A 126295-nucleotide genomic window follows, 5' to 3' on the forward strand; every position below is an offset into this window, starting at 1 on the left:
GCGTCAGGTTGAGGCCTCTTAATCTCCCGACATAGTAGGATCGTAAGTCTTCAAATATTGTTCCATGAGCTTATGCCATCGTAAGATTGTACCTTGCCCTCCTTCAGACTCCTAACACTTCAATGGGCCTAGTAAATCATCCACTTGTCACATTTTCCTCTTTACATCTCTTTGGTCAAAATTTGTTGACTTCAACATTGCCAATGGTATGGGTGGGTCCCTCCATGCACATGAGCTAGGAGTCTTAAAAGCCCAACACCTTTAGATAACTAAAATAGGTGTACTTCCATATAAAAACACAACAAGATTCCCCCACACAAGAAGTATGGGATAATTCATAAGCTCTTCCCTCTGACCTACCCTTGCATTCATAGTCATGCGAAATCATTCCACTATATAATGATAATGAATGGCCATGATCCTTCTTGCAAGCCTCTTTTGCTAGGCTAAAAATGGTGCTCCTCATTCAACATCTTATTTGGAGCAATGCTCAAATTTGGAGCAACATCTTATCCTTATTTAACATGAACAACCAATACACTACCTTTTAATATCGAGTGACTCAGGGCACTATCTAGTATTGGATGGGAAAATGAAAGAGCATAGGTGGTGTAGAGATAATGCTCTAATTCCTCATTCATGGGCTCTGCCTTCTTTATCTGCATGGATTGCCCTACATTCTGTCTTTTTTGTAGAATTCCTTACACTTCTCTTCAACACTGATGGAGTGCTCTTTCTCCTTTTTGTGCCTTTCCTATTATGGATACTCTTTTTTTATGCTCTAGGAAATTTGCCCTTCAATATCGATTTCCTCTCTGCAATGGTCTATTAGTATATCTGCTCATAGGCTAGTGGAGATTGTCATGTCTTTGTGATCAACACTTAGAGTGGTCAAAAAGCCCCTAATTATCTGTTCATTTCCTTGTTGTGGGGAATCTTCTCTTCCTCCCTTGTGTGGACCTCTACTAGTGCAAGAGAATACCTCATGCGAACCCCAAGGGCCAAGATTGGCTTCAACAAAAAAGTAAAACCATAGGCATCTCCCTCGATAGTCGCTCAACTAGAGATTGCCTTGGCCAAACAACTCATTGCAACTTGGCTTTGAACATGGGCATGCCTTCTCCAAGCAATACTTCCAATGGTCATTAAAATGATAAGAAAAGAAAACATTTATCTAACTGTCCTCCTCAACCAATCCATGGGTGCCATAGAAGATAAATCCCCATCCTCTACACAACTCGAAAACTGGTTTGTGCATTTTGGTGTATGAAAATATGGTTTTAGCTACCACAGAACATTAATCATCATGCTACTTCTTGTCACACATATCTTTCTCATCGGTGGCTTCTTTGTCATTATAGTGACATGATTCCCTTAAGTGGATGCTCTATGATCATAAGTTACACAATGTTTCTTTACAATGAGCTATGGTAACGTGTATTTTGATGGGTAAAATTAAAAATCTTTGAAATTTCACTTCCTAGATGCATACCATAAGCCCTTACAACCTCATCATTATCTTTGATAGGTCAAAGTGTAGCAGTGATCTCCAAAGAAATCTTAGTTTTGTAAAATCTAGTTATGGACACAAACTCTTTAGAAAACTTGTTGAATAAATACTGGGATAATATCATAAAAGAGTTTAAAGGATCTCATTTTATGAATTAGTGACACATTTTTATTTGATAAGTCATAACCTCTATTACCCTAAAATAACTAACTCATACCCTCAATTGTCATCAGTTTGGTGAAGTTAGTCAGACCCCAAAGTGGGTCTAACTAATTTTTTTTTTGAAGCTAAAACACCTAATTCCTAAAATTGATCCACTAAGGTCTTCTCTAACTGACTAAATTCAAATTTGAGCACTAAATCATCATTTATAACTTGTTTACTATGTTTTCACAAAATATGATTTTTTTGATAAGAGGGCCTATAGGTTGACTTTAAAAATTGACAGAAGAACCTAATTAAGCCTTGGGATCTATCATAATGGTTCTTTGTTCAATATCCTTGCACCCTATCAAATCTCATCACATGACGACTTTAGGGTCTAAGTATACTGATCATCAAAGTTGCTTAGTTAAAACTGCCTGCAAACAAAGATGTCAGAAAACCATAAAATCCATTTAGTTTCAGCTTTGAAAATAGGGTGAACAGGTACTCAAAGGCTTGAAAATTGGGGGATTAGTTCATTTCCATGAGGAGAATATAGTTCTATGGTTTGGGCTCATGAAGAACAATAGGGCACATTTAGAAAGCTTGCAAAGTTAGGTACTTTGAATTGTAGAACTAGAAACATCAGCAAAATTGTAGTTTTCGCAAATGGAATGGACTTGGGACAATGTGCAGATGGATTGGTCAAGACTTTAAAACTAGCACACTTGAATTATTTTTAGAGAAAAACATGGTAATACAATCCATTTGGTCTTATCTATTACAGATTCAAAGATATAACATCTCGAAGAAGGATACTGATCAATCTGCATTCCTTAACACCAGTAAAAGTTATAAATCTCATTTGGAATCGCATTTGAATATACTGCAAAAGAAATTTTCTCAATATGGCCAACTGGGTAAAAGTTATAACCAATCAAATAGGGCCTCTTGGAATTTAGGGTAATATGCATAAGCATGACAAAGATTAGTAACCAACTTCGAGGGATTCAAAATTGTTAGCTATTTTTGGCTTCCCACCAAATGGAAAGATTTGAATTTAAATCCAGTTAACATTCATATATTTGAATATTCAAATATTAGGGCATGAACAAGGAATCTTTTAAGACCTTGGGTTGTACCTTATTTCCTAAGTGATAGTGCATTTTAATATTTCTGTGACCCTAGATCTTGTTCATTGTCTAATGCAATAGGATCTACAACTGTCACTTTATCACTTTGCAAAAGTGCTCAATTTTTATTTTACGCAACAAAGTGACAATGTGCCACATGTCTAGGGTGGGTCTTCCTTCTTGCAGCTGGTGGAGTTGTAAGAATAGGGTCTAGTTGATAGGTTCTGATTTGTGCTTCACACCATGGGCCCCTTTCTCCTTAGTCAGCGCAATCCTTAATAGGTCTTTTTCATGCATTGTCATATCTTGCAACATCCATAGTCATCGCTTTATCACTTTGTAGAGATTCATGGGCTTTACTTCATGCGAGAAAGTGATGATGTGACATGTGGCATGTGGGTCCTACTTATCTTGTGGGCCATAAGAAAGGTGGAAAGTTGTCAAGTGAGCTGGAAATAGGCAGCATTTCTCATTGGTCGATGTGTTGACAGGTTTTGGTGCATTTTCAAGACTGCTAGATGAAATAAGATCCATAGCCTTCACTTTGTCCTTATGTAGAGTTGCTCAAATTTTATTTCATGTGAAAAAGAAATAGATTGACATGTGTACTAGTAGGCCAAGTTTGAAAGGTAGTGACAATAGTTAAGTTATGGTTAACTTGGTAGTTCATGAAGCAGTTGTGGTTAAATTTTTAAAAGGTGGCAAGGGTTGGATGATAAGGTAGTCAACTTGTGAAGACCTTTCAAGATAGTACAAGGAAATAAACTCATTGGTCCACATGGTGCTTTTTGGTTGCTAACCTGTTTGACCATTGATTTCGATGTTTTGTAGACTCGAGAGGGAAATAAGTTAGTTTTTTCTACACAATTTGATCTTCACGATCCATCTCAACCACCCCCAAATGACTATAGAGGCTAGAAACAATGTAAAGGACATTTAATCACTACCTTGTTATCCATGTACCAAGTTAGAGCATTAATGGTGCCATTTTATCACTTCAGGGTTCCTTCCAGGTCAAGGTTTTGATGATTTTCTTGCCTCCAAAGATGTACTAGATCAAATCCACCATCTAGATCATATCCAATCATCCTCTAACAATATTGAATGTAATAGTAAGGTTGTGAAGCAATATAGAGTCTATGTCTAAGCTGTAAAGATACATTTCTAAACCCTTGTAATGGTTGACTTTTCTCTGTTTCTCTGGCATCACTTTGGCATGTTTATTGTAAATTTCCTTTGCCTCTAAACTTTGTGATATTTTCCCTTATCCCTTTCAACCATTGATGTACTATGTAAGACTCATTTTCCTCTCATTATCATATTGTGAATATCCATAATTTATATGATTGTATCTCCCTTGTTCTATGAACAATATAAATTGAAACTCTTCTTCCTTGTGTCACTCATTTGGTTATCTAATTTGCATGTAGTTTCTAGATTGAAACAAGTATGAATCTATATATTTTTAGTATCATGATAGTTTAATTGTGCATGTATGGGAAGAGATTGGTTTGAACACTTTATTTTGGTGCATCATCTCCTTAGGATAGATTAGGTAAGTGTTTCATGCATGCTTTCTCTCCTTTTTCCTCTCTAGTTGTAGTTAGGTGCATCCTGATAATAAAGGATGTCAGCCTTCTCTGGAGATTCAACCACATTGTTCAAGTCCCTAAGCTTGGAGGTTGTTTCAATGTTTCACAAGGTTTCCTTTAGGAAAAAACTTTAAGCAAGAGTGCAAACTTTTGTGACAACAATTTTTGGCACACCAGGTGGGACAAACTCTCAAAGCTTTATAAGTTCACTGATGCCAAAGAAGAAATGTTAGAATACATGCTGAGAAGATAGTGCCACTCTCAGTATTTCCAAGCCTTCAAGATGTTCACTTTCAAGTATTTGGTGACTCTATCCTACAATATATCTAGTTTCTAGACCAAGTTGTTGTGATTCATGCCCAAAGTGCATATAAGGGCATCTTCTAGAGGTAATTTTCAATACACTGAGCTCTCATTTTCAAACCCTAGAGGAAAGAGACATATATTATTTCTATCACCAGTTAGGAGTGTACTAGTAGCACATACACCTAGAAAATCTCTCTCTAGTCATCCTATTGATAGATCAAAACCTAGGTTTCCATCTTTCCATATAAATAGGTCATTATTCCACATGGAATAGCTTAAACCACATGCATTTTACACCTTTAATAGTGGGAGTCCTCTCCTTTTGGCTCAAATACATGATATTCTAGTGTCAGCTCTCAAAAGTATACCTATCTTCATTGGTGAAACTTCCATCTCCCTTGTAGAACATATTCAAAAAAATTCAAATATTTGTAATATACATGGTATTACAGAGGATGATGTTAATGTTAGGCTTCTATCTTCATCCTTGAAAGGAAAAGAATTACAATAGTATAGAGGTTTTCCTCATAACTCTATTACTGATTGGGATGGGTTAGGAGCAAGGCTTTGTAAGCATTTGAGGACAAAAATGATCACCTATCACTTTTAGAGCAGAAAAGCACTATCAAGATAGCACCCCATTAATATATGATTGATTTTAATTATAGGTTTCAAAAGACATAGGATAGGATACGCACTGTAGTAAAACCTTCCCCTAGTAACACATTCTTGTATTACCTCAGAGCCTTTAATAATGATATTGCTACCGCTTTGCAATCTATGGGAGGGGACACTTTACCAAATGCTTATGAGATTTCCATAAGGGTGGAAAATATCTTGATACAAGGAGGGAAGTTAGCTCCAAGGCCTCCAATGCCCTTCTTGCCTAACATGCCAAATCATCAATCTATTGTAGCCTCTATTCCTACTTCCTCTGCAAGTCAATCCCTTGCTTTGGTCTCAATATCCTCCACATCTTCTAATGGAATTTATAAGATTGAGGCCATGATGCAAAATATAGATAAGAGGTTGTAGGATCAAGAAAAGAAGATGGAGGACAATGGTGCAGTGATGCAAAAAATGGATAATGAGTTGATGACTATGAAGAGGAAACAAGCTCAAAATGATAAGCTTTCCCAACTTCAATATTAGGGCACCATACATAGATCCCCAAACTCGATTCATATCCCCTATAATTAGAATAGACCTATCGACATCACCTAGACTATGAATACCAACCTAAATAGGGCTTTCGTCCCTCAAAATAATCTTGCTCAAGATCAAGACTTTTGCCCTTCTTTTAACTACTCCTATGGATATTGTATGTGTCAGAAGGTAAAGTCTTATTTGGCATTAACTACACAAGAACAAGTAGTAGATCAGCAACACAATTCTAATCAACCTACTAATGCTTCTTATCTACAATGAAAAGGTGATTGTTCCTTCATAAATCATCAAGTAGAAGAACATTGTCATATTATTCAAGATCCCATTGCTCACAACACTAGGAGTAAGAGAAGAGCCATTGAAGATGTCACCCCTCCTCCTCCTAATTAGGCCTCAACATCAAATGGAATACCTCATGCACAAGCATTAAATGATCAATCCAATGCTCCTTAGGAGAAAAGACAAAATAATAGCATAAGTGATGTGAATGAACCCCAAGTTGTTCCATCTCAACTTCCTACATATGCGACTCCCAAGGTTTCTAGAAAAGCACCTAATGCATCATTCAGTGTGGTAGAACATATGATGAAAATAAATGTGAACATTTCCATGTGGGATGCTATTGCTATTATACCCATGCAAAAGAAGCTGTTGCAAAAAGAATTGGAGAGCATCGAATCAATGAATCTACCATCTAGCATGGAGAGTGCCATAAGTCTTGTACAACTAGAAAAGGAAGGAGAGTCAAGTAAGAAAATCAGACCTCATCCATTTTATGTCTCTCTAATTATAGGCAATAATCTAGTCCACAATTACATGATTGATTCAGGGGCTAGAAATTTAGTGATGCCTAAATGTGTTGTTGATGTCTTAGAAATGAAATATGAGCCCATTTTTAGGGATGTATTTGAGTTGGATGGTAGTACTGTCAAGACTATAGGAATCCTTAGGAATGTTGAAATGGCCCTACATGTATGGCCTAGTTGTAATATAGTTCAAGATATATCAGTTGTTGAAGTTAAGCCACGATTTTACTTTTACCTCTCAAGAGATTTCACTACATAAGTAGGTGGCTACACATCCTCTAATTGGTCATATATGTTTAGAACAAGGTATGGAACTAAAGCTTCAATCATACTAGAGCCCTTAGCCCTCAATCATATTTAGCTCTATACTCCTAGTCTCATCAACATGAATTGCACAATCCTAGAGGTAGATGAAAATGATATAGTGCAAGAGCCTACCACTTCCTTGATAGGGACACCTTATTTCCTCTTGGATGAGTGAGATAATGCATATTATTTTTATCCTATATTAGAAACCTTGGAGATAGGCCTTGGCATATATTGTGTATCAAAGAAGGATGCTCTTATCCCTAACCTCATAAATAAGGAAGGAAATTTTGATGGGTTGTGGAGCATGTACTTTGATGGATCAAGAAATAAAAATGGATCAAGGGTGGATGTGATGTTGGTTTCTCCTACAATAGAAAGGTACTACTTCTCATTTAGTCTTCAATTCAATTGTACTAATAACATAGTAGAGTATGAGGCATTGATTCAAGGTCTTATAGTTGTTAAAAAAAGAGGAATTCAAGCCTTAAGTGTATATGGAGATAGTGAGTTGATTGTTCATCAAGTGAGAAACCAAAATTTCACCAAGAATGGTCTACTCAAGTCTTATGAGCATAGAGTATGGGATTTTTTTGAAGGTTTCAATGCATTTAATATTCAAAGCATCCCTAGGAAAGAAAATATACATGTTGATAGACTTGCAGTAGTGGGTGCATCTTATGATGTGCCAAGGAGCCTTGAAGATGAGAAGAAGAAGTAAATTAAAGTGGTGGTTAGGCTTGCTATTCCTAATAATAATGTCAATTGGCAAGTGTTTGAATCTGATGCAAAAATTGTGAGTTTCTTGCAGAATAAGGTAGAGCTTTCAGATAGAAATCAGTCAAGATTACATGATTAGTATGGGGACTAGATTGTTAATCTAGGTTCCAAAAAGTTTCTTAAGGGTCTGATTACCTTAGAAAGTGCTTTCACTCCTGATGATCAAGCAAGAGATAGAGGCATGAACCTTGCTGCAAGTAAGGATGATCATATACCAGCCATGGTTATTGATGGAAGGACCTTAAATATGGGAAAGGTATGTACTAAAGTTGATCAAGAAAAATTCATTCACCTATACCAAGAATTGAGTGATGTGTTTGCATGGACATATGATGATCTAATGAGTTTTTGTAAGGAAACTCAGGTGCAGAAACAACTTCCTACACTAATCTCATAAGGAAAGTATGATGCAAATCCTATTAAAATCTTCTACACTTACAAATTCAATATCATGTAAACAACAATATTGCAGCCAACCATGCATATAGAAAATAGACAGATAAAGAAACACATAACATAAAGATTTTCTAGTGGGGAAAAACTTTTCGGTAAAACAACCCCACCCCTTCAGAACCTGCACAATGTATTATCTTCAAAACAAGATTACAATACACTTGCAATGCAAGTTCAACATCAACAACAGAAGACTCCAGTAGCTAGTCGCAGTACCAACAATACACCTTTTTTGCATCGCTTCTCTTCGCAACCCTAAAAATTCTTATAACATGAGCTTCACTTTAGGGCTACTCCCAAAGGTAAATTGTATTAGGGTTTTACCATTCTCCGAGAAAATAGGAACCCCAAAATTTTTTTGGGGCGATGCCCCGAACCCCACTATTGGGGTAGAGTGTACAGTACTCAAAAATCTTACTTGCCACATGTCTTCACCTGTCATTGAATCTTCCTAACATAGCTCTTACGTGTCATAGGAATCCGTCATAACTGTTTTAGTCATGATCTCCTTACACACAATTCAAGATGTTGACACATCAACATTATTTGCAAGCAATACATTTAAAAAAATAAATAATAAGAATATGAATTATACAAGGTTGATACACCTTATTCCTAACAATTTTGACCCAAGTCTATTTCAACATACCATAGATTTAAATGATAATGTCAAACCAGTAAGACAAAAGAAAAAGGCCAATGAATCCTAAAATTGAACCCTTGATGAGAAAGGAGCTATCTAAGTTTATTGAGGCTATTATTATCTTTCCTATCAAACATTCCTCTTGGGTAGCAAACCTTCTCCCTGTTAGGAAGAATAGTGGAGAAATTAGACTATGTGTAGACTTTAGGGATTTTAACCAAGTCTCCCTTAAGGATCATCATCCCCTTCCTTCCATGGAACAAATCCTATCTAGGGTTAGTGATTCATAAAGGTTCTCATTCCTAGATGGATTTTCAGGCTACAATCAAGTGTTGGTCAAAGAAGGTGATAGATATAAGATTGCATATGCCACAAAGTGGGGCATCTATGCTTACAGTAAGATGCCATTTGGGCTAACAAATGTAGGTGCCACTTTCCAAAAGGCAATGGAGATGACCCTTAAGAATATGATAGAAATTTTTTTATTTGTCTATCTTGATGACATTATAGTATACTCAAAGAATGTGATAGATCATTTTGGCCACCTCATGTAGGTTTTCTTAAGATGTAGAGAGTATGGAGTATCTTTTAACCGAACTGTGTCTTTTCCACTAACCAAGGAAAGATATTAGGACACATTGTATCCAAAGATGGTTTGCCTATTGATCTAAAGAGAACAAAAAAAGTACCCTCTCTCTCTCTCTAATCACAAGAAAGGGCTGCAAAGTTTCCTTGGAAGGATTAATTTTTTGAGGAGATTCATTCCTAATTTAGCTACCATGGTGAAACCTCTTACATCTATGCTCAAGAAGAACAAGGTATTTACATAGACCAAGAAATGGAAAGCAAGTTTCAAAGAGATCAAAGTATCCATAGCCTCATCCCCAACTCTCATTAATCCAAACATTGATAAGGATTTCATTCTTTACACTTTGGGAGGTAAGTCAAGTATTTCTGCTATTTTGACCCAATTGAATGATAAGAATGAAGAAAAAACCATTGCCTTCTTTACTAAAGAGCTTAAGGAGTATGAAGACAAGTATAGCTACATGGAGAAGCAAACCCATGCAGTCATAAGATCCTTAAAGAAATTTAGACATCTTTTGTCCCACAACAAATTTCATTTATTGGTCCCTCATGCAAGTATTAAGGATTTCCTTTTGAACAAGGATATGAATGAGAAAAGAGCATGTTGGATCACTAAAGTGATGGAGTATGATGTGTGTTGGGACTCAAAATTGAAGCTATGATTTTGAGTACCATTCTAAAAATAAGCCCTATAAGAGCTTTTTAATGCATGTGTACCCGATTGTCCTTTTGAGGCCTAAGAGATGTTTAATGTTTCTAACACCTTGCATTTAGTATATTCACTCATCCCATGAAGATAAATTTTCATTCTGAGTCATTCTGTGAAGTTTCATTTTGAACAATGTTCATATCTGCATTTTTGCTAAGTGTCAAACATCGACATGAGGCCTAGTTTACAATTGAATATCTCACACCCGATTATGTTTCATGACTCTAAAATTTAAGAGTGTTTAGTATGCATAAAAAATAGCCTATATTTCATATTTCAATTCATTTTGACATGTTTTGAATAGGTTTTGAATCCCTCAAAGTCAATTGTTTATGGTTGTCATGCTGATGTAAATTGTTCAGAATTCTAAGAGGCCTTGTTTGACTTGTTATAAATTTGACCTAGTTGACCAAAATTAGAAAATTCCTTTTGCATTGCATTCTAGAGCTTAGAAACTTGTTATTTTTTAGATTTGAGATTATGATGAATTTTTTTGATTAGTTTTTGAATGCAATTTATGATGTTTTATCGATGTCAAGAAGTGTAGATTGATCGATACCCATGTTCGGGATGTCATAACTCTAAATCCTTAATAGATGAGATTGAATGGATTATACCATTATGTTCTACTCTAAAAATTATTTAAGTGTGCCAGTTTATAAGTCTTGACAAATTTGTTTGCACACTTTCTTAGGTCCATTCTATTTGCAAAAATCATTTTTCTACCAGTGTTTCCAGTCCTACAAATTTGAGTAGCCCGCTTTGACCATTCACCAAATGCATCTAGTTATTTGTCATGAGCCCTAATAATACATCTATACTCTCCTCATGACAGTGAAATAATGCCCTAGATTTCTTGCCCCCAAGTGTTAGTTTGACCTGTTTTCAAAGCTAAATCCAAATGCATTTTATTGTTTTTTGACATTTTTTCTTGCAGGCAGTTCTGAGAAGGAAATTTTAATGATCAATATATTTTGACCTAGATGTCATTATGAAACAAAATTTGATAGGGTAAGAGAATGTGAAACAAAGAATTAGTGCATTTGATTTTAGAGCTCAGTTGGGTGTTTTAGTCAATTTTTAAGGCCAGTCAAAGGACCCTTTGGCATGAAATTGATAATTTGCAGAAAGGTAAAAAATTGAGTTAAATTTGATTTTTTCAGCAATCAAATTTGAATGTGTTCAGTGTTAGGTGACTAAGGGATCAGTTCTTTGGAAATGATTTTTTTTAGTCGAACCCACTTTGGGGCCCAACTGATTTCATCAGAATGCAAAGTCACACTCACACAGTAAAAAATGTCTTCATAAGACACAATGGTCATGATCATTTAGAACATTCAGCATGCAAACCATCACTCAAGATTAAAGGTGCATAAGAGACTGCATAAGTAATAAAAATAAAGGGAAATACTTGAATGTCCAAGAAAGAACTTGAGCCAGTATTCCCTAAAATCCATTCTATAAATAGCTTTTCTTGTGACTCTTTTTAAGTTCTATTATAAGGATAATGGGGGATAGGCTTTTTATTAGTGGGTCTTGTTATGAATGTGTAAATATTTGAATATAAAATAAAGAATGAGATTGTACATTTGCTCATGGCTAAAAAGCCAAAGTTATATGGAGCATTAGTGAAACACTTTATCCCTTCCCAAAGCTCGACCAAGAGATCTATTTCCTCCTAGATGTGATAAATGCTACTACAGAGGGCATGAAACCTTAATCTATGAAGTGTGAATTGATCGTGATACATAGGGAGGCATGATTGTTGACTTTTTACATTGAGCAACAATGTTGGAGGAGGTTTCAAAATGGTGCAGTTCATTTCAGTATAGTGGGGGAGAACCTCTGTGTTTGGACAAGATACATGTCAACATTCTGCTCTCAGATTTGTCCTGTTCTAATATGAATGATGTCAAAGTTCTCATTTTCTAATGGAACAAAGGAAATTAGTAAAGATTTGTAAAATTACCAATGCTCCAAGGAGGAAGCAAATGAACCGTTGGATGTGCACGAGTTTGATTCTGAGCTACAGGGAGAGAACATTAGTAGTGATTTCATTTCCCAAAATGTTTTTTTGACACTGAAAGAGGCAAATTGTTTTAGTGCATGAAGGAAGATAGCATAGAAGCAAGAGCGATGGAGTGAGGAGCGATTTTGTTTCAATGGAGAGTAAGTGTTGATACAATGGTTATTTCTTCCCTTTGTTGCATTTTCCTGGAGATAGTAGGGTAGTACAAACAGAGGGGAAGATAACTACAAAATCTATAGTTTGAATTGGATGGAGGTGACTAGAGAAAAGATGTCTATGGAAAAGAAAGAAAAGCTACATGAGAAGCAATGGAGAAGTGCAAAGTTAAAGCATATGTTTAGGGCTTTAATCCCACATTGCTTGTGTAGAGCTATTTATTTTTTTTAAATAGTAAACTACACATATCACACAATGTCTTAAGGACATGGGATTTTGGAAACCCATCCTCATGTGAGGACCCCACCTATTGTTGATGGCCAGCTGGACCACACCATAACCATATTTTGAATGACATCAACCAAAACGAGATGATAATGTGGACCTATTGACAAATTTGAAAATGACACATGGTAGAGGACCTTTCAGCTTTTCATGAAAATTGAGGTGCCAATTGATGAGGCATATTAATGTCTCAAATTTGATATAGTTTTTATATAGTCTAAAATTACTCTTTGAGCCATGAGAAAAACCTTTCCAAAATACTTATTTTAAATGTCTTGTGAACTTATGCTGAATTCAGTTATAACCTATTAAACCTATGGATAGTGGATATGATGTACCTTGCTTAATATTATATATAAAGTGCAATATTTCATATAAATATTTTAAGCTATGTTTTAATAGTTGAATAAGAGTAGAAATGTTGTTGTATGTCTTCGAATGTTGCTAATTTGTAGGAAATGTAGAAGTGGTGCGAAGAGTGGTGAGCACCGTATTAAAGGAGTAATGAAGACTAGTCATAGCATGAGAAGTGTGGGTCAATTCCTGATGACAAGCCATGTCTATGAAAGGAGTTATTTTAGAAAGTTGACTTGTTACATTATTTGTAGATCGTTATTTTGTTACTCAATCAATGTTTTGAAAGTCAGGGTTGACATCCCACCCTTTTTCTACTGATGATGTTTTCTCATGAGTTTTTGTGTTATGTTTTGTAATAAGTTTCAATCCTCTATACATATGGAAAGTTAGATTTAGTTTGGAGATTTGAAGATTCTAAAGTTATTTTCTCTATTCTTTACAAATTGTTCAGTCATGTAACAAAAGGAGAATTCTAATGAGAAAGTGATTTTGGATTACCCATTGTGTTCTTAGTTAGTTGCAGCCAATGAAGGGGGCCCACTTGGGAGATGGAATAGATTTAGGTAGAGTAGATTTGTTTCTTGCAATTTCCTATTTAAGATAGATTTATTGTATTAGTCTCGCAACATAGTTACTGTGAAAGTTCCTACAAAACTTGTGGAAAAATGTCATAGTGGATGTTTGAATTGTTAACTAGTTTAGAATTCCCTTTTCTATAGTTTCTACATTTCTCTATTGATAATCTAAGTATGTTTACTATTCTGTATCAGTAGTATATATTCCTTTCATGCATTTTACTTTCCTGTAGAATATGTGTTAAGACTTAAAGGAACTTGGTGCTAACCCATTTCAAGTCCTACGTCCTTGGGTTGACAATTAAAATGTATTTTCATAATGGAATAGATAGTTCTGAAAATGGATGGAGTACCCTTGTAGAGGAGAAGTAGTGTGATTATCTTGATCTATTATGGAAACCTAGATTTTTGGCGTCATTGCTAGGGATGGTGTCAAACTAGGAACCTTCATGATTCCTTTGTTTTTAGGTTAGTGTGTTAGTTAGAAACCATAAGATTGAGTGCTTGATTCACAAGTCACCAATTCAATTGCATGCATTGAAGAGGAAGACAGCGAAATGAATATGGGAGATTTCTTCCACGAGAGCCTATTAATCTGAGTGAAGAAATTGAAGAAGAAGTTGAGTTGCCTTTTTCAGATGCAAGCCCTATTTTTCCTATAGAATCATCCTCAAGGGAAGAACCTTTGGATACAAGTGGTCTTCAACCTTTTTCTGAAATTTTGGCTAGTTTTCTTGATAGTACTGCTCCAAATCCACTAGTTGTTAACAATCCAGTGCCCAATGTCCCTTTTCAACAACAACCTCATAATCAAATACCTCCAATAATGGCACAAACTACTTTTCTATTTCCTCTTCCAAGTCTTGTAACCAATGCTAATCCCAAAAATATACAACCAAATGCTCTTCCAAAGTTTTATGGCCTCTCAACTGAAGATCTTGATACTTTCTTGTTTGAGTTTGAAATACTCTCTCATAGCTTTGATTGCAACACTAATTCCCATAAGCTCAAATTATTTCCAACAACACTAAAAGAGTCAGCTTTATGATGGTGCATGGGTTTAGGAGCCAATGCAGCAGGTACTTGAGATGAAATGCAAACTATATTTTTGGACAAATACAAAGAGTATTGAAAAGAAAATGATTCAAGGGGAGATGATATTTTTGGAATATTGCAAAAAGAGGAAGAAACATTGGAAGACTATGTTTCACATTTCTTGTATACACTGCAGAAGAACCCTCAGCATGTGTTGTCTGAGGATTCACAAAAGCTAGTCTTTTTGAGAGGTGTAAATGATAGTTGTCTAGAAGCATTAGACTTGATGGTTGGAGGGGATGTGTATCAATTTTCTTGGGATGACCTCAAAATTTTTTGTCTCAATTACTCAAGATCAACCATGAAGAAAGGAAAAGGACATCGGACTACAGTTATTAAAGGAATCAATCAGGGTATTTCAAAGCTCAAGATATCTAATCTACTCTCAAATTTTAAGTAGGATATTATAAATGATGTCACTACACATCTCAATACAATGACTGCAAAGAAGAGACACCCATAAGTTGAAGTACAACTAGCTGAGTACTACCCCCATTGTAAAAAGTAGAAGAAAGATTGCTAATACAAACTAGTTGCTAGTGTGGAAAATCAACATCTTCCAACTGAGTACATCAAGATAGATGGAGATGATGAGCAAGTATTCTTTTTTTCTCAATGTTGGCCATGGGCCCAATGTCAAGGTATGCCTCAGGACCCTTTGCAAAATTCAAATCTATATGATAATCAATGGAAAAACTCTAATACCATTGTCCTCCACAATATAGTCAACCTAATTGGAATAATGCTTGGAAAAATAATCCACAGTAGCCCCAATGGCCTTAGAATTCCCAACCTTCCTAGCCAAACCAATAGAATAATCAATGGAAAAACTAGTAGAACCAATGGCAACCACCCTAGGGGAATTGGTAGTCTACAAATCAATGGAGAGGACCTTAACAGTGTCCTAACCAAAAAACTGGTACTCCAAAATTACCACCTCCAGTCCAACAACCTGCACTAATGCCACCACCTGTGAATCCTAGACCTCAAAAGGAGACCCAGTTACCTACACAACCTCAACCAAATCCAAATAACCAATAGTCACAATAACCTATGTACTTTGTTGATGCTAAACAATATCCTACTTATGCTTTGAATGTTGCAAACATACATTTAAGATCTAGTACAACCATACCAGTGCCTAAACTACCTTTTATAACTAAAATACTAGATACCCCTCTAGCTTCATAACCCCTAGTTTCTAAAGAGATTGACCTAACTAATGTCACTATTTCAGTTCAAGCCCAGCCAGCGGTTGAACCTCCTTTTCCTGAGAAGCTTGTACAAAGTAAACCTATCCAAATAAAGTAACAATCTTTTGATATTTTTGATTAGTTAAAGAACATGCATGTCCAAATACCCCTATTCCAAGCTATGAAAGATGTTCCCATCTATGGAAAAGCCATTCAAGAAGCCTGCCTAAAGAAGCCTAGGAGGAAGAAAAAGGACCCAACTACAGTCCATGTTGTAGGACAATTGGTTGACATTATGATAGGAAAATTGATCACCCCTAAATATTCTATTCTAGGTAGCCTAGTTGTGAATGTGATTATAAATCATCAATCTATTAAAAATTCTTTAATTGATCTTATGCCACTATAAATTTCATGACCAAGGATACTATGAAGAAATTGAAAATAGAAGGATTAAGGGCTGCTCCAACAATTTTGCAACTTGCAGATAGTTCTATTGTCACTCCTAATGGGATGATAGAAAACATAGTTGTAACCCTAGACTCTCTAGAGTACCCTACAGATTTCATGATTTTGTCTCCCAAAGTCAATTTATCTAGTTACCCTATCATTCTAGGATGACCATGGTTAGCTATAGCTAATGAAAATATAAGTTGTAGGTCAGGGAATATGACCATATCTAATGGTCAAGAAATAAAGAAATTTGATTTATATCCTCCAGCACAACTACAACCAGATTTAAGCACATCTATCTAGCCATATTTAGGGTATGAAGAAGAAGAGTCAAACTCTATAGCACAACTTATGATGTTACATAGACAATCTTTCCTAAAGCTATAGGAAGAGGATTCAGTAATTTAGAGTATTCTTACTAACACTTGTGTGGTAGAAAAAGATGTATCTAACTCTTCCGTGTTAGAGTTCACCACGTATGAGGAATGTAATGAGAATTGTATTCTGTAAAGAACCATACATTATTCATCAACTCTTACCATGTGAATTAGATACAAGTCCAATATTTGAAGTTGCCATAATTGAGTCTACCACTACTATTGAGCTGTCAAAAGGTCATAATCTGCACGTCAATCCCAAATTGTCTTCCACATAGATGAAACAGTTAACAGAGCTACTTCAAAAAATTTAAAAACTTTTGCATGGGACTATGGGGATATGAAAGGGTTGAGTCCCACATTATGTACCCATAGAATATACAACAATGAAGGGCGCCTACTGGTTCATTGACCCCAGAGAAGGATTAATCTAGCTCTTAGAGAAATAATTAAAATTGAGTTACAAAAATTGCTTGATGCTAGTTTTATTTATCCTATATATGATAGTAGATGGGTGTCACCCCTAGTCATAGTGACTTAAAAAGGAGGGAAATAGTGGATTTGTGTAGATTACAAAGAATTCAAAAATGTGCAATCCAATTCCTATTGTTGTTCTAGAAAAAGCACCCAGCATTGAGCAACCTGTCATGCCATTAGTCTCTGAATAATCCAATGTCTCCCTTATACCTTATAAATCTTCTTGGTACACCCAGTATTTCCAAAAAGTTGCCAAAGAACAAAAGATGAAATCTGAAATTTGAGAATGTTCATCATCAATAATTTAGTCAATATTGTTTGGTCTATACAATCATTTTATTTTTGAAAAAGCCTTGTCGAAGCAAGAGAGAGACCAGATGCAAAAGGCAATATTTCACAGAGATGAGGAAATTGAATCATTAAAGGAGAAACTAAAAAAGCGGAAGCAACAAATGAATAAGGCTTTGAAGCTAGCTGATCAGACTATAGCCTGTAGACCACCCCCAAGGGCATATGCTATGTGTTTGAAAGAACAATTTTTGTTGTTCTAGTTGATGATGACAATGAAAAATATTGATTGTGAATTTAAGAATGCTCAAGATTTTTATAATGTGTATCAAACTTTTCCCTCATGGAAAAAGAACTTGTTGTGTGAGCTCTATTTACATAATTTCATAATTCCACAAAAAATAGAGTGGAATCCCTTGCTTTACATAGGGGATGTTCACTTACGAGCTCTAATGTCATGGATGCACAATGAAACCAATTATGATAGACAATTGAATACTTATAGAGACCTCAAAAAATCTAAGCCACTGCCACTCTGAGCTGAATCTGATAAGCCTTATGACCTCCTGAGAGATTGGTTCAAATTAACTTGTGGAAGCCCAAAACCAAAAATCAGAGAGAAAGTGTTTGAAGAAAGGGAAAAAGTTTATAGAGAGTATCAGACACTTCCTAATTTTGCACAACAGAGAGCAATTATAGGGCTTATAAATAAGTGGAGTCAACTACCAGAATCTTTCAAGAAGGCTAAACCAAAAAACCCTATTAATTTAAAGGCAACAATGAATAAAGTGCCTAAATACATGCAATTGGGAATGCAAATAAGGAAAGAATTATGGATGCCACTAACCTTCCAACCTCATAAACTTCTCTGGCCCCTGTATGAAAGCGATGCTACCGGGTTAGATCCATTAGTTGAAGAACACTTGAGTGAGCATTGGAGATGATCCAAAGGATAATTTTACACCTTTAGAAGTGGGAAATAGGGGAAGACAACAGTGGGAGATTTTAGAGCAATGGCAAAGAAGTACAATGCTTGAGGACAAGCATTGGCATAGTGGGGGGCAGATGATGAGGCATATTAATGTCTCAAATTTGATATAGGTTTTATATAGTCTAAACTTACTCTTTGAGCCATGAGAAAAACATTTCCAAAATACTTGTTTTAAATGTCTTGTGAACTTATGCTGAATGCAGTTAGAACCTATTAAACTTATGGATAGAAAATATGATGTACCTTGCTTAATATTATATATAAAGTGCAGTATTTTAAGCTATGTTTTAATATTTGAATAAGAGTATAAATGTTGTTGTATGTGTTTGAATGTTGCTAATTTGCATGAAATATAGAAGTGACACAAAGATTGGTGAACATTGTATTAAAGGAGCAATGAAGACTGGTCATAGCATGAGAAGCACGGGTTAGTTTCGGATGACAAGCCACATCTGCAACAAGGGTTATTTCAGAAAGCTGACTTGTTACATTATCTATGGAATGTTATTCTATTAATCAATCAATGTTTTGAAAGTCATTGTTGACATCCAGCCATTTTTCTACTGATGATGTTTGCTCATGATTTTTTGTGTTATGTTTTGTAATAATTTCTAATCCTTTATATATATGGAAAGTTAGAGTTAGTTTGGGGATTCAAAGATTCTGAAGTTGTTTTCTTTGTTCTATACCAATTGTTCAGTCATGTAACAAAAGGAGAATTCTAATGAGAAAGTAATTTTGGATTACCCATTGTGTTCTTATTTAGTTGAAGCCAACCAAGGGGGCCTACTTGGGAGGTGGAATAGATTTAGGTAGAGTAGATTTGTTTCTTGCAATTTCCTACTTAAGATAGATTTATTGTGTTATTCCCGCAACATAGTTATTGTGAAAGTTCTTGCAACACTTATGGAAAGCTATCATAGTGGATGTTTGAACTGTTAACTAGTTTAGAATTCTCTTTTCTATAGTTTCTACATTTTTCTATTGATAATCTAAGTATGCTTACTATTCTGTATCAGTAGTATATATTCCTTTCATGCATTTTACTATCCTACAACATATGTGTTAAGACTCTTAAAGGAACTTGGTGCATATACTGTGCTGACCCATTTCAAGTCCTACGTCCCTGGGTTGACAATTCAAATGTATATTCATAATGGAATAGATAGTTCTCAAAATGGATAGAGTACCCTTGTTAAAGGAAAAGTAGTGTGATTGTCTTGATCTATTATGGAAACTTGCACCAATGCAACATAGTGGGACATGCGTCGCAAAGGTACATCCTCACATGCGACAAGGCAGTTACTGATTGTGTATGTGGGAAAGTTCCTAGTCAACACATGGTAGTGGGCCCTAGGTCAGTGGTAACATGGCATGTGTAGTGATCTAGCCAATGATGAAGTACCATGTGGTGAGCACCAGATAGAGGATGACATGGTGATGATGGGGCAGTTGGAAGGACCAATGAAATGGTGACATGTGATAACATGTCAAGTGACCAATAGACTAGTCAAAGGGTGCCACATGGTGCCCAGGTGGTAGGTGATGTTGCAGATGCTGAACAATGGTGTGCTACCATGTGCATAGATGGTCAAACCAGTTTGACTTGAGTTAGATTTTGGAGGGAAATATATGGGCATGAAAATAATATTTTATTATTATTTTTCAATTTTTTTGGGTGTACAGTTGATTTTTAAATTAAAAGGATTTTTATTATAAAGTTTAATATTTAGAAATATTTTAATTTTTGAAATATCAAGTGCAAACTAGAAAGCCATAATAGGAGCTTGATTTTCAAATTGAGATTTTGAGCATTTTTGATGTGCCAATATAGTAATATTATATATTGTTGGAACTAGGAGAGAAGGAAATTTCCATTTTTGGAGTTTGTTTTCATACAGGAAGCCATTGGTTTGAGTTATTCAAGGATTAGTCTTAGGAATCCATTTGTCAGTTTCATTCATTTGAGATAGTTCAAATTTGATTTCTAGAGAAATGGTGAACTGAATGAACATAAGAGGTAGTTAGGGGAAAATTTTGTTACCTCCAAGTTAGTTGAATCAAGGCATTATTAGCATTTTAGATGCATTTCAAATATTTTGGTAACACAAGGGTTTTCATCATTCAGGAGAGATATTCCCAAGTTTGTTACAGAATAATGATGAAAATCATATTAGATTTCAAGGGTAGAAAGATGAGATATGTTTTACAACAATAGGGAATGAAGATTCAGGTGGACACATATCACTTCAAGATCAGATCCGAGATTTCATTCATTCCTATATCTCTCTCTTTCTCTTTCATTGTAAGGGTTTGTTCCAATTTGTCTGTGAGACCACATTGTTGGTTCTAGTTTGTTTGTGAAACCACATTGTTGTTTCCAATTTGTCTATGAAACCACATTGTTGGATCCAAAGTTGTGATTCCACCACATCCTTCATGTCAAACTAATATAGATAGTTCTAATCTATTTAGTGGTTTCATGAGTTGTTTGCATGCATTTTGAATGTATAGTTTCAAAGAAATGAATACAATAAGAAAGAATCTTCTTAGTTTCATTCTAATTCTCATCTCGTATCTTTGTAATCTACAATGTTTTGAGGTTTAGAGACAAAGAATTTAGACCCTTTTGCATCCCCTTAAGGTTGTATCTCTGATATATTTTGTTGGTGGAACAAAAGGGCCAAGTAAATGCTTGATGTATTTGACAGGATTGCTGATTATTTGAGAAGGATATTTCATGAGAATGAGGTCTTTATGAACACTAATATTTGATTCACAAAGTGATAAGATAGATATGATATTTTGATGTATGGAATATGTTACTAGTATCATAGTTGTATGTGTGTAATTTGTGGAATTCACCAATAGATAAGGCACTGATCAGCTATAGGATCAACTTGTTCTTACTGTGCATATTTGGGGATTTGTTGAAATCAAATTTAATCAATCATCTATTTCCCTTTCCATTTAAGAGCTGAAATCTGATGCCCTCACTTAGCTTATCAATCTGTTAGGTCATGTCATTAGCTATTTCATGTATAAGATCTTTGCATAAGTGTTAGAAGATCAAGGGTTTTATATTCTTTATTGGATTCAAGTGTATGTTTTAGCACTGGTACCATATAAATGAATCTGTGGTCCACCCCCCTAAATTTTGCAGAGCCTAAAGTAGAAAAAGGGTCTAGCCTTATAGTTGGCCTAGTGTCTGAAAGGATATGTTGTAGATGGGAAGTAGCTGCCCCTAGATGTATCTTGTTCTCATTAGGGTAATTTGAAATCATGATGATTCAAAGCACCAAGCATGTGGACATCTAGATCACCAAGTTGGTATGAGGGAAGGGACTATGCAAGTAGATGGTCTCATCCCAAGAATTAGATGAGGAGGTTACCTTGGTATTGACATAAGAACAAGAGGTGAGGAATGATAGCCCAAAGAGTTGGATAAATGACATGATGACCTTCTTATCAGAAAATGAATATCCTCAAAGATTGGAGAGAGCTAAAAGAAGATAGTTTAGATTTTAGTCAATTCCTTATGCCATAGTTGATGTTATTGTCTTTAGGAAGGACTTCAATGGAGCTTTGCTAGGATGTATTGATGAAGATCAAGCAAAGAGAGTGATTAAGGAGCTTCATGATGATCTTGATGGTGGCCACTTTTCAGCAAGAACCATTGCCATTAAGATAATGAGGGAAGGTTCCTATTGGCTATCCTTGTTCCATGATATTCATAGGCATGTGAGGAAGTGTGAAAAATGCACCTTCTTTTCAAATAAGAAAAGACTTGCAACCCTTCTACTTCATCCTATTCAAGTGGATCAACCTTTTTTTGAATAGGGATTAAATTTCATAGTCTTATTAACCCTCCTTTTAGCTCTGGTCATAAATGGATTCTAGCTACTACATATTATTTCACCAGGTGGATAGAGGTAGTTGCATTAAAGGATGCTATTGAGGATTTAGTTGTTGATTTCTTAGATGGAATCATCACACAGTTCGGTACCCCTTCCACCATCATTTTAGATAATGCAAAATCATTTATAGCAGCTTAGATATGTGTGTGGGTAGTAGATCATAGTATTTACTTGAGTACATCTTCCAATTACTATCCCCAAGGTAATGGATTAGCTGAGTCCTCCAACAAGAATTTGATTAGGATAATGAAAAGAACCATAGAAGATAATTAGAGTGTTGGCATTATAAATTGAAAACAACTCCATGGGCTAATAGGATAACACCTAAGAGAGCCATAAGAAATTCTCCCTTCATGTTGATGTATGGCAAAGAAGTTAGGCTTCCTATTTCATTGGAATTTCTTACTCTTGAATTGGCTCATCAGCTTGAGTTAGATGAAAATGATGCTATGATAGTGAGAATAGCAGAGTTGATAGAGTTGGAGGAGAAGAGACACTAAGCCATGTAGACCTTGGAAACACATCAACAACAGATGAAAAGGTCCTTTGACAAGAACGATAAGGTTAGGAATTTCAAGGAAGGTGATCTTGTGGTAAAATGGGATGTAGAAAGAGTGAAACCATGGAGACATTCAACTTTTGATTCATTATGGAGTGGTCCCTATGTGATAATCAATTGCAAGCAGGCCAATGCTTTCCAATTAAGTAGGCTTAATAGTGAAATCTTGCCTATTCTAGTCAATGGGATATACCTTAAGCCTTGTTTGAGATTGGATAAATGTTTCATGTATATAGTTAGGGTAGTTTTCTTTAAGTTATTTCCTATTTTCCAAGAAGTGTAGGGTTTACATGGTGTTGTTTCTTTGGAATAATCAATTTTGAAGAGGTTTTGCAGAGGACAGAGATAGTTTCATGGGTTTTACAGTTGTAAAGGTTATTTTTCTTCAATGTTTTGGTTTCTTGCAGAGAATATTTTCATGTTTTAACAACTCTATAGCCCAATGGAAACTGAGGGTCACTAGTCATATGCATAGCAGACTTGCATCCCCCTTGAGTCGCCATAATTGTTAGCTATTTTTGCCTCTTTGCCAAATTGAAAGATTTGAATTCAAACCCAATTAATGTTCATATATTTGAATATTCAAATATTAGGGCACACAAAAGTAATATTTTTAATACCTTGGGTTATACCTTATTTCCTAAGTGACTACACATTTTAATATTTTGGGGCTCTAGATCTTTTTCACCATTCGATGTAACATGATCTAAGGCCTTTGCTTTATCACTTTGTGGAAGTGTTTGATCTTTATTTTATACGACAAAGTGACAACATGTTGCATGTCTAGGGTGGGCCTTCCTTCTTGTGGCCGGTGGAGTTATCAGAATAGGGTCAAGTAGGTAGGTTCTAATTCATGCTTCGCACTATGGGCCCCTTTCTCTTTGGTCAGCATAGTCCTTAGTGGGTCTTTTTCATCCACCATCAGATCTTGCAACATCTACAGTCATTGCTTTATTGCTTTGTAGAGAGTATGAGCTTTACTTCATGTGAGAAAGTGATGGTGTGACATGTGGCATATGGGTCTTATTTTCCTTGTGGGCTGCAAGCAAGGAAAAAAGTTGTCATGTGAGTTGGCAGAAGACAACGTTTCTCATTGGTTGATGTGCTGACAAGTTTTGGTGCACTTTCAGGACCGTCAGATGAAATAAGATCTATATCTATCACTTTATCACTATGTAGAGTTATTCAAAATTTATTTCATGTGACAAAGTGATAGATTGACATGTGTCCTAGTGGTCCCAATTTGAAAGGTAGCAACAACAATTAAGTTGTAGTTAAGTTGGTAGTTTCATGAAGTAGTTATGGTTAAATTTGTAAAAGGTGGTGAGGATTAGATGATAAGGCAGTCAACTTGTGAAGACCTTGTAAGCTAGCAGAAGGAAATAACCTCATTGGTCCACATGGTGCTTTTTGGTTGCTGGACCCATTTGATCACTGATATCGATGTTTTGTTGAGCCAAGAGGGAAAAAAGCTAGTTTTTTTGCATGATCCAATCTTCACAATCGATCCCTACTTGGTTATCCATCTACCTGGTTAGAGCATAAATGACATCATTCTATCACTTGAGGGTTCCTTCCAGGTCAAAGTTTCGATGATTTTCTCACCTCTAAAGATGTATTAGATTGAATCCACCATCTAGATCATATCCGATCATCCTCTGACAGTCTTGAATGCAATAGTTAGGTTGTGAAACAATCTAGAGTCTATGTCTAAGCTATAAAGATACATTTCTAAACCTTTGTAATAATCAACTTTTCTTTGTTTCTCTAGCATCACTCAGGCATGCTTATTGTAAATTCCCTTTTCCTCTAAACTTCATGATATTTTGCCTTATCCCTTTCAACCATTGATGTACTATGTAAGACTCATTTTCCTCTCATCAATGTATTATGGATATTTGTAATTTGCAAGACTGTATCTCCCTTGGCCTATGAATAATATAAAGTGAAACTCTTCTTCCTTGTGTCACTCATTTGTTATCTAATTTGCATGTGGTTGCTAGATAAAAACAAGTTTGAATATGTATATTTTTAGTGTCATGATAGTTTAACTGTGCATGTATGCGTAGAGATTGGTTTGAAAACTCTATTTTGGTACGTCACATCCTTAGGATAGATTAGGTAAGTGTTTCATGCATGTTTTCTCCCCTTTTACCTCTCCTAGTGTAGTTAGGTGCATCTTAATAACAAAGGAAATCGGCCTTCTCTGGTGACTCAACCTCATTGTTCAAGTTCCACAACTTGGAGATTGTTTCCATGTTTCACAAGGTTGCCATTAGGTAAAAACTTTAGGAAAGGGTACAAACTTTTGTGACAATAGTTTTTGGCATGCCCGATGGGACAAACTCTCGAAGCTTGATAAGTTCATTGATGTTAATGAAGAAAAGTTCCAATACATGTTGAGGAGATATTGATACCCTCAATATTTTTAGGCCTTTAAGAGCTTCATTTTCAAGTACTTGGTGACTCTATCCTACAATATATCTAGGTTCTAGACCAAGTTGTTGTGATTCAATCCCAAAGCTCATATAAGGGCATCTTCTAGCGGTAATTTTCAATACATTGAGCTCTCATTTTCAAACCCTAGAAGAAAGAGAAATAGATTATCTCTAGCACTAATTAGGAGTGTAGTAGTAGCACATACACTTGCAAGATCTCTCTCTACTCCTATTGATAGATCACATCCTAGGTTGCCATCTTTTCATATAAATAGGTCATTATTCCACATGGCACAACCTAGAGAACATGCATTTTTCACCTTTAATGGTGGGAGCCCTCTCCTTTTGGCTTAAAGACATGATATTCCAGTGTCAACTCTCAAAAGTATACTTGAGTTCATTAGTGAAACTTCCATCTCCCCTGTAGAACATATTAAGGAAATTTCAAATGTTTTTAATATACATGGTATTATAGAGGATGATGTTTCTATTAGGCTTCTAGCTTCATCCTTGAAAGGAAAAGCATTACAATGGTATAGAGGTTTGCCTCATAACTCTATTACTGATTGGGATGGGTTAGGAGTAGGGCTTTGTAAGAATTTTGAGGATAAAAGTGATATTCTATCACTTTTAGAGCAGTTGACAACTACCATAAGAGCACCTCATGAATATATGACTAATTTTAATTATAGGTTTCAAAAGACATGGGATAGAATACCTACTACAGTAAATCCTTCCTCTGGTAATACATTATTGTATTACCTTAGAGCCTTTAATAGTGATATTTTTACTGCTTTGCAATCTATGGGAGGGGACACTTTACCAAATTCTTATGAGATTTCTATTATAGTGGAAAATATCTTGGTACAAGGAGGGAAGTTATCTCCAAGGCCTCCAATGCCTTTCTTTACTGACATGCCCAATTATCAGCCTATTATAGCCCCTATTCCTACTTCCTTTGCAAGTCAACCCCTTGTTGTGGTCCAAATAGCCTCCACATATTGTAATGGATTTGATAAGATTGAGTCCATGATGCAAACATTGATGCAAAATATAGATAAGAGGTTGTAGGATCAAGAAAAGAAGATGGAGGACAACAATGTAGTGATGTAAAAAGTGGGTAATGAGTTGGTGACTATGATGAGGAAACAAGCTCAAAATAATAAGCCTCCCCAACTTCAATATCAAGGCACCATACATAATAGATCCCCAAACTAGAGTCATATCCCCTACAATTAGAATAGACCTATCAACAACACCTAGACTAAAAATACCAACCTAACTAGGGCTTTAATCCCCCAAAATAACCTTGCTCAAGATCAATAATTTTTCCCTTCTTGTAACTACTCCTATGGATATTGTATGTGTCAAAAGGCATAGTCTTATTTGGCATTAACTATACAAGAACAAGCATTAGATCAGCAACACAATGCTAATCAACCTACTAATGCTTCTCAACTACAATGACAAGGTGATTGTTCCTTCATAAATCATCAAGTAGAAGAACATTTTCATATGAAGCAAGATCCCATTGCTCACAAAACTAGGAGTAAGAGAAAAGCCATTGAAGATGTTACCCCTCCTCCTCCTGATCAGACCTCAACATCAAATGGAATACCTCATGCACAAGCAGTAAATGATCAATCAAATTCATCTCAATATTAAAGGAAAAATAATTGTAGAAGAGATGTGAATGAGCCTCAAGTTGTTCCATCTCAACTTCCTACATATTCAGCTCCCAAGGTTTCCACCAAAGCACCCAATGCATCATTCAGTGTGGCAGAATAGATGAAGAAAACAAATGTGAAAATTTTCATGTAGGATGTTGTTGCTACTATACCCATGCAAAAAGAAGCTACTACAATAGGAATTGGAGAGCATTGAACCAAAGGATCTACCATCTAGCATGGAGAGTGCCACAAGTCTTGCACAACCAGTAAAGGAAGGAGAGATAAGTAATAGAATTAGACCTTCTCCATTTTATGTCTCTCTGGTTATAAGGGATAAGGTAGCCCACAATTTCATGATTGATTTAGGGGCTAGCAATTCAATGATGCCTAAATGTGTTGCTTATATCTTAGAAATGAAATATGATCCCATTTTTGGGGATGTATTGCAGTTGGATAGTAGTACTGTCAAGACTATGGAGATCAATATTTCATTTTATTTGTGGATGACTACTCTAGAATGATGGATGTGATATTTCTTAAAGTTAAATTTGATGCTTTTCACTTATTTAAGTGGTATTTAGCTAGAAGTGAAAAAGAAATAGGGAAGAGTCTAAAGTATTTGATGTTAGTCTCAGAATGGTTTTGACATTTGAGTGCCAACACACTTAACCACTTTCTACATTGAAGATGAATACACTATGTATGTCGAGTTAGAATTCCAACAGGTGCCGAATGATCTTCAGGTGTCGAGCAATCTTTAAGTGCCGAGTGAAGATCAAGTACCAAGTGACTACAAGTGTCGAGCATGATACAAGTGCCAAGTAATATTTAGGTGCCGAGTCATTGATGATGCCGAGTAGGATAGAATCACTACAACAGACGAGTGAGCTAGTTTCTTATATGTGTCGAGCATCAGGAAATAGTAATTGTCGAGTAACACAGAATGCACATATGAGTTTGCAACTTCACAAACTCATATGTAAACCATTTTTATGGCCGACATATGATGAATCTCAAAGGATCTAAGTGATAAGATCAAATCTTTTGTATTTCCTATGCAATATACATATAGCCAATAAGAAAAATGGTAAAGGCATGCAACCAATAATAAAAGTGCAAGGAATGAGTGGGAAACATAGATTCAATATGGATTGTAGATCCATATCTAACCCTAAGTCTTTGAATGTCTTTATAAGGAAGATGAAATCTCACTTTATTTGAGATGAAAAGAGGAGTGCATGGGAAAAATATAGGGAGTTCAGAGTAAAGAGTAAAAAGACTTAGAGGAAAAGAGCAGCAATTAGATATTCAGTTGATAAGAAAAAAGAAAGGAATATGAACAAATATTAGATTTCAGAGAATCAAGATCAGAGAAATCAGATCAAGTGCCTAAATTCAACAATCAAGGATTGTAAGCTATCAGGTTTATTATACCTAATACTCTCTAGCAATTGTATTAGAAAGGAAATCCTATGTTGATAGGTTAGCCTAATAGCTAGGTTGTAGATCCTTTGAAGAAGTGATTAAATCCTTTAACAAGGTAAGATTTCATGTAAAGTGTTTGTAAATCCTTTAACCAGGTCACTATTGACATAGTATAAAGCCTTTAATAGGGTAGGCCTTTAACAGGGCAAACCATCAGAAGTGGTCAAAAAAATTATTGCTGCAGTAATTTTTGTGGGTATCATCCCCACCCCAGTTTGACCTTCTTATTCTTGGAGGGTTTCTGGGTTACCAAAATCTAGTGTTATGTGTTGTTGATGCATGTGTTTACTTCATGTTTATTTCATATGTTTACATGAATGTAATATACTTTCAGTTAAAAGTTTTAATGGAAAAAGTGTAATACTTCTGATTCATCCCCCGCCTCTCAGAAGCATTCTTCCCATTTGAATATTAAAATAATTGGTATCAGAGCTAAAGTTCTCTCAAAAAGAAGCCTAACAGCTTGGAGGAAAAGATCTAAAGATGGAAGTTTTCAAACTTGGAAAGATCATTGAGAACCAAGTGATAGATGTGCATCTCACTCTATACAAGGTAGACGAAGCTAAAGAGGAATTAAGAAAATCCTTGAAAAGAAGAAAGGAGAGAGCCATAGCTAAAAATGATATAAACTACAAGGAGATTGATACCACACAAGTGTTTACCAATGGAGACACTAAAGAGTTTGATGTAGTAATAGTAGAACTGATGGAGAAAAACAAAGTTCAAGGAGAAGAGATAAGATCTCTCAAGATGGAACATGAATCACAGGCCATAATGTTATGTGAAATCATTGAACAAAAGAAAAGAGCGGTTGAGGACAAAGTCATGATGGAAGATGACAAAAAGAATCTTGCAAACAGACTTGAGGAAAAATGTATTGAATTGACAAGGATCTCAAACATGTAGATGGATACACTTGCCCAAATGATGAACCTTCACCATGAACTCATATTGAGATCTCTACTTTGAGGATGTAGAATGAACAACTGCAGAATGAATTGAACAGAGAAAAAGAGATAGCAGAGAATCTCAACAAGTCAAGTGAAGCCATCAAGTACTTTGAATAGTTGCTAAAATTTCCAAGATCAACCCATGATACATCAGGACTTGGATACAACAACACTGAAGTTGGGAAATCATCAAAGAGTGTTGAGCAAAGAAGTGACAAAGGTAAGGATTCTAAACCCGCTTGTCATTATGGTAATAAAAAGGGGCATACTGCTAATGTGTGCAGGAGTAGAAGAATCAATCAACCAAACACTCCCAAAAGCAAGGGTTACTATCACAAGTGCAACATGAAAGGACATATGACACAAGATTGCAAGACTAAAGTCACAAGGACACAAAGATTTGATGGACATTGCCATAATTGCAAGAAGTATGGACATAAAGCCTTTGAATGCAGATCAAAACCTATGTGGACATCAAATCAACCAGCAAAAATAAGAGGAAATAAAAATCATTACAATTGGGACTACAATACAAGGAAAAGTTGTCACTATTGTCAAGAATATGGACATATACCCCAGAACTGCATAAGAACACATTTCAAGGGGAACTATAAAAGATGGTTGAACAAAACTACTTGCTTCAGTTGCTTGAAAACTAGACATGTTAGTAGGAATTGTCCAACAAAGGCCAAAGCACCAAAAATTGAGGCCAACAAAGGAAAAGAAAAGATTGATGTCGAAAAAATAAGAGGGCAAATGAATAAGACTTGGAAGAAGAAAGATGAGTGCAGTACATGAAGTGAAGGGATCACTTCACCCAATGGGTCAAATGATCACACTTCATCAAACTAAACATGAGAAAGGTGTATGAGATTGATATACAAAGTTATATCACACATCAGTCCCAAGACAAAGAAGTACTGCAAAGAAGAAATCAGCATAAGCAAAGATGCCAAGCCAAAATTTGAAGTTCTTGCAAAATACTGTTGAGTCATCCTTAGATGCCGAGTAAAGCCCTAATGCATCCTGAGTTGCTAATAGCGATCGAGTTGATGGTTGATGTCGAGTTGAGAAATGTCAATTGATGCCGAGTCATGTTGAAACCTTCAAGTGCCGAGTTTACAGCTGTACAAGCACTAAGCATTTAATGCTATGTTTTGAAGGGTATAAGGTCAATTTTTGATCATTTCTCGCCATTCAAATGCAGAGCAAAGATGAGAAGAGTGTAAGAGAGATCAAAGAACTACATTGAAGCCATTTGCATGGATTTCAACAGTGATTCAGCATAAAAATTTTCGATCAAAGGTATTTATCGAGTTTTGAGCTACGCAGTGTGAAGAGTTTTTTAATCTTTAAAAACCTAGATCAGAATAATGGCTTCTAGTTCTAAGAACCCCAAGGGAAAAGAAGGTCACGAGGTTTAGCTAGTTAGTAATGAGGTTAAACAACCCAAATTTAGGCCAATTCTAGAAGTTGCCTACAGAAACGACCCTGGTAGCGCATTATCCATTCTTCCATCCAAAGTAGTCATGGTGCAAGATGTACAAAAGTGTTATAAATGCAAAATTGGCACCATAGGTGATCTTGAAATATTCCAAGCCTATGATAGACTATGTGAGAACAAGATTGTGAAGGATGAATTCCAGATAGTCGAGAGAAAGGGTTTGACCAATGCCCTAGTTTACCCTATAGGATTCAGAACTGAATGAATATGAATTATTTTAAGCAGAATTCATGATGGATGCTTTTGGCTGGAAAAAGGTCTAGTAAAGATTACAAAAAGAATAGTATATAGGGTTACTGGTTCTCTAACCCTAGATCAGACTAAGACCCTATGCAATGATTCCAAAGAGATCATTGAAAAGAATACATGAGAAAAATGGAATAAGAGGGGTATGACCATTGATACTATCACTGATCCTCTTCTAGATTTTGCTGTGAGAATAATATCCCACAAATTCTATCAATCTAGAAGATTGAACATCGTGCCGTGCATAGCTGTTGATGTGGCCTACAAACTGGTAAAGAGAGATCACACATATGATCTATCAGAACTTTTGTTGCAACAGATAAATTAAAACCTAGGAGCAATAAGGAGAACAAAAGGTGCTTAATGCAAATTCAATTCAGTTCTTATGTGTATATTCTTCTATCTAATGGAAGAGTTTCCTTCTATAGGAAAGGTAAATTGGAATCCTAACAAAACTATAATTATACAAATTAATGAGTTTATTGATCAGATGGGTGACAACTTTGAAGCACATATGACAAGTTATTTTGAGGATTTCAAGAAATCCATGAAGCAAAGGGTAAGAATACCAGTTTCCTTAGTGGAAAGACATATTAATGATATATGCTTCTTAGTTGATATTGATTTCACCTATACCCAAGCAGCAGTTCCAAGGGTGAGATGGCTAAGGCCTTTTGGTTATGAACTAGATGTGGATGAAGCATCAGCAACAATGACTACATTTCTTACAGAAGAAATAGACAAGTCTGTCAAGCCTTTTGGCACTTATGATGTTGTTAAATCCAAAGTTGTAATAGAGTTAAAGACTGCTTCCATAATGAAGAAGAAAGATAAACTGGTGAAGAAAATAAAGAAGAAATCTGGTGAAGGAATTGAGGTTGAAGTAGAAGAAGATGATGATGATGACAATGATGATGAGGATGAACAAGGGCAAGGCCAAATGGAATTAACTCAAGGCCTAGGTGAAGATAAGGAGGAAGGTGTTGTGGAAGAAGAAGCCAAGGAAGCACCAACCTAAGCCGAGCCAAAGAAAAGAAAGGCAACAGTACAGCCTCCAACCCAACCCAAAACAAAGAAAGGTGCTAAGCCAACTCAAGCCAAGCCACAGATACCAGTCACAATGGCATCTTCACAAAAGGCCAAGGAAAAAATCAAAGAGAAGAAGAAGGCTATTGAACAGGCTAGTGAAATGTCGAGAAAAAGAAGAAAATATGTAGCACAACTAGATTCTGATGAGGAGGAGAGAACATAGTCAGAAGATAACAAACAATTCAGAGTGGTAAGTCATCCTCCCAAATCAGCCTTAGATAAAATTTGTGAAAATATTAAGAATGCAGATTTTACTGATTTGAAAAGCATTGATTTCAACAAGCTAAGTAAAGAAGAGCGAAACAAAATAGAGGAATCGGTATATCCCATGATGGCTGAATTCAAGTATACACCTCTAGAGCTAGATAATACCATGCCTAGAGAATTATATGAGATAATTACAAACAAATGACATTATTGTCTGAAAATTGAAAATGATATAAGAGAATCTACCTTAGCACAGCTGATGCCTGACCTAACAAGAGGTCAAATAACAAAGGCTAATAAGAAATATAATGGAAATTTCACACCAAAGTATAGAGCCTTTGATATCTTACAAAACAAGATTGAAGATGTTGTCAGTAACTCAACAAAAATATGGAAGTTGATATATGGTTTGACTACTATCAAGGATGGAGAAGAAGATCCCCTTGAGGGACAAAACATAGATAATGAAGAGCCTAGTGAGAAAGAGGAGGAAGAAGTAAAGGATACAGAAAAAGAAGAAGAAGAGAAGAAGGAAGAAGAAAGGAAAGATGGAGAGCAGAAAGAAAAAGGTGAGGAGGAGGAGACACAAAACCAAGATGAAATGACAACAACTGAGCAGGATCAGCAACAAGACTAGAGTGTGTAAGACACATAATTTCCACCGTCTAGCCCTCCTCATGTACCCATCACACTTGCAAAAACTATAACTATACAGGATGTTCCTGACACTTTTGCTCAGAACATCAATCCTTTAACTACAGAGGATCTCAAAATAATCCTTGACCAATCCACACAACAAGAAAAATTATGTACAGATCCAGTATTGGTCAGTGTGGATGAATTACAAAAGTTAGTAGAAGACACAATTAGAGATAAGATGAATCCACAAGAACCACCTTCCATCATCTCTACAACTACTAGTGGTCAACTTCAAATGAAAACAATTGTTTCATCAAGAATAGTTGACACTATAGTACAGAAGCAGAGTGCAGTAGGAGTCAAAGAAATAAAACAAACAGGACAGACAGTTGCATCTGATACTACATCACAAACACAAGGTGCACTTCCTCACATTTTTATAATTGATCAAGGTAGTAGATAGAAGGAGAAGGAAGCAGAGGAAACCCCTAAAGAGCAGGAGGCAATACAAACATTGATAAATTTGCCTACCTTGGGAACTCCTTCGAAACAGCCAAGCAATGATGCAATTCCACTAAAAATGTCAGCAACAGGATCAAGTACTACAAAATTTGCAAGGATGCTTCACTATGGAGACCCTGAATTAGGCGAGGAGATAGTCATACCTAGTTATGACTCAAAAATAATAAGCATTGATCAAATCACTGAGGTGCAGGAAGCATTAAATAGAAGAAAGAGGCAGGAGATACTCAAGAAGGAGTATAAACAAAAGCAAACATTAGATGAGATTAAGGACATCTTTATGGATGCCTTCAGTTTGCAGTCACTAGATGAGTCAAAGCATATAATGGAACAATTATCAAATATTGTTGACCAGGTGACAAATGAAGACCAAGAAACTAATGTAAAACTTATGGAATGGTTTGAAAGGAAATTCCAAGGGAAATTAAATAAGAAAATATCTACTGAAATTGCACTTTCATAGGTTGAATTGGAAAAGATGCTTGACAAAGTGAAAAAGGTACTTGAGAATATATTCTCATTGTACAAAAAGCTGTGTGACTTTTCATACTTCACACAGGACACAAGCCAAAGAATAATGAGCTTGGAAAAGAATCTGAAGATTTCAAGCATGCAACTATCAAAAGATCTAGCTCAAAGTGAGAAGCACTTTAATCAAACGCTTCACATCCAGAGAGAAGTAGCTATTTTGACAACAAAAGAGGCCACCATCAAGGCCAAATTGATACAGCTCCAATCCTCCATTACCCCACATTTGGAAGTACTCCATAAAGAATAGGCCTATGCTGAAACTATTCTCAAGAAAGATCCTAACCTTTCTACCTTAGATGGACTTGTTCACCTTGTTGCAAAGACTGCCATCCAACACAAGTCATTGGAAATTGCTTTGCACAATTGGGATGCAGCTCTCAAGATGATTATGGAGGTAAATAGCGCATTTTTGAAGAAATATGGTCTTAAACCTTAGTACCCTTTGACATTTGTGTCAAAAATGGGGAGATAAACAAAAAGAGGGAGATATAATAAGGGAGATATAACAAAGGGGAAGATATACTATACAATACAGGAATTTTGGTACAATCAGCTCAGGGGGAGTTATAAGAATTTTAAGGTATACTGTTCCTTGCAAAACTTTTGAACAAGTTTTTGAGATTTTGTGCATACGCTAAACAGAATGAATTATGTACCTATAAGGTCAAATAAATAATTCTTAGTTAAGTTTTTTTGACACTCATGTCAAAGGGGGAGATTGTTAGTCTCAGAATGGTTTTGACATTTGAGTACCAACACACTTAACCACTTTCTACATTGAAGCTGAGTACACTATGTATGCCGAGTTAGAATTCCAACAGGTGTCGAATGATCTTTAGGTGGTAAGCAATCTTTAAGTGTGAAGTGAAGATCAAGTACCGAGTGACTACAAGTGCCAAGCATGATACAAGTGCCAAGTAATATTTAGGTGCCGAGTCATAGATGATGCCGAGCATGATAGAATCACTACAATAGCCAAGTGAGCTAGTTTCTTATATGTGCCGAGCATCAGGAAATAGTAAGTGTCGAGTAACACACAATGCACATATGAGTTTGTAACTTCACAAACTCATATGTAAACCATTTTTATGGCCGACATATGATGAATCTTTAAGGATCTAAGTGATAAGATTGAATCTTTTGTATTTCCTATGCAATCTACATACAACCAATAAGAAAAACGGTAAAGGCATGCAACCAATAATAAAAGTGCAAGGAATGAGTGGGAAATAGAGATTCAATATGGATCATAGATCCATATCTAACCCTAAGTCTTTGAATGTCTTTATAAGGAAGAAAAAATCTCACTGTATTTGAGATGAAAAGAGGAGTGTATGGGAAAAATATAGTGGAGTTCAGAGTAAAGAGTAAAAAGACTTAGAGGAAAAGAGCAACAATTAGATATTCAGTTGATCAGAACAAAGCAAGGAATATGAATTGATATCAAATTTCAGAGAATCAAGATCAGAGAAAGCAGATCAAGTGCCTAAATTCAGCAATCAAGGATTGTAAGCTATCAGGTTTAATATACCTAATACTCTCTAGCAATTGTATTAGAAAGGAAATCCTATGTTGATAGGTTAGCGTAACAGCTAGGTTGTAGATCCTTTGAAGAGGTGATTAAATCCTTTACCAGGGTAAGACTTCATGTAAAGTGTTTGTAAATCCTTTAACTAGGTCACTATTGACACAATGTAAAGCCTTTAATAGGGCAAACCATCAGAAGTGGTCAAAACAATTATTGCTGCAGTAATTTTTGTGGGTATCATCCCCACCCTAGTTTTACCTTCTTATTCCTGGAGGGTTTCTGGGTTACCAAAATCTAGTGTTATGTGTTGTTGATGCATGTGTTTACTTCATGTTTATTTCATATGTTTACATGAATGTAATATACTTTCAGTTAAAAGTTTTAATGGAAAAAGTGTAATACTTCTGATTCAACCCCCCCCCCCCTCCTTAGAAGCATTCTTCCCATTTGAATATTCCAACATTTGAGATCTAGTAGAGGTGGTAAATTCATTTCACAAGAGTTCAATACATTCTTCAATGACAAGAGGAATTAAAAAAAAGATGTTAGGACCCCTCCTTAGAATGGGATAGATGAAAGAAGAAAAAGATCAATAATGGACTGTGCAAGAATAGTAATGATGGAGAAAGGTGTATTACCGAAATATTGGAGAGAAGGGGTTAGTACTGCTGTCTATGCTTTGAATAGAGTTCAAGTCAAGAAAGGTACAAATGCTACACGTTTAGAACTATGGTATAGTGATGCTCCTAATGTTAAATATTTCAAAATGTTTGGAAGTAGATACTATTTACTAAAAGATAAGAGGAATGGAAAACTTGATGCAAAGAGTGATTAAGGGATATTCCTAGGTTATTTGACAAAAAACAAAGCTTATAAGTGTTTAAATACTAACACTAACAAAGTTGTGGAAAGTGAAAATGTGAGAGTTGATGAGTTTATAGAAAAATTTGATGCTTCATGTAATGAAGAATTGAAGACTATAGTACACTCACCTATATGGATGATGATGCTCCCAACACTCAAAATGAACAAACCAGTCAAGTTGCAAGTTCCCATTAGACATGAAATGATGGAGTGCAAATGAAAATTGTCGAGCAACAAAGAGTGGGTGATGAGAAACAGACTGAAGATGTCGAGTCATAGATAGGAAATACAAACCATCAAAAAGTGAATGTCAAGAATTCAGAACCTAAATCAGAACCAAAACAAGAAAGAGGAAATGAGCTTGAGATTGGTTTTTTCAGATGAACCTGAAGAAGAGCCAATAAGAATGTTACCTATATTAGTAAAATATGTGAGAAGACATCATAAACCTATTCAAATCATTGGAGATGTTGAATCAAGTGTTATGACAAGGAGAAAAATCAAAGGTGACACATGATTATTATGTGAGTTTGAGCCTAAAACAATAAAATATGATTTAGACAATGAATATTGGATACAAGCTATGAATGAAGAAATTGACTAGATTGAGAAGAACAATATTTGGACCTTAGTACCAAGACCTAAAGAAAAAAATGCCATTAAAAAAAAAGGGTTTTTATGAACAAGCTCAATGAAAATGGTGAAGTAACAAGAAATAAAGAAAAACTGGTATGCAAGGGTTATGCACAAGAAGGAGTTGATTATGGAGAAACTTTTTCTCCTGTGGCCAAACTTGAAGGATTTAGAAATTTGCTTGCATACTTTGCTTACAAGAATTTAAAGGTATATCAAATGGATGTCAAATCTGCATTTTTAAATGGTATACTAGAGGAAGAAGTATACATTGAATAGCCTAAAGGAATTATAGATCCAAACAAGAGGAGCATGGTATGAAAACTAAATAAAGCTCTTTATGGATTGAAACAAGCACCAAGAGCATGGTATGAAAGGTTACATAACTATTTAGTGAAAACTGGTTTTGAGAGGACAAATGATAACAACAATCTATATTTGAAGAATGGTAAGAACAATGAAGTACTATTATTTATGATATTTGTTGATGATATCATATTTGGAGGAAGAGAAGCATTATGTAGATCATTTGCTAATGAAATGAAAAAGAATTTTTAAATGTCTATGTTTGGTGAAATCAAGTTCTTTGTTGGATTACAAGTGTTTCAAATGAAGTTCGGTATTTTCATTTCACAAACCAAATACATCAAGGAAATATTGAAGACTTTTGGTATGGAAGATTCAAGGCCAGTAAGCACACCTATGTCGACAAGACATAAGCTATCTAAGAATGATGATTCTACTAATATGAACTAGACCCTATATAGATCCATGATAGGAAAATTGCAATATGTTGTTCACAATAGACTAGATATTACATTGGCAATTGGGATAGTTGCTAGATTTCAAAAAATCCTAAAGAGAATCACATGATGGTTGTAAAAAGGATAATGAGATATTTGAAAGGTACATAAGGCTATGGATTATACTACAAGAGAAGTGATATATTTGAACTGAAGGTTTTCACTAACTCAGATTGGGTAGGAAATATTGATGACAGGAAAAGTACTAGCGAAGGTGCATTCTTTCTAGGAAAGAGATTGGTGTCATGGACAAGCAAGAACCATAATTGTATTTCCCAATCAACAATTGAATCTGAGTATGTGGCAGTTGCCGTGAATTGTTCAAACATAATATGGACTAAGAAATTGTTGAAAGACATGCAAGAAGAAATTACATATCCAATAGTTATCTATTGTGATAATACAAGTTCTATTAACATTTTAAAGAATCTAGTGATGCACACTAAGACAAAGCACATTGCTATCAAGCATCACTACTTGAGAGAATTAGTTCAAGACAAAGAAGTGAAGCTAGAACATGCGAATATAAAGGAACAAATTGTTAATATATTCACAAAACCATTACCCAAAGATGCTCATGAATATCTTAGAGGTAAATTATGGATTATTCCCCTAACTAAGGCTAATTAAGAAGCCAACCTGCCTTACATGACATGTGCTAAACAAAACATTCTACACAATGGTGCAATACAACTCTACTTTGGGACATGCCTAAGGTAGAATACTTTAGTATAACATAAAAGATTAGTCATAGACAGATGACAAGTATCAGATAGACATGCAAAATATACATAATTTAGATGTATGAAGAATTTGAAGTTGAGACAGCTACACGTCTTTCAAATTTTTGTCAAAGAGGGAGAGATTACAATCTAAGATGAAAGAGGGTAATATTACTAAGAAGTCACCAAATTACTAAGAAAAGAAAGATAAACCCCAAAGGGAGAGAATAATGAAAGAGAGAAAATTGACATAGGGAGTTTGAGAGTTTAAATGGATGAGAATCAGAACAAAACTACGTATAGTGGTCACTCATGGAAGTGAAATATTTTGGATTGTATGGTAACCAAGTTATTGCTAGTATTTCATATATTTGAGATGTTTCCATCAATTCCAAAGAGGGATATTGTTGGAAAACTACAATTGGAACAATTTTTGTTTTATAATTGATGTCAAATCTATGGATGACACATATTACTACCTAATCTAAATGTGATATCTATTTGATTGATGAAGAGGAATTGAGAGTTACTCATAACTATAGAAGCTAGAGGAAAGGTTGAAGTTATGAAAAGGAAGTTAGAATGGACATTTGATTAAATAGACTTTGATAAAGAAAAGTAATTATTTGTGTCAAGGAAGCTGAGCCTAGCCAAGCAAAAGAGTAAAATACTAAGGAGTGTTGAGTAATGCTAGTGTCAACTGAGCCACAGTTAGTGCCAAGAAATTCTAGTGTTGATTGAGCATTAGCATCAACTGATAAATTTAGTTGATGCCAAGCTAGAAAGCTTAAATAGTGATCGAGTATTTTGATATTGACCAAGTGTCAAAATTCAGTGATTGCCGAGTGACAACAAAAGATCAAATTCAAAGAAATCATAAGATCAAGTTGACATAGTTGATTTCTTGGGGGATGTAAAAGTGTTGAAGATAAGATTGATGAGTTGGATCATTAAATTCAAGGAGATGATTAGGTAAAGACCTAAAAAAAGGATTTTAGAGAAGTTTCTAGAGGATGATCAAGAAGATATATAACTACATTGAATCGAGTTGAATCTGATTGTAAACCCTAAGATCTACAGTGGGTGTAGAAAATGGTAAAGAACAAATTACCTATTTAAGGTGATATAAAACTAAACATTTTATGCCCAGTCTATCCCTAACCAGTGTGTGTGCAAGTTTGTATGTGAAGGAAGTCATACAGAGCAAGGTTGATCAGAAACACACAAGTGAGTGTATGTGAAGATAAAATAGAAAGCTTGCAGATGTGATGTTGTTGTTGATAAGTGAAGTTAAGCAGAAGGCTTAAGTGTTGATGAGAAGAGTGGACTAATTTCTTGAAGGGTGTCCAAGTAGATCAAGACTGGAGATGACAATGAAAGGCTTACCAGTGAACCAACATAGGGACCAAATAGAGATCTGAACCAGAAAAACTAAGTTGTAATCACACATATCAAAACCTAATATCTTCTTTCTTATCATTGTAAATAGTTTGTGTTGAAATCCTTTTAAGAGAGGTTAACCTAACAATCATTTGAAGACTTAACGGTTTCCGTTAATCCTTTAACTGGGTGATATTCTAAATGCAAAGATCAAAGTCCTCTTACAAGGCCACTCCTAACAGGGTGATTAAATCCTCTAACCAAGTCACATTTAATAGTGTGTATTATAACCTTTAATAGGGTTGGCTCCTAATAGAGCTCACTTCCAAAGAGTGAAAAAGAGTGACATGTTGCTAGTGGTTTTTCTCAAATTGGGTTTCCATGTAAAACCCTAGTGTCAAACTATGATGAATGTCTTATGAATGTTTTACATGTGATGATGTTTTCATTATGCAATGCAAGTTAATTTTATGACAATTTTACAGTAGAGATCGAGAAACAATAGGATAAGAAGAACAATGATGTGTTTAATATTGAATTATTCATGTGGTATATATAGACCTTGAGTAATTGATTCACCCCCCTCTTAGTTATTCTAAACATTTCTAATATGCCATATCATTCATCAACATCTACATGAGAGGATCAGTAGGAGTGGATGTAGAAGAAGACCCACATAATTACACTTCTCTCTTCCATTTGCCTGCCATAACTAAAACATTTTCCAACTGAATTGCCTGTCTCTGAGAAGTGGCTAGATTGGCTACTACATCCTATAGAAAATGAAAATGTATGTTAGACGGAACAACATTCATAAAGAAAATCTTTTGGTTTTCACCATTAGGCCTGGAGGCTACGAGAATTCTTTGTAGCAAGCTATTGAACTTGGCTACCAACTCTCTTATAGGTTCATGAATTTCCTTTTTAAACCCAATTAATTGGAGAAATAGAATACATTCATTATCAGGAGTTTTAAACCTAGTTTTGAAAGTTGTTTTCATATCATCCCAATTGCCTATGGAAGCTTGAGGCAAATGGTGGAACCAGTCTATCACTACATTAGTGAGCATCTGGACAAAAAGTATCATTGCTATCTCTTGACTAGGTATACTAATAACTCCACATGCTTTGTGAAAAACACTCAGATTATCATCTATGGAAACTTTGCCATCATTGCTAAATTTGGGCAACATCTTGGTTGCGCCTTTGGCAATGCAACAAGGTTCATTCAAAGGTTGAGAGGACCTATATTTTCCCCCAACGTTGATTACCAACTATATTTGGAAACCTAAAATTCAATGGCTAGATGTTAATGTAAGAGGGTATTAAAGTGTTTGGAGGAATTAGGGCTTGTATTTAAGAGGTGATATATGAGAAGTCTTCAGGGGAGAAGTAGGTTTGCTACAAGATTTAGTTCTTCTTTTTATTGGTGTGTTAAAATTAGGAAGTTTAGATTTTTGAGAATTTCAAATTTTTCATCAAGGATTCCTTTGTCTCTCTCCTCTCTTGTGTATCTATTATTATCTAGACTTAAATATATTGAGTTAACTTGATGTCTTGTCAAGGCCTAGATGAGCCTATCCACCTCTATCACTTCTTGAACCATGAGTAAACCTCTTAAAAGTTCAACTTGCTCTTCTTCCCCCCTCTAAGACTCTGAGGACATGCTAGAACTATTGATTGTTTTACTGATATTTCTAGGTGACAAAAGTTAGGTTTAAGATTATGTCTTCGTGTGTATCAACAAAACCTAAATTTGGTTGCAAGAAAGGAAAAACAATGTTATATGGAAGAAACATTTTGATTCATTATCAATTTGAAGGGTTCAGTCCTTTTTCTAGAGACTCCCCAATAGAGTTGCCAAAAATTTGTTGGCAAACAGATTGTCTCCCTTTTCTAAATGTTAAATAACCTTTTATATGCCAAGGATGGGAAACCAGTGAAGTTCACAATAGTTGGGTAAAAGTTTTATTAATTGTTCCCCTCTTAATTCTGAGAGGTACAACTCCCTTTGATAGATTATCAATGAATTTAATTTAAAGAAAGATAAACATATGCACATACTTTTACCTAAAAGTACTTAAGTATCTCTCACACACTCTTGGGTACAAAGGTAAATCTAAAATTTTCATAGATGTAAAGAAACTGGGGAACACAAATTTTTCTCAGTATTGAACATAAATTTAGAAAAATTGAGATATTCTATATACATCAAATAGCATGATAGCAAAGAATAGAAACTTAAAATAGTAATCAATGTCATAAAATAATTGACACAATAATTCACAAAGTAACCACCACGTCCAAGTTCAAACACAAAGTCTCAAACTATAATATGTACTCATAAATGTAAGTCTTCAAGCTCAAAGTCTTAAAACCAATATTCAGATTATCCTCCTTACTTTCATTGATTACTATCAAAAAGACAAAATGTTACACTACTATTAAGACTATATTTTCTTTATCTAAAAGGTAACCCTTAATTAGTTTTATTCCCCAACATATATAGCTTTAAATTCTGAGAGGCATCCATCAAAACCCATTTGTCTCGGTTATAAAACATTATCAAACTTAACTATTTAAAACAAATTTTCAAAAATAAAGTTTCAAAATGACAATTGCCATGTAATTAATTTTCCTCATCAAGTTTATCATCTTCTGATGTGGCTTGTTTAACCAATTTTCATCTTTGAAATGCACTCGCAAACTCCTGGGCTACATGAGAATGCAAGTTCTTTAGGTTGAGTAATTTTGACTTGCAAGTGTCCTTATGCCTCTTCAACTCTTTAATCCTTTTGCTCTGTTTGGGCATAAGTTCCCTATTTAAATACAACATGGATTTTGCGTTGGCCACTATAGTGAAATTATGAGTAGGAGTGTCACTATCCCGATCTTAAAGATGGCATCTTGGAAACTTTTTATCAAAGTTTATGAATATGCATTTCCATCCTCAAACTGAAGAATACCACAAGGATTGATTATCCGCATGTCTTTCATGATCCCCTTATGCATTTCCTTGATTTCATTGTTAATCGCCCACATCTCTTCTAAGGAAACTTTATATAGGGAGACTTTCCAATTCATGTTTCTTTTCAATATGAAAAGCATGCAAGGATCCACAAATTTCATAGGATTTTTGGAGAGAAACTTCATTATGTTATATTTTTCAACCTTTTGCACCTAGAAAACTATCGTCCGACCTTGATCTTCATCTTCTTCCCACATAGGAATGAGCATTTGGATTTCTCCAAGTAGCACCTCTCCTTCTACCTATGTAGTGGTAAAATCATGAATGAATTTACCTCCTTCTTCCACAATAGGCCTCATCCAATTGTTCATTGCTTCTAAAAAGAACTCCTAATTGCTGAAGCATTGATCATTGTATTGCAAGCCGGGGAACCAAGTTTAATGGGGAATATAGATTCCCATTTTTCTTCACGGAGGTTGTCTTTAACCACAAAAAGCATTTTCCTACATATATTGGCAAGAATGAAACAATCTAGAGAACACCTTGGTAATTTGATTGGTTCTTCCTCAAAACCCCCTATTCTCAAGTAGACGAACCTAGGAAATTGAATATACGAAATCCCATAGGTTTGAACTAACTCTTCAGCTTGTAGGGACATCCTCTACATTGGGGTTTTAGCAAGGTTGAGATGCACACTATGCAAAAAAAATTTCTCCTAAAATTCTCTAACACTTTTTCTTTCCTCGGCAAGGGGCAATATTGATATATCATTATGTCTTCACTCCAAGGTTTATGAGGAATTGTGGTGAAATCACACACACATGCAAGAAAGTAAGTCAAATAGGAAGACACATAAAATTATTTCATGGAGGCTTGTGAGTACTTGAGTTGGTTCCTTAATGAGCTGGCTATCAACTTGGCCCAATCAAGAAATTCTTTACCAGTCAGAACAATGTCTATTTAATGAAACATCCATTCTTCAAAAACAAGAACATCTACTAATCCTCTACCCTATGCAACAAAACTATCAAGTCATGTATATGGGGTTTTATATGATACTTAGTGAGCACTTTAGGTAGTCTTGAACCTCCCCTATAAAAGATTTATATCCACTTCCTAGCCACTTGATTATGGTATTTTGAAGGGTCTTAACAAAATTGGACCAAGGATTGAGTGAGGCTAAAACTAGTGAAGGAACACTTTGGTAATTTCAGAATAGACGAGATGGTATCCCTGGTAATAGGAAACAAAGGTTCACCATTTTTATTCAATATGCTCTTAGCTTTGACATCATAATGATCTAGATAGTATTGGAGTAGTTCTACGCTCAACAATACAAAAGGGAAAGAAATTGCTTCAAGGAGACTGCTTGTTAGAACCTCAAGACATCCTTTTACCTCTTCTTGCTCTAAAAACCTTTGTTGTAACTTCTCAGCCTCAACTCCCATTAAATTTGTATTAGAAATTACAAGCCTTCAGCAATCAAGAATAGAGGTATTTCCAAAAAAGTGCATAACAAACTTCATTTTTAACAGAAGAACGAGCTTTCCAAATCTTTCCCCTAGAAGAAAAATGATAATAAAGAAGAAGAAAAGGAAATTGTTTTCAATCCTCGCCTATAAATTGTTGAAAAACCAAAATACTTATCTTTCTTCTCTCACTGCCTTGCTCTTGATTTTCCATAATATAGAATGAAAATAAGCTCATAATTGGTTTAAGAAAACTTGCATACTGGGGGAAAGTACCACTAAATGATTAGGCTTTAATGATAAGATTATTGCAGGCTAGTAAACATGCTTCAAGAAGTCATGATGTCCTTTTATTAAATACTCATTTGAGGAAAGTGTCCTAACCATCATTAATATTCTTCTGACAACCTCGATTTAGCCTTTGATAAAAGATTTACCTTTCCCACTTATGCCACCAGCTCATCATCCATACTAGGTGATATTGATTCCAAGTAGGTATTTATGCCATCATTAGGATGTCATTGTCACAAGATAGAGTTGTCGTTGCACCAAAATTGACTTGTCAATGCCTGATACAACCACTAGACTTATAGAACACAAGAGGCGATTAGGCCATGTCACATATCCTGAAGGGGAACATTGGTGATTAGTCCAACAATTCCCCCCCCCAGCATTAATCGAGGAGATTTGAACCCGTGACCAAGCTCTAATACCACTTTTTACAAGCTAGAGTTGTTGTTGCACCAAAAGATTGACCTGTCAATGCCCGATACAACCACTAGACTTATAGAACACATGAGGTGGTTAAGCCATGTCATGAATCCTGAAGGGGAATTTTGACGATTAGTCCAACAGTCACCTTTCATGCCTTGAGACAAATGTCTTATCAAATATTGATTATACTCTTTGGTGTTGATTTTAGTGTTGGAACTTCTTTGAACTTCTTCAAACCTTAGTACAAAGTGGTTCGAAGTGGTTCAGAGATAATCCAATAATGTACTTGATAGGTCCCACCTGTGAAAACAAAATTTAATCCAAAACCTTTGATTGAACCGGTTTGAACTACTTTGAACCTTGGTATAAAGAGTTTCAAAGTGGTTCAAGAGACTCATCCACAAGCATTTCACAATAAGGTTCAATTCTATGCACCTAAGTCAATGCAGTACCTTGAAAGGATCAACACATATTTATAGAGGCATAATTTGGCAAGTTAGAAGAAAAATAGATAATTAATCATGGTGACTCAAAAACTAAGGCTAACACTATACAAAGCCATTCTTTTCCAACATTTGGAAACACTATGGTTATTCAACCCACAAAGCATGCATGGTTTTCTAAACCATAAAATTTCTACATTGCCAATCTTCTTATAATTACAAGAAACATTGGAATTACCAAGCTTTCTATACCTTTCATGGCCACCCTTGGTGCATGCATGCTGAGAAGAATTTGTGTTCATCCTTCTCTTAGACATCTTGCATGTGTCACCATTGCCAGAAGATCATGTTTCATCGCCTCTCCTTGTGCAATGTCCCCACTATCTTAGGACAATAATACCTTAAAAACCAATGTTAAAATTTATACAATAATAAAATATATCTTAAAATTCTACCCTCTATCCTAACCCAACCTTAATTGAAGTCTCTAGATCAGTTTCCCTAACTCTTAGTTATTCTGTCATCTTTTCTAGAGTGCACCCTTTAAGGTTCACACATGCATATGCTAACATCATCGAAATATTCTATTCATCTAGCCATTCGTACAGGGTTACTCATCTCTCGCATTGGCACGATAGTCATTCATACAAGGATCTCACTTTCTACACTGGCATTATGAGGTTTCACTTATTATTATCAAATCATCTATATAGGGTTATACCAATATCTCGCACTGGCATGATAGCCATTCATTCATATGAAGATTGTATTAACCTCTTGGACTCCATCTAGCCACTCATGATCTCAAGTTCTATATTGGCGCGTAGCCATTCATATAGAAATGAGCACAAACTCTATATTAACACTATTAAGTGATAATTAATTAGATGTACAAGAATTTATATTGTTATCTTAATATCCATATATTATTTCTTATTATTTAGATCATAAAATATCATTATTGGAAAATATCATTGTTCTATATGTTTATCCAATATGTATGTTATGTATCTTTGTATAAAAGTCACAAATAACACATTATATAATGATTTGAGAATTATAATAATGAACAAACCATCGATTACCTTAAATTATTTTAGTGTCTTAAGTCCTTAACACCCCGTGTAATCATATTTTTGTTAGGTGAGCCTTTGGCCACGTGGTTATCCTCTGAGCTTTTGGGATCCACAATGAGCACGTACCCTCCTGTCAGTGCGACCTCAATGTCTTGATCGCGCTTGATGGGAAATCGGGTGCCCACCTTCCTTTGCTCGCCTATCTCTGACACGTCATCCTCTGAGCTTATCTTATGAGTTTATTCCTCTGCTAATGGTAAGATATAGAAAGTTATATCCCCCCCTTACGTAGCATCCTCCCTACTCATTTATACGACTGGGTCAGAGAGGTTACGTCCCTTCACAAGGTTTTGAATGTGCGGGGTCCACCTTTTGATCCTCTTTTTATTTATTGTTTATCTAAACCTTTTTAAATATTTGTATAGATTTGGTATATTTGGATAATTTATTTAATTTAGATAATATAGATCATTTAATTCTATATTTTTAAAATTTTTTTTTAACACTTATAGTTATTTGATATAGGTAACCATATACATCCTTGACTTATTAATATATTATATTACCGATTTGAAAATTTTGAAAATAATATATACATATAAATTTGAAGTGTATATTATACTATTCCAATGCTAACTTGGGCTCATAACACCTTGATTGTTTTATAGATGGCTCTTCTTTCCTAAAATTCTTTGCATCCACTATATGGGAGCATCCTCCTTCACCAACCCCAAATCTTGCATAGAAAGGTCTAGCTTCCACCTTCATAGGTTCAATCGTACTTTGTTGATGAATTCCAAGGCCCTTTCCTTTGTTCCCATCTTGGTTAACGACCTAAATTAAACTTTGTGATATTGTTTATGAGAATTACAAAGAGAACAAGTAAGAGAATAAGAGCAATGAGGAGATTTCACCAAGTCTGCATCTTTAGCTTCCTTCAAGAAGCCTTCTTTTTCAAACTTCCATTCCTCACACATCCCATCAACCTTTTCTTTCATCACCATGGATTCCTTGTAAAATTATGCATCAAAGACAAAAGGAAACTGATTTTACTTATGTGAAGACATCTTACCTGCAACTTGTTAGACTAGCTTTGATACCAAACTTGATCTATAAACTCCTTGTTGTGATTCACTTACAATTTTAAGATTCACTAGGATACATATTCAATATAAAGATCGTAACAAACATTTCTTGTGAACTAAAAAAATAATACTTAGAAATGCATAAAATAACTAAGTAGGCAAAAATATGCATTTGAAAGAACAAGAAACAAAGGATTTGATTTCAGAAATTCACCAAACTCTCGCTACGTCTCCGAATATTCAAACTTGCAAGATTGATGCCATTTTAATGATGTAAAATATCTCACATCGCCATGATCTTCCATGGAGTTACAAACTTCTTTTTGCTTCCACACTGTGATGACATGAACTTGCTAGCAACATGTTCGTGCCTAGCTCCTTCATCACTTTTTACAATGCTAAGAAATAAATTTGCAACTCTATCCCACAGAAGGATACATAGGCATCGAGCCTTACAATTGACTTGAAAGTCATGAAAACTTGCACAAAGAAACTACTAAGTTTTTATCTCTCCATTTTTCTCACAAGAGATCACTTAGGTCCTTAAACTCAATAACTCTCACTCCAAACCATTTTCTAAGAGAAAATAAACTCTCTAAGAGTTTTTTACAAGGAATGAGAATACATAAGAATTTTTTCAATTACAAAGACTTCTCCAAGTCTCCTTGTCCTTACAATTTTCTCTTCCTTTATTTTGTTTAAAACCAAATAACAAAATTATAACCATCTTCCCATTTTAAAATAACAAAATAACCCCAATTCTTTTAAATCCTCTCCCCCCCCCCACCCTAAATACATGGCTTGTATTAAACCATTAATATTTTAAATATTCAAAACATATTCTCCCCTTTATATTTTCCACTCATATAATTTCAAGCCCAAATAACAATCTTTTAAATCTCTTTAATCATAGAGATACATATCCACTTTAATGGAAGCGTCTATCCAACAGACATAATGGACATTTATTAGTATTATTTAATATTAAATTAAAATTATAATATAATAGTTGAATACTTTCTAAACTATTAATAAATTCTACTATACAACCATTTTTTTGGCTGGATAGCCAACTCCCACTTTGTTTCCCTAATGAATCCCAAAATTTGTGGGTGATTTATGCATGAGTAAATTTATAGGGTGGTTGTTCTAATCCCACTGTTATCCTTATTTATTCACTGTCAACTCTTGCATATGAACTTGGATTTCATCCGTTCAAAATGTATCACAATTCTCTCAATGAGCTCTTTAATTTGAGATCCATTTAGACCAATTTTGAGATAATCAAATTTGTAACTTTTTGGGTCAACCTCTACTATGTGTGTTTGATGAAACCTTTGTCCAAGCATATCTCGAGAAAATTGACTCTTTTTGACATGCTTCAAGTTTTGTCAGGAACATTTCACCGTGCTCTATGCATTAATGCCAATTTTGAGAGATTCTGAGTGGGTTAAATTTTTGAGGTCTTTGAGATCCACTTGGATCATAGATCCTCTATGAAAACTCCTAGAAGATGTTCTTATCTTGTTCCTCGATTCTAGCTTGGTTCACTTCCTATTTTCGCTTCCTCTTCCTTGTTCTCTTACTTCTCGCACTTATTAGCTATTACTCTTTCTTCATAATTGTCGTGGTCTCCCTTCATGGATCTTTTCCTCACACAGTTATATCAACAACAATGACTTGGTCTTCTCTCTCTTGAAAAAATTCTTCTCACTTTTCTTGCCAACCAACTTCAAAATGAATTCCTAATGGTGTTCAAATCACGTTCACTCATGGATGGAAACTCTACAATTTATCCCACTTAAACTTGAAATTTGGAATTTTAATCACACTGTGAGCATAGTCACAAGTCACACGTGACTACCTATCCATAGATGCCCATAATTGTAGGCCAACATGTCCATATGCAAGTCTACATCTAGACTTGGGACCTTGTGTGCTTCAGTCGTATTCCTCTTTCTACATCCATGTGATGTCTCTATCAGACCCACTCTTGTTTTATCACATCAATTGTGACTAGACTATGATCATCAAACTTCCACATCTTCCCTTATTCTTCTATCACGATTAGTATGATAGTCTATGTGTGGTTGCACTTGTAATGCTTCATTACTTCTTATTAACCAATTGCCAATCAATGACAACACTTCACACTTACTCAATACTTGAGTTCTCTTATCACCATTTTTCTGGTCAATGTAGCTCAGTCAAACACAAACATGCATTTTAACTATATACATATACCAAAATATCTTTTAGATAACGAAAGTTAAGTTGCACAATGGTAACATGGTTTATGCTTTCCAATCCTCATGATCAAAAAAACTCTACAAAGTCTTTTTTTTATGGTTTTTGAAAATCATTAAACTACCTTACAATCTCCCCCATGACAATAGTATTTTTTTTTTTGTCTCAATCATCCTAATATCATTCACCATGCTCTTCCAATTAGATTTGTCCTATTAAACTTAGCTACAAAAAGTCTTTTGCTAGAAGATCTTCTTATGCGAACTATAATATTATCACTTTTATTTCAAACAATATAGGTAGTTAGAACAATTGACACTTGAGAAATCCTAAAGATTGTTTACAAATCTTGTGCTAATTTTAGATGAGACACACACACTTATTTTAGCTCCTTACGAGAAGCCACATTAGAAACAAAAATTGAAAGACCAATAGTCACGACTTAGAATGCACATTTTACAATGAGACAAATACAACCAATGGAAGACCACAAGTCACAATTTAGAATTCCAAAAAGATTTAGCTCTTGGGATTTTAACCAATGTCTCCACAATGAGAACTCATTGCTTCAACCAACTAAACTAATCCCCTTGGATTATTATTTTTTCTCTCAAAAAAGATCCTAAAATGTAATGTGGATCTACTACCACAATTCAAATAGATTGGTTAATATCAAAGTTCACTTGAATATAAATCATAGCAAACTATTCTAGAAGACTAATTTTAAAATGCATTTCAATCAACAACAAAATAATAGTTAAATAATGAGTGTATTACATACATACCACTTATCATTTCTCTCTAATTTCCATACTGTTATTTAATAAGTTTGAAAAAGAAAAGCATTCAAACTATTCCAAAATGACTATCAAGGTTAAAAAATGTGCAATGAGTGCATTATAACTATAATGAAATAAATGTCAATGTAAAAAAATTCAATGTTTATAGTCTAAATCAAACTCTTATTTCTCTAAAGAGATTTGAAACAAATAATTTACTAATTTGCAAATGATTGTAAGCTTACTTTTTTTAATTATTCAATGGTAAAGTAACTATGAAATAATAGATGTTATAAATAATGAAGAATAGTTATATTAAATAATTTAGTACACTAGATAAAATACTTAAATATTATGTACTAGAGTTTACAATAGGTCCATGCCTTTAGCACACTTAAACTTGACACTAACAGACAAATGAGAAAAAACAAGTAGGTAACTCTTATCAATCATGGAAGAGGCATTTTTGTCTACAAAAATAGTAACAAGTAAATTTATTTTAACACTACAAGCTTGAATTCAAGATTCACAACAATAGGAACTAGATGCTTTACGTCCTTGTTACATTTAGATTATAGTCGATAGTATGAATATTTCATATTAATATAAATCATCAATAAATTCATACATAGATTAACACAACATTGTACCATGGATATCTTAGATTAATTTAAGTCACTAGTATAGTATATTATAGACATCTTATATTACTATATGTAATAAATAGATATGTAAACAAGTTGTTTAATATGATAGACGTTTGATGTTACTACAAGATATCAATAGATCATATACGGATTGTCCAATATTAAAGATTTTTACATATTACTCCAACTCATCAATAGGTCATGTACAATGCACCCAAGATCATAGATATTTTCATTATACTATAAGTCATCTATCTTGATCCATAGAGAAGTCGCTCAATATCAAGTAAATTATAAAAGTATCTTTCTTTCTATGTGTAAGTGATACTTGAGTAGACCAAAAGAGAGAATTTTTAATGTTAAAGGAAATTAGACATAGTCTTTGAGATAAGTGACAATCTTGGATTTTTTTTTTTTTGAAATAATAGTCTTTTGTCTTTCATTTCTTTCAATTTTATCTTCACTTGTTAGATTTTGAAAAGAAGGTTGTCATAATTCCTTTGTACTTAATTCAAATGTCATTGTAAGCTTTACATTCCATAATAAAATAATTTTTGTGTTTCTAGTGTCTCAACTATGCTAAAGACATACTCTTTTTATCTCATACTTTTGTTTTTATCTATGTTTCCACCATCTTGAGTGTACACCTAAGTTGGTCTTATGTATTTTAAAGTTTTCATAATTGTAGAGAATAAGTTGTACTCTTGAAAGAGAGGTCATAAGTTTAATTCTTGCAAAGAACATTGTATATTTGCCTTATTTGTAACATAGTTAAGTATCCTACATGGACTATGGAAGAATCAATTTTCATATCCATCTCCATTGACTTGGTTTATATCAAAGATGATGCAAGTTAGTCTTCGAATGGACAATGAGAATCCTTGATCTCCAAGATATACCAAACTCTCAATAGGTATATTTTTGATGGATCGAGAAGTGGGGCTATATTTGTATGGGTAATATTTCTTCTTTCTTAGGCTAACATCTTTTCCCATAAACTTGTGAAACTTATCTACATAAATGTCTTTAACTTTTTGCATTATTCTAGGCTAAGCATTCAAGTGATTGTACATTTTCTCATCCACCTAAAGTTGTACTCTATCAATTTCTTCTTTTCTTCATTCAATTCACCAATAATGGGCTAACAATTTTACTCTACAGTTTTCTTGATTGCTTTTATGTATCTAAAAAACTACCATATTGGATTGGCTTCAATAAGAACCATACATATTTTATTTAAGAGGACCTCGTTGGAGACAAAAAATATCAGCTTGAATTAGTTTCTAAGAATGCATTTTTGGATTTTCTCTATCTACATCTCCTTAGTATGCAAGTGTTGCTAGCCACATCTCACATCCATAAAGTACCACCTAATTATTAATAGCCAAAATATAAATTTAATAGTCTTCCAATCCCTTGCTCTACCTCTCTAAATCTATTTTTGAAGTGCGAAATGTCTCTCTCTTCCCTATGTTCTCTTTTCTATGCTAGTTTCCCAATGAAGAATATTATTAAAGTTATTTCTAAGGTAATTGTACTTGGTTACTTCCTCTAAAATACTTCCTTTTATATAAAATTTGAACTAATTCAATTTTTAATATTGAAAAATAACATGATCTTGGTCTTTCTAATATTAACTTGTACACCCACACCTTTGCAAAAATGCTGAAGGGGGTAAAAAAAAAATATTGTTGTAACACTCAAGAAGATCAATAATTAGATTAAAAAAGGAAACTTGAAAATATATTTCTCTAAAAGAACACCATCTCCACCTTTTAAATTCAACCATTCTTTAAGCTTGTCAATAATATAGACTAAAGAGTGGAGAAGATAATAAACATCCTTAATATCACCTCTAAAATTTTAAAGATAGCTACTTTAGTTCTAATTTTTTACTCAAACTTCATAAGTCCAATGGAAAACAATTACAAATGATACTAGGATAACAAGATCATTTATTCCAATTCAAACTTATTCCGGTGTCAAAAGCCTTCTTGAGATCATTAAGTCAACAAAAAAGCTTCTTTTTTAATTCTAGTTTTTAATGTTTTTTTGTTATGTGTCAATGTGACTCATGATTAGTTGTTGAATGTTTAGGTCTAAAACCCACTTACAATTTTGGTTGTTTTCATCCACTTGTTGATTATATGCTCAACCATGCTACCAAGTAATTTTTCTTACAAATGACTAAATATTAAATGTTATGATGTCAACTCTTTAGTCTTGGTCTTGCACCTTGGTTTTGTGATTTAGTAGGTTAAGCATGTTATAGATCTAAAGCTACATTTGATTCCGTTTGATTGCATAGATATTTAACAATTCAAAAAAAACTTTTATGATCACCTGAATTATTAGTTTAGACATTGTACTTCTACCATTTTCACCTCCCATAATGTATATACATCTTAACAAACCTTACTATTATTAGAAAATTATACACTTGCTTGTACAAAATGTATTTTTTATATTTCACTTACTACTAAATCATGTTTTTATTTAGTCTTCACACTACATAGAAAAGCGGAAACAAATTGAGGGTTTGACTCTTTGTTTAAATCCTTGGTTAATATATTTCCAAAGCTTCTATATGCAATTTTTTGTTTCCTCAGTGAAAGGTTGTTGGTTGTTGGATTCAGTTGTATGAAATGATAGAAGATTGTTCTACATCAGTTCATTAACATATATACTTACAAATTATTTGTGATCACTAATTTTTTTCAATGTTTCACAATATAGGTTCACATTATCAATGAATAGATCTGTGGAAAGATAACTACATCACATTTTATGAACTTTCTCAAAGCATATCAATCCCAAAATCCAACACAAAACCCTCTTAACATTGAAAAAACACTTAGTTCAAAGATGGAAACTTCTCACTAAATCATTTAACAACAAGTCCTTTTACTTAAGTAGACATTACAGCTAGGGCTATATAATGAAATTAGTGAATGACATAGTTCCTCTGCTACATATTTGCCCCTAGAAGAAATCATATATCAAGACTCTTATGAACATAACTATCCAAAGAAATAGACCACTAACCAACAATATAAGATCATAACAAAGTCACCAAGCCAGGTGATTGTGATATAAGTATAGTTCAAATAGTTATATGAACCAAAATCAACCACAATGAAAATTCTCTCTATAAATAAATTTTCTAAGCATTTTTCAATTAAAAAAATAGGCATACCAAATGCAAAAATGAACTCCAAGCAGCTTGCACATGGCTGGATATTTTACTTTCATCTTCAACAAACAAATTCATTGTTACACATTTCTAAATCTTTGAATACTTGTCATACCATGCTAATGATAACAACAAAATCCATCCTCAATGCTCTAGATTACACAATTATATTGTATTTTTATGCTACTGTTTATGTCTTGATCAAAGTACAACTTCAAATGTAGAGTATAACATTTAGAATATACTCAAATTGTTTGATGCGTCACTTAGTATCTTTCAGTCGGAAACATGGCATTTAGACTTAGTATCTTTCAGTCGGAAACATGGCATTTAGACTGTCCACAAAATCTGTGTTTCACATTATTGTCAACAAAATCTGCGTTTCCCATTATTGTCAACAAAATCCATAACCTAGAAAAAGAATAACGAGTATCATTTGTAATACAAGTGAATTTAAAATACAAGATCCACATAATCATATGACGCCCTTCTGGATGAAATTTTGGCAGATTAAACCCTTGACCTTGTGAATGTTTTTGCGGCAGCCATCGAGATGAATGAAAACGGTGTGCATGTCCTGCTTTGGCCCTGGTTCCGACATCCCCACACAGGCGTCATTCAGATCTTCAAGACGTCTGGCAGCATCCTCAATCGTCACGAGTTTTTCAACTACAACACGACGGTATACTCCATGCTCCTTTGCCTTTGCCCTCCCTTTTCAGCTGCAATGTTCGAAATAACTCTCGCTACACTACCCCTCCCTCTCTCTCTTTTATATCTACTTTCAGGGGCTGCTTTTTGTTTTCTTGTTTTTATTTTTATTTTTATAAATCTAATTGTAGGGACTGCGCTAAATCTCCTCCTTTCACGTTCTTTACGTCGTTTTTTGTTTTTTAAATTAAAAAAAAAAATCTATATGACCGCGATCGCCGGCTTTTTCGCTTTTGTTTTTAAATCTAATTTGAAGAACGCCCCGTTTTTTTTTTGTTTTTTTGGTTGTTTTTAAAATCTAATTTGAGGATTTAAAAAAAACAAAATCTAGTTTCACTTAAAAAATTTGGATGAGGATAATGATTATTTTTTTCAGAGGTTCAAGCAAAATGTTAGCAGGCGTGAAGCCAGTTTCGCAACATCCTCTCTAGGGGAGCATTGAAACAAGGTAAGGTTAGCAATGGTATATTTGTCTAAGAAGCTCCTTTTTTGGCTTACTTTGACAGCTTCGAACGAGAGAGTATTTCACTGCCTAATTATCACTGCCTCTTAAAGCCTCTTCTTTTATTTTATTTTTACATATTTTCGTGTTGCTTCGGCTAAATCATTAAGCAAGGTCGCCCTGCTTTTCTTGTGTGTGATCTACATTCATATAAATGTCTTAACGTACATTATTGTGCGGCCCATTCGCTTTCATTTGTCAACTATTTTCTGGGTAACATTCTGTTAAAAAGAAGTTTTAATCTCAAGTTGAATCGATTTTTTTCTTGGCAGTCGGTAACTTGGCGGGTTTGCAGTCGAAAAATTTAGGTACGGCTGTGCAATATTCAGGGGTATTGAATTGATGTTTGAGAATTATTGGGGAAATTTGCGAGAATAGAGAAGTGTAAACATTACGTCACTGCGGAAGCCCTTACTGCATTGTTGTTTCTTCTAATAGTTGCTGACCCTGGCTGTTATAGTTGAAGGACAAATGAAGAAGCAAATGATTATGCATAGAATGCTTGAGAAAAAATGTCATTTACAAACTCTGCTAGGCTTCTGAGATGTATGAGGTTTTGATAGCTTTGTTACAAGTGTAATTTTCACAGGTTTTGAGTTAATGTTGCGTGTTTGCTTGTATTTTTTCCCAACACGAATCCGAGGAACCTTAATGCAATGTTGAATTTCCCCTAGCACATGCATTGTTGTTTGTGTAATGCCTTTCGATATAGCTATACATTGAGCAGGTCGGTCAATTATGCATAGTCTAAATTCTAGAATGTGAATTTTATAAGACCATTGATTATAGGTTTTAGGCTTCCTTTGTGTTTCAAATTTTTATTATGTTTCCTGGGTTCACTATTAGAGATTTTAGAAACATTGCAGTACTTTCTAAAAACATCCTATCAGAAATGATTGCTCAATGTTTTGTATTGTTCAGAGTGGATTCTGCAAGTACGAAAAAGAAGCCGCTAAATTCTTTGTATTGCAAAACATGTAGATATGAAGCGAAGGGCAATTCAACATTTTAGGTTGTTAAGATTTGAAGTAAGAAGCGAGCTCTGTTTTTATATATGGATATAATTTAGTTTACTCTTTGATCAATTATTCGAATCTGTCTGGATAGTCTCATGATTTTTGTTTAACAAAGATCTTTTACCATGCCACACTTTGCTGGACTAAGCTTAGGAAGAACCTTGATTGTCTACACATCTCAAAGGAGGTGGAATATTGCAACAAGAAATTATCTCTCTTTCTGATATGATTGCGGTGGTGTTTGTCTAATGTATGACTTAGGACAATATTCTTTTCTTAGAATTCATATATTTTTATTATAAATTTAAGGATTAAGTTTGTCTAGGGCTCCGGGTAAGGAGTTTAAAACGCCTTAAGCTCTTAGATTTCTACCAAGCCTTTGTAGAGAAGCTTTGAGAAGAGAAAATTATCATAAATTGTATCCATTATAGACATTTTACCAATTAATGACATTACAATTGACAACTGAGCTGCCAATGTTCTTAAACCTACTATCATATTCAAGATCGGGGCCCAAGAAACTAGCCTTCACCTCGAGAAGAAATAAAGCCATAAACCCTACAGGAACAACAATACTAAGAACTAGAGTTGGAAGATAAAATTTTGAGAACTAATATGAAACTTTTGTGCATGACAGATTTTCAAGGCCGAACTGATATGAAACTTTTGTGCATGACAGGTTTTCAAGGCCGTTCAATTCTTTCAAGTGTAGCAGGTGCTCTGCAACAGCTCCTCATCACTATGTGGTAATGAAAATTTCCTTCCAACACTTCCAAATGTTTGGCTAAGTCATCATTATCGTTTGTATTTAGCAGATTTGATTGTTTATCCGCTACATGGTTCCTCCGTGTCTGGTGTTTTAGAGTCAGAGGAAATAAAAGGACTCCTAAACTCTTCTTTGCCTCAATGTTCATCTGATTCTGAAATAGGATGATTACAGTTATTTCTTTTCTCATCGCTAGCTACAGTAGTAAACATTTCATCTGTAACAGATTTTACATGTACCCCGCATTATAAAAACATGCTTTCTCATTAATAATGTGCTCTAAATCCATTAGGATTATATTCGAAGGCGCAAAAAAAAAATGGAGAAAGATTCTCTCTCAGCTTCTTCTAATGCCATAACATGATTATTGGCTCTCATGCATTGCCATCATGGCTGCTGGCCCAAGAATCTGACTTTCTGTTTTCTTTTCTAGTTTCACGAATTCACAAAAATCTAGCAAATCGAAGAACAAATGATCGATGACATTGGGAATTTGTATAAAATTTCAGTATTATAGAGCCGACACAATTTTTAAAAATATGTCTCTTGCTGCTATATTTTTAATTTATCTCCTTTCTACATTGCGAATTTGCATGTGACTGTTCCGATTTAAGTTTCAATGGACTAATTTTGCAATAATTTCTCAGCTTTTATAGTCATCAATAATTGGGGAGGAAATTGGAAACGTGAGAGACATTTATAGGAAGTCTGGGATAGAATGTGAACTTTTGATGAGGCCTTGATTACCTAAAAATAATGTCTGCCAACCCAAAGTCTGGCATATCCTGTCGCATCCAAGACAATTTACAGTTAGTTTCCAGATGGCCAAATAGACAGCAGGGTCATTTTTTAGATTCTTTAAGTAAGACATGCAATTGTCAAAGTGTCATTTCAGAGGCAGACAGAGTTCACCATAGTTTACACTAAAGTCAATGTTAGAACAAGAAATCTTACATCTATCATAAGCTCTGATACCAATTGTAGAATATGAACACCTGCACAATCCAATCTATAACAGCAAAGATGATAAACAAGCAAAATAAACAACCCTCCAACAATGAAGAAACAGAGTACACTCTATTTTTTTAGAGCAGAATCAAAACAACTTTTTTATTACTGATTATACTATTCCAAAAAACCATTACATTTAATACCACTACTTATATAGAAAATAACTAATTAAAACTACTACCTAATCTCAAGTTCTATATGGCATCTTCAGCATGATTGCATTCATTATTAACCATCAAATTTAGAAATTACAAAAAAACTGCCGACAACCATGCAATCTAACAACTATCCATGAAAGTTCTAATTTTAATTGTTGTGAACAGTGGTGGAACTAGAATTTTCTATTTCCGAGCAGCAGCAATCTTGGCGTTAATCTTCATACTCCCCCTTGATGCTGAGAGGACTGACAATTCGATCTCTGAGTACCAAAAACTGATCTTTTGCAACTGCCTTTGTGAAGATGTCTGCAATTTGCTCCTTTGTGCTGATGTACTTTAGCTCAACCACTTTATTTTGTACCAAATCTCTAATGAAATGTTGTTTCAAATCAAAGTGTTTGGTCCTGCTATGATGAACCGGATTCTTGGCCAATTTAATAGCACTTATGTTGTCACAAAAAATCACAGTAGGCTGAACCTGTATCTCTCCAATTTCTTCAAGAAGCTTTCTAAGCCATAAAGCTTGTGTGCTAGCTGAAGTGACCGCAACATATTCCGCTTCTGTAGAAGAGAGAGCAACCATACTTTGCTTCTTTGAACTCCATGTAATTAAACTAGAACCCAAAGAAAAACAATTACCAGATGTAGATTTTCGGTCATCCAAACAACCTCCCCAATCTGAATCACTAAAGCCAACAAGCTCAAACTTATTAGAAGAATAGTGAATGCCAAAATCTATCGTACTTTTCACATACCTCAAAATTCTCTTGGCTGCCTTCATATGTTCCTCTGATGGATTTGTCATATACCTTGAAACCAATGAAACTGAATAAGCAATATCAGGCCTTGTGTGAGTTAGAAACATCAAACTCCCCACAATGCTCCTGTATAATGTCTCATCAACAATTTTAGCACCATTGTCTCTACATAATGTAACTCCATGAGCAATTGGAGTGGAAAGAGGTTTACAATCTGCCATATCAAATTTCTTCAATATATCTTTTGCATATTTTTCTTGACAAATAAAAATTTCATCTTTACCTTGATAAACCTCCATGCCAAGAAAGTACTTCATGAGGCCTAAATCTTTCATCTCAAACTCATTCATCATAGCAACTTTAAATTCATCTTTCATCTTTGAACTACTACCCATATATAACAAATCATCAACATACAAACTCACAATGAGAATATCATTACCTTCTTGTTTGTAGTAAAGGGTAGGTTCACTCTTACTTCTTTGAAAGCCATTCTGCTGAAAATATCCATCAATTCTTGCATACCATGCACGTGGTGCTTGCTTGAGGCCATACAAAACCTTCTTCAACTTGTAGACATAATCTTCTTTGCCTTGAATCTCAAAACCTTGTGGCTGTCCCACATATACCTCTTCTTCTAAGTACCCATTCAAGAAGGCACTTTTCACATCCATGTGATGAATACTCCATTTCTTTTGAGCTGCAAGAGAGATTAGCATCCTAATAGTTTCTTGTCTTGCTACTGGTGCAAAAGTTTCTTCATAATCAATGCCATACCTTTGAGTGAAACCTTTAGCAACCAATCTTGCCTTGTGTCTTTCAACACTCCCATCACTATTATACTTGGTCTTATAGACCCATTTTGTGCCAATCTTCTTCTTCTTATGTGGAAGATCTACAAGCTCCCATGTTTCATTCCTATCAATGGAATCCATCTCTTCATTCATTGCTTGTATCCAAACCTCATTAGCGCATGCATCTTCAAAACATGATGGCTCAAAATCAGCTTTAGCAAGTAATGCAAAATTTACTGTCTCACCTATTGGATCTTCTTCATGTGCTTGATTTTGACACCTCTCATAGATATCATTCAATCTTTTTACCTTCCTTGGAGGACTTGAGGATGGACTTGCTCTTGGGATTGGTGAGGGGTTTCTTGGTGGGCTTGATGATCTTGAAATAGAACCATTAGCTGGCTGCTCATTATCATTATCAGCAATATCATCATCATCCAAAACTGATTTTGGCTTTCCAACAAGTTGTTTTTGATGACCATAAACTCCCCCTTCATCAAAAATCACATCTCTTGAAACAACAATCTTATTAGTAATAGGATTGAATAATCTATAAGCTTTGCTTTCCTCACTATAGCCCACAAAAATACATGATTCACTTTTAGCATCTAGCTTTTGCCTATTCTGATCAGGGATGCGAACATAAGCCAAACAACCAAAAACTTTAAAATGATTTACGTTAGGCTTTTTCTCATACCATGCTTCATATGGAGTCATCTTGTGTAGGGCACTTGTAGGACTCTTGTTGAGAATATATACGGCTGTAGCAACTGAATCAGCCCAATAAGAATTGTTCAAACCCTTGGTTTGTAACATGCTCCTTGCCATTTCTACCACAGTACGATTCTTCCTTTCAGCCACTCCATTCTGTTGGGGTGTGTATGCAGTTGTGAGTTGTCTTTTGATGCCATTCCTCTCACAAAAATTCTGAAAATCGTTTGAGCAAAATTCTCCTCCTCGATCTGTTCTCAAACATCTGATTGTGTTCCCTTTCTCATTCTCCACACGAGCTTTAAACCTCTTGAATGTATCAAAGGCTTCATCCTTAGTCTTCAAAAAATATACCCAACACATGCGTGAGTAATCATCTATAAAAGTAATGAAATATGATGACTTACCCAAGCTTTGTGTTTGCATTGGACCACAAATATTTGAATGAATAAGTTGAAGTGGGTATTGGGCCCTCCATGCATTGCCTTTTGGAAATGATTCCCTTGAATGTTTCCCTTTTGCACACCCTTCACAAATCTGTTTATGCTCTTCAACCTTAGGCAATCCAAGAACTAATGCATTTGATGTTAGATTCTTCAAACTATTGAAATTCAAATGGCCATACCTGAGATGCCACAACCAACTTTTATCCTCATAAGCCATATTGACAATCTGATTGTCGTTTTGACCAAACTTCAAAGGAAACATCCTATTCTTTGTCATAGGAACAACTGTAATCACTTTATTTTTCCGATTCTTATCATAGATAGTACATTGCATGTTCTCAAATACCACTCTATAATTCTTCTCACCCAACACTCAATAAATTATGCTTCAACTTGGGAGTATAATAAATATCTTGAACACTTTTCATACCTTCCTTTGTCTGAACATCCATGGCTCCTTTGGCCGCAACATCCACAGTATTGTTATTACCAAGGGTAATATTGGATCTGTAACTATCATCAAGCTTTGAAAATATTTCTCTGTTACCAGACATATGGTTAGAGCATCCAGAATCTAAATACCAAACATCATTCACATTACTTTCACCTTTCCCATAACACAAAAATAAATTACCCGAGGAAGGATTCTCATCTTGTTGGGCATAATTTGCATTATTGTTACCTGATTTTAGTCTACACTCTCTCTCAAAATGTCCATACTTATTGCAATGATAGCATTGGATGTTCCTTTTATTAAATCTGCCTCTACCTCTTCCTCCTTGAGCACCTCCTCTTCCTCTAGATCCTCTTGAAAAATTCTGATTTTGGCCCCTTCCCGAGCCTTTGTTGTTGTTACTACTGCTGCTAGCACCATCGTTCTTTGAAATTTGCATTTGGGAAGCAAAAGCCTTCTCATTAACACTGATAGATGTGTCCCTTATTCTATCCTCATGTGATATAAGAGATCCAACCAATTCATCATACTCCATGGTAGCTAAATTTTTACTTTCTTCTATGGCAATTACTACAATATTCCATCTTGGGGTTAGAGATCTCAATACCTTTTGTATTATTTGCTCTTGAGCAATAGATTCACCCAAAGTGGCCATTTTATTAGTCACATCTTTCACTCTCACACAAAAATCTCCCACACTCTCTGTCTCCTTCATCTTCAAATTCTCATATTCTCTTTTCAAAGATTGTAGCTTCACAACCTTGATCTGTTCATTGCCATGGTAAGCATCTTTTAGAGTCTTCCAGGCCTCTTTTGCTGTATGTGCATCAGCAATTCGGGGAAGCAAGCTCTTATCAAGAGCCATCTGAATGTGAAACAATGCCATTGCATTCTTCTTCTCAGCTTCTTTCTTCAATCTCCTGTCATTAGGTTGGAGAGTATTCCAATCTGCAGGCTCTTCATATCCGGATTCAACGATCTCCCAAAAATCTTTTCCAATCAAAAAAGTCTTCATCTTGATTGACCAATATTGGTAATCAACTCCATCAAACACTGGGATTTGCAAATTGTTTGCCATGCTGTTGTCTTCCAAACACCTTCAGCTCTGATACCAAATGTAGAATATGAACACCTGCACAATCCAATCTATAACAGCAAAGATGATAAACAAGCAAAATAAACAACCCTCCAACAATGAAGAAACAGAGTACACTCTATTTTTTTAGAGCAGAATCAAAACAACTTTTTTATTACTGATTATACTATTCCAAAAAACCATTACATTTAATACCACTACTGGTATACTTATATAGAAAATAACTAATTAAAACTACTACCTAATCTCAAGTTCTATATGGCATCTTCAGCATGATTGCATTCATTATTAACCATCAAATTTAGAAATTACAAAAAAACTGCCGACAACCATGCAATCTAACAACTATCCATGAAAGTTCTAATTTTAATTGTTGTGAACAGTGGTGGAACTGGAATTTTCTATTTCCGAGCAGCAGCAATCTTGGCGTTAATCTTCATAAGGCCTTGATTACCTAAAAATAATGTCTGCCAACCCAAAGTCTGGCATATCCTGTAGCATCCAAGACAATTTACAGTTAGTTTCCAGATGGGCAAATAGACAGCAGGGTCATTTTTTAGATTCTTTAAGTAAGACATGCAATTGTCAAAGTGTCATTTCAGAGGCAGACAGAGTTCACCATAGTTTACACTAAAGTCAATGTTAGAACAAGAAATCTTACATCTATCATAATCTTTGCCATCAGAATGACTGTCCTTGGAGACTGTAAAAGGTACCTGTCAAGCAGAACTGAGAGGACAGTAAAAGCCACTGTTGATACAGCTGCATAAGTTTCATCTTTTGGGAATGTTGAAGCAAATTCACTTGCTTCATTCGGGCATGATTACCTCAAATGAAAGTTACAGTGATGACTGTGCAAAAAGAAAGGTGATGATTTTCTTCTTGCAATGTTTTTTAAAACTATACGATTTTACAACAGACATGTTTGAATTTTGCATTATTTTGAGAATGCATCATTTGGATAGATGGTTTACTTAGTATCTTTATTTTTCACTGCTAGTGAAACTCAATAACATGTAGAAAAATTCTTCTTGACCTATTCTTTCATGGTAGTATTCATACATTTTGATTTCACAGGTTGAAGCATGTTGAGGCAATTTCACATCACTCTACAAAATGCCTAAATTTACTTTAAAACTTTTTGGTTGAAGCCCTTCTTAAAATTTTACTTTAGAATTCATGCATTTTTATTTATCTATGTCTGCAAGTCTGTTTCCTTTGCGCATCATGATATAATTCAATTTCCAGTCTGATGCCCTTTGATTCTTTAGCGATTCAATAATGAGTGAATCTCCTTCAATATGTATTTGCTTGAAGCCCTTCTTTGTTGCTGCATGAAGATCATAGGGTTCCAACAAAAAATGTATGGGCGTTGAGCTGATAGATAGCCTTGTTCTTGCTAGAGAGCATTGCACCCCTGCTTAACATTTTATGCACCTCAGTTAGGAGGAGCCCATACAATTTTGTCTTTATGCCCTGAAATGAAAATAACTTGTTCAGGCAAAATATTGTTGATCAGCGCTTGCGGCTTTACCGTAATTGGGAGAGTTGAGAAGTCTCTCCATATCACTTTCCTTGAGCCTAATGTAACCGCCTCTATATCATGACAAACTTTATTCCCCCAACATTGAATAGCATGTGAGATATCATATTCAATTCCGGAATAGATTTTAATGGTGGGAATGTCCAGAAGTTGACCTCTTCACCACAATTCACCTCCCAAGAAATATAGGATACAAGGATATCTTGGGATTGGGATTGGACAATAAAATTCTACATATCTAAGCCTCTTGGCGGATTGGATGTTGTAAAGACACTCTAGAACTGTTATTTGAATTCGGATATTTACTTTCCATAATGTGGACCCATAGAGATTCAGGATTCGCATACATTATCCATGCAAGTTTTGGATCCAAATTCAATATTTCTGAGATGCAAATCGTGGAGACCAACCCCACCGTCGTTCGCAGTGTTTGGCTTTTCAATGATGCCAACAAAACGTTCTTGCTATCCGTCACGTTGTTTCTCCAAATGAAACTCCATTTTCTGGATTCTAGTTCTTGCTACTTTGATTTAAATGAAATAAAAATAATTTAAAATCTAATATGTTTACAATTGATGATATTAATAGTATTTAGAATGAACTATTTTATTTATTTTTAGTTTAAAGTAACGTGTACAATATTTAAATAATAGCGAAATGAAAATAATGTTTTTTTTTTCATTCTTGTTGGTTAATGTTTTTTCTTCATTCTTGTTGGTAATGTTATGAAAAGGTATTGAAATTATTTTTGTATATTAAGTAAATATTACTTTATATATTTATACAATATTTTTGACATTGCTTTTATTACTTGTTATAATTGTTTTATCAATTCTATTTCTAGACTATATTTTTATAATTAAAATTATAATATTACATATTATAGTTATAATGGACAAATACTAACCACCATGTGGCACTTGTTAATTTTATAATCTATAATTCAACAATAAAATTACATACACTATATAAAAACAATATTTATACAAAAAAAACATATTTATCAAGGGGTCTCGACAATAAAATTACATACACTATATAAAAACAATATTTATACAAAAAATCATATTTATCAAGGGGTATGTATGTTTGGTTGTCTGGGTGAGCCCCTTGTTTTGGTTGCTTTTATATCAAAAACGTATTTATTCATAATATTATTTTGGACCAAAAATATATCAACACTTTCTTAATTATGATATATCTTTTAAATCTATGTACAATAAAAAAAACAAACTCATTTTACTAGGATTCTAATGTTCTTATAATATATTATATTTTTACCATTGTAATGTTTGTATAATATATTATATTTTTACTATTTTCTAATATAACTTTTTAAAAGTCGGAACAACTAAAAATAAATTATTTTAAAAATAAAAAAAATCTTACATCATTGTTCTATTTTCATTCAAAAAAAAAACTTTAAACCAATCGATAATCAAACAACAGAATAATAAAATATAATACTCATTTTTAAACATTATATATAGTATTTATTTATATATCTTTAATTCTTTGAAGAGACTTATTTTTCTTCTTTGATTAATTTTTACTTACCTAAGTAATCTTGTTTTTTTAATTCTTTGAAGATACTTTTTTTTTCTTTAAATAATTTTAAATCTAATTATTGAAGGATTTACCTAACTAATCTTATTTTTAGTTCATCAATGGTAGAGAACTATGAACTATTGCCAAGACTCCCACATTTAATATTGATTAAAGCAATTTCCTTTAACCGATTATAATTTTATTGCTTATTCTCATATGTTTTCATTTTGAAGGAAGACTATTCCAACATTTCGAAGGAAGACTATTCCAACATGATCGAATATTAGCAACACATAAATTTGTGTGGATCTTATTGGCTGTATTGACAACTCTGCAAAATACAAATAAGGATAGCAATTTTCCACACAAGAGAAGGCATACAATACTAAATTTAATAGTGCAAAAACTCAATTATAAGAATATGGATAGAAGTCCTACCAATCATAATCTTTGACTTATTCTTGTTCGACTATTCTGAGGTAAGGAACTTAAGGGCCATTTTTGGTATGGTGAACATCAAAATGATGAGAACAATTTATTGCCCCATGTTGGATGTGTTGAGCTAAAAGAAAAATGTAGAAGTAAAAAGAAATCTAAAACTATGCAAAATCAACACATGAAGAATAGAATTTTTTTAGTACAATGAGAAACAACTACAAGATTGAATGCATATAACTTTCTTCAATACCAAGTGGAAGACGAAGAGACAAGGAATAAGTATAGATGACTCTGATTGGGTTGCACATGTCAGAGCCATTACAAATGTCTTATTCCAAAACTGTATCAATCTCCCACTTGTAGTTCGTGCGCTAAAATGTTGAAATACTTCTATGAGGCATTATATCCAAGATTGCTCAAGAATGAGATCTTGAATGACAACTCATAGCTCTCTATTCATGGAGTGCAAGGGTGTGTAATGGAGTCGCTCAGTTTGACCTAGTTTGTGCCCATGCAAGTACATCGTAAAATGAGAGATTCAAAGATCAAAATATGCATGCAAATGAAGATGCAAGCTAATCTAAATGATAACAATGCAAAGCAATGCAAGAAAGGAAATCTAATCTATGAAATAAAATAACAATGCAAAATTAATCTATGAAAGCAAATATGGATCTAAGCTAATATGAAAATTCAAGGATGGATTATGATGATTGAAGCCATGGATGCATGAGAGAAGAAGACAAGAAGATAGAAGTTCTCCACAAAAAGCTTTAATAATGCTCAAACTCCTCTTAAAATCACTTTCCAAACTTGTAGCATAACAATAACATAATTGTGTATGCCAAAAATGAGGAGAGGGCTCTCCCTTTTAAAAAAGAATGAACGATTAAGATTAAGAGACAATAATATTTAATCAAGGGTGAAGAAAGAATGATCAGTGTGAGAAAAAATTCCACCAATGAGAAAAGAGAAGGAAAATTAAATGGAATCCCACTTTGAAATATGTGCATTTAAGTGTAGAGGAAAAAAAGAATCTATTTAATTTTTATTTATTTTATTTCCTTTTTCAAGTGGGATTTTATTTAATTAAGATGGAACAAATTCTTTTAATTAAATAGGAAATATTTAATTAAATTAAAAGAGAGATTTTTCTCCTAATTAATTAAATGTGGATTAATTATTTAATTAAAAGAGAAGTTTTCTTTTAATTAAATAAGACTTAGGATAAAATGATCAAACCTTAGGAAATGTTGAAATAATTGAATTAATTAAAATTTGATCAAAGAAATTGATTTGAATTGATTAAATAAAATATTGCAAATCATTGATTTGGAAAATTTGATAAATTGAATAATGGGGACCCATAGTCTAGGCAACCATTTTGGGGTGCATACATTTGCCCCTCTTTGACTAATGTGTGATCGATTTGTGAACACAAGTAGTCAAAAAAAGAAATTGAAGCGTGAGATCAATTTGGGATCACAAAATAACCTAGATGTGTGGTTGATTCAGGAACACATTTGGACAAAGAATACAAATAAATTTTGACTTTAAGAAGTCAAGGATAAAATTGATTAAACTGAATCAAGGATTGAAGTTGATAGGTTCTACCCCCTTGTGATCAAAATCGAAATGTGATCAAATCGAACAAAAGATAAAGTTCTTGTTGTAAGATGAAAGATATAAGAATCACAGAACCAAGGTAGATCATCAAGCATGAAATATTATGCCCCAAAGTTGAATTAGAAGAAAAGAAGTGGGGTAAAAGCAAATGTAAGATAGAATTTTGGAAGAGGTGGAAAAATATAACAAGAAAAAATAAATTTTGATTTAAATAAATAGAATGCACCAAAAATATAGTTAGGGTAGTGTTGAAAAACACCATTTGTAAGGTGTCTTAAAGACTAATGCAACCAAGAGATCAAAACTAACACAGTTATGCCCCCTAGACAAAGACAAAGATCAATTCCATACTAAGGAAACAAGGACAAAGAATGATGGAGAAAGGCCAAGTCATGTCAAGGACACATGCTAAGAAACAGGGGTGCAAAGGCCTCAAGTAGCACTCGTTTATAGGTTTTCACCACTTGGATTATTATTATTATTATTTGAATATATAATATTTTTGGAGATACATCAAAGCGCTTATTAGTAAGATGATAAAATTTTCAGGATATTTTCCAATTTTTAGAATTTTGACAGTATATCATTTTTATGGATTTTTGAAATATACCATTTTTTTTGTATTTTTTCAGGATCAATAAATATGTACAAAAGATTCCCCTAGATATAACAGGCATCAAACTCCCAAGCAAGATCACATAGTGTAGTCCCAATGTTTAGCAAGGTGGAGGACAAGAGGGATTAACAAGTTGGCAAAAGAGATGGAAGACAAAAAAATGAAGGAGAATGAAGAGAAGAAATCCTCAAGAGTACCCAAGCTAGGGAAAAATTGTCATGTAAAGAACATTTGGACAAGCAATGAAAGGATAACATAGGATAAGTCACGGTAGCATAATGCAAAAGTAGGAAAGGATGCAGTCCAAAGAAGTAGAAATGTCAAGAGATTTCATAGCATTGTGTTTTACTCTTTTTTTATTAGATCAATGGCCAAATGGGAAAATGATAGTAAAAGGCTAGAATGAATGGAGGAAAATAGATATGAAGACTAAACATGAAAGGAATGAAAGAAAGATCATTGTAAGATAGTTCACAAGATAGACAAATGTCATATATATGTCAACATTGTCAAGATCAAAGAGAGATGATAGAATGGATGAAAGATGTAGAAGAACTATGCATAATGCTTGATTGCTAGGTTTTCATCATGGTACTTATCCTAGGTGCCACAAGGGAGTGGTTTTCACCATAGGACGAATTTATTTCTCATTAATTTTTCTACCAAGGCACTTGTTTCTAGGTTTTCACCAAGGCAAACTTTCAATTTTTTTAAAGATTTTTTTTGGAAGAAGGTGTTAGAAATAGATAATACTAAGAGATAGTAGTGGAGGCCCTACTATTCTCAATTTTTGAGCGTGAATGAGAATGCCTGCCTATATAATATAGTTATGTTAGGAACAAAATTGGGACAACAAGCCAGGGGTGGTGAATTAGTCTTTTCAATCATTTTACCCACAACTGAATCTTATTAATTACTTTTCCATATGCATAAGAAAGAGAACCAATAGTGCTAAACAATATGAAAAACCACACAAGAAGAGAACTCATAACACCATATTTTGTAGGGAAACCCTAGCCAAGGGAAAACCCTGGTGGGGATGGAACCCACAAGATGATTCACTATATAAAGTACCCAGTTAAGGATGTTGACCCTGTTAGGAGTCTATGAAGCATGTAATGTGTCTCGAGTCACTATTAGGAGACTAGGCCTTATTAGAGGCCTTGACCCTATTAGGAGTTGCTGGATCATATACAAATGTGTGCAAGAAGAACCCATTACCCTAACACACAACTATAGAATAAGTTCTTCAAGAGAATAGGTATACATACAATACTAGATTACTTGTTGCTACAAATATTTTGATTATCAATTTTTCATGAGAAGAATGACTGTGCACATATCAATTTGTATCAAATCTTGCATAGTATTTCTTCACATCACAACCCCTAATATTACACTCACTTAGTACTCTTATTTCACAAGATTATATCAACTTCGCAATCAAATTCCTTCACATTAACTTTGCAAATGAAGTTCTTTACTTATACCAAACATATTGGTAAATTCTTCCTTTAGTCGGCTCACATAACATCCTTAGAGTTGGATCACAAAGAAATAATAATTAAAATAATTAATCAAGTCATTTAACACGTTCTGCTGATATGCTTTATTTTGTGATGTAACACCATTGCATCACTAATTCCTTCTTAACTTGAACTCAGTTGGTCATGTGGACATGCACACTGGCCTACATCATCATTATGATGTCATGCATCTCTAGTTAACTGTGCAAGAGAATATTCCAAGGGAATATTTTGCTATCGTCAAATCTGTCGTGTTGTTGTAATGTTGTCTAAGACAATTTTCCTTCACAAATAAACATGACTAATCTACAAAACAAATATGTTGCCATAAATGACAACCATATTACTTACCTTATTTAATTGATTGGACATATTGCCAACAATATGCCCCTTTGGCATTGATGGCAACATTTTGGTAAAATTGGCTAAGTCCCAAACATGCTGTCATACCAAAAAATAAAAACCATAACACAATAAAATATTATATTCATGTTTTGAAAAGATTACATCCCTTATTACTCCAATTACGAAGTTAGCAAAAACTTACTACTATACTTTTCCTTATTTCTCCCCTTTACAATTACAACAATTACAATTAATCACTTACAATTTTCAATACTTGAGCCCTTTGACATTAATGACAAAGGTGCCACAAAAAGAAAATTCTGTCAAAATCTAGTAGCTGCATCAAAACTTGGAAAAGCAATCACTGAAGTTGGTTTTCAACTGCACAAAGTGTTTCTTCCAACTTTCTTTTAGTGCATCAGATATACTGATTAGCGCACACAAAGAAAATGCAATTAACTCTATTGTGTTCAAGTTTGTAGCCACAAACTTGTCATATGAAGATTTTGCTTACAAGCATTCCTCCAACTGATTCTCTAGCAATGTTACTTGTGGGAACAGGGGTTATCTCAGAAGAGTGAATCTCTTTAGAGCTTTCTCTTTCTCTACTTGGATTTCCCTTATGGTATCATGGAGTGTCTACATTGTATGTTCAATGGTATTTAACTTCTGGTTTTGCTTTAGAAAGTTGTCAGTGAGCATCTAAACCTTAGTTACCTTTTCCTTGATTTGATCATCAAATTCTTGAAGATGGATATTTGCCAAGCTACACTTAGCATAAGCCCATTTTCCTTCTTCTATACATTGCCTCAATGCCTTAATGGATACATTCAAAGTTTTTGTATCATTCCTCATATTAGTAGACATGGTATTAAGGAGTTTACCGTCATGCTCTATTTGTGCTTGAATTGTAGCTACATCAGAGAGTGTTGAGAACTCATCATCAAAAGCTTTACATAAAATGGTTGCGTGCTGTTGAATATCTGTAGGGGTGTCAATAGGGCTTACTATCTTTTCCATTCTATCCAAAACTGAAGTCAAAGTCTTTTCAATGGACTTGAGTGATTTCTTCTTCTCAAGAAATTTACTTAAAGAAGATATAAGATTTTGTGCTTCATCTTCTTCATCTAATTAATCTGCTACTGCTATAACCATTATTGCATGAGTAGGTGGTGTAGAGGGTGTTGCTGCTACTATCAAGGGCACACTTGAAGTAGCTTCTTCAATGCTTGGTTCAATCTTCTTCGCAAAAGGTGCATCTTCTTTCTAAGGCTCCTGACCCCTTTCTTCATTAGATGAGCTACTATAGTCGACAATATTGCCAACAATGCTTGTACCAAAATCTTTGAATGAGTCTTCAATTTTGTCAATTGTCACATTGGTGTTATTTACTTGCATAGATTCACTACCAATGGTGATATGCAATGAATCACTAGAAATTAGTGTAGCTAAAGGTTGTTCAAAACTCTGAGGTGGACTTCCTGCTATAGGGCTAGCTCTCTTTGTCTGTGCACACACCTCATACTCTTTAGGCATAGGGCTTGCCTTCTTTGCATCCTTTTCTGATATAGTGCTTGGCTTTTTTGTCTATGCACTCTTCTTTGGCATAGTAGACATATATGTAACTATAGCCCTTTCAGTTTCCTTGTTCACTTCTTCATAATTTCCTCCCATGAGGACAATGGATCTCTTTTTGTTTCTCAAAAGAGGTGCTATACCTTTCAGAACTTCTGTTATCTCTTCCTCATTATTTAGAATGCATAGCTTTTTCACCATATTGATTCTTATTTTCTTATTTTCATCTATTACTCTGCTTTTTCTATTTCTCAATCTATTATACAAGTCTTCAGGTATCTATCCTCTTATACTATCAAACCTTTTATCTTTAAGAATCATATTTCTAACTACAACATTCTCTAGTTGTCTTCTATCCATATTATTATATGTAAATCATAGTATTTATTTAATTGCACCAAATTTTTGTCATTAATAATTTGCATGTTGAGATTTTCTACCTTGGGTTCCCATGCTTTTCATCTAGGTGAGGTCTTAGCTTCTTGATCAACTGGCTCTACTGGTCTGTCATTAATTTCTTCTTCAAATTCAGAAGAGCTAATCCACAAAGTTTTTCTCTTCTTTCTAGGACCACTTTTTGTTTTCTTGACTCTCTTTTTTGGTCCTTTCAAGTCTTGTAGACTTCCTGGGTATAGGAGTTTCCTTAGTCTTTAATGGATTCCTTGGTGGTTGCTATTGCGCAATTGCTGCATATGGTACATTAGGTGCTTGTGCACTAGTTTGGGCAACTGTTACCTCTTTAGTAGGTCCTGCTATAGGTGTAGGGGTCAATAGCTCAGGCTAATCACTGGCCTTCATTTCCATGGCTATCCCTTTTACCTCATCAAATTCTTTTTTTTTTGATATTCTTGATTCTTTCAAAATAAAATCAATCACCTTTTCCACCTTCGTCTTGGAGTCCTTTAATATCTGACTAGTTTTAACTTCTCTCATTTTCTTAGCATATGTCCCCCATCTAGGACATTCAAAATCAACTTCTAAGTGAAGGATTATCTGCGCATATCCTTCAATCAATTCCTCACTCATTTCGTAGCCCACATGTTCAATGAATTTGACTCGAGGAATTAAAGCTTCCATGCAAGTGAAATCTATTTTTAGATGGATTCTTATATTTCTTCTTTTTCTTGTATTGAACATTCAAGTTACTTCCAAAAGCCTTGGGACTTGTGGAAGAAGGAGGATATGACTGGTTCAGATGGGTGGGTGGATGAAAAGGATTCAAGGATATGCATCTACGTTGATCTTGAGGAAAGATAGGAGATGGAGGGATGCAAGGACCCAAAATGGATGATGAACTAGGAGAGTTAGGAGATGAAGGAATGTAAGGACCCAAGATGGAAGGAAGACATGAAGCCCTTGGTATTGGTGGAGGAAGTCCAAGGATGGATGTGTAAGATGAGAAAGGATAATCAATAAGTCCATCAACATCTATATGACAACCAAGGAAATCAACATATCTAGAGTGAGCATTAGGATTTTCAATAGGATCATGAGCATCTTGAATAGGAGCAACTTCTTTGATAGGACTGTCTGGAGGAAGAGTAGAAAGTGGAAGCAAAGATGGAGTGGTAGAACAAGAAGATGGAATACTTTGATCTTAATAAGTTTCTTTGGATAGAATAGACATAGAACTTTGTTCACAATTTTCAATAAAGTGTCTTCATCATACCTAGGAGGTGGATAAGACATAGGATATGGAAGAGTGACATCTTGAAGGAGATGAAGGGGTGCTTGATCTTGATCTTTCTTGACATTTTTATCTTTATCCTTTTGAGAGTCCTCTTGACATGGAGCCACTTCTAAGGACAAGGGAGTATATGAGATTTTCATGATAGGATCTTGAAGGGGTAATGAAAGACTAGCTAAAGTGGGAATAGTAGACATAGCGCCATGTAAAGGTTGAGGATCTTTAGTCTTAGAAGCATGAAAAGGGGTTTCAGCCAAGTGTATATTAGCTCAAGTTTCTTTAAGAGGTAGCCCTTGAGGATAACTATAGGGAATTGCATGAAAAGAGTTATGACCTTTGTTTGATGGAATAATGTTGGATAGCTTTGAAGTTTTGGGAGATGCATAAATATTGGAAGAAATGGAGGTATCAAGGAACCATCACTAGACATAGGTTCATCAACATGATCTTTCTCAAGAGAAGCATCTTCATTACATATATCTTTAAGAATTTCAACATCAATGATTACATCATCAATAAGATCTTGAATTACATATTTAAATGTAATACAATCTTCAATTTTATGACCTTTACATGTATGGTAGCCACAATAGTGATCATCTCTCCACCAATAAGGTTTTACCTCAAGTTCATAAGGTTTAGAATATTTGTATGGTAAAGTAATGATCTTTTTTGCAACTAAGATCTCAAGCACCATGTCATATGAAAATCCAAAAGGAGTAAAAGTTCTCTCAAAAGTATGTCTAGGACCAATTTTGTCATTGTCATCTTGGTCAAAGATAGGCCCATCATGAAATATTGGCATATTCTCAAAGGATTTATTAATCACTTTCTCTCTCAAGAGGTCTTTGGATCTAGAAGATGAAGACAATTGATGTCTTGGAGTAGAAGATGTAGACCTTAAAGAAGATGATTTACAATTATGTAAAGGTCTTAAGGAAGATTCATGTAATGATGCAATCATTTTCTCTAGCACTTTCTTTGTTTCTATCATGTGTTTAGGGAGACTAGTAGATAAGTCTTGATACTTTTTAATGATAGAGGAGAGCTCATGATCATCTAGACTTGATTGAGGTTTGATAGCACAAGGTTTGAAGCCTATAGTGCTACTAGGTCATATGATGACCCTAAGAAATGTTGGTACCAAACTAGGATAGTAAAAGTACCCACTTATCCAAAAGAGATGTGATAAGATAGAATTTTGCAATAGGCATAAACCAACACTGCCATAGAGGTGCCCGCAACTTTAGGTGAATACCCTAGCACATGTGAACCAAGAGGATGATTTACCCAAATTATAAATAATTAAAATTGAATTTTAATGGAAGTGAATGGGCAAGAGATTACTAAGACTCTCCAAGAATAATATCAATGAATCTAAAGGTATATCTTTCTCAACAAGGACAGTCTCTCTAACTCACCAACTCCAAACAAAGTCACTTGTGAAATCAAAGATCACTAATTCAAGGGGTCAAAGCACAATAACCCAAGGTGCAAACAAGTTTCTAAAAATAGGGTAAGTAGCCTAATCTAAACTGGATCAACCTAGGGAGATTGGAAATAATAGGTAGCAAAGCAGTTTGACCATAAAATTTCCATTCAGGAACTTAGATTTTATTTGTTTTAAATATCCAACTAGGTGTGATAAATTTTTAATCATGAACTAGGTATGCAAGACAACAATCATAAATTTCAAGCTACATTTTCAAACAATGAGCAAGGGACAAAGCAACCTTGCACATGAACAAGAATAGTGTCATAGTATCAGTCTAATCCCTAGAACAACCATGGTGTATGTTCTCAAAATGTTTTCCAATCACACACATAGTCCTAGAAAAGAAAATTTGGCAACACTATAGTTCTTAGTAATGTTCAACTCTACAGCTTTTGCAATCTAGAGTTAGCAAAATCCAATCCTTGTGTACTAGGGTTTTAACATATTCTAAGAATTTAATTAATTGAAGATACTGAGGAGATCTGACAACTCAAAAAAAGACTACACCCGTGAGGATTTCTCCCACAAGGACATTTATATAGTGGTTGCTACTACAATATTAAAAATGGCTATTACCATTTGAGGTTCTGTCCATGTGGTTGACCCAATAAAGGGCATGTCCACTATGGTTAACCCTCTCTAATCAAGAAAGACCCACAAAGTTGTACAACATGGTGACTTAGTTTAGATTCAAGGGTTCCAAGTTTTTGATGTGCACAAAAGGTAATAGAGCATACCCCTCTAGCCTCTTCACCTTACCCAAACATAGAAAAAAAGATTCTTTGACACACTAATTTGAAATCATCTCACTAAATTTTTGGAAAAGCCAACAAAAAATACCACCAATCTCAAAAGAGAAAGTATCAATAGGTTTTGAGGACAAACACAAGAAAAATAGTGAGATAATAACAAATATCCTTCCCTACCTATAGGGGGATCTATTATTGAGAAGAGCTTCACATGTAAGGCAAGAGAATGAAGCACATTCCCTCAAGAACTCCACAAATAGTGTTCATAGAGTCTAATTATTATGTGAAACACATATGCATGAAAGTAAATCTAGATCCAATTTTAGAGCACCAAATGAAGTGTGAATCTATGAAAGCATGTAAAAGCACTCAAGTCAAACACATGAGAGGGTTCATTTCATTTCTAAATCCAAATGTTATAGAGGTCCAATAAAATACATGATAATCCTAGCAATGCATCTTTTCTCTATTTTACCTTTCATTTACGCTTGAACACTCACTCGCAATGAACAAAGCAACAAGAAAAACAAACAAACACAAGATATGCAATTGTAATACCCCAAAATTGGCTCATTGCCATGTTAACCAGTTCTAGTCTATTTCAAGCAACTGCTATATCCTATTTCACTAGGCAATTCTTATTCTGATTTTTGGTACTTGACTTAATTGTCAAATGCAGAAAACCCTAATCTACATTAATCAGGCTACTTATTTAATCCCTAAAATATTGAATCGAATTAGTCACATTAAACCTATTGATTAAGATTTAATTAAATTTGAAGTGTTTATGCTTTAATTAAATTAAATTACATCCTAAGGCTAATGTACTAAGGAATTAAAATATTTAATTTAATAATTATGCTCACTTTAATCAATTGAATGAGATTATTCAATTAAATGGGAAAAGGCATTTATGAGGTCATATCTCACTTTATTAAATTAAATAAATTCTTCAAAATCTTCTCTTCAGTTCCAAAATGGAAACTTTGAGTGAACTATCCTTCAAATTGGAATTAACTTAGTTAACTTGTTCTCACACTCATGAAAAGCTCAGTTAACTACTCATCACACTTAGATTTGAAACAATTAACTTCACTCGCACATGGAAGTTTCCATTTCAATTAAATCTTCTCTTTGATCTTAACCATCCATCTAGAAATTGATTTGACCATTGATCAATTCTTGGATTCTATTTAAGGGACCTCCAATCCCTCATTAGAGAGGTTAGTATTGGAATGGTATTGAATTGCTGTCAAAATAATCATGCATTCTAGCTTTCATTTGCTTAAATATTTTAATGTCATTTTAGATTAAAGATGCATACATTTAGCTTAATATCTTTTATTTCTTAGATTAATGTTCACATTTCATATAGCCTAATTTCATAATCATACTCTGCATAAAATCCTTCATTCTAGAAAGGTCTGGTTGCCTGCATCTCGGTCTGAGAGCACAATAGACAAAATCCTTCTAGTTAGAAGGCAACAGGTCGCATTATCAGTCCTCTTGGATAAATGACTCCATGTTTATTCTAGGATGAATCCGCATATAATGACCATGTTGAAGTGTAGGTGAAAGATCCGAGATCACATTTTCACATATACATTTTTGGCGCGCACCATGAGGCAGAGAAAAATAAATTTTCTAGCCTCATCTGTTTGGTTTTCTAACATTTTCATCATTTTGTTGTACTTATCTATATAGTCTTCCAGATTTTTATGTAGAAAATCTCATTTTTGTGCAAAGATTTGAGGGTTTCGCCCGTTGCTCTCCACTTTCTCATGCGAAAAAGTGCCCTATTATGTGGATTTTTGCACAACACCTCCTTTTCTCATGCGTGACAGTGAAAGACTTTGCGCGGACCTGCACAAGATTTCATGCAAAATCTTGAAACAACACAGTTAAAATGCAATTTTTCAATATGTTGTTTATCATTTTTTACTAACATGTTTTCTTTGAAGCATCATTATTTCAGTTTTCTAGTTTTCTGTAGCCTAACAGTTGTTTGCAGGACATTTGACAAAGACTCCTTTATACAAATATTCCCAAACATGAACTGACTATGTGTTTACAGAACGCTGTCAAAGATATGATTTTCGAAGACCAATCTTAAAACCCACTAAAACAATGTGTCTTTTTCATGCTTTCCAAACATAGTCTAATTAGGGCTTGTGAACTTTGTAGGGTGCAATACAAAGGAATAGGGGACTTCGTAGGGTGCAAGATAGAGGAATAGGGGACTATGCTCTTCACCACTTGGAGGTTATGACCAAGGGTGAATCGAAAACCTAGAAGCCTCTGAAAGATGGCATCTAAGGGAGGCAAGCAACTTAGTGGTTCTCTAGTATGAACCCTCTTCTTTGATGAGATGATGATTTCCTTTTAGGGGATCAAAATCTTTAGAAAGGATGAGTCTAGATTGATTAAGCTAAGTTGGTGATTAACATGTTTTGCGTGTTTGGGTGAGAAAATAAGGTAGAGGAGTATGCTCTTTCCCCTTGAGGGAAATAAAAAACTTTGACCCTTATGTTTGAACCATTAGTCTGAGTCAATCCTTTAAAGGGCCTGCTAGAGTGATCCAACCTCTAGGAACGACCCAAGTGAGCACACTCCTTTCGTCGGAGATTCCAACTCACTACAATAAAGAATCTTTGTCAAGAGAAAGACTCAAAAGTTGTATTAATTTCCTCTCCTTCATTCTTGATATCACATATCAAGGGGGGGCTCTATTTGTTGCACTGGCCAGTGCCAGCCCCAATCTTGCTAAGTAGGTGTGTGCACTTTTAGATGTTGGTGTGGGCTATTGGTCTCAACTCTACATGTGCAGCCATCGGAGATTAATACAAATGGAAGACAAGTAAAAACTTTTAGTTAGAGGCTACTTGGTTCACCTACGAAAGGATGCATAATCTTTGTGCAAGGAGGGGGAAGAATCTCTTTGTAGAAATCACCATAGGCATGCTATTGGGCATTGGAAGGTGGTATACACTCTTGACCCCTACCACAAGGGTGTTCATTTAGTGTATATGTTATTGAGCCCTTTGAATACACAAAAAACATGAGCACCCTCTAGGGGTGACACGGTTGTGTGAGGTGAACGCATGCACATAAGTTGTGGGACAAAGGTTTTGCCTTCTCTACCTTTTTTTGTTTTTAGGGGTAAAGCATGTTTGTTATTGAGTCTTAAACATGTCCAAACCTGTCTAAACAAACTGAAGGTTAAGACTTCCTCATCACTCTGAGTTGCTTTTCTCTCAGTTGGATTGTATTCGACTACTGCTTGCTTCCCGTGTCTTGTTGAAAACACTTTGTCTTGTTTGAAACCCAATGCTATTTCACAACTTGAAAATCAACCTTGCAATCTATCCGTTATCCATCAAACTTACCAACAATCTATCTAGAATAGTATGAAAATTTCAAAAATCTCTTCAAAATCTAGTCTAGTTGATAGTTTGGTCTCAATTTTTGTGCACAGTTTACAACATTTCGTGTGAGTACTTTTAGTCTTGACACTTATTCATGCAGTTTTGCCTAGGTCCTCATGTGAGTACTTCCACATCCCTGTGTGAGATCTTGATTTGTTTTGTCTGCCATTCCTAGCACTTCTTTGTGTGACTTGTAGCACATCTTCGCGCGAGTTTAGGCTATTGTTTTGAAACTTCACCCATGACTATGTACTTTCTCATGCACCTCCTAGAGGATCTTCACTTGAGATCTTGAGTCAAAACTACCCAATTGGTCTATTTGAGCTATCTACGCTCTGTGTCTGGTCTATTTCTTATATTGGGTTACCTCTTCTCTATCTATAAATAATCCCAAATAGTGGCATTTTTCTTGGCTGATGACTCGTGGTCTATACTTTAACTAGTCTCATCTTTCAGTTGTCTTATTCTCATCCTTTAGTGTTTGTTATACTTCGTGTCATGATAGTCATAATCTTCATCTATTCTAGCCTTTACTAAGACTACTCGTACCTTGGAATACAACACTCTTCCATTGCATTTTGAGACTACATTTTAGTGTGATCCTTGTCACGATCTTTGTTTCTTGTCCTTGTCCATGACTATCATAACAAGAAGTGAAAATGTGTTTTATCCCCTTAGACTTAGGTGAGGTCAAGCTAGGGCTCATAATCATGGCAAAAGTCACCTTCCATTTTATACACTGTCTGTGTCTAGTTCATCTAGTGAAGAATCTTCACTATTCCCCTCACTTGTCAGATCAACTTGAGTCCAACAAATGTTCTCCATAAACTTACAACAAAATAGGAACCCCTTGTATCAAGAGGATCCAAAGACTAGAAAAGGTCCCCCATCTTTGAACAAAACTTCTGAATTCTTTTTCAAATGACCTTTCCAATCATAACATACTGAAACTGAACACGTTCCTACAATTGTCGATTACGAACCTAAACATGATAGTCACAATAGACACCAAGACCTACCTAGGAATGAGAAAGAAAAAGACCATGACATTGATGAGGAACAAGGAGAGGTGGAAATACTTCTTGAATAGATAGCAAAGTGTTGCAAAGAAAAAAACTTTCAAAAAGTCATGGAAATCCTACTCAATGAAGAGAAAGAAAAATAATTTCTCAAACTCGCCCAAGAGGGAGCTAAGCTACCTCATCACTTTAATGTGGAAACCATCATCATGCCTAAAGAGGAAATAAAGACCTCCAAACTCCAAAAACAACTAAAAATCATGCAAGACCAACTAGCTTAGATGATGCGTGAGAAAGACACACCTGCAAAAACATACACCTTGGATGCTCTTTGTCCATTTCCATTTGACAAGAGCATAGACATGCCTCCTTTTCCAAGAGGAGTAGAGCTACCTAAGTATGAAAAATACTTAAGAACCACTAATCCCTAAGATCACTTGTGGGAATTTGGTGCCTTGTCTATGGAATTTATGCATAATCAAACATATCTCATGTGTTTATTCCCAAGAAGTCTAGGTGGTCAGGCTATGGAGTGGTTTTTACACTTGCCTCTTGGTATCAAGACGTTTGATGAAATTACCAACTTGTTTGTCCAATAGTATTCTCATAACATTCAACAACTTGTTAATATTCAAGATTTATGTAACCTTAAGCAGAAAGCTGGGGAACCTTTCCTCACATTCCTTCAGAGGTGGAGACAACTTTACACTAAATATTCATGCAAGATTCCTGAAACAAAAAAGCTTGACATCTTTATTGATAATCTCTTGCCCAATTTTGGGTATAGAGTCCAACTTCAAGGTCCATGCACCTTTGAAGACATGGTCACACAAGCCATCCGCATAGAGGAATTCATGGTCAAGAAGGGCAAACTTACCCTTCAAAAGGACACAAAACAAGGATCCACCTCTAACAAGGAAAAACTCAAGTATGTCAACAGGAATCGAGAAATTGTACATGATGGGGTTGTTGACAATGTCACTCCTAAACCTACTAAGGTAGCCTTTAATCTCACAGATGCTCTCAACATGACCAAGAATGTTGAGAAACCTCCTCCTAACAACAAAACATCCAGCAATAAACTGAGAAACTCATGGGCTACACACCCTAAATGAGAGTATACACCTTTGGGTGAACCTTTGGATGTGGTTTACAAGACCTTGTTACAAAACAAGCTTATTTCACCATTGGAAAACTCTCACCCCTATAATCCACAACCATGCGCACCATGGTGGAGCAAAATCACATTCTATGAGTACCACCAAAATAAGGGGCACAAAACTAGCAACTGCATAAATCTACATCACAAAGTCCAGGACATGATAGATGATGGTGACATTGTGGTAGACAAACATAATACGAACTTGGATCACAAGGCTTTCAAAGAGCCCTTCCCGACTTATGAAAAAGGAGAGAGCTCAAAACGAAAACCTAACAATAAGGTCAATTATACATACTCTAATGAAAACAATGTGATCAACATGGTTGAACCTGTGGATTTTGAGTACTATGACATTATTACCATTAAGGGCAAGCAAGATAACAATAAACCCAAGACACCATTTTTCTTGAGGGGCCCTACTTCCCATACAATGGACAATGCATCTTTGCAATACTATGCCAATGCTATTACATGCTCTTGTGCCAAGGTGCTCAAAGGCCTTGTGCCTTCTACTCTCGATCTTGAACAATATAAAGATAAAACCCTTGCTGGTCCATCTGGAAAAGGTGCAAAACTCACAAAAAATTCACCAAAAACCAACTACAATGTTCTTGATCAATGAAAATGAGCTAATGCTCAAATCACAATCTTTGAGATACTTAAAATCTCACCTGCTCATAGGCAGATTCTCGATAAAGCCCTCACTGAGGCAAATGTTCCTCAAGATCTTGATCTCGAGCTATTTCAATCTATGGTAGGTCACCTGACCTTACCTCACTTTATGTCATTCTCTGAGGAGGATGATAACTCATTGAGTCACCCACACAGTCAACCTCTACACATTGAGGTCATGATACATCAGACACGTATCCATCGGGTCCTCATCGATAATGGCGTTGGGCTGAACATTGTCTCTGCTACTCTACTTAGAGAATTAAATTATTTTGAGGACTCTATTGATCCTCACCGCAAGATGACTACCAAAGTGTATGACAAAGTCAAACAAAAGTCTCTAGGTCTTGTGGTATTACCCCTTCGCATCGCTCCTGTAGAAAGGGATGTCACTTGTCAGGTCCTTGACATTCCCTCGGCTTATAACATTCTACTAGGAAGGCCATGGATACATGAGATGCATGCTATGCTATCCACATACCATCAATGCATCAAATTCTCATTTCTTGGCTTCAAATTCACTATTCTTGCCAATACTAGCTACAACTACAATATGCTCAAAGTTGTTAAGAACTTTTTCCCCCACTAACAGGGAATCTATTGATTTTCATGATAACAAGTTAAAACAAATTGAGTAGTCATTCAAGCTAAAAGAAACTAGCATGGGTGAATACCATGTTGAACCGGTGCTATCATTAACATCTCTTCATGAGTCTCCTCAACATTATAGAGACCATATGAGGCAAATAAACCATTTGTGCTGATGCCTCAAACCAAGTATAATGGCACTTTTGTCAAGGTCATGGTCTCCTTAGAGGATGGAAGAAAAAACAGAGCCATTGCTACATGGCTTTACAAAGAAGAGACTCTAGTAGATCTAATAGAAAAAGCTCGTGATATCACTCCTGAGAAATATGGCCCTGGTCTTAGACTCATGAAGCTCTTTGACTATAAGGGAACTAGTCCTATTGGATGCAATAATAATGGTCTATTTGACCCTATCAAAACAATAGCTTGAAGAAATAGAGATACATCTAGTCTAGGCTTTAAGAAGGTTCCCTTCCATTTATGGGCTAACAAATTCATACCAACATCTGAGGGTTCATTCAAAAATGAGTCACAAGTTGAGTCAGACATTAAGAAGATAATTTGGATAATGAGGATCCTTATCTATATCCTATTCCTCATGACCTTGCTAAATTCTTTACTGAGCCAGATGACTTTGTGCCACGTGTCAACATTATGGATGGTACTAGTGATTCTTCTGAGGACAATACTAATCCACACTGTGCTCATTTAGAATAGGGAGAGTCTAGCCAAGCATTATGTGTTGAGTACTTGTGTAAAAATCTAGATGATGAAGGTGAGTATGTCCTTATTACTATTGGGGAATTCTACAGCTTGTTGCCATGCAGCACTGATTCTAAGGAATATGAGTTTGACTCCCTTTCAGAAGTGACTATAGATAAAGACATTGACCAAGTTCATCTCTATGAAAAACAACTCAAAGTGGGTGAAACATCTAGGGTTAGGTCAGATGGGTCTGATCCAACTAGTGTCCTCGAGTCTTTAGTTGCTAAAATTAGTACTCAAAGGCATTCAAACACACTTGTGGACAAAGCTGCTCTAGGTCTTGAATTGCAGGTCCAAGCATTCAATGACTATACTATGAACACAATCAAACCTGCCACTACTCTTCCACTCACATATCTCGAGCTTATACACTAGAATCCTAATGCACCTAGTGAAGTGCCCACATTCCAAAATGACTATGATCTTGCCTGTTACTTTAGTGTTGTCAAACTAGTAACATCTTCCACCAGAGAACAAATCATCAACATGATTGAAGCTAACATTAAATATCTTAGTCATACAATTAAAAAAAAAAACATAGAGGGTCTAATGGTGAAAAACACATTGTGGTAGTATCGGAACCCAAAAAAGTAAAAACAAAAGATGCATCCAAAGGTGAAAATCTCTATGAGGCACTTGCGGATGAGAAAATACCTTTGAAAAATCTAAAATTTTTGCTGAAGCTTCTCTAACATGTCACCAACTTGCAACAAAAAAATGAAACCAAAACACCAAGCTATTTGGGAGATATGATCAAATCTTTAAGATCTTGGGTTTTTTATCTCCAAACAAATTTGTATAAGGGGGTTAGCTCCAAAAATATCTAAAACCAACAAGTAAAGGTCGGTTGTCTGATGGTGGGCACCAAAAATGTGTGCTAAAATATTGACACACTTTTATGTGTCATTATATCCAAGATTTCTCAAGAATGAGGTTTCAAATGGTGGCTCATAGCTCTTTGTTCATGGAGTGCAAGGGTTTATAATGGAGGCCCTCAATTTGACTTAGTTTGTGCCCATGCAAGTACACCATAAAATGAGAGATTGAAAGATCAAAATATGCATGCAAGTGAAGATGCAAGCTAATCTAAATGATAATAATGCAAAGAAATGCAAGAAAGGAAATCTAATCTATGAAAGAAAATAACAATGCAAAATTAATCTATGAAAGAAAATATGGATTTAAGCTAATATGAAAATGAAAGGATGGATCATGACGATGGAAGCCATGGATGCATGAGAGAAGAATACAAGAAGATAGAAGTTCTCCACAAAAATCTTTAATGCTCAAACTTCTCCAAAAATTGCTCTCCAAACTTGTAGCACAACAATAACATAATTGTGGATGCCAAAAATGAGGAGAGGGCTCTCCCTTATAAGGAAGAATGAATGATTAAGATTAAGAGGCAATAAGATTTAATCAAAGGTGGAGAAAGAATGATCTATGTGAGACAAAATTTCACTAATGAGAAAAGATGAGAAAAATTAAATGGTATCCCACTTAGAAATATGTGCATTTAAGTGTTAAGGGAAAAAAAATTTATTTAATTTTTATATATTTTATTTCCTTTTTGAAGTGAGATTTTATTTAATTAAAAGGGAGAAAATTCTTTTAATTAAATAGGAAATATTTAATTAAATAAATAAATAATTTAATTAAAAGAGAGATTTTTAAAAAATTAAATAAGACTTAGGAAAAAATGATCAAACCTTAGGAAATATTGAACTAATTGAATTAATTACAATTTGATCAAAGAAATTGATTTGAATTGATTCAATAAAATATTGCAAACCGTTGATTTGGGAAATTTGATAAATTGAATAATGGGGGCCCATAGTCTAGGCAACCATTTTAGGGTGCATACACAGTCCAATTAGAGCTAAACATAGATATGCCATACTTTGAATACTTATGACTATGCTGTGACAATGCCGAGAGAAGCTTTGCAGAATTTAAACTTCTCTCGGGGTATAACCTTTGTGAATGCATCAGCTAGATTAACTTTTGTATCAGTCTTCTCTAATTATAATCTTCCCTCTGTGAGTGCTAAATATGGGCCTCTAAATCCACACACATTTCAACATGATCATTATTTGTCACTAACATCCCAAATTGAACATGAGATTGTCCATTTGGTATGTCTACACAAGGTGATCTATTACCTTCTAACTAGACGAGGTTTTGCTATTCCCTCTAAGAATTGAGAGTTTAGTAACCATACCAAACTAGTATGAAGGATTTGAATGAATGCAAATGCAATCTAATCTATGTTTTTGATATTTTTGGATTACAAAGATATGGGTTAATCGAAATGAATTTTAAATTAATCTAAGAACAATGAAAAGTAAGTTAAGCTAAATGAATACAGTGTAATCTAAATGATGAGCATGTAAGAAAAAGAGTTTTGAATGTAAAACCCTTTTTAGTGACCAATCCAACAAAGATTCGATACTCTTCATGTGCATCCTCCCAAATGAGAGGCCAAGGGTCTCTTTTTATAGAATTTTGGACTCAATCAATGGTCAAGATTAAATCGATTGTACAATTTAGATTGAATGTGAGATTGAGTCTTCCATTTTTGATGAGTTGAATAAGATGAAATAGGAGATAAAATTGATCCATTCAAATATGTGCTCATAATTATTTTTCTAATTAATTAAATAATTAGTTTCAACAATTATGATGAGCATATTTGATTTAATCAATATATTTAATTTCTTGTTTCATATGAGATGAATTAGGAAAGAATATTGATCCATTCAAACATGACATTTAGAATATTCTAATTAATTAAACAATTAGTTTCAACACTTAGGATATATATATTCATTTTTTGTGTATTAGCTAAAGAGGGTGGATTTAATTAAATTAAAGTACTTAGAACTTATAATTAAATTAATTCAATTAGGAGATTAATTTAGCTAATTTCAATTGATATTTAAGAATTAAATTAAGTATGTGATTAATACAGATTAGAGATTTTCTACATTTGACACTTAGGTTGAGTAAATATGATCAAAATAAAAAATGCCTAGTACAATAGGACTTAATTTGATCAAAAAATAGATCTTGTAAGATTGATGCACTGAAATTGGTTCAGAATACCAATGTGCCAATTTAGGGGTATTACATTTTTCCCTCTCTAAATAAATGTGCGAGCAACACATTGATTCAATTAAATTAGAAACCTAAAGTAAAGACCAAGAGTTGAGATTGATTCTGAGATTGATGATAATAAGAATAATTGATGATATTTTTAGGGTTATCTCCAAAATGAAGCTTAACCCTCCAGAGTCTAGATAGAACACCTAGATACCGGTTAGATAGAACAAAGACTATCAAAATTCATAGGATTGCTCCTAGAATGAGACTCAATCTTCAGGAGTCAGGGTTAGATTTCCTTGGTTCTCATCCATTAAAAGATGACAAGATTAATCATGATTCATAGGATTATCCCCAAAATGAGGCTTGATCCTCAGGAGTAAAGGTTAGATTGCCCCGATACCTATCCATTAAGTAGTGATTGAAAGAAAAAGCTTAGAATTATCTCCAAAATGGAGCTTAATCCTCTAGAGTCTAGATAGATCACCAAAGTACCAATCCATAAAAGATAACATGACCTAATCATGAGTCATAGAATTATCCCCAAAATGAGGCTCAATCTTGAAGAGTCCAGATAGAACACCTAGATACTTGTCCATCGAGCTATGACAATAATTGTTATAAGTTTGATTAGTGATTAATAAGTAATATTAAATAATATATAATGCCAAATAGGGGAACAAAGATTCTCCAAGTGATGAAATGCCCTTAGCAGTTAGGACATTATGTTGAGATTAAGTTGAATCCAAATTTTAAAGATTCAATGATGTAATCATTGTACCCCCTTAGGAGTGAAATCAAAAGATGAAACAACAGAATAGTGATGCAAAGTAGTAGATGGAAAGATACTAAATTTGATCAGAGATTCAAAAGTATGTAGAATAGATCAAATGGTCATGAAGAAAATTTGGAGGTGATTCAAAGTGATTGGAAGGTCTGTTGACCAAGTTTGACCAAAATTGACTAGAGTTGACTTTTTCTATAAATTTTGAAATTGTTAGAGAAATTTTAAATTGATGATATTCCAAGATTCATAAAGTATCAACAATATATACCTCACAAGTTTATCGGTACCAAATTTTTAAAATTTGTTTTTGAGTGGTTGAAGTGTGTCAGATTTCAATTTTCATCTCGAAAATGAGTTCAAAGCAGCCAAATTAGCTAAGGGGTGATTTTCTTGTTTGTAGGAGCACTTTGAATAACTAAGTCAAAACCTATATAAGAGCCTAAAGGGTAATTTTCAAATCATTTGTGCATTTGTCTTTTGTTGAGGAAGAGCTCTGAGGAAAAAATAGTGGTCCCCGTGTACACTCACCAATTCGAGCAATCTAGGTGACATAGCAGGCCAATGGACTACAAATCTACAGTGAGTTGTCAATAATCCTCATAATCATTTCAAATTTCATGTTTTTTTGTTGAGTTTTGTTGATTTTTAGTACGCTTGAATGTTTGTGTCCACACCATCCTCATGCGAGGACTTAATTTCTTGCGTGAGGATCTAGGATATTTCACGTGAAGAACTGCCACTAGGGCACTTTCTCGTGCGTAGTGTGGAGTTTCCTTGCGTGGGAGACACCCATCTCTCATGAAAGAGACCATAGAAATGAGAGAATTTTGTGCAGTTATTCAACTTTTGTCTCGTGTGCGGGTGTTTATCATTTTCTCTATAGAGGTTCCTCGTGTGAAGATGTGGTTCATGCACGCAAGATTGTGTAGTCTCACACAATATTTTAAAGTTTTTACATGAGATTCTAAATGTTTATAAGTAATTTTGCTTTGAAAATATCATGTTTTTTTATCATTTTCACATCATCGTTGGTTATTGTAGTGTAATCACCTAAAAATGGTCATCTAAACTATTAGTCCCCTTCTTAGCATTTTGACTAATTTAATCATTCATTTTACCTAGACCAAATTGCTAATAATCAATTAATTTGATTATAACCTATAGCTTGATTATGCTATCCTAAGTTCATTATTTGATTAAAAGAACATGTCCCTTTTTAATTAAATAAAAGACCCCATTCTTCTAACTTACTTAAAGTGCACACATAAAGTTCCTTTTCTATTTTACAAATTAAAAGAAAAGGCTTTGTGACTTTTGTCTTATATGGGAAGTCAACTTCTATTTTATTGGTTGACTTGTGTGTGCACATGGATCACTCCTATTTTCAAACTCCACCGTTGATCTTCCATCATCTTGACCTTGATCTCTACCATCTGTATGACTTTAAAAGAGAGAGAGAGAGCTTTCCCCCTTAAGGGATCCATCCACCTTTTGAATATCGTTATGCTATAGGTTTTCTTATAGGTTTTTTTGAAGCTTTTTGGAGAACTCATTTTTTGTACCATTCTATCATCACCATTGCATACTATTTTAGAAGCATCTTGCATGGTAGCTTAGTTCTTTTTTTGCAATAGTCTAGCTCATATAGAATAATTAGTTTGGATATTGTAACACTCTCATCTTGTTAAAATAGTTGCATTTTGCATTTCATCTAGCTTACTTCACATTTGCATTACATTATTGAGGCATCTTTTGTAGACATTTTCACTCTTGCATCTCATCTCTAATAGAACCTCCCATTGCATGGTTTACTAGCAAGAAGAGAATCCCTAAGGCTTAGCTGAGAGCCCTCGTATGTCAATCATACTCTCTTGTACTCCATGGATATGGAACTCTAAGCTGACATTCCAAACTCATGGAATCACTTAGACATAATGGTTTAGAGTGTGACACTTTCTTAGTGTACATTTTTGGCACCCACCATGGGGTAGAAGACTTGGTTTTGTCCTTTATCTTGCTATTTTTTGTTACATTCTTTGTATGTTGTCTACACTTTTTTTTTTAAGCTGTAACTTTCGGGTGATATTTTTCTAGTCTCATATGATATTTTTGTAACTACAGTGTGATACTTTTCTGGTAAAAGTGTCGCATGATAGTACTAAACTCTATCACTCCACTATAGCATGTTTTGTTGCCCAGCTTAGATAGAAATATTGCATGGAAGGAAATTGTCACACACGTAGATTGTATAATATCACATGACATACTTCCAATAAAAACTATCACCTGGTCTAAACTTGCTTGCTGACTGAGTGATTAGATTAGTTTCTCGATCGTACTTGTTGTTTTCTAGACTTTTATAGGTCTATAGTGGTTTTACAGAGGTCTATTTGTAGATTACATGTCATTTTGAAGCTAACTTGTGGCACTAACATGTGTGTTTGTAGGTTACCTTGAGATATTTGCCTAGTTGCCTTTAAAAAAAGAATGACTGTCAAAGTTTCAAATGTACAAGGGCTACTAATGATTGTTTGTAGGGCTACCCAATGCATAAAAACTCAAACTTGCTTTTTTTGTCTTTTATTCCATGTGTGAAATCTACTAGTTGTTTCATTTTTGTAGGCAAATTAAACTTGCAATTGGAGTTCTTTGGTGATAGGAGAGTATGCTCTTCACCCTTGTGAAGAATCAAAAATCTTGACTCACCTTTGGATTTTAAGAACAAGAGGATTAATTGAAGCTTTTTGGTGTCTTTGGTGGAAGCGATCAAGGCAGGAGAGTATGTTCTTCACCTTTGTGGTGAATTAGAAATCTTGACCTTTGAGAGTGGATCCAATCTATGGTAGATAGAATACTTTAGAGGGCTTTTCTTGGACAACCTAAGAGGAATGAACCTAGTGGGGACAAGCTAATACTTGACTCTTCCAACCCAATGTAAACTCAAGGCTATTAAGGACACAAAATCTTGTTAGATGTATTGCTTGTTGTCACTTAGTATGATTGCTTGTGAGATTTCAACCATAAGGAGATCACTAGGAAAGAATGCTTAAGGTGCTTTTGTGACTATGAGGTCTATTACCCATCACAAGGTGGGGTGACCCTTAATTGGGTGCAAGAGGAACATAATGAATGGAAGCCCTTTCTAAACACCCTAAGTTAGTAGCTACCCTATTTCACCACTCAACTTCTTGGTGCAAGGATCAATCCTAGTGGACTACTCAAATCACCCCAAGATTTTACACTTATCATCTATGTTCCCTTTGTTATGCTTATGACACTTCCATGATAAAGACAATATCTCTTGTGGGCAACCACTTGGTGTGAGGTGAAGGGGCATCAAGTGTGGGCCAAGTTGTTGAGTAATGAACCATGACTCTAAGGTAGATTGCTTGGTTAATATTTTCAAATGTGTTGACCTGTGTTAAAATTCTTACAGATCAAATGTCTCCTTAAAATTGGTAGGAAGGCTATTTTTATATAAAAAATGTGGATTGGAAACGCTGATTTTACCCTTGTTCAATTGATTGAGACATGTTAAAAACCCCTACTATTTGAAAACCTCATTGTTATTTGACACAAACTAAAACCTAGAAATGTTTGGTCCTAAAACTAGCTGACTGTCAAGCCAAAACACAACAAAATTGGAGTCAAAACTTGTCCCTTTTTTTGTACAAAATTGGCACTTTATCAGACATTCTATAGAGAAATATTGCGCAACATTTTTTTCAAAATTTTTGTCACCATACTATTTTAGAGTTTGTTGCCCCGCTATACTAAAATCTATCATCTTGCCTTATGTGAACTGTCACCCAAGAGAAAAGTGTCGCTCGAGTATTATAAGTTGTGTCATATGACATATTATGTTGTCCTACTATTGCCTAGGATCTAAAAGAATATTGCTTGAGCCTTTTTTACTATTAAAATAGAGTATGTGTTTTGCTTTGTCAAATCTAGGTTGTTGCTACTTGAGTCCTTCGTAGTTCTGGTTATACATCCGTATGTTAGGTGTTGTCCAAAGTTGAAAGGATGGGTTTAGTCCATCAGATGTAAGTCTTGAAATTTCATTGATGATCACTTGTCAAGATTTGATTACCATTCTATGTTAGCTATTCCCTATTGAGCTTGTTGCTCACTTTCTAGGCTTGAGTCACCAAGTGCTATAAATTCTTGAGCGCCTTTGACAAGCCATCTATTCTAGCTTGAAAAGTGATTATTCTTGATTGTAAGAGCTTTAAATTTGAAACACTTCTCTCATCCTATTAAGAAAAGATGCATCCTCACATGCCGATCACAACTAGGTTCCAAGTTGGTAATGGTAATCATTCCCCTTTCATTTTTGCATAGTTAGAGACTCCACATAGGCATCCTCATGGACAACCTTGTGTGGAAGACCCCAATTCTAGTTAAACAAAAACAACCAATGTGCAATACAATCCACTTGATAGTTTTGAGAACCCATTTGGAACCCCCTTTAACACAGCCATGGGTAAAAATACTTTGACCAACATCTATCTTGATGAAATCAAATTTCACTTAGAAGAGCAAGCATGTGAAAATGAAAGACTCTTGGAAATTATTTGTGCTAGGGAAAGAGTAGATCAACAAGATGAAGCTAACCATCATACACACAATGGGGAAACTAGAGGAGACTATTATTGCAATCCTTTTGATCACATTCCCAATGGTGGAAACAATGGAAATCACACACCTCCAAGGACTCCTAGAGTCAACATGAGGGTATCACCACCTAGACAATCACAATCACATCATGAAAGTGAGGATGAGATCACTAGTGAGGATGTTGTAAAATTTCAACAAGATGAGATCACTCAAAAATTGATGCTAATAGATTTGGAGCAAAATGGGGATCAATACTTGTAGTATATGGCAACGAAAAAGATGGAAGCTCCCCCAAGATTTCAATGTGCAAAAAATAATCCAAAAAGGAGATCCTACTAAGGATGAAATCTTGAGAGAAAAAATGTAAGAACTAAGGGAACAACTGGCACAATTGCAAACTTCTAAAGAGACACCTAAAACTTCATTCATTGAATCAATATGTGCTCTTCCATTTGATAGGAGTTTATACATGCCCCTATTTCCTAATGATATAGAGGTTCCTAAGTATGACAAATACGGTGGAAATGGTGACCCTCATGATCATGTGAGATATTTCTATGCTATTAATATGGATTTCATGCATGAAGACTCTTATGTGTTTGTTTCCTAGAAGTCTAAGAGGGAAAGCTATGGAATGGTTCACAAAATTGACTCCCCCTCTTAAAACATTTGATGAGCTTGCACAATGCTTTATCGAACAATACTCTTACAATATTCAACATCCTATAACTATATTGGACATATGCCAAATTAAGTAAAAATAAGGAGAACACTTTGCAACATATCTTCAACGATGGAGATCCCTATACTTTGGGTACCCTCGGCAAGTTGTTGAAGCTAAGAAAGTCGACATTTTTGTCAACACACTTGTACCTGAGCTATACTTCAATTTAAGAAAATAGTTGTTTACATCCTTTAATACAATGGTTGAGAGTGCATATCACATTGATGATGTTGCTATCAAGAAGGGTGACATTTTTGTGAACAAAGACAAAAATAACAATGGAATGGCAAAGACAAAGGTAAACCTTGGAATAAAAACAAATACATTGTCAATGACAGAGCAGTGGACACTCTTAAGACCAAGGAAGCTACGATTAACTTTTCTAATACTATCTATTCTACAAAACAATAAGAAGGTTCAAAACCACAAACATCTGTCAAAAGCTCTAAGTTTACCAAAAAATGATGTGTTTCTACACCAATGGTTGAGCCTTACAAAGTGGTCTTTAAAACCTCAATTGTAAAGAAGCTAGTTATTTTACTAAACAATTACTAGATATCCCTATGACCTACCCATTAGACCTCCTTGGTGGAGAGGGGATCACATTTGCAGTTATCACCTAAGCAAGGGTCGCAACACTGAAAACTATTTCAAGCTCAAAGACTTTACTCAAGATCTTGTTGAGGTTGGTAAAGTTGTCATAGATGGCCTTGTTAAAAATTTTGACCACAAAGCTTTTAAACAACCCTTGCTAGAATATGAGAAAGGTGAAACATCCAAAGCTACTAAGAAGAATCATGATGCCAAGATCAACTATGCCTATGCTGACATAGACAAAATTATAGGCATGCTTGAACCTGTTGAGTATTTATGCATGGAAAGTTCTAATGATGATAATTGACCTAAGGATGAAAAACCCAAAGTTTTCGTAAAAATGAAAAATTCTCCCCAACACCATAATGACACTAGACCTAAGGTGACAGTCTGAGTGGTCAAATGTTCCCCTTCACAAAGTGAACTGCTTAATGCCATCACTATAGGGCAATCTAAAGTTGTCATAAAAGTTGCTCATGATCCTAAGAATGCTTCATCTTCTAAGCAACCAACTACTTCCAAGATCTCCAAATATGACCTTATCAATCAACTACAATGTACACTAGCTCAAATTTCCATTTTTGAGTTATTAGAATTATCCCATTTGCACAAGGATATCCTTGAAAAATCTTTACATTCTGCCAACATTCCCACAGATATTGATGTGGAATGATTCCAAGCCATGGTGAACCATATCTCTTTACCTCATTACCAACCTTTTCTAAAGAAGATGATTGAGTTCTTAGTCATCCCCACAACCTTGCTCTCCATGTTGAAGTCCAATTTTTTTGTACTCGCATCCATTGAGTCTTGATAAAGAATGGTACATGGTTGAACACCATTTCCTTCAATGTGATACAACAGTTGGGCATGTTTGAATTTTCCATTGAACCTAGGTGCAAGATCACTATAAAAGTTTATGATAATGTTGAAAGACCTGCCAAAGGTCTCATTGTATTTCCAATAAAAGTTGGTCTAGTTGAGAAGGATGTCATTTTCCAAGTCCTAGACATACCACTTGCATAAAATTTGTTGTTGGGATGACCATGGGTTCATGTAGTACCTTCTACATACCATTAGTGCATCAAATTCCCTTTTAATGGTACTAAGATAGTTGTCCCAGGCAACAACTCCATGTTTATCAACATGTTATTTGTAGCAAAAATGCTGGTTCCACATAATCACTCTTCTCATGAGCTTACATCATTCTTTACAGAGTGTAAATGAAAATTGAAAATGATGAGCCTTGTTAAGTGAAAATGCACTCTTGACTCTATTGCTACTTTACTTATTTCCCCTCAGTCTTATGGGAAACCTTCTACCAAAAAGAAACCTTCTTCCACAATGACTCTTTTTGGCACCTTTGTGCAATCCTTAGTTCTCCTAGAAGCAGAGAAAGAAGAAAGAATAAATTAAATATTAGATCTATAGGGAAGAGGAGGATGAGGGGGATGTCATAGTCACTACTCCCATTTCTCCTAAATGATATGGAAAAGGATGTAAATTTCTTGAAAAAATGGGCTATTAGGGCCACGGGTCCTTAACTGGTAATAAAAAAGCTCTAATTGAACCTTTAAGCCATACTCAAGGTTGTGATACTTGAGATATTATCGGTCTCAGCTTTGAGTTAGAAGATGACATACCGACATTTGATCAAAAAACACCCATGTCTAGCAAATTGGAGGATAATGATCCTCCCTTTGTTTTTGCCACTATGCAAGATGAGGACTTTATGCCTATAACTTCTCTCCTTTGGGGAGAAGAAACATTAACTACCAATAATGATGCTAAAGCTTCCACCTCTCAACAATCAGAACAAGATGAATCTAACCATAAAGATATGAACAGAGGATGCATTACAGAAAATATTGCTTTCTCTAATTATTAGAGATCAGAGTACAAACTTTCATGAGTATGAATGGGAAAGTCTATCAGACACATCTTGTGAGCTAAGAGTGGATGTCAGTCATTCCTATGCAACCCAACCAAATGTAGTAAAAAAGTCTAGTATAGGGTCAGATGAGTTTGGCTCACAACATGCTTTAGTGGATCACACTAGTTCCTTTAGGTCTATTCCTGATCTGGACTCTTTTGCAACTTTCACTATAGGCTCAACTTCATAGGTCAATAGAGATGATTCTTTTCATATTAACAACATTGAAAATTTCACATCACTCTCATTGATTCACCCTAATCTCATAGATTAGTCAGTTCAAAATCAAAGACCTAAAATACCATCTTTCCAAAATGACTATGAGATTGCTTGTTACCAAAATGCCATTGAACCCATCGCTTATTCCACCAGCGAATTCATGGTTAACATGATGGAATCAGATATCAAGTACCTCAATCATTAAAAAAAAAAAAAAGGAAGTTAGATGGCAAAAATCACATTGTGGCAATATCTAAACCTAAAAATAGTAAAAAAAAAGATATATCTAATGGTGAAAACCTCCTTGAGGCACATGCAGATGAGGTACTTGGTAGTCTACCAAGCTATTTTCAGGATAGTTCTTGGGTTCTCATCGAACCTACACAACCTATCAACTTGGGGATAGAGGAATCTCCTAAAATTATCCATGTGGCTCAATCACTATCAACCGAGGAAAAGGAGAGTTTTGCCAAATTTTTTCAAGACAAGAAGATCTATTTTGCATGGACGTACTCAGATATGCTGGGGCTTGACACCAATCTTATCATGCATCATTTATCTATCTCTCTTGGTGTAAAACTTGTTAAACAAAAAATGAGAAAGATGCATCCCCATGTATCCCTATTGGTCAAAGAAGAGTTGGAAAAAATCTTGAGTGCAAACTTTATCAGAGCTATTGATTATGCAGAGTAGATTTCCAAAATTATACCTATGTCTAAACATGATAAATCCATCCAAGTTTGAACTGATTTTAGAGATCTAAATAAAGCATGCCCCAAGAATGAATTTTTGCTACCAAAAATAGACATGATGGTAGACATGACGATGGGTTACAAAATGTACTCCCTCATGGATGGCTTTCCTGTGTATAACCAAATTAAGATTGCTCTAACTAATTAAGAGAAGACAACTTTTTGCTGGAATGTCATGCCCTTTGGGCTCAAAAATGTTGGTGCCAACTTTCAAAGAGAAATGACCACCATCTTCCATGATGATGCATAAAAATATGGAAGACTATGTTGATGACACACTAGTTAAATCTAGAAAATGAGACCCACATCTTGAAGACCTTATTCTGATATTGGACCATATGGAACAATTTTAACTTAGGATGAACCCAAAAAATTGTGCCTTTGGTATTACATATGGAAGATTGCTATGATATATTATTTCAACAAAAGACATTGAGGTTGATCTTGAAAAAGTCCAAGCTATCATGGAAATGCTTCCTCCAAGTAATATCAATCAACTTAGAAGTCTGCAAGGAAATCTACAATCCATAAGAAGATTCATTTCTCAATTGGTTGATAAAGCTCAACCTTTTAGAAATAATTTGCATAAAGGCTCTACTCATATTTGGAATGATGAATGTCAACATAGTCTAGACCAAATCAAAGGATACTTGGCTAAACCTCCAATTTTGATGCCACCTATTTTGGAAAAACCTTTGATCTTGTATATCTTAGCTATAGCTTCTTTTCTAGGAGCATTATTAGCACAAAGTGATGAGACTAGTAAAGAATAGGCTATATATTACATCAATCAAACTTTTGTAGCTTATGAAATGAACTACACTAGTATTGAGAAAGTCTACCTTGCAGTGATCTTTGCTTCTCAAAAACTTTGACATTACATGTTGGCACATACAATTCACCTGATTTCTAAAATTGATCCTTTGAAATATTTGATGAGAAAAGCTACGCTTATCGATCATCTAGCTAAATGGATGATGATTCTTATAAAATTTGACATTTAGTATGTTGAATGTAAAGCCATCAAGGGGCATGCCATAGTTGACCAATTGCCTGATTTTCCACTAGAGGATACAACACCCATGCAAATTGGGTTTCTAGATGCCTCAATTATGTACATCACTAAGAGAACTTAGAAAATTTTCTTTAATGGTTCTCATACACAGAATGGGGTTGGAGTAGGTGTTTTTTTAATTTCCCTTCATGGTTACACAATCCCAAAATCCTACAAACTCTTATGCCCTTGCACAAACAACATTTTAGAATATGAGGACTAAAAAAAGGGATCAAAATGGCTCTTGAATGGAGAATCACTAAATTGCACATCTATGGAGGTTCTCAACTTGTTATAAATCAAACAAATAATAAATATCAAACAAAGGATGACAAGTTGATACCTTAGAAGATGTTGATAGATGCTCTTAGGAACTATTTCACTTTTGTGACATTCCAGCAAATTCCTAGAGCAGAAAAAAAGGTTACTTACACTATGACCACTCTAACATCTATCCTCTAACTACAAGAAAATCAATCATGATCTGAGTTTGTGGTGGAAGAACTATGTCATCCTGCCTATGCTTCCTTAGATAACTAGGTGATCTACACTATTATAGGTCACAATTCCTCCTGCTACATGACTATCTTCTCTTACATGTGTGATCAAGTTATTCATAAAACCCTCACATGCAACCAAAAACGCCAACTCCTCCACTATGCTTCACATTATACTTTAGTCTTTGGTGAGTTGTATATGAAGAGTCTAGATGGAATGTTTCTTAGGTGTTTAGAGCTAGAAGAATCTAAAAAGGCACTTGTTGAAGTCCGTGATGATATATGTGGGGCATATTCTAATGGCTTTGCACTTGCTTGGAAACTACTTAGGGTGGGTTATTATTGGCCAACCATGCAAGCTGATGCTGTTTGTTATGCCAACTCCTATAAGAAATGTCAACTTCATGGCAACTTAATTCATGCTCCTACACATGAGCTGATTCCCTCTATGACATATTGGCCATTTCAACAATGTGCCTTTGACTTGGTAGGAAAAATTCATCCAAGTTCATCTAGTGGTTACAAATTAATCATTACAACAATTGAGTATTTCACCAAATGGGTTGAAGTTGTACCACTATCTAGTGGTACATGCAAACATGTCACCCTATTTATACTAAACCACATCATTTTTCATTATGGTATTCTTTCCTCCACTGCTATTGACAATGTAGGACAATTCAAGAACAAGGACCTCAAACAACTGTGCAAGAAATTTTGAATCAAGCAACATTGGTCCTCTATCTACTACCCTCAAGGGAACAACCGATCTGAGGCGTCCAACAAAAAATTGCTGAAAATATTACACCAAACAGTTCACAAGTCTAGGAGAGATTGGCACCTATAGATAAATCTAGCACTTTGGGCCTACAAAACTACCATTCATACTCCTACATGGGCCATGCCCTTTTCTCTAGTCTATGGCTTTGAGGTCGTTCTCCCACTAGAAGTTGATTTTTCCTCCTTGTGAGTCTCCTTACATGGGTTAATAACTGATTAAGACCATAGAGCTATGTGAATATAGGAATGAGAAACTCTTGATGAATGTTGCAATGATGCTTTTCATCACATGAGGGCTTATCAAAAGCACATGTCTACTCAGTATAGCAAGAAAGTTCACCCATGTGAGTTTTAGGTTGGTGAACTTGTGCTTAGAGAGGATCCAAAAAATCAACAACATAGAGAACATAAGGGAAAGTTTGAACCTAATTAGTTAGGCTCATATATCATCACAATAGTATTTGGGTTTGCTGCTTATCAAATGTCTACTCCTAAAGGGGAAGAACTTGTAGAGCCCATCAATGTCCTACATTTGGAGAAGTTCTATGCTTAGAGGCTTTCAACTCAGCTATCTTATACATATTTATGATCCTAAAAAAATCTTTAAAAGCATAAAATGTCATGAAAAAATGATCATCTTAGTGAAAATCTAGCAATAGGCACTTTGATGTATCACCAAAAAAATCAAAAAATTTTAAAAATACAAAAAATTTGAAAAATGTCTTGATTTTTTTTCCAACTTGTGAAAACCTAGAAACTAGTGCTACTTGAGAATATGCACCTATGTCTATTAGTCTCAATCACCCACTTCGCAACACATTTCCTAGCTTGGGATTATTTCTTGTCCTCATCTTGAGGGGACAACTACTTAGCCTATTAAGGTGTCCTTGTGCATTAGGGTTTCTTTGGCAACTCACAAAATAGTGTTTTTCAACACTATCCCCCAACTTGACATGAAGTGTTTCTCAACACTTTTTAGCTAGTTTACCTACAGTCTCTGATGTCATGATATTTCTCACTATCATAATTAAGTTATGAAGAAATAGCCAAGTGACTTACACACACACACTTAAACACTTAAATGATTGACCTATGCTAATCTTTATTTTCTTTGTGCTGTCTATGATGATTTTTTTGCTATATGTTTCCTCCCTAATAGTCTTTTGAGGATGTCATGAACTAGAGGACTAGGGTCATAGAGCATGTTTTCTTGATTTTTTCTTGTGGGTATACTTTGTTCATCTACAGTGTTTCAAACATTCATGCTTGTCCTACTTGACACTTTAACTTACAACATATTATTCTTGACTATTTTTGCAAGACCACACTAGGGGGTTATCGTAGTGCTTATGCCTTGATATAGGTGTAATGTTGCTATACTAAACTTAGGGAACCTAATCATGTAGTCATCTTGACTTACATGTCTTTGATGCTTAGATTGGATTTCCACATACCTATTTGATATTGATCATATTCATATCCTCATAGTTATACTAGTGATGATTATATGATCTCATGATGTCCTTAATAAACACTCAATGATAAAATTGGAGTCTAAATATTATGCACTTCTTGCTGGTGAACCACTTTGCATATTAGCTTACATTATAGGTTCATTCTCTAGCATAGTTTTGAATTCTTGCATATGGGGAGAACTCTCTCTTCATATTTTCTCGAACATATCGGCTAACTGCTTTCATATCTTTCTTTGCTTCCTTTTGGGTCATGTCTTTTTCATCTTCTTAATCTTTCACTTCCCCTTTTTGCTATCCTATCACCATAAGGGGTTAATCTAAAAATCACATTCAATGTTATCCAAGTGTTACATGTTTTAAAAACATAAGTCTATATCATACATATGAGAGTTAAACATCATACGTGAGAGAGATACATGATCATATACACATAAGTATAAAAGCAATGCATACATGAGCAAGAAACAAAAATTGAAACATCGCATGGAAACTTAAAATGCTAAAAAATTCATCAAAATGAGACAAATACACAACTCAATTGATCAAATATAGCATCTCATATATATCAAATGTGTCAGAATACATATACAAATGTGATCCAAAATCTAGATATTTGTCTCAAAATACATGGAAGTACATTCAAAACTATCAAAACTACTAGCCTAGACCTAAGACTAACTCACCCTCTATAGCTAGTGTTTAGAGTGGGAAGTCCTTGTCCTGGTGGCACCACACCCCTATAGGTAGCATAATAGTATGTGATACATGTGCCATGATGTGATGCCTCTTGCCTAGTAGCATCTCACTCCCTATGGAGCTCCTCTCCTTGTGCTCACTCATTCATGAGCTAATGATCTTGTACTATAATAGTGACTCTTAGTACCTATAACTTAGCCTCTAGAGCCTAGATCCTAGCATCAAAATCATCCCCACTAGTCGGCTGCTTCACCTGCACCTCCACTCACACTGTTCTCTACCACCTCAATGAAAACTTTGCCTCCTCCTCCTTCTCCACCTCTCTAGTGGCCTATGCTTGGTCTATCTCCTTCCAGCTTGGGAACTATCCCCAACCTCCATCCATCTTCTGCCTCCACCTCCACCTCCACCTCTGACTCCTCCATACCCCCTGCTATAGGTAGAGCATCGAGCTCTGTAAATAATGGAAATATATGTCTTTGCATCTCATACAAATAGGCTAGATCCACTCCTGCATCAGCTACATTTGGGTAATAATCCCAAGGAGTTCATACCAAGGCTGTTGTCTCTCAGATCACTATCTGATAGTCTAGCATAGGAAACCATCCTCATGCTTCATTTGAGGGGAAACGAGCATAGGTAGTAGTCTCCACTGAGACCACCTATCACTCTACAAATTGATACCATACCCATCTGATCACAAATCTCTCCATAATTTCTGAGTGCTTGCCTACTAATGGTCTACTATATTGCATATACTCTAGCTCCTAGGTATCAGACCATTTATGGAACTCTCGATAGGATTGCCATGTAAACACTATCAACTCATAAAATATGCACCAGTAATATGTAACATCCCCACTATGGGTCTATGGGTGTATCAAAAAATATAGGGCTGGCTCTGCTCCTATGGCTGCACCCATGGTCAGATCACAACAATGTGCTCCCATGCCTAGATTTGTACTAGCACCACTCTACATGCCTAGGAGTGACCCTCATGATACACTATCTCATAAAGCTTATGATACATGTTTGCGAGAATAACTGCCCCCCATCCATCCTACGAGGTCACACAATCAAGTCTGCTATTAGTTGACCCAATCCCAGTGGGAAGCCCTTATGGCCCCTATCCATCACCAATGCTTGAGAAATTAGAGAACATAATAAACACGATAATCACTCCCATACTCATCAATGAGTCACTCCCAACTTAGATGGTGGTTAATATGGTGACATCACAAAACATCTACATCACTGCCCACCCCTCTGTTGGGGTTTGATCATAGTATACCTATGGCATTAGTATATCTTGCATCAACATCAGAACTTGAAAGCATAATAGAGTAATCAAACATACAACTTAGTAGATCACCATGGAAAGGTACTTGAAAGATGTGATACACATCCTCTAAAGTGATCGAGGCCTCTCTAGTCGATAAGTTAAATGTGTTATGCTCACTGTGCCACCACTCAGTGAGTGCAGTTAGCAATATGTGATTCACCCATATATGGGATATCAATGTAACCCATCTCAAGCCTATGCTAGCTATAGAAATACTCTCATCATCTATCAAATACTTCACAACCTGCAACCCCACCACTTTGGGTGCTCTAATAAGAAGTGCAGATGAAACACTATCTACAACAAAAGACATGCAAACATTAGTAACAAATCAAAAGCATGATCAACACACAAAAATGCTTCAAAACAAGTTGTGTGACATTTCCTTCTATATATAGGTGATACAAAATGCTCATTAGATATCATGCAATAGTTTTTGATATAGCCGTGTGATACATTTTTGTTGTATGACATTGTGCACTAGTCTATGCAACAAATGAGTATGCTCCATACGACATATCTTTTGCTACCCAAGCGATACTTTTTTTTGATGCGAAATATCATGTGATATTTTCTAAAGTACTCATGTGATAATTTTTAAATATCACATGATATTCTATATTTTACATCTAAAATGTGCAAAAAAAGGTGAAAAAAGCTCAAAAAGTGGTAAAAAAGCAAAACCATATCGGCGCCTTGTAGTGGGCTGGCTAGTTGTGAAACTAGTTGTGCTTGAAATAGTGTCAGTGGGTTGGAATGCCTACTAATGCTATTTTCTCTCTCCAAATCACTCTAAGCTCTCTAAATTCACAAAAGAAAAAATGAATTTGAAAATGACACTTGGACCCCCTTTATAGCCTTCCAACCTAATTTTGACCTAATTTTTGAACTCCTCAAAATTCCATGAAAATTGCACCCCTAGCTAATTTTGATGTCTTGGATCCATTCTTGGGATCAAAATTGAAATCTAAGTTCATCTTGATAGTCAAAATCACATTTTAAATTTCTACCTTCTTCGATGTAGTTAGCTGACCTTTTGAGGTCTAATCTTCGAATCATCGTTGGGGCATCTTCATTTCTTCATGTCTTCATCATTTATACACTTCATCTTCTTCTCTTCACCTTTTCAAGTCTAAACTCACTTTTCTACTCGATTTGACCTAATTTTCATGCTTTATCCTTTGTGGTCAACTCTGGTCAAACTAGGGCATTCTGTCATTCCTTAATAATTACTCTTTGGCTCTAATCATCTATTTGTCATCTTGGACACTACTATATCTCAATTTTCTCATATCTTGCTAGTTTTTGGATTTCCCTTACCTCATTTTGATTTCGATCTTGAGGGGGTAGAAATACTTTATCATCACTTGCTATAGCTATCTATTTCTTAGGAGCATGTCTGATTTTTGCATTTTCTCTTGATCTATTTGCTTTGCTAGGTGTTGTGATTCTTCTTGAACTTTGACATCATCTTTTTCCTAGTGTTCAGTATTATCATTATCAGAATATGCATTGATGATTTCTTATCTCTTTCCGCATTTTGTTGTTCAGAATTAGATATCTATATCTATTGTTGTCTACTTGGCTTCTATTTTCTTTGACATAATGTATTCCCAGATCAATCACACATTAGTCAAAGAGGGGAAAATGTAATCACCTAAAAATAGTCATCTAGACTATTAGCCCCCTTCTAAACATTTTGGATAATTTAATTAATCATTTACCTAGACCAAATTGCTAATTATTAATTAATTTGATTATAACTAATAGTTTGACTATGCTATCCTACATTCATTATTTGATTAAAAGAACATGTCCCCTTTTAATTAAATAAAAGACCGTTCTTATAACCCACTTAAAGTGCACATATCAAGTGCTTTTTCTATTTTACAAATTAAAAGAAAAGGCTTTGTGACTTTTGTCTTATATGGGAAATCAACTTCTATTTTATTGGTTGACTTATGTGTGTATATGGATCACTTTGATTTTCTAATTTCATCGTTGATCTTCCATCATCTTGACCTTGATCTCTACCATTTGTATGACTTTAAAATATAGAGAGTTCCCCCTCAAGGGATCCATCCACATTTTTAACATTGTTATGCTCTAGGTTTTCTAATAGGTTTCTTTGAATCTTTGTGGAGAACTTCTCATTCCTTGTCTCATTCTATCATCACCATTGCATACTAGTTTAGAAGCATCTAGCATGGTAGCTTAGTTCCTTTTTTGCAATAGTCTAGCTTGCATAGCATAATTAGTTTGGATATTTTAACACTCTCATCTTGTTAACATAGCTGCATTTTGCATTTCATCTAGGTTACTTCACATTTGCATTGCATTATTGAGGCATCTTTTGTAGACATTTGCACTCTTGCATCTTGTCTCTAATAGAACCTCCCATTGTATGGTTTAATAGGAAGAAGAGCATCCCTAAGGATCAACTGAGAGCCCTTGTATATGAATCATACTCTCTTACACTCTATGGATAGGGAGCTCTAAGCTTGGATCCAAGCATTCCGAACTCATGAAATCACTTGGTTAGAATGGTTTAGAGTGTGACACTTTCTTAGTGTACATGTAGCATATTTGTAGGATGTTTTAAGTTCAGTAGTATTAGCATATTTATACTGAGGTTGGATACTGATCATGGTTATGTTATTTTCATGTTTACAGGTCAACTTCCCAAATGTAGGATTTTGATCCCATTATCCCATGATCAAAGCATTGATTAGGTAGTTAGATGCATAAGAGATGACGCACATTGATACATTGAGTCTCTCACATTTTTGTGATATCTTTGATCTACGGGTGAATCATGGTTTATTGACAACTTTGGTGGAGCATTTCCTTTTGGAGACGAACATTTTCCATTTGCCTTTGGGAGAGATTACCATCACATTCAAGGACATACAAAATACTTTAGATATCATTCCACGGGTTGTGGATATACTATGATGCACAACCACAACTAGGGACATTGGCACTAAGGGCCATATTTTAGGATGATATCATCATGGGTAGAGCTATCTTGTGGGAGGAGCTAGTGTAGATATATGGTCTAATCGAAAGATTGGCAGTGGTACTAGGAGCTTTTCCTGGATGTTATTTGATGTCAGAAAGAGGATAGTGTGGGCTAGAGTGCGAATGGGTATGGATGTTACAAAGGATGTTGGAGCAACCAACACATTTTGGGTGGGGTCAATGCATATTGGCTTAGATGTCTCATGAGATGCATGAGATCATCTCTAGAGAGACAAAGATTATGGCCGTAGGAGTGTATAGTTTGTAGGTATGGGCATGGAAGCACCTATCCATTACCAAACCTACATGTAAGGGTGAGTAGAAACCTCATGAGCCCTACATTTGTATATATCTATATTAGATGACTCATACTACTATGGGTAACACTAAGCAGTGGCAGACATAGTTAGATAATTTGGTTGTTGTAATATGGGGGCCTTAGCGAGAGACAGAGTGTGGGATGATGCCTAAGGATAACTTGGTTATATGTTCTCTTCTCAGCCACTTAAAAGTCATTCTATACATGTTATCAAGTGGTTTCCATTGACACACATTTGTAGGTAGTATAACTAGTCATAGGAAATTTCATAGGAGTATTGAGCATAATCCCGCTTCCCTGAGGAGGTGAAGAAGGGGTGGTGATGGAGAGGGTCTAGATTTCTAGAGCTTATCTTCTCCTAGTTAGGATTTAACCCTTTGAACCTTTCAATGGTTCCTTCCTTCTATATCCTCTCCACCAACCTTTTCCTCCAAGACCCTCACTTCAACTTGCCTCCTAGGTATGACTGGGTTGATGCAAGAACAAAACCTCCTTATTTAGGAACTAGTCTTACTAGCCCTTGTTTACCTTGTCCCTTCCCCTAGAACTCCAAACCCTTTCTTAAGATCTTTTCCATACACTTATTAGGTCCTTACTAGTGTATTTCTTACCTTCCATACCCTTTCCAAGCCCTTCAAACACTTGTAGTCATGTTAACAATCACTTAGCTATCATCACCCAGAAGTGAGACTAATTAGGCCTAATTGTATTAGGTCTATTTTCACTATTTGGGTCAATTAATCCAAATTTTTCCACACAACCCTATGGAAGACCATATGATTTTGAAGGCTATCACCTAGAACTTTAAGAATGCCAAATTACAGAGGTCCAAGTCACCCACAACCCTATTTTATTTCATGCCCTAGTTTTTAGGTTATCTTTTAGGCCTCTAGTGTAGTCTCAACAAAATGCTTCCTAAAAGTCTTCAAACCTCATACCAACCCCTAAAATCACTTGTTTCTTCAAGGGGAAATTCTAGGACTTCCATCCATTCCATAGAATTGGTTATATCAGATCATGGGTGTGCTCTTTAAACACATCTTCTCACTATCCTAACTCACCTACTTTGAGAAGTTAGCTTAGGGCATCACTAAAAAATTAGGAGATCAATTGCAAAGAGAAAAATAAAAACATAAACACTATATAAAAGTCCTAGTCTATCATTCCACAAGTTTTCATGCATTTTCAATCATGTGTGTTCAAGTTAGGGTCATTTTTTCTCCTACAACTTTGTAAATGGAAATTAGATTCAAGTCACCTAAAACACAGTATAACTCTCCAACTCCACAACTTGGAAACAAACTTGAAAATGCCTATACAGGTTGTTCACACATGTGGTTTGCAATTAAAATTTATTCTAACCTCCAAAAATCTCCATCCCATACTCAAATACCAAAGTATGAGTGATTACAACCACCCATTTCTTCATTTGCAACTTTATTGCAAAAATTGCTTAAGCAACTTTTGAGCAATTTTGCAACTTTTGAGCATTTTTGTTTTTTTGAGTGTTTTAGGCAAGTGGGTGTTGCTAAACCTATCCTAGGACCTTAGTTAGGACCTTATAGGAGTCCAAGTACCCTAGTTTCTCAATCTTAGCAATTTTTGACCCTTACAAACAAGTTGGGACAAGTTTGGACCCAAAGACCATTCTATTATAAATAGGAATTACTGGGGGGGTGAATCAATAATTTACAAAATTTAGTCACCAATTGGATATTGTTTGTTACTTTAAAATATACATAAAAAAGTAATAAAGTAATGCTAAAAAATAATAGTAACCATGCACAAAGATAACTCATAACACTATATTTTGTTAACTAGGGAAACCCTAGCTAATGGAAAACCCCAATGGGGATGATACCCACTAGATAATATACTAATATATAAGTTCCTTGTTAGAGGATGGACCCTGTTAGGAGTTAATGAGAAAATTTAGTATAGACAATCCCTGTTAGGAGACTTTGAATCCTTGTTAAGAGTTGTAGTACAATAGATGCAAGATGAGCCCACTGCCTAAACATGCACTTCTAACTACAAGAAGAGCTTACTTCCCAAAAAAGTAATTAGACTTCTAGAATATAGATTCTTTCTTGGTTCGATCTTGGATCACAAAATAGCTTCACAAACTTTGCATATATCACTTTCACAAAAGTTCACATACAATTGCTCAACACAACTTCTCCAAGATAACACACTTGAATTCGCAAGATGTCCTTTGCATAAATAACATGCCTTTACACAAATTGCTGTTAGGTTGGCTAAGATCATAATAATAATTTTTAACTTAGAGTAAACATCTAGGATGTTGGCCCTAATTGGACAAGTAATTATTTTGTAAAAAAAAAATTTCTTTCCTTTAATTCCGCTATCCTATTACATTGATAAAACACAAATATATTTTTTCCATACACTTTGTACTGACTTCTAAGGTTATACATGTCATCATCGACATGTATATTATCTCCACCTAACTTTGCTACTCATTAAATGACATCAGCAACAAGTTACAAACAAAATAATACACTACTATGTACCAAATTCATACTTAGACAATTTTCTAAGTACCAAAAGCTAAGTATCTTTATTTCAATTGTCAACACTTTTGATCTTATCAAACTTACACAAAGACTCTTAACTAACCCTCAACAATATCTAAGCCAATCAAAAACCAAAAAGGGATGTGCTCTACACCATACTCCCCTGGGATAAAGAACTCAAGTCCCTTGAGTTAGAAGGTATTTAATGGTGACTCCATGTTTTAGTATTTTTTCTTTAGTCATCTAGGTAGCCTCAGCATATGGAAATCCTTTATATTTTACCAAAAATGTTTTATAGGTACAATTACTAGTCTTCTTAATCACACTGGAGTCCACTATACTATTCAATTTCTGATGTTGAGGAGTAGGAAAATCTTTGATGCAACCATCTTCTACCAAGTATAAAAGAGTGTACTTACTAGTATAAGAAGGAAGGCCTTTAAGGAAACAAATCACACACATTGAAAATGAGGGAGATACCAAAATTGGGAGGTAGCTCCACTTCATATACATTATTTCTAAAAATATGCAAGATCTTTAATGGTCCTATCTTCTTCATTAGTAGCTTGGTTGAATTCACTTTTGGAAATCTCTCCTTCCTTAGGTAGGAGAGTTCCAAATCTCCCACCTTGAATTGTAAATCCCTCCTTGCCTTATCTACTCTAGTTTTGTATTTCTCCACTTGGTGTTGTAAAGTCTTCCTAACCTAGTCATGAAGTTCCTTCATCTGCTCTACAAAGAATTCTCGTTGAGCACTCCTTTTATCTTGCAAGATGAGGTCTCTCAACTCCATTATACCTCTTGGAGTAACCCCATAAACTATTTCAAATGGGCTCTTGCCAGTGCTCCTATTGATTGAGTCATTGTAGGAATATTTAGTCTATCCTATAATGTGATCCCATGATTGCCCATGCTGCTTAGTTAAGCACCTTAATAGGTTACCTAGAGACCTATTTACTACCTTAGTTTGTCCATCTGACTAAGGATGATAGGTTGAAGAAGAAGACAAGTTTGTTCCTAACATTTTCCAAAGGGTTCTCTAGATGTGATCCACAAACTTACTATCCCTATCACTCACTATGTTAAGTGGCAATCTATGGATTCTTACTATGTCTCTAAAGATAAGTATTGCAATGTATGATGCATCATTGGTTTGTTTGTAGGGAATGAGTGTGCCATCTTGCTAAACCTATAAACCACTAAAAAGATAGTGTCATGTCCTCTTGGTGTCTTAGGTAGTCTCAAAAAATAATCCATACTTAAGCACTCCCAAGGTCATTGTGGTATGGATAGGGGTTGGTATAGTCCAATAATGCTACTATGTCCCTTGGAGCTTTGGCATATCTAATAGTGCTCAAAAAATTTCAATACATCTGACTATAATTTAGGCCAATAATAATTCCTATTCACTTGCTCAAGTGTCTTCTCCACTCCAAAGTGGCCTCCCAAACTATATTGGTGTTTCTCCTTGACTATGTTCTCCCTCATAGAGCTTTAGGTTACACACAACAAGTGTCCCTTGAACAATAGTCCTTCTTGCAATATATAATTAGTAAAATCGACTCTAAAACCCTGTTTGAAATTCTCACATGCTTCATAGATATCTTTGAAATCTTTATCTTCCTTGTAGAGGTATTCAAGTTCATTCATTCCCACACTTTGTAACTGAATTTCTTGAATTTCTAGCACTCTCCTTCTTAGAGAATCTACAACTTTTTTGCTAACACCTTTCTTGTGTTTTGTGACAAAGGTATATGCTTGTAATTACTCTACTCATTTTAAGTGTCTTTGGTTCAAATTTTTTTTTTCCATTTGTTGGTGTAATTAAATATTCACTAATTACGCTTACTTAAGCTTAGGATAATGCATTGCATAATAGTTTGTGGTTGAGACACTTAGGAGTTTGCACGTTAGTTAAACACATGGTGTAGGAGAATTCCACTCTAGGTGGTCATAGTTGTTATCTCATTCCACCTTTAGTGCACTTATCACATTATAGTCCTCATCATTGCACATACTTCATTGCATAATGGAGGATGGTTCACCTTTTATGGATATGTGCTTCCACCTTGTGTGGGTGATAGATTATCTTCTCCTTATTATTGTCTCTTATTGCCTCTCCTATATAATAAGGCCTGTTATGTATATTTTAAATCAATCCATTGGATGTCAATCAAGTCCATCATCAATAATAGCATTCTTGCATCTTCATGCATTTGTCTTGCCAATCTTTTTTGGAAGTTAACTTGGTCTTTCATTTGATCCTGGGGGTGTTGTAGAGTCACCTAAAACTATAACATGGTATCAAAGCTCTCGTTGTGTGAAGACCTCTTCTTAAGTAGTGCAATCTTGGCTTGAATCATTGTTGGTGTAGCATTTGGTAATTTGGACATCACAATTTGGAGGAGATTTCAGGAGTCATATTTTGTGACCTTCTATTGTAGGTGAAAGTTAGAGCTTGCTAGTGCAAATCAAAGGTTGGCATCATATAGAGGAGGTCCAAAAACTCCTAAATGAAATTTTGTTTGATCTAAATTAGACATCTAAGGCAAAATCTAGAGCCTCTTGAGTTTTGGAGGTGCGGTGGTGGTGATTCAGAAAAAATAATTTCAAAGGTGATTTTCAAACATCGATATCTCCCTTGTACGGACTCCTTTTTCCAAGCAATTTTTTTTTTTGTTTTGGGAAAAATCTCAGAATCTACACAGTGCTGTAGGTGATTTTGGATCTTTGTCTTTGATTTTTTTTTTAAATTGCAAATCCCATTTTATGTAACTTTCAAGGCTCTATTTGGGCACATTCAGTAATATTTTTAGGTGTAATTTTTTTTTGAAAGTGCATGATTTTACTCTACTTTCTAGATTTTTAATAAGATTTTAGGGATTTGAAATGGACACATCACTTTTAGAAATAGGTCTTTTTTGGCTATATTTGCACTTGTTGAATACTTGGATTGTAGTTTTCTTAATTGAACTAGTAATTTGAAGGAGTTATCAATTGATTTTAGTCATCATTTGATCTCATTATGGATTTTTTTAAAGTGCCATTGCTTACTCCATATAACTATCATGAATGAAAACAATGAGTTTCTAATCAGTTGATGAGTATTGGATTGGTTAGAATGATTCTTGGACATGATCTAGAACCAACTCAAGGTGTTGTAGAAAGAAGGAAGTGGTTTGATCAAAGAGATAAAGCACTTGGCTCTCTTAGATCTACCATCTCCAATGATTTTCTATATCATATTGCATTTTGCACACATCCTCATGATGCTTAGACAACATTGGAAGGGATCTTTTGTAGACTTGATAGAATAAGAAAATTGAAATTGAAGAATGAGCTTATAGGTCTAAGTCCATGTGATTTTGACAATATTCAAGACTTTTTCTCTGATTTTGACAATATTCAAGACTTTTTCTCTAAGTTAAATTCTATTAGATTGGAGCTTTCTAATTGTGGTATTACTAAAGATGATGAGCAATTGATATTATCTATTCTTTCCAAGCTAAGTCTTGAATATTCAATCTTTATTTCCACATTCTATGCTACTATGGATACAAAATGCCTTCTCTTGATGAATTTATAGCTCAGATCATAAGGGAACAAGCAATGTTAGCACACATGGGTCAATTGAAGCCTTTAAAGCATCAAGCATTGGTTGCAAATGAATCCTCTCTAAAGACTCCCAAAGGAAAGGGAAAAAAAAAACACAAGCTTCCTAAGCAACATGACAAGGGTGATGACTCTCATTCACAACATAATATTGAATCCAAGTCCTCTTCAAGAGAGGAATCATCTAGAAGAAAGAGAGATAAATGTGCTTATTGCAAAAAGTTAGGACATGATGAGCATAAATGTTTCCATAAGAAGATTGATGAGCTCACTCACATTCTTCAAAAGAAAAATATCCATTTGCCCTCATCAGTGTCTTCTCCTTCTTCTCAATATCAGGAAACTACTACATCTACATCATCATCTACAGGCAAAGGACAAGCACTCATTGCTTCCACACATCTTGAACAAGGTAAATGGCTTCTTGATTCAGGTGCATCACATCATATGGCATCTTGTATGGATATGTTTTCTTCTATTGAGCCTTGTACTTCTCCACCTATATTGATGGGTAATAATACAAACATGAAGGTTTGTGGGAAATCTTCTATTCCTATGGGATAGGGTACATTTAATGATGTTTTTTGTGTACCATTCTTGACCACTAACCTCCTTTCCATTTACCAAATTATTCATGGGGCATAAGGTAAAATTTTCGAGTTCACTCCTGATTATTTCTATATTAGGGACATGGAGACTAAAGATGTCATAGCTATGGGAGTTGTTGATCATACATCATGATTGTAATCTTTTTTTGTTGATAATGATGATGATATTCATGATGTACCTAACCCTTTATCAAGGGTGAATAATTCATGCGAGTAGAACATTGGACACTTGAATCATTTTGTTCTTGAGACAAGTGTTGAAATTCCTACTCCTCCACCTCCTACTTCTTTAGACATGAGTTCTACTATTCAATAGGATGATCGTTATGCTTCAGATCATGCAATGTGGGATGAATTCTTGGATGCTCTTTTAGATGAGTCTCATAATACATATTTTTTTAATACATCTAATAAGGTTTCTCTTCGAGATACTTCTTCACCTTCTTTGGAGATTGGATTTCCCAACTCTTTGTGTTCTCTTGATTTTCCACATCTCATAGGTTAGCCTGATGGTGTGATAGAATCTTTGAGCTTGGAGACACCTATTCAATTTTTAGAGATGCATACATGGAGACCTTCTTCTTCCTTCCTCACTTTTTACATGGAGTGGCTTTTTCATCTTTTGATGTATTTATCTCTTCCTAAGGAGAGACATGTTTCTTGTAGGCATTGGATTATATTTTTCTTGCAAGTACTCTTCATCTACATCGAAGCTTCTTCATTATGGGGGGGATATCACATCTCCTTATTTCATTCCTATGGGGGGAATCATTCTTTGTATATACATGATGTATGCAACTTTTGGGGGGTCTTGAGTACTCCATCCATCCATGCATCTTGTTTTCATCTCTCTTTTTGGAGGAGGGTTTTTATCATGAGGTTTTCTCTTTTTCTCCACTTTATGAGAGATTACATTTCATGTATTGCTTTGCATATTGTACATGGGTACCTAAAATGGCCTTGTAGTTGGGACCCATATTGTATTGTGAGTTTAAGTGCATTCTCCTAAGTTGCACTTAGGGGGGGTGTTGGTGTAATTAAATATTCACTAATTACACTTACTTAAGCTTACTTAGGATAATGCATTGCATAGTAGTTTGTGATTGATACACTTAGAAGTTTGTACCTCAATTAAACACATGGTGTAGAAGAATTCCACTCTTGGTGGTCAAAGTTGTTATCTCATTCCACCTTTAGTGCACTTATCACATTATCATCCTCATCATTGCACACACTTCATTGCATAATGGAGGATTGTCCACCTTTTGTGGACATGTGATTCCACCTTGGGTGGGTGATAGCTTATCTTCTCCTTATCATTGTTTCTTATTGCCTCTCCTATATAAGGATGCCTATTATGTACATTTTAAATCAATCCATTAGATGTCAATCAAGTCCATTATCAATAATAGCATTGTTGCATCTTCATGCAATTGTCTTGCCAATCTCTTTTTGAAGTTATCTTAGTCTTTCATTTGATCCCAGGGGTGTTGTAGAGTCAGCTAAAACTCTAACACCATTCAAAAAGCTAAGGGCATTATTATCCATGTAGACTACAAATTTACTTGGTAGGAGATAATGTCTCCACTTTTTGAGTGCTTGTACCATTGTATCAACTCCAAATCATAGGTGGAGTACTTTTTTTTTTGCTTCATTCAACTTCTCTGAGAAAAATGCCATAGGGTGTCCCTCTTGACTTAACACTACCCCAATGGCTAGCTTATTAGCATCACAATCCACCACAAATTATTGATTGAAGTTATGATACCTAAGAATAGGTAGTTCTTCTATATTTTTCCTCAAGATTTCAAAGCTTTTACCTACTACTTCTATCCACTTGCATTTGCATTTAATTCCCCCTTTAATCATGTTTAGGATTGGTGCTTACACATGACTAAAATTCCTCGCAAACTTCCTATAGGAAGAGGTCAATCCATGAAAACTTCTAACATCCCCTATGGACCTAGGTGTTGGCCATTCCAATATGGTCTTGACCTTATCAGGGTCCATCTTTATGCATCCATTAGAAACAACAAACCCAAGATGTACTAGGTTAGTTTTCAAAAAATCACATTTCTCTTGCTGATCATCAACTTTTCTTGGCGTAGCCTTCTCAAGACCATCTCCAAATTCCTCATGTGCTCCTCCTTAGACTTGCTAAAAATCAAAATCTCATCTAAATAAACAATTGCAAATTTACCTATGAAGTCTACTAGTACTTCATTCATGAGCCTCATGAATGTGCTAGGTGCATTTGTCAAGACAAAGGGCATTACAAGCCACTCATATAACCCTTCATTTGTCTTGAAGGCTTTCTTCCATTCACCACTAGGTCTAACTCTGATTTGATGGTACCTTGATTTCAAATCCACCTTGGAGAAATAATAATAACCACCCAAATTGTCCAACAAAACCTCATTTTAAGGCATGAGAAATATGTACTTGATTGTTATCTTATTGATAGACTTGGAGTTAGTACACATCATTCATTTTCCATCCTTCTTAGGTGCAAGAAAAATGGGCACAATACAAGGACTTAAGCCCTTCCTTATAATCTATTTCTCTTGCAAGTCTTACATATGTTTAGCAAAATTTGCATTGTGACTTGAAGTCATTTTATATGCTGCATTGTTGGGTAGATTAGCTCCTAGTATTAGGTCTATCTGATGAATCACATCCATCATAGGTGGATAAGCACCAAGCAATCCATTATCTACTATCTCATGATACTTCTCCAACAATTGTTGCACTTCTTAAGGCATATTGACCTTCTTTTTAGTCTCTTCTCTTGGCTTCACTATCACTACACAAAAAACTCCCCTTTCTTTCTTCATGACTTGAAGGAACTCCTTTCCACTCAAAAGCATCACACTAGAGCCCACATATTTCTCTTCATTAGGTTCTATCAAAGGATCCATCTAAAAATTCTTACCTTTCTTAGTGATTATATAAATATTATTTTCCTCATCATGAATGACATTTACATCATATTTCCATGGACACCCTAATAGGAGGTGATAGGCATCCATAGGCATTATGTCACATAAAGCTTTCTCTTTGTACTCTCCTATTTCAAACTCCTCCAAAGCTTTTTCATCCACAACTATTTTTTGGCCCTTTTTGAACCATGATACCTTGTAGGGTGTGGTGTGAGGTATCCTTCTAAGCTTCAATTTATCCACCATATCTGTTGACACTATGTTCTTTGTGGAACCAAAATCTACTATCACCTTGAAAATCTTTCCATTTGACCTACAAGTAGTTTTAAACAAGCTCTTCCTTTGGGGTGACTATGCAAGACTAGGAACATTCAAAAATGCCCTTCTCAACATAAGATTTCCTCCATCCAATTGTGGCCCTACCTTGGAGATTGTTGAGGTGACACTTTGAGTGTCCTCTTCTTGTACTAACTATGTTTTTCTTTTTCCAATGGAGGAGGTGAAACACTTTTTAGGACATCTGCCCATGATATGGCCCACTTGGTTGCAATTTTTGCATCTACTAGTGAAGATTGAATTACCCCTACCTTGTGATTGAAACCTAATTCTAAGAGGTCCTCTTCCTCTATATCCTCCCCTCTGAAAGGTACCTTTACTCTAATTTCCTCCATTGTTATCTGTAGACTAAGCTTCTTCTGGCCTACTTGGGCTTTTCCTCTTCCAATGTTAACTCTTCCTCTAGACCCCCTGTTGTCTCTTCCTCTTTGTTGAGAATAATGTCTCCTTCTATCCTTCTCCTCTACTCTCAATGTTAATTGAAATCATTTGTGCATGCTATTAGGGGCCATAATATTGATCTCATCTTGGATTCCTTGCCTTAAACCATTGAGATACCTTGCTACCCTTTCTACTTCCTCCTCTTGTCTCCTTTCCTTTAGACTAAAATTGTTGAATTCCCCAGGATAGGAACTTATTGTTAGCTCCCTCTACCTTAGGCTTTGTAGCTTCTGATATATTTGTATCTCATAATTAGTGGGAAAAAATTGTGCCCTCAACCTAATTTTCATCCTATCGCAAGAAAGTAGTTTCTTCTTCCCTACTGTTACCTTATCATCTTGCATCATATTCCACCAAACCAATGCTGACCCCTTAAGCCTAGCCTTGGCATAAGTGACTCTCTTCTCCTCTAATACTTCTTTATAATCAAATTGATTATCTATGGCCTCTAGCCAATATAGTAATTCTTCTCCTTTCAAATTGCCACTATAGTAAGGAATGTGTTCCATACTATCTTTATTGATAGATTTGAAGGCATCCAAGAACACTTTTTGGCCCTTTTCCAACTCCACTCCTTTCCCTCTATCAGATGTCTCTCCTAACTAACTTTCATCTTCTTCCTCACTTTCATCTCCCCATTCAATGACTCTCCTCTTTCTCTTTGATTCTACTAGATTGGCCTTTGCCAATAATTGTTGGACCAAGTCCACTATGGAACCCTTGCTCATTACCTTGGGTGGCATACTGTCAAACTTTTGGCTCTTCTCCTCTTCAAGCATACACCAAATTTTAAGGTAGTTCAAGCTCTGATACCACTCTAATGCAAAGGGTCTATAGCTCTAGAGCTTATCTTCTCCTAGCTATGGTTTAACGCTTTGAATCATCTAATGGTTCCTTTCTTCTATGTCCTCTACACCAACCTTAGCCTCCAAGACCCTCACTTAAACTTGCCTTCCTAGGTATAGCTGGGTTGATGTAAGAAAAAAACCTCCTTATTTAGGAACTAGTCTTACTAGCCCTTGTTTACCTTGTTCCTTCCCCTATAACTCAAAACCCTTTCTTAGGATATTTACCACACATTTCTTAGATCCTTAGTAGTGTACTTATCACCTTCTATACCCTTTCTAGACCCTTCAAACACTTCTAGTCATGTTAGAAATCACTTAGCTATCACCACCCACAAGTAGGACTAAATAGGCCTAATTGTATTAGGTCTATTTTCACTATTTGGGTCAATTAATCAAAATTCTTCCACAAAAACCTATGGAAGACCATATGATTCTTAAAGATATCACCTAGCACTTCAAGAATCCCAAATTATAGAGCTCCAAGTCACCCACAACCCATTTGCTTCCAGCCCATAGTTTTTAGGCTATTTTTTAGGCCTATGGACTAATCTCAAAAAAATTCTTCCTAAAAGTCTTCAAACCTCACAAAAACCCCTATAATAACTTGTTTCCTCAAGGGGACATTCTAGGGATTCTATCCACACCATTGAATTGGTCATATTAGATCATGGGTGTGCTCTTCAAACACATCTTCTTGCTATCCTGGCTCACCTAGTTCAAGAAATTAGCCTAGGGAATCACTCCAAAATTAGGAGATCAGTTGCAAATAAAAAATTCAAAAAAAAAAAACTATGTACAAGCCAATACTTATCATTCCACAAGGTTTCATGCATTTTCAACTGTGGATGTTTAGGTTAGTGTTGTTTTTGTTCCTAAAACTTTGTAAATGGATACTACAGTCTAGTCACCTAAAACACAGTATAAATCTCCAACCCCACAAGTTGGAAATAAAATTGAATTTTGAAAAATAAAGATAAAATAATATTCTACATTTCCATGAAGTTAGATCATGCAGTCCAATCCGTACAAGAGTGCAAAAACCTTGTAAATGCAAGGAAAAATTCAAAAATGTCTGTATAGGTTGTTCACACATGTAGTCTACAATTGAAATTCATTCTAACCTCCAAAAATATCAACCCCATGCCAAAATACATGAGAATGGGTGGTTGTAATGACCCATTCCTTCATTTGTAACTTGAAAAAATTGCAAAAGTTGCTTGAGCAACTTTTGAGCAATTCTACTTTTTGAGTGTTTTAGGCAAGTGGTTGCTCCTAGACCTATCCTAGGACCTTAGTTAGGACCCTATAGGGACCAAGTACCCTAGTTTCTCAATCTTAGCAATGTTTGACTCACTTGAAAACATTTGAAAACTTTTTGACTTTATGAGCAACTTTTGTCCTTTACAAACAAGTTGGGACAAGTTTTGATCCAAAGACCATTTGATATTATTAAACTCACACTAAGATTCTAAACTAAACCTTAAAAAAATTAAAACCAACAAAAAACCAAAAATGGAGGTGCTCTATACTAGGTGGTTAGTGAGACTAGACCCAAGGAGGACTATGATTGATGTGTGAGGTATCACATTGACTCACTGGGATTACATGGAAGTGGTCATAGATGGAGGGATGAATCCTGCATATAGAGAATATTATGTAAGTCATTGATTCCCTTGGTTCACAGATCTAGTAGGGATGGTAGTACTGGTGCAGGTAGTTCAGGCAAGAAAATAGACACAACAATAGGGTCCAAGACAATGGACAACATAGGTTTTGATCCCTCCATGAAAGATGAAAGTGGATCCAATTGCTGGTGAGAGTGGGTCTAGGTGGAGGGCTAGCCTCCACAGTAGGAAGAGTAGGGTGTTGGCGATGAGGAGATGGTAGATCAACATGCTTCTGAGATATAGGGTGGTGATATCTTGGCATAGACCTAAGATGCCATTAGGAGATCCAGGGATCAAGTGAGTATTGCATAGTGACAACTGGGCGAGCTATAGATCTAGCTAGTTGTTAGAGACACATGCCTAGTAGAGAGGGATTGAGAGATCTATGAGCTTCAAGAACAACTAGAGCAGCAATGGGATGAGGCTTGCATACATAGCTAGAGTGACATATTATTATGCAATTTATGTTGGATTAGTCCTGGAGGTAGTATATGTGTTGCCTCAATTTTAGAGTATGCTAGAGCATTAGAGGGTGCATGCCCTTTAGCGAGAGCAAATGCACCTCCTCCTCCTCCTACACTCGGGGATGAAAGAGAAGGATGTAGTTAGCTTACTCTCTACTTTCTTACTTCTGATCATGTATTGTATAATGTATCAACATAATTTTTGTATCATTTTTGAGATTGATAGTGCTCAAGTAGCACTCTTTTTTTTATTGATGCATACTTTGATTCCATTGTGTGTGTGTGTGTGTGTGTGTGTGTGTGTGCATGTGTGCGTGCATGCTCTTATTTAGTATGAATGCATGTGTCACACTCTTTCACTTATGATTGTTTATACCTGAGATGTGTAGCTACATGATTTTGATTAATGCAAATGGATATATGATGAAAATGTGATTGATGAGATATGATGTATGAGTACAACATGACATGATGATATGGAATGCAAAATGTATATGGACTAATATCTAATGCAAGTTTCATATTTTTTGGTCATGACAGGTGCTCTGTAAAATTGATAAAGACTGACCAAGGATCCGAATGCTTGCAGTCAAGGTAAAATGTGATACTTTGAAAAAATCAACAACCTCCCAAGTGGAAAGATACAAGTAAAGAAGTAACCAAAGTTATAAAATTTGAGTATGAAATGCAACCCTATGCTAGATACAATCCCTAGGACTTGTTACTGAACTCATAAGATAGTTTTCATCACAAATTTTTTAGTTTGACCCATGAATGTCATACAATTTGCACTGACATTGCAATTGTGAGTAGCATAAACCTTAAGGAACCACCCTCCAGAAAAAGATATAAATTATTGTTGAATCTTTCATTATTTTGAAAAACCAAATTATTTTTATCGTCAAATCTCTCAATTTTTTTATTTTAAATATTATATACATTGGTGAATATTTTGGAATCATAATTTTTGAGTAGAAAATATTGAGGAATCTTAACAATAATGGGAAGTTTGCTAATCATCAAGGAATATTACAAATCAAAATTGAATATGTTTTATCTCATGGAAATTATGAGGATAGCTACATTGTATTTTAAATCAATAGTGAAAACTACATATTGGTAATATATCCCTAAAGTAACTAATAATTATGATAATTATTGGTGAATTAATTTTAGTTTTTTTGATAATATATAATATTTAGGTGAATCTAATCGAATCATGTATCAAATACTATGGTAAATCTTTGAATTTTTTTTTTATAAATTAAATTATTGAGTGATATTAAATATTTTAGAACTAAGATTAATAAAAATGTGGTAATTTTTCTTTTATTAAATGTTAAATTATTAGCTAAATTACTAGCAACATTTTTCTAAAATTCACAAAATTATGAATATTCACGACTAAAAAACACCCTTCATGAGAATATGAATATGGCACATGTCTTAGTTTTATCAGGATAAGATGTAAGCATTAAGGCACAAGCAACTAGAATGACCAGAACATATATTCCTTTTAATGTAGCAAGTGAACATAAGCATCAGAGCATACATGTTAGGGAGACCAGAATGTTACTTGCATGAAAACACACCATACACATGAGAGATCCTTCTCATGCTAAGTAATCAGTATGTATTCTATGTCCAATGAGCCTTGCATTTGTAATCTAAGACACAAGTGTGCTAAGTATACTCACAGTATCCCATATGTTCACTTATCAAGACATGTATTAGTAGTATGCCATAGCATAGAGAATTCACTCAAACAGTCAAGGAGAAGAACCAACCTTACTAAAGTGTTCATACAAAATGAGTTGAGGTATACATGGCCATCCAATACAAGATAGACACTCTTATAGTGGATGCCCCTTTTATTTGTATGCTTTGGATCGTTGGAACTAAATCATCAATCATAAAACAAAGAAAAGATCATGCCCCCAGTCCTCCCTTCTCTAGTCAAAATAAACATCCTTGACTCACTCAAAGGAGAATGATAAAGTGAAAGAAAAAAAAAGAAAAGCTTATCCTAGCTCAAATAGTGTCAACATTTATATTTTAGTTTTAGTGTCATTGGATTAAGATCAAATGTTGATGTTCTGAACATATGTGCAAGAAATCTCTTTAGTAAGAGGATGACAATAGATAAACTTAGTCCAAACAACCAAGGATTGACATCAGAGAGAAATCTTAATTAATTAGAATCCTAGTAGGAGACTAAGAGATAGTAGATAGATGCAACTAGAACAAGTGGTGACTGACATGTAAGAGATATTCTTCGAGAGGAATCTTAATAGTAAAGCAAGTGACAATAGACAGAGACAACTAGAAAAACTAGTGACTTACAACTAAGAGATTTTCTAAGAAACCATAGGGAATTTCCCTCAAGACTATAACCAAATTCAATCCATGTGAGTCTTGAGTAGAGTCTCAAATATAACTGAGAGTGTATGCATGAGCGGAAGTATCAAACTAACAAAGGAAACAACTATACAAGAGCCAAAAGCTGCACTACAAGATGTAGCATTTGAAACAAGAGGCACTTGTTTACCAAGTTTTTACCTTCTTGGCATAGATTCTATTTTTGCTACCATGATGCCTATTTGTTAGGCTTTTCTTGTTTTTTCAATTTTTCAAATTTTCAAATTTTCAATTTTTTTAGTGGTTTTTTATTTTTGCATTTTTAAATTAATTTTTTTTTTGTTATTACCAAGGCACCTATTGCTAGGTTTTCACCAAGATAATATATTTTTTCAAGAATTTTAACTATGTACAAGGAGCTTCGAAATCATGTCAGCTATAGAACCATTTCAAATGAAGGGTATTGATTGACCCTTTGAGCAAGTCTCCTTCAGTTGTTGAGAGTTGGTAGGCACCGGATCCAAACACTACAGTGACGTTGTATGGACCAAGCTAGTTAGGTTTTAACTTTTCTTTCTGTATTTGTTGTTGTTGATTCTTAGGGTTTTCCCTCAGGACAAGCTCACCTACTTGGAAATCACATGGTTTGACTTTATTATTTTAGCTTTTAGACATTCGCTTTTGATAAACTCACAGATGATCAAACACCGCTTGTTGATGTTCATCTAATAGTTCTAGCTCTTATAGCCAAGATATTCTATAATCATAATCAATGATGAGTTCTTTCAGAGAGATTTGCAAAGTAGGAATCTTGACCTCAATATGAAGTACAATATTTTCTCCATTTACCAAAGAAAAGGGCGTTGTTATCATAGGAGTTCCAAAACTTGTTTTGTAAGTCTGTAGAACCAAATTGATCTACAGGTGCTAGTCCCTTCCATATTTGTTGATTGTATGATGTAAGTTCTTAAGAATAGCCTTATTGGACACTTTCATATCCATTACCCTAGGGATAATAGATGGAAGACCAATGTTGCATGATTTTAAATTTTGAATAGAGCTACTTGAGATCCTTATTTTTGAACTATCTCCCATTCTCAGAATGATGGAGGATGGTACACCATACCTGTAGAAGATGTAGTTGAGAATTAACATAGCTACAACTTTGCAATTAGCCTTAGAAAGAGGGAATTCTTCTACCCATTTTGTGAAGTAGTCTATAGTTGTGATAATGAACTTGTGTCCATTCAAAGAAGATGGATGAATTTGACCCACTAGATCAAAAGCTCATTGTTGAAATGGCCAAAGCGTGATGGAAGAGATTAGCTCCCTAGTTGGAGCATAAATTAGATATCGACAGAGTTGGTATTTTTTGCAAGACATGACATTATTAATTGCCTCTTTCTCCATATTTGGCCAATAGTAACCAACTCTAACAAGTTTACAGGCTAGTGTCAATCCATTAGAGTGAGATCCACAAATGCCTTTGTGTACATCTATTAATGTGCAATTTGACTCATTGGGTTTGAGACAACTAAAGAGTGCACCATTGAGGCCTCTCTAAAATAAGTTGTTAGCAATGGTGGCATACCATGAAGCATTATGAATTAGGTGACATTTTTCATTCTAGATTAGATTGTCTAGAACTATTTGGTCATGCAGGTAAGAGTAGATATGATGGTAGCAAGATGAATCATGTCTTATGATAGAATAGACCATTTAGGATTCAGGTGAATCATAAGAAGGGTAGGATAATGTCTCCACCAAGAACTCATGTTGAAAATCATTTTTAGGTATTTGTAGCATTGAAGCAAGAGTGGCCATTGCATCAAAAGCCCTGTTATCTTCCTAAGGAATTTGTTGAAAAGTGACATATGCAAAGTATTTTTTATAATCATCAACCATTCTTTTATAAGGTGTCAAATTCTCATCCTTTTTCTGATAAACATTATTGACTTGATTGATTACTAGCTATGAGTCACCATAGATATTTAATTCATCTACCCTCCATTCAACTACAATTTTCATGCCATTGATTGAGGCTTCATATTATATAATATTATTTATACAAGGAAATGTAATCTTGTACACCTTAGGTAAAGAATATTTCTGTGGTGTTATACATAAAAATATAGCACTAGATCTTTGTTGTATGAAGGAATTGTTGAAGAAAATCATCCTTGTTTGATGTATTAGAAATAAAATAGATTCATTAGGAAATTCAATATTTAGTGGTTTTCTAGTTGATCAACAATTTCCTATCCTTTGATAGCTTTCCTTTTGACATATTCAATGTCAAACTCACTCAATATCATGACCCATTTAGCTAACCTTCCTATCAAAGTTGTCTTTCTAAGAAAATACTTCAATGGATCATTTTTTGCAATTAGTCACATAGTATGAGTGAGCATGTAGTATCTCAACTTTTGGGAAGTGAAAACAAATTTCAAGCAAGATTTCTCAATAATGCTATAGTTCATCTCATAAGAGATCAATGCATGACTAAGATAGTAGATAACTTGTTACTTGTTGTCATTATCTTCTTAAGCTAGCAAGATGCTGAGAGGTGACTTTATTATAGAGATATACAAAATGAGAGGCTTCCCATAAATAGGAGGCATCAACATTAGTGGATTAGCAAGATATTGATTAATATGCATTAGGCTCTGATCACAATCTTCATTCCAATCATATTTTATACCTTTATGCAAAGTCTTAGTAAAAGGTTGTGACTTATCCACCAATTGTGAGATGAATCTATGAATAGATTGAAGTCTTCCTTGTAACCCTCTCATTCAAATAATGTTATGAGGTGGAGGCGTTTCTATTATAGCTTGAACTTTTTATGGATCCACCACAATTCCTTTTGTAGATACAATGTAGCCAAGTATCTTACTTGATGTAACACCAAAGAACATTTCTTAGGATTTAATCTAAGATTAAATTTCTCCATACAATCTTGGATAGGTCCCAAATCTTGAAAATGAGTGTTTTGCTGTGTACTCTTGACCAAGGTGTCATCAAAATAGTCTTCCATCATTTTATGTATCATGTCATGGAATATTGTTGTAACTTCTTGTTGATATGTGGCACCAACATTTTTTAGACCAAATGACATCACATTCTAGAAAAATGTACCCCATGTACAAGTAAAAGTTATTTTTTTGCTGATCTTCTAGTGCAATTTTAATTTGATTGTAACTAAAAAGCAATCCATTAGTGATTATGTTGCATATCCTCTGTCATGTCCACTATCATATCAATGTTGGGTAGTGTAAAGTCATCCTTAGGACATGATTTGTTTAGATCTTGAAAACTTGTACAAATTCTAATAGACTTGTAATGTTTGGAGACTAGAACTATGTTTGAGATCCATTTAGTATAATCAATAGCACAGATGAAAGCAACTTTTAAGAGCTTTTCTAGTTTAATTTTAACAAGGAGTGCCACATGAGGATGCATTTTCCTAAGCTTTTGTTTGACAGGTTTCAATCATGGTATAATATACAAATGATGCATTATAAGATTAGGATCTAAGCCTGGCATATCTAAGTAGGTCCATGCAAAATTAATCTTCTTTTCTTAGAAGAAGGAAATAAATTCCTCTTTTTCCTCTTTAGATAAAAATTGTTCAAGGTGTATTATATTAGAGTGTTCCATAGTTCCCAGATTGATTGGTTTTGTTGGATCTATTAACACTGATGATCTCTCCTAGAAGTGACCCTTGCCTATGTGGCCAAGGCAATTTATTAGTTTAAGACCTAGTCCATACTTTTCATGACTCATCTCACGAGACTAGTCTATGAGATCAACTAAGACTTCTTCTTTATATAACCATGTAGTGATAGCTCTATTTTCATATTCTTCCTCTAGAAGTTTAGTGTCCCTGACAAAAAAACCATTGAATTTAGTCTAAGGTGATACCACAAAATGTCTCTTTGCATCAGATGGTCTCCCATAATGATAGGGAGATTTAGGAAGAGATGTCAAAGACAAAATTGATTCAATGTGATATTTTTGCATTCTAGTTTCTATTAACTTGAGAGTCTTCTCCATTTCATTTAACTTTTTGACATGATTATCTATAGAGTCCCTATTAGTAGGGACAAAACTGCCAGTAAATTTGAGCATGTTACAAGTGTAACTAGTATTAGCAGGTATAGTAATTAACTTTGGATCCTTGGAATGGAAATTTGACGCATTGATGGTATGTTTAAGGGACTACTTGCATTTCATGAATCTATAGTCTACATAATAATATGTTATATGCTAATGGAATGTCAAGGACTTGACAAGTAACATCTCTTTCTATAGGACCAACTCAAAGAGGCAACACAACAAGACCTAGGGATTTGCATTCTACTTCATCATATGCTTGATGGTTATTTTATGATGAGGATCAACAAAATCTTCATCATAACCCAATTTTTTGAGTAAAGTAGTAGAACAAATATTTAGACCAACTCCATTGTGCGAACATGATTTTGGTGTATCATGACCTCAATATGCAATGGTTGATTATGAGGATGAATCAATGAAGTATTGTACTCTTAAGAAAAGGAAAAATAATGAGGTGAGGTCAAGTGACCTACCATAGATTGAAACCTATCAAGATCAAAATCTTGAGGTACACTTGCCTCATTGAGG

At 34.9% G+C, this 126295-nt stretch overlaps 1 long non-coding RNA gene across 4 annotated transcripts; it reads left to right on the plus strand.

Moving 5' to 3' along the window:
• Nucleotides 1-55046: 55046 nt before the first annotated feature.
• On the plus strand, nucleotides 55047-120196 carry LOC149542973 (uncharacterized). 4 transcript variants are annotated; one of them, XR_016355574.1, is made up of 4 exons: nucleotides 55167-55403; nucleotides 57630-57696; nucleotides 63830-64011; nucleotides 64222-65002. It is a non-coding gene; the product is annotated as an uncharacterized LOC149542973 (long non-coding RNA). The 4 variants fall into 4 exon arrangements; XR_016355573.1 differs by lacking the exon at nucleotides 64222-65002 and adding an exon at nucleotides 119831-120196 and having other exon boundaries at nucleotides 55265-55403; XR_016355572.1 differs by lacking the exon at nucleotides 64222-65002 and having other exon boundaries at nucleotides 55047-55403; nucleotides 63830-64191.
• The last annotated feature ends 6099 nt before the right edge of the window (nucleotides 120197-126295 follow it).

Source organism: Cupressus sempervirens, chromosome 8 (genome assembly GCF_028749045.1).
Source record: "Cupressus sempervirens isolate cs-2001-9-10 chromosome 8, ASM2874904v1, whole genome shotgun sequence".
NCBI classification, from domain to species: Eukaryota; Viridiplantae; Streptophyta; class Pinopsida; order Cupressales; family Cupressaceae; genus Cupressus; species Cupressus sempervirens.